Source organism: Solea solea, chromosome 14 (genome assembly GCF_958295425.1).
Source record: "Solea solea chromosome 14, fSolSol10.1, whole genome shotgun sequence".
Lineage (NCBI taxonomy): Eukaryota > Metazoa > Chordata > Actinopteri > Pleuronectiformes > Soleidae > Solea > Solea solea.
This window is the reverse complement of record NC_081147.1, coordinates 24,077,486-24,219,911: the sequence shown is the minus strand read 5'-3', so window position 1 is coordinate 24,219,911 and position 142,426 is coordinate 24,077,486. Positions and strand designations below refer to the sequence as shown.

General features: G+C 40.9%; 5 protein-coding genes and 1 long non-coding RNA gene across 8 annotated transcripts in view; 4 read left to right on the top strand and 2 right to left on the bottom strand.

The window, feature by feature from the left end:
* The window catches only part of gpm6aa (glycoprotein M6Aa), an 18,889-nt gene extending 6,985 nt beyond the window's left edge, over window positions 1–11,904 (top strand). Inside the window, exons 2-7 of the mRNA XM_058648911.1 lie at window positions 4,094–4,286; window positions 5,277–5,433; window positions 6,175–6,328; window positions 6,967–7,043; window positions 8,224–8,289; window positions 9,571–11,904. Of these exons, the coding sequence (XP_058504894.1) occupies window positions 4,094–4,286; window positions 5,277–5,433; window positions 6,175–6,328; window positions 6,967–7,043; window positions 8,224–8,289; window positions 9,571–9,723 (800 nt within the window). The 3' untranslated portion in view covers window positions 9,724–11,904. The remainder of the gene's footprint in view (window positions 1–4,093; window positions 4,287–5,276; window positions 5,434–6,174; window positions 6,329–6,966; window positions 7,044–8,223; window positions 8,290–9,570) is intronic.
* A 2,414-nt stretch (window positions 11,905–14,318) lies between these two features.
* On the top strand, window positions 14,319–19,473 carry lrit3a (info leucine-rich repeat, immunoglobulin-like and transmembrane domains 3a). Its single transcript, XM_058648907.1, has 4 exons — window positions 14,319–14,579; window positions 15,361–15,827; window positions 17,797–18,102; window positions 18,317–19,473. Exons 1-4 carry the CDS (start codon window positions 14,464–14,466, stop codon window positions 19,351–19,353), a joined length of 1,926 nt encoding a protein of 641 aa, XP_058504890.1. The 5' UTR covers window positions 14,319–14,463; the 3' UTR covers window positions 19,354–19,473.
* Window positions 19,474–22,617: 3,144 nt separating this feature from the next.
* Window positions 22,618–36,447, top strand: egf (epidermal growth factor). The gene is made up of 23 exons (XM_058650589.1): window positions 22,618–23,222; window positions 25,276–25,475; window positions 25,580–25,761; window positions 25,957–26,184; window positions 26,261–26,463; window positions 26,542–26,655; window positions 26,744–26,866; window positions 28,595–28,717; window positions 29,127–29,252; window positions 29,359–29,495; window positions 29,623–29,771; window positions 29,909–30,013; window positions 30,283–30,506; window positions 31,428–31,595; window positions 31,831–31,983; window positions 32,060–32,116; window positions 32,219–32,335; window positions 32,630–32,752; window positions 32,896–33,070; window positions 33,589–33,753; window positions 35,197–35,299; window positions 36,058–36,154; window positions 36,248–36,447. Exons 1-23 carry the CDS (start codon window positions 23,096–23,098, stop codon window positions 36,445–36,447), a joined length of 3,399 nt encoding a protein of 1,132 aa, XP_058506572.1. The 5' UTR covers window positions 22,618–23,095.
* Window positions 36,448–43,362: 6,915 nt separating this feature from the next.
* Window positions 43,363–58,975, bottom strand: elovl6 (ELOVL fatty acid elongase 6). The gene is made up of 4 exons (XM_058650260.1): window positions 58,689–58,975; window positions 47,385–47,516; window positions 46,240–46,391; window positions 43,363–45,126 (listed from the first exon to the last, which is right to left on the bottom strand). The coding sequence occupies exons 1-4, from the start codon at window positions 58,769–58,771 to the stop codon at window positions 44,651–44,653; spliced, it is 843 nt and encodes a 280-aa protein (XP_058506243.1). The 5' UTR covers window positions 58,772–58,975; the 3' UTR covers window positions 43,363–44,650.
* Window positions 58,976–62,561: 3,586 nt separating this feature from the next.
* Window positions 62,562–119,410, top strand: LOC131472827 (uncharacterized). The gene is made up of 3 exons (XR_009242132.1): window positions 62,562–62,687; window positions 102,839–102,948; window positions 118,464–119,410. It is a non-coding gene; the product is annotated as an uncharacterized LOC131472827 (long non-coding RNA).
* On the bottom strand, window positions 77,811–129,593 carry pitx2 (paired-like homeodomain 2). 3 transcript variants are annotated; one of them, XM_058650287.1, is made up of 4 exons: window positions 129,575–129,593; window positions 84,596–84,666; window positions 80,229–80,428; window positions 77,811–79,457 (listed from the first exon to the last, which is right to left on the bottom strand). In XM_058650287.1, the coding sequence occupies exons 2-4, from the start codon at window positions 84,639–84,641 to the stop codon at window positions 78,900–78,902; spliced, it is 804 nt and encodes a 267-aa protein (XP_058506270.1). In that variant the 5' UTR covers window positions 84,642–84,666; window positions 129,575–129,593; the 3' UTR covers window positions 77,811–78,899. The 3 variants fall into 3 exon arrangements, with proteins under 3 accessions (XP_058506270.1, XP_058506268.1, XP_058506267.1); XM_058650285.1 differs by lacking the exon at window positions 129,575–129,593 and adding an exon at window positions 86,842–87,333; XM_058650284.1 differs by lacking the exons at window positions 84,596–84,666; window positions 129,575–129,593 and adding an exon at window positions 80,839–81,539.
* Between the last annotated feature and the right edge of the window lie 12,833 nt (window positions 129,594–142,426).

Here is a 142,426-nt window from a genome sequence, read left to right as displayed (position 1 = left end):
CCATCATCGCTCCCACTGGTCCATTCAAATCAGCTTAGCCAAAGTCAATGAAACCAAGTTCCCTCCATGTTTGACATGTCAGTGGGAGACACCGTTGCACTACATCACCTCTGAATGTGAGAGATTCTCCTCATCAAGCCCGGGGATCTTTTATTTACCTTGCAGGTAATGTTAGGGGGGGGGGCTAAGCAGAAAAAAACATGAATAATAAATGAAATGTGTCAGGCTGCTGCTGCTCTGTGCCACTTCTAAATTATGGATCAAGCGTCTCGCGGAGCCTCTCTCCGAGTCGCTTTGCACCGCCGTTTGCCATTTCTCACCCTCTCGAACTATAGCAGTCAGTCGAGATCAATGAGGGAGTTGCTGGGAGGAAATGAGAGGAGGCGGCAGCGGCGGCGGCGGCGTTAGAGGAAGTCGTGTTTAAACACAAACTACAGAGAACGTTGCTCAATGCTGCAGAAACACATGGCTTTCAAATCAAATATCTGAGATCACACATTAATGTTAAGGCGTTATAGTAATGTGCACTTGGCTCGGTCAATTGATTTTTTTTTGCCCTTTCCTTGTATTTTTCCTTATTGGTCTGAAAGAGTTTCTTCCTCCACAAAATTAAAAGCAGACAATCAATAAAACATCACTCCTATTCTGCCATCTTATCCTGTGACTTCATCTCCAACTGTTTCCATGGAAACATTCAAATCATGAACAGGAGATTGTCGTATAGCTCACAAACTTTAGCAGCCGTGTCTGTGCACTGGATTTTGTAATTGACAGAAATGCCTCGCCTGTTTCCTTCCATCTTCTATTCTTTCTATGACTCGGTGCCGTTACAGGCATCGGGGGGGGGGTAAAATAGATTTCAAATCAAGAACTGCGAGATGTCGCCTCCAGCTGGTTTGATCTGTGTGCAGAAATGTAAATAATGCAGAGGTAGTAAACCTTAATTGAGGACAGGACATTAATTATTCACGCCGCTGCTGCTGCTGCTGCTGCAGCTCAACACCCGTCCCCCCCCGTCCCCTACATGTCGGACTCCAAAAATCTATGGCAACAAATTTGAAAATACAATTTTATTCTATGAAAATACATTCATTCTGCCGAGTATCGCTGATGATAGTTGAGTTTCTACCGCGTCTTAAACAGATACCAGAGCGCAAGGTGTGAACGCACACGACCGACGTCTCCGTCACTCCCATCGTTGTCAGTTAACACGCTCGCATCAATAAACCCTGTCACTGCCTGCTTCCTGAAACGATAAGGTAACTCAGGATAATGAGTCTGGGGCAAGAGGTGGTGATGGAATCACTCTCCGTCTTTGGCGGGTGCTCAACCCCGAAAAGCACCGAGTGAAAAGGAAGAAGAGCCACAAAAAGAGTCAATAATTGTCACGATTATAATTGTAGAGACTCTGGAAAATGATTGTGTGGTGGTTATTGAAAGGTAAATCCCAAAAAAACAAAATCCATATGACACAAGATCATGTGTTTTGGATAATCCTATATTTAGAGATATAGTTATATTTGATTTAGAGCAAATGAAGTCCAGGGTTCCTGCAGCTTAAAGCAAGTTCAATTTAAGCCTTTTTAAGACTTTTTAAATGCCACTTGAAAGTGAAATGAAATTTACACTAAACAAAAACAACAAAGCTGCCCAAAACACATGAGTTAGGGACAACTTTGCCCAAATATTTATTTCAACAAAAAACATGACTTTTTGGTCCAGTGCAAAAGTTAGAATTGTATTGACTACGCTGTCCTAATCTGCGTGATGTTACTGCATGATGTTCCCCTTACCTTTAACCTACTTAACTGTTTAACCCATTATTTTGAGATTTTCCACTTCCTGTCTTCAGAAAGAGGGATTTAAGACATTTTAATACTAATCAATGCCTATTAAGACTTATTAAGGATCTTATCATGATAAATGTGGTGTTTTTATTCCCAAACTGTAGCTTCTACAGTGCACTTGCAAGAGATATTGCATTTTAAAAAGCTTGTATGAGCAGAAAGTGAGATTCCCACGTCATATTTTATTATTGTAAAGCAGGTCTACTGTGTTACTCTACTCCTCTGCAAAGAGGTGCACACAGAGACTGTTGACAAGCTGTCAGACATCGAGCTACAAAAAGGAAGCGGGGTTATAAAAAACAATACATGGATAGAATATGTTTTAACACTGACAGAACAAATATCATTACCTGAATTAAGCACTCCCCCAACAAGTGAGTGGCTGATCCGGGAGGACTCATAGCTGCAGGCTGTCAGAGTCACATGATTAGAGGTGTGAAGTGGCGCGAAACTGCCTGTGGATCTCCATGGAATGGATATCAGGTGGCTCTGCAAGCACCTGATAGTCTAAAAGGCACCAAAGGTGAGGTGTGCTGTGGTTTATCTCGTCCCAGGCGACGGCCCAGGCTGCTACAAATGATTGTGTGGAGAAACGCCAATGTTTTCTGAAGAGACGTATTTATCCAAGTCAAACCACATTGGGGTAAAACGTCAAAGTCTGCACAATTTATCAGCCTATAACCGACCAGAGTAGGTGATAATAACTGGGTTAAAGCTGCACTAGTTACTGGGAAAACACTGCGCTTTGTCAGCAAACCTTTCATGGACAAAAAAAGGTTGAGGGGAGAGCAAAAAGAGGGGCAGACAATGTAGAGACTGACACTGGATTACATCAGCGCAAATCTACGCCAGTCTGGGCTACGGTAGGAGCTGCAGCGAGCATTTTGAGTGCTCTGCACAGCCCAGCAGGCAGACCAGCTACTTGGTATTCCACTCAGGTTGACATCAGAGTCAATAGCAAAGAGCTGAGGAGGAGGAGGAGGAGGGATGTTTGCTCTGACTCTTGCTTTGTAACTCAGACGAAGACAATGAGATAACCATGAAAGAGACGGAGCTGAAAACATCTCCTGGAATCTTTCATCTTCTTTATTGCGGACACATGAAACCTGTGTGTGCAGTCACGGAATCGCTTTTTCAAGATCCATGACTGTGATGTTATTGATCAGGAGGAGTTTTCCTGTTTAGTTTAGTTTTTTTGGGTCTTTACAGCATTAGAAATCCAGAAGAAGACGAATTATAAATTGTGAAAAAAAAAAACAATGTATCTGTGTGGTTAATATACTGCAATGCACTGCAAGACCCCATAAAGACTGGTTATGTTCTGTGCTTGCAGAGGAAATAAATCCCACTTCAGTAGCAGTTACTGTGAGAAATGACTGACTCTCTCACCCAAAAGACGGAGAGACTCATAAATCCATGCACCGGTATTTACAGACCAAGCTTCTCTGTGAGCAATCTGTGCGACAGCAGACTGAAGTTAAAACTCATCAGTGATTCGTCACCTTTGAGGGCCTCCGGGCTAATGATGCGAGGCAAAGAAGAAGAGGGTTAAAGGTCATCGATCACGACGTGGAGTTTTTAAGACTTTGAATAAAATGCCAACATCCTCTGTAGAGACTGACAAAACAAACATGGCGGTGTAACCAAGAGAGATAGTAGATATAAAACAGAGGTGGCCATTAACGCTGTAACACCGAGCGCATCGCAGACGACACGTTTGCATTACTGTAATTACGCGACAGTTTGTGCCATCGCAAAAATTCCAACAGTTTCTGAAAGCTGAGAAGTTGTACATCAAAGCCAACGTGTTGTGGTTATTACGGCATATTCACTCGCGCTGTTGCGTAGAATCAGGGTCTTTGTCACCACAGAGAGATTTGGAGAAACATAGTACAGTACATGGTTTCCATTTTTTTGGCCTGTTTTTGGACACTGAGACAAAGACTCGAACAAATGTTATATTAAATATGTGCCATACTGTTCAAATTTCAAATCTTGTTTGTTTTAACATTCAGTAAATTGTTAATATTATGCCAGATATCGAAACCACCTCTGAACCACTTTCAGACATACATTTTCACCACGTCTCCTACACACCTTGTGCTCGGACCCCATTTGAGATTTTTTGTCTAAATGTTGGGACATTTCCAAAAAAGTAAATGGCACCATTTACTTGAAAAATTAAGTATTATGTCTTTGCTGACTTATTGTTGCATTTTCTGTTGTCATTTTGTGTGTGTGTTTAGGATGCCTTGAATGCTGCATCAAATGCCTGGGTGGGATTCCGTACCCGTCCCTCATAGCCACGATCTTGCTGTATGCGGGCGTGGCTCTGTTCTGCGGCTGCGGACACGAGGCTCTGTCCGGCACCGTCACCATTCTGCAGAACTACTTTGAGGTGGTACGGAGCCCTGTGGAGGCACTGGACGTGTTCACCATGTGAGTAGTGATGTACAAACGAAGTATTGATTAGCTGTGGAAAAATTGATTATTGTTTAAGAACAATATGTTATTTTGAGGCACAATTAGCCTTTCAACATCAAGCGTATCGCAGATGACACATAAAATTTCCGTGATTATGTGACGGTTTGTGATATCGGAAAATTTCCGACGGTTTCTGAAAGCTGAGAAGTTGCACGTCCAAGCCAACGTGTGGTTATTACGGTAATTTCACTCATGCTGTTGTGGGAAGCCGGCGAATTGGCGTCTTTGGCCTGTTTTTGGACATTGAGACAAAAACTCTTGTGTTTTCTACAGTTCAAATTTCAAATTTAATACGCAAAATCTGGTGTTCATGCACAACGACAGCGTTTATTTTAAATAAAACCTTTGTTTTTCTTCATTTTAAATTTTAACACGCAGTAAGTTGTAAATAACTGCTAGATACTGAAAGTGATACTGGAAAAATGGGCAAAAGCAACTTACTCACAGGACATTTTCTGGTAAAAATAAACAAAAAACGGGTTAAATCCCTCTTTCACGTTGGATGTGGTTTCCTCCTGAAGCCAATCAGGAAGTAAAAGTACACAGAATGGCCACCAGAGGGTGCAAAAAACAAGTTGGGAAAATTACCCTTCCTTCTCACTTGATTTTACAGTACATATATATATATATCTTACATACTTAGATATATCAGTAAGTCAATCACCATAAGGGGTGGGTCAAAATTTGGTGATATATCATCTTCCTTCCTCGTGCAATATAGTAATCAATATACGCCAGGGTAAATATTGATCACTCTGAAGTTTACAGCGGGATAATGACGAAGGAAGTTACGTTAAGAGACGCCCCATCCACGTTCAACACATAGGCTTCATGAACTTTGTTCTCTATCTTGAGAATAAATAGATGTTTATTCTCCTGCAGTTAAACAGAAATCGTCAATGTCTTGCCTGCAATTTTTGAACGACTTTTTAATTCATCTTCTAGGATTGACATCATCAAATACGTGATCTACGGCATCGCATCGGCCTTCTTTGTCTACGGCATCCTGCTGATGGTGGAGGGCTTCTTCACCAGTGGAGCCATCAAAGACCTGTACGGAGACTTCAAGATCACCACCTGCGGACGCTGCGTCAGCGCTTGGGTATGACTAATACCTTAGTACATGTCAAATTTTGCCGAGATTTACGGCGAGTTGTACCCGGTATACAGTATTTACTAGCACTCAATCAAACAGTCTAAACGTCAGGTGACTTCCCATGAAAAATGTTGAGTGGGTGAGAATTTCCTGGGGTTTGTCTGTGTCCTAAAAAGATGTTTGTCAAGACTGTGCTCTATATTTGTATTATTATTATTGTTAATCATCATCATATAACGCCATAATTTGATGACCCTGTCAACAAGAATGAAAGAAAAAAAAAAAACAGAGACCAGCCTCATATGGAGCCGATCACAGAGCTGGAAGCAATCCTAACAAGATTATCGCGGGAATATAATTGCTCAGCCAATCTGAAGCTCCACATGGGGGCATGGGGAAATAAGCCATGCTACGGTATTTGTGATGAATGATTTCATTAAGTTAGCGAGGATAAGCGTGTGCTCATGGACATAATCAAAGCCAAAGAAAGGACGAGGAGGCAGAAAAGGGTTAAGTATGCCATGGAGTAAACGAGCCACATGGTGGGGCTACCACTGTTGCCCTGCAGCATGGAGTACTCCAGTTTCCTCCTACAGACCAAAAACAGCGCTCTAAATTTCCCACCTATGCCAACTGGGATTGGCTCCAGTGACCTGCGACCTACATGTGGAGGATAAATTGGTAGACAATGAATGAATGAATGACTGAATGAATATTTATATAAGATGATGCGTTATTCTCTCTTAGTTCATCATGTTGACATACATCTTCATGCTGGCTTGGCTCGGAGTGACTGCGTTCACCTCCCTCCCAGTCTTCATATACTTCAACATCTGGAACCTGTGCCAAAACGCCACCATGATGGAGGGGGCCACGCTCTGCCTGGACCCGCGCCAGTACGGTAAGGATGGATGTGCCCTGACTCCCTGCTGTATGTCTTCACTCTAGTTTAGCTCTCACTGCTCACTTATCTCTTCATGACACCCACGATTAACAGCCCCTCCAATCTGTGTTAGTATAAATGCTGCTTTTTTGCGGTTGTTCCTTCCAAACATTTACATTTATCCAAGTGTGTTTCTGATAAAAAACACATTTTCCTATTGCTCTGAAACTATTTATTAACTACGATACATTTCACACTTCACTGGTTTTTATTCCATGCACACAAATATATAATAATGATGCATTATATGGGATGAAAGGATTGACTCTCTCCATTTTTCTCCTCAAAATATTGTCCTGTAAACTTCAAATCACATTAAAAAACAGCATCACATTAAACTTGTCCATAAAAGTCTGTCACATTACGGGCTCCTGCGAGTGGCTCATTATCTTTAATTTGTGCCAACTCTTCCAGTCCATTAGCCACCAGCAGAAATTAATACTGCCTCAACAAATGTCAACAACTATTGTGTGCCGTTTCCCTCAATTTGTTCCGACAGTGCATACAGTACGAACCTCCAAAGTCCTTTTTTGTCTGCATTTTATTGCCTACATGAGTATTTATACATGGTTCAATGTTGACCTTATTGTTTCCAGGCATTATACCACTCGCTGAGGCCAAAACAGTGTGTGCTGGATCAGCAAAGTTCTACAAGATGTGTGAATCTAATGAGGTAAGCTCCTCTGAGATTATAAAATAATGTGATTTTATCTTTTTTTTTTTCCCCTAAGTACCATGAATTCATTTTAGAGGCAAGAAAACCATTATGATGACAGTACAGTGTGACATGGTATGTTGTTGCACACAGCAACAACAACGTCAGTTTCATCAGATATTCATTCATCAAATAAAATCTACAGCCACTGCAAAAAAGACAGGAAAAAAAATTTAAACGGTCCAGTGTGTAAGAATTAGTGACATCTAATAAAGGACTATCGTGGCCTATAGTCAGATTATTCACTTACACAAACATACTTATGGATATCTTATTCTACTTTTACTTTTTAGAGAACTTGGCTTGTGACTGAAGGGTTGCCAGCTGCCGGTTGCGTGCCAGGTCAAGGGCTAATTGTTAATTGGACACTCTAAATCAGGGGTCTCCAACTCTTTTTCAGCTACTTTGACAAAACGAAAATGGCCGAGAGCTACTAACATTATTCTCAAAGATTATTTCAACCCAAACAAACCGAAGAAGCTTCATTTATAAAATGATGATGTGCACAACTCACATTTTTGCAATAAACACAACAAAAATAGTAATCTAATTCACCTCCATGTGCATTTTCTATGTCGGTATGCATTTCCTTCCCTTATATCTTACACTACAGAATTAAAATATTAAAGCTGTCAAAAAACAGAACAATTCATTCACAAATACACCAACATTTTGTCTTATTCATTTAACATTTAGGCATTTAGCAGACGCTTTTATCCAAAGCGACTTACAAGAGAGGAGTAAGCGACATAGAAGAAGTCTTGGAAAGAACTCCACTCGATAGGAACAGTGGACTGATGGAGGGTGAGAGTGCCGAGGTGGATGCAAGTGCAGAAGGAGATGGGTAAAGAGGGTATGGTTAGGGTAAGGGTAGGGTAAGTACTAGTGCAGAAGATGCTCGTGGAGGAGAACGTCCAGTGTACTCATTGTGCCAGGCCCAAGCCAGAATAAGGATCAGGAAGGATGTCCGACGTAAAAAAATCTCTGCTAAATCAAAATGTGCGGATCATCCGCTGACATCACCACAGACACACGCACACGATAAAGGCTCAGAATGTTTACAAATGCATTTCCATGACGGGGTTTGGTGGACAGGTAATAAAAAGAGTAACACGTGCTGTGCTTTGTTCTTCTGCAGCTTGACATGACATTCCACCTGTTCATCTGTGCCCTCGCTGGGGCAGGAGCTGCCGTCATCGCTATGGTAAGACACCAGTTAACGCCTCTAAAAATCACAGCACTAAAGGGAGGAGGAGGAAATAGTCAATTTTCTTCGCCTGTATCTCAAGGACTGATTTCACTTTTGTGTGAGCAGATATTCTCTGCAGTGTGTTTGAGAAGACGGCAACAGAGGGAGGTTATTTTGTCGCTGGGAAGATGGATGTGTTTTTGCTGCTTCCGTACTTTGCCCGCGTCGTGTTTTGCCTGTGAGAGAATAGCTGCAGATAGGATGGAAGGCATTTTGGCGCAGTGAAAAAAGACAGGGTTTGTCTCCCTCCCTCTTTTCAGAGGCGCCAGACATGTCAATGAGTTGTCATGGAAACAGGGAGAAGAAAGGTTCAGAAATTGTTGCAAACATCACTCAGTAATTTGCGAGGAGCCATTTTCTGGGGAAAATAGACGGCGGTTTCTATGTTTGGGGATGATGGTGCAAATTGTCACGGGACATTTTTCAGCTAATGGTGGAGAAAATGTTACACAATAGATGCTCTGTGACATCTGAGCAGACCATAAAACCATCAGACAGAAACAGAGTTAAACAGAAAATCATGCAGCAGACGCATCAACCTGCCCCCCAAAGAATTTAATCCAAATAATACTAAATGTTAATCTGTGAGTATTTTGGTCATTTCATTTGAAAAATAGAAGCTGTGTAAACACAATACATTCATTATAAGATCCTGTAGTAAAAAAAAGTCTGGGTGCACATTTAGCCACATGCTGCCCCCTACTGGACAACTGGAGACATAGTACATTAAGTTAAGCGTTAAATTTTCATCAGAAAAATAATAAAGATGAGAAATTGATCAAATCTGCATAAACTATATTATTATATTTTAGCGGTGGGGGGAAAATTGAAAGAAAGAAAAAATGAAAAGAATTCTGAGATTAAAGTCAGAATTCTGAGATTAAAGTCAGCATTCTGAGAAAAAAAATCCAGGTTTAATCTCAGCATTCTGACATTTTTCCAGAATTCGAAAGTAAAAGTCAGAATTCTGTGATTAAAGTCAGAATTCTGAGAAAAAAATCCAACTTTAGTCTCAGCATTCTAAAAGAAAAGTCAGAATTCTGTCTTTAATGTCAGAATTCATGCCGTTTTGCACGTTTTTTGCATATTTTTGTTTCTAACAGATAATAAAGCTGAGAGAGTGATTTTTTGAAAAAAACTAAACTAAAACGTACAAATATTTAGCGCTGACGTTGAATTCATTGAGAGCATGTTAGAAAGTTAGAAATGAGCTTTTGTTTTTCACGCTCCTCACAGATCCACTACCTGATGGTGCTGTCGGCTAACTGGGCCTACGTGAAGGACGCCTGTCGGATGCAGAAGTACGAGGACATCAAGTCCAAGGAGGAGCAGGAACTTCACGACATCCACTCCACCCGCTCCAAGGAGCGTCTCAACGCCTACACATAAAGACCAGCGTGAGGCCTAGCCCTGCCACTCCGGCCTCTCTCTCTGTCTCTCTCTGTCTCTCTCTTCCTCTCTCTCTCTCTCTCTCTCTCTCTCTCTACCCTTTCCTCTGGGCGGATGGCGCCTAGGGCCCTCACCACCACTGATGTCACTGGTGCGTCATATGACAATGTGGTCTGGGGAGGGGTCACTCAAAACCTCCCCAGTCACAATCAGCATTTCAGACAAAAAAGCCCCTTTACCTCTCTCACGGATGGTGTTACAGTTATCGTTACAGCAGTTATTATATTATCATTGAAGACCAGTTTGCTTAGTGCTAGTAGTGACAAAAATAAATAGTACAGTTTTAGTGTAGTTAGTAGAATCAGAAGTAGCAGTAGTATATCCTTTTTTTTTCTACTCTGAATCATTTGCATAAATATTTGTTTTTCTTTAAAGATTTATTATTATAAGATGCTTAAGTGTCATTTTGCTCTAATTGCATTATTTATTTATTTTTTCCGCTGATTTCCGAGGGGGGTCAACAGGGGCTTTAAAAAAAAAAAGGGTTTTCAAGCACATTTTCCTCATGACACGTGTGCACGTGTGCGAGTGTGTGTGTGTGTGTGTGCGTGCGCGTGTGGAGACTTCATCATCCCTCAAGAAACTATGTACTGTATGTGAACGGGTGGTTATTTTTCAAAAACTATTTTAAATCTCACGGTATAGGAAGCAGCGACGTCAGCCTCTGTCATACCAGTATTTCCAGGGATTAGAGCCACGCTCATGTGACAGTAATTCAATTAATAACCTGCTTTTTTTCTATTTGAACTTCTACAGTAGCAAGACGACGATAAAATACCAAATCCTTAGAGTGAGACAAATATTCGCTAGATGTGCCAAGCCTGTTAAACAGGGAACAATGACTGTGGATGGGTATCAAAGATGGGATACGTTGATTAAATATAAATTATTTTTCTGATAATCCTGCCATTTAGATGTATTTTAGGACTGCGAATGATCCCATTGTCTTTGATTCACGAGCAACAGAAGCACACACACGAACACGCTTTCATAACCACTTTTTTTAATTTCTTAAAAGAGGAACTTTATAAGTACTAAACTGTCTGTTGCAGAACACTGCACTGTAAATACCAATATATCAAAGCTCGCCTACTATATGTTACTGACATTTAAGGACAATTCAGGGGAGAAGAAGAAAAAGAAACCGCTGTAGGTCCGGTCCGGTTTGCAGTTTATCCGCCTTTTAAACAGAAAAGAAAACCCTGACAGTAAAAATGTTGTTGATGTGATGGCACTCCTCCTCCTCCTCCTCCTCCTCCTCCTCCTCCTCCACTACCACCACCTCCTCCTCCTCCTCTTCCTCCTCCTCCTCCTCGGTGGATTTATCAGATGTAAGAAAAGTGTGTGTCGCAGTGATTTTGTTCATGACAGTAACTGTAATTGCTTGCACATCTCATACGACAAACTGCAGGAGGTGGCCTCGTCCGATCGTTGGCCTGGCAAAGTTTGTTTTGTCAGTGTTTCTTAAAGCTAGTTTCATGCACTTATTTGACCATTTCTGTGCTCTCTCTCTCTCTCACTCACTCTCTCTGTCTCTCTCTCTCTAGATGTAAGCGCATTGGTGTTCAACTCAAAGTTGGATAACTGTACCGTTAGTAAAGACTGTGAATTTAGATGTTTTTCGTGGCATGGACATGCATCAGTATAGTCTTATCGACTCAAAAGTTACTTTATTTTCCAAGTCTTCTTCTTCTTCTCATTTTTTTTTGACAATTATGACTGTCTTGCTGGATCAAACCCTTTGTTTATATATGTGCAGTACTAACCCCCCCCCCCCATGCTTACGGCGTTATGCTACTGATATTAGAGAACGTAGTTTTTCAGTTGTGTCCGTTTAGTTTGTGATGAGCTCTCGACCATGTCTTAAAACTAATACCAACATTGCTTAATCTGTAATGATCTGTAAGAAACAAAAAAAAAAACGCTTAAAAAAAAAAACGCTCTCAGCTTTTTCCTTGCATTAGTCTTTTGTACTTTCACGATGAATGCTTATAGTAGCAGGCTTTGAATTGAATCTGTTTTGTACATTCATGTGCCAACAGCTTGAGGTGGCTTATTTGACCTGTATGATCAAATTTGCTTGCATAAATAAAACTCACTTGTGTACTTGTTAAAGAAGAACTGATGTCACTTGTGTCCTTTTTTTTTTGCTATCAATTTTCCCCACTGATGCTATGGCAACTGTATGAGCCAATGGGATTAGACCAGGGGTGTCAAAGTACGGTACGAATTAGGGCTGCACAATAAATCGTAATCTCATTTCTAAATAATAACGATTCTTATGCATTTTATTCCATGAACTGCATCACAGGAGTTTCTCACCCTAAACACAGTCTTGTCGCCGCCTTCTCTCTCTCGCTCTCAACACACGAAGCGCCTTTTTACGTCACGTTCTGTGGAGGCGGAAGCTATGTCTGCAGTTGAGAGCTGTGGTGGCGAGTGAGTGTGGCACAGAACTTAGGAGAAAGTGTGCTGTGTGCTAAAGAGGAGAAATAAATACAGTTGTATTTCTTGAGACCACTTCTATGTGGTCTCAGTCTTGTCTTGGTCTCCATACCCTCTGGTCTTGGTCTCAGTTTAAGTCTGGTGTATTTAACGACAGCACTGCTGATCTTTTACGTTGTAATACACGTGTGATTAATGTGGTAAAAAAAGCATAATTGTATTGTAAATTTCAAGTTGTTCATAATATGTTTTGTATAACAAAGGAAAAAAAAATAGTGAGTTTTTGTTGTTTAAAGGTGATTATGCTATTATTTTACTGCTGCAGCCCCTGGATTAGACAGTAAAAAGTTAGATTAGGGAAGGTAATGTTTATAAGTAACTACTATAACCACTAGGTGTCTCCCTTACTCCTCTTCCCATATTGATGTGTACAGAACATGCATAATAGAATACTCAATATTCAGTACAAAACACATTATTCAGGTTAAACCTTAATATGTTTTATAACATGTCCAAATGTCTTGAATTCCAGTGCAGAATTGTAAAATCTTAATCTTATTTTTCCTCATTTATTTTCCATGCAGGTGATTTGTTTTTGTGACAAACACAGACTGAATATTTTCTTTCTTTTCTTTTTTAGAAGTTAAAGGATAATTTAAGATGCCGACTCGAAAGTTTGCAAAGTCACAAAATCAATTTCAGTCAAAAATGTAGATGGCGGTGAATAACGTCTCCCGCTCTGGCGTCAGGCTTGGGGTTATGTGAGGTTATAAACGTATTAAACCACTAGAGTAATTTCTTGTTCTGTGTCCAAGCCAAAACCAACGTCTGCAGAAAAATATGAAAGCGCTTCACTTTTCACTTGCAGACCTGTCATCTGTGTGCAGGTTGGGTTTGCCCCCCCCCGCCTTTCCCCAAGCCACCGCTCTGTCCAGGCAGGTAATAAATCACGTCCAAGATTACACTTTTACACCATGGTGCCAGACAGAATTCACCCAATCATTATACATATGGTCCGTAGCTCAATAATATATTTACACTTTAGGAATTTGGGGAGATTACAAAAGAGTTTACTTGAAAGCGATACTTGAGTAAAAGTATAAGTATCTTACCAGAAAATGAGTCGCCTTTTAGAATATTACTTGAGTAAAAGTCTTAAAAGTACCTGGCATTTATTGTACTGTAAGTATCAAAAGTAATGTATTGTAAAAGTATTGGTTGGCCCCTGACAGCTGATAGCTGAAACCCAGCGTCCGGAGTGTACAACAGAAACCTGGAGACAGGAGACCAGTAACCCCAGAGACCAGAGCCTCGGTGTCAGACACGGTAAACAACGAGCCGCTGGTGTGGTTCACGTCCACTTGGAGCCAAAATCTGCAGCTAACAGCTGAGCGGCGAAGATGGTTAAGGGAAATGTATTGGAGTAAAAGTTGTCAGAAATATAAATAAAGTAAAGTAAAAAGTAAAAATATGTGAAAATTCTACTGAAGTACAGTAACAAAGTATTTGTACTCTGTTACATTATAACACTGTTAAAAACGAGCCAAGTGAACTTTGAACTGTGACGTATTTCCAGATTGCACAAAATCACACATGTGATTTTAAACATTTTGAGCGCTTTTTGCTCAGGTGTGTTTGTATAGTGAATAATATATATTGGTGAATTTTCATCAGATTCCCTGTAGGTTGTGCTGAGAAAAGAAAAGGATATAAGACACACTATGTTGCATGTTCTTAAACCCTCTGTATATACTGTTCGTTTAAAAATAGTAATAGGAAAAAAGCAGCCAAAATACTCTGTGTTCTAAGAGTACAAACAGCCACTAACACCTAGAAAACACAATGTTGTGATTGCTAAGTGAATGGCTTAACAAGGCAAGGCTAAATCCCGTGAGGGGGAACCTCCAGAATTAGCCGATTAGCTCCATGTCCGAGCAACCAGTCCTGCTCTGCTGCGTGACCCTGTCAAACCCAAGAAATCCTCCACTAATCCCCCGCTCCTCCCCCCGCCCTCACAGAGACCGTCAATCTGACAGTTCACCTGTACTGTAATTAGATCTGCAGCCTGTGTACAGTTGCGTCTTATGGACGTTGAGGGTTCTATTCTTTATTTTACATTTGGATTAAAGGGGGGAAAGGATGTGGGTTTTGTTTTTTTGAGCTCTCAATGAATCCGGATGTCTTTCTACCTGATCTCTCCTCCGTGTGAGAAGTGTGGGTGCATTCGGTGAAGCCATGCGTCGACTTCTCTACGTGCATGTATTCCTATGCTGCCTCAGTATGGCTCGCCCGTTCTGTCCATCGCAGTGCACATGCGTCTTCCATGGACGCGCTGACGGAGCAGGAACCAGGTAAAAACTAAACAATGGCACATTCACTTAGTGTCCTTGCTACGATATTTTCACCCGAGTGTAATCCTGAACTGAGATTGTGAATCAGGTTTGTTACGTTGACCCGTTTGAAAGAGTTAACAGTAAATGGAATGGAATGGAAAGGAATAACAAGTTATTATGTTTAGCACAGAGCTTTAAACATAAATAACAAAGGCAAGTCTATCTAAAAATTCACCACAGTGTAAACTGCAGAGATTACACTGGAACTGTGTTGACATAATATACATTTCCTGGCATGTTTCAATCCCTTTAAGACCTAATTGACACCACTATACTTAGTCCTGGTCGTAGTGAGTCCTATTAGTACTAATCCATTACACTTCTCTCTCTATCTGTAGTATTATTTTCATGAGGAAAAAGATTACAAAACAACAGATGTGTGAATTTGATTTGTGTTTAAATAGTGTCACAATCAAGGCTCCATTTATCAAAACAGTCGAAGCTAAATGTTGAAAATCGTGAAATGCTGACTGATATCTTATTGAATGGCTTTTACCATAATTAAAAGGTAATATCAGGTATTCCACCCTCATCTAGAGGAAGTCAATCCACATAACCTTTGACCTTGCAATCTGGGGAGTGGCCCACAGTCTATCACATCATGATAGAGAGTTGATGGGTGAGGAAATGAATAAATGTAGGGTACATACTGCGGATGCTGTGACATAGGTAATTATAACTCTGTAGATTGATGATTAATGCTTTAAAACACACATTTTAATTTGTCTTTCATTCACAGATCTGTGCTCTGCAATGACCCAGACATGTCCGACATTCCCGTCAACGTCCCAGTGGACACAGTTAAACTCCGCGTGGAGAAAACGGGTATTCGCAGAATCCCGACAGAAGCGTTCTACTACCTGGTGGAGCTGCGGTACCTGTGGATAACTTACAACTCCATAACCTCGGTGGACACCGGGAGTTTCTACAACCTGAAAGTGCTCCACGAGCTCAGGATGGACGGAAATATGATCTCCATGTTCCCATGGGAATCTCTGAAAGAGATGCCCCTGCTGAGGACACTGGACCTGCACAACAACAGGCTTACCAATGTCCCCACCGAGGCCATCCCTTACCTCCTCAACATTTCCTACTTGGATCTATCCAGCAACAAATTATCAACACTGCCCTCTGATCTTATGGATATCTGGCCTCCCTTTAATGGAGCACCGACCTCTACTAATTCCTCCCAGAAAATTGTGTTAGGTAAGAAGGGAAAAGGTCATCTCCAACGTGGTTTTACAGGATATAAAGGGCAGGACACTTTTGGGTTCATTTGTAATTACTTCAGGAAGTTCAGTCCATCACCTGCTAATCTAGGCAGATTTAGTCAAACAGATTAATCACCTTATTCTGACCAGTGACTTGATTTCTAATGTACCGTCCTAATTAATGTTAACCTACAAAGCTCCATTTGAACCTAACATGAAGCTAACATTTATATAAACAAACAAATAGTAGTAAGAGTACAAAAAGGCTTCTCAAGGCAAACTCACATTCAGCGTTTGATATTTGAAAGCAACTTTTAGTCAGAAAAAAAGGATTTTGCATGCAACTGCTCTAGTTATGATGATTATTTTCCAATTTTGAGGTAATATAATCTCTAAAAAGAGTAGTTTTCTGAAGCAGATCTTTCTAAAACTTATTTTCACTTACATTTTAGGTTATTTTTTTATATTAACGGGTGGTTTTAAATCACAAAGAAACAACGTTTAATTAACAGAGCACAATCACCTAATTCTTTCAACTTAAAACTCAATGGAATAATTGCTGGCATTGATTAACAGTGACTGGAACAACTTTTTTGACATTAAGGCTACTATTTCAAAACAAGAGAGGATGGTTTCGTTGTCTTCTCGTCTAGTGGAAACAGTATAACGTTATTGTGGCGTTTAATAATCTTTTTTGTGTGTGTGTTCAGTGTACAGTGTAGCACAGACAGTGACAGGGATATTGTTAATACGCTGTGTAAGGGCAAGCAAGCTAATCCTTGCTGGCTGTGTGCGCTGGTGTAGTTGAAGGAGAGACGGGATTAAGCAGGAGGGGGGAAAAAAATAAATATGGGACTGTGCACACACAGCTTATTTTGCACGCCTTCAAAACATTCCCCGGGTATACTGCTTTACTGCTTTGTACTACTTTACAAATACATTTATTCAAAAATTGCATTTTAATTATTATTTTTTTTTTTTTTAATGGTTTTTCAACAATAATACCCTAATATTACTGATATGTTCATTTTAGCTCAAAATAAGGACATGATTATAATGTGTTTTAACGCTGTTTGCCACCCGTTAATGTCCATGCTAACAGGAAGGCTAATGGAAAGAGTGTTGTGCCACAAACTGGAGGAGGGCCAGAGGCAGCTTAGGTGCTTTTCCACTGTTAAGACAAACTAATCTGGTTAAAGGGCTTTCATATACACTGGCACATGCGCTAACATGTCGCACCTGTGCAGCAGGGTATTTACAGGAAGCAGGAAGTTGTAAACACGGACTGAAATCATGTGAATTTTCACTAGTTAACTTAAAATTGACAATTGTTAAAAGTGGCGATCAACTCACCTCAGACCATATATCATTAGGCATTACAGTTTTTCTATTTAACAAACACATAAAATGTACATTTACTGGAAAAGAAGCAACAGTTTTAGTCCTTATCACAGCCATTTAAAAAAAGAAATTGTCTCCCACAACACCTTTTTAAGTTTAGATCCCCCTAGGGCTGCAATTAACAATTATTTTCATAATCAGTTAATCGTGTGGTCCATAAAATGTCACAAAATGTCACAAAATATTGATTGGTGTTTGTCAAACCTGGAAATGACAGTGTTCTCAAACCTCTAGTTTTGGTCGACAAAGCAAAATGATTCAGTTTTAATGATTTCTTAGTTATATGGAGCAAATAAACCAGAAAATATTCACATTAAAAGAAGCTGAAAAATCACAGAAATTGCTTTTAATTCTTTGGAAAACACACAAACCGAATACACGACCATCAAAATAGCTGACAATTAATTTAGTAATGGATTAATCATAGTTTCAGCCCTAATTCCCCCTATACTCATATAATGGAGAGATTCGAGTGTGCTTACATGGCAGCATGTCAAACAATGTAATATAGCATTTAACAGTTTACGGTGTTGCACATTCACAACTCATCTCTGTACCTGCAGGCCTTCAAGACAACCCCTGGTTCTGTGACTGTAAAATATCTAAGCTGATAGAGATTTCCAAGATGGCAGACACACCGGTGGTTTTCATGGACCTCTTCCTGACCTGTGGCGGACCGGAGAATCTAGCCGGCGTGCTTTTCCAACGCGCTGAACTCGACAACTGCGTAAAACCGTCGGTCATGACCTCTGCGACTAAGATCACGTCTCCTTTGGGCAGTAACGTTCTCCTACGATGTGACACCACAGGGACGCCGACGCCAGCTCTCTACTGGGCTAAGTCAGACGGCTCACTCGTCAACAACACAGGTATGATATTAAATCTCTAGAGTTTCTCAAATCTATTCTACCCAATCTTTAGTAACCTGTTGCATGTACGTCTACTGCAGGATGAGCAGGAAATGTTAAGCCGTGCAGAGATGGTGCCAAAGGCTCATAATCTTTGTTTAAAAGAAGCAAAGTGGGTCACGACGTGTTAAGACTTGATCCGTACTGACTTTTGTGTTCTTGTTTTACCCCACAGTTCAGGAGTCACCTGGGGAGGGCATCAGATGGTCTATTATGAGCTTGCATGGAATACTGTTCAAGGACGCTGGGAACTACAGCTGCAAAGCTAAGAATGTAGCCGGCAACGCAGAAGCCACCATTTCGATCTCAGTGGCTGGTACCACCACCATGAGTACCACAGTCCCACCGGTGGAACCAGGCCCCAACACTGGACTGACCAGCCCGAGCACAGCAATGATTCCCACAGACACTCCTGGCCCTCCCACTGTAGCATCCACAGCTCCCCCAAAGACTTCAACGCCACAACCTGCCGTCCCCAAGAAGCCGAAAACTACCCCGAGCAACATTTCACAGAAAGGCTCCTTCAAACAAACCAAGATCCAAGAAGGAGGAAATGGGAGAAAGCTTGCAGCGGATGAAAAAAGCAAAAAGAGTGATACATTAAAGTCTGTCAAAGACCTTAAGATTGTGGAGGAGACATCTGATAGTGCAGTGTTGCTGTGGACAGCAGATGGGCTATCAAACGATGCCCCACTCACAGTTGTGTATTCACCCTACGGTGAGGACGAAACCAAAAGGACAGAGGAGACAAATGCTGGCATCGGAAAACTTCTTTTAGAGGGACTGTCATCTGGGATGAGGTACTCGGTTTGTCTCATAGCCAAAGGCAGCGACGCTGGGAAAGATCCCTGCACGGATTTCTACACACTGGACAATGTGGACGACGTTGGACAAAACCAGCTCTTTATGGTCATAAGTGGCATCGCCTGTGCTCTGATCTTGCCGCTCATTGCTCTGTTGATCTACAAGATCCTTGCGCTGTACTGCAAGGGGCGCAACGCGGGGACGGACGAGGAGGAGCTCGGAAAAGAGAGCTACGTCAAGTTCGAGACAATCTCCATGAAACAGAGAGCTCTGAACTCTCATCCGACCGAGCTCTGGTCAAGGCGGCCGACCAATGAATCGGAGCGAATGTTGCTGTGCTCCAGGTCAAGCATCGACTCTCAGATGACGTATAAGAGCGACTGCTCCCGCTCTGAGTATCTCTGTTGACATCAGGCCAGTTCCCAAAATGCCACATTAGATATGAAATACTCTCTATGCCTTTTATGACACTGATATTACCTGTAAAAACAAAAGGTAAATCTTTATAAATGGTTTGTAAATTTCACATCTGTGGGCTTATACAGCACTGGTTTGCTGTAAATTTAACGGCTTAACACGTTCATTTTCAATCAGGATATTGAAAGCTTAGGTAACATGGAAACATTTCCTGGATGCTGTTTGTAAAACCCCAGTGAGATCAGTCAATGACTGCCATTTATTTATTCATTCATTCATTCATGTCCTTATATATGTTGTGGAGCCTTATATTTCGTATAAAAACTTCCTTTTCATAGTTGTCACTGCAGCACAGCACCTGCGTTGAACTACTATATATCTTGTACTATACAAAGAGTCTGTGTGCGGTGATGTTAATGTTATTTAAATGCCAAAATGCAAAGTGTCATGTGATGTGTCAAAGAAAAAAAACGATTCACCACTTCCCCCATCACGACATTACAACATCAATGTTGCGTCTCAGAATTCTGCTGATTGTTGCCTTACTGGAGAAAGAAAAGCAGTGTCAACGCATTTGACATAAGATTTGACAGTTTCTATGAATTTATGTATACATTTGTCAATAAATTGACTTGTATGTTTTTTTTTAATAATAAACTACAAAAAATTTGTTGGATTATGTTTAGGGTCATGTCATTGTGCCATGTTATCTGTAAGTTTGGCGCTTCAAGTCAAAAGGTCTGCCATGAATAGAGCTGGGCATTGAGACTTTTTAGATACAATTTTTTTTAAATCCATTCCAACAAAAAAAGTACTTATAAATTACAGTAAATTATTTTTCTCTTATCCTTTGTAAAACATGTGCTCCATCGTAACTCCCTGCACACGTCGAGACGGCAAATCAAAAGCGCTGTTAGATGTTGGTGAAACAGAATACCACTGATGAGATTGTGTAGAGATTACCTCTATCGTGCTATCCTTAGTCTGTGTTGGTAAAGCTAGTGCTTAGGCACAAACAGTGAGTAAACACTATGCCTTAAGCAGAGGCCTCACAATGTTGCTACTAACAAAAGAACAATCTGTGATATTTATAGAGATGTTCCTACATGTGTTCACTAATTTTTGAAAACAATCCAGCTCGTTTATCCGGAAAATCCACAGGTTACATTTGTGCTGTGCCTGCACATATGAACAAAGCACTGCTGCGACTCCAGATAAGACCGTGGATGGACCTGGGAAACTGTTCCCATGGATACCTCTGTGCCAGCATCTGCATGAGCCGGCATCGCAAAGTAATCTCTAATAGTAGCTGCGCTGTTATTACGGCCACAGCCAGACTGTTTTAACAGACAGAATGAATTGATAACGGACAACAACGGACTGTGCTATTGATGGATAAACTGTGACTGGACAGGCCGTCTGTTTATTAATCTATTATTCTATCCATCTGTCTCTCTTGTCTCCGTGGTCGTCCTGCCTCAGAGAGCTATATCCTCCTCTTATGACAATTTATCTATTAAATATCTGCAGATAAATCTCCTTTTCAGATGTGCCACAGTTGCAAGAGGGAGGAGATGAATTAAAGCAAATCTGAGATACTTCACTTCACTCGATGCTTTACATTTGCGTCACAGTTCTCCTGGAAACCACTCATTTGTGACAGAAAATATTAAAATGGCAAAGAAACTGCTTAACACTTGTTTAAAGTGTGGCTGTGGGAAACATTATGTTGTATTAAATCATGGTGCTATGACACACTTGACTTTGAGATTAGTGTAAAAAAGAAGAGCAGTCAGAGAAGCCAGACCTCTGCCAAGACACTTTGTAACCTGCTTTTTACATTCGACCAGCACCTGGAATAATTACTTTTTGAGGTTCTATACAGATCCAGGATCCAAGATGTCACTGAGATCTGAATTTAGTAAACTTCCCCAGTCAAATTTAATCTGTAATCTGGATCAGATCCAGATGAAGTTTAGTCTGATGGTCGATTCTGCATAGAGAGAAATTATTTATATTTTAAATCTCTCATTGTAAGAGATAGGAAATGTCCATGAACACTAAAAACATCCAATAAGACACATCTACCCCGTTCTACACGCCATTTTAACCCTTCGTCAACAAAACGGGGTGTTGTGGTCATCGGGTCACCTTTGGGTAAACGTTCCGAGGTCGATGTATAAGCTGCGGGTTGATGGTTACAAGTTAAATGTGACTAATGTAGCACATTTCAAATCTAAACTGTATACTTTTGCTCTTGATGTTTATTTTTCTAATTTTATTGATTCTTATTTTATTGATTTCATTGTACATCCACTCCTATTTTACTGTAAGTTACATTTCTAACAGTATAGTGATATACTGTACACTTTTCAAAATATATACTACAGCATGACATTTCTGTAATCTAGAGTTATACAGTCTCAAACACTCTGCTGCTTGTAAGTGATGCTAAAATAAGAGATGACCAGTGGAAGTAGGTTGGCATTTCAAATGTACTCTTGTTGTATCCTGGATACGCCCAAACCCCCTCTGCGTTTGTCATTCAGCACGACAGTCACCTGAAGTGAAGTTATAGGGACATTAACATTTCCATTGTTATCTGCTCAGGGTGACACCGTGGGAAAAGGTCAGCGCCCTTCAGACAGCTAACATTCGTCAGGAGACAAGGCAACTGTCTCAGTCCATGTAAATCTTCTGCTTTTTCACCCCCGTTAGCGGTGACGTTGTCTCAGCTGACAAATATCCTAGTCATGGACGGGTATGAATGGCGGTCTTCACTCCTGCTGTCTGTTAGTTGTTCTCCGGGTTAAAATGAAGACGACAATTTAGGGATAATCGGGATAGTGACTCATTTTAATGACTGGGAGGCAATGTGAAGACAGTCTGACACACTGGCATCCCATTCACTCACAAGACATGTCAACATTGTGTCTATTGTGTGTGTGTGTAATGCAATAATTATACTGATACTGTAACTGCAGGTCATTGCAGTAGTTTGGAACCAAATGTCGATTTCTTTTTCCAGCAAATAAATTAAAAAATATATATAATTCAGCGATATGTCCTGTCCAATTGCCTCATAAGGAATGTCCATCTCGGTGTGCACCCCTCCCAGACACAAAAACTCTGTCTCAACTGAGACATCCATCCAAATTGAGAAAGGACATGGGTCAGGGGGGTGGGGTGAGGGTGAGACTTGTTATTATGTGGGTCCCGTCTTCAGCTCAGCCTCATTTCTTGCATATTCTACATTCTGCTCGAGACACTGACTGCACCTTCAAGAAGATCTTGCTCCAGTGCTGGACTAGCATGTGCAAAATTTACCACGGGGGTGTCAGGAATTTCAATCTTTGCTTCCAAAACAGACTGGCACTCCGGGGGCTGTAGTGGGGAGTAAGGAGGATCTCCCTCCTCACACACACTTTTTTTCTCTTTTGGTAGAATACAGTAATAACAGTATCGCCCTCTTTCTTCCACCATCTTTAGTGCTCCATCTCTTCATTGAGGGGTTTTTACGTCCGTCTCATCTCTTAGTGGGGACATCTCCTGGTATGCAAAGCTCCGCTGTCTCTCAAAAGGTTGAAGCCTTGGACAAAGATGCCAACACTCTATAAGCAGATGTTGCTTTATTTGGGAGAATTCTTGTGCACCAGCTCCGACAGTGGGAATGCCTGAGAAAGACTGAACTGCAGTGCAACTCCCAAAGCAAAACAGGGTGAGGCCAAGGATTATGTTGCCTGCAACGATCACAGCAGCGCTGATCTTTTTCATGGTGCAAAGATCTGGAGCCTTGGCCCCTGGAACGGCATGCTGGGACGAACGTCTGTCACGAGCGGGGAGAAACAGCAGCTGTGTGGGTGAGTTTGACATCTTTCCAGTCCAGGCTGATAATCCCATTTCAATGCATTGACAGAAGTGATGCTCAGAGGTGTAAGACTACAAGGTATTCTGCTGAGTGTGGCCATCTCCTCATTCTTAATCCAGGCTCTATAGATTTATTGTGCTTGGCAAAAGACACAGGGGTTACATTTAATCTCCATTATACCTTATGCAATGTGTCTCCATGGTTAAAAATGGCCACAATTAAAACTAAAAAATGACCTCTTCTCAACGACCAGCAGCACAATATAAAGTAAAAGACGTCAACTCTATATTAAGGCTGTCACACTGAATTATTGTTTGGACTAATGAGCAAATATGATACACTGTGCTTAGTACAGTACGCTGTAAACAAGCCAGTGGAGAGTGGGTGTATCTCAGAGTGAGACCAAGTGTTTTGTGGGACACCACAGGGACATCATTCGAAAGCTTGTGGACGGCGTGCAAACAGACGGGCAGACGAGTTCAGCTTCAGCTCTGACGACGACCGCAAATAACTTGTTTCACAACAGCCACGGAAATATCAACTAACCCAGTCTATTAACAAGAAGTATTTTACTGAAATAAAAACACATTCAAGGAGCCTGAAACCAAATTATTCAGACATTCAAGCAACTTGTTGTGCCAAGATTGCAATTAAACTAAATAAATAGTCACTAGAGACCGAATTCAGTTTACACCACTCTAAGGTTTGTGCATATACTTGAGAAGCATCGGGATACAATAACTTTAAAGCAGCATTGCGTAACGTTTGTGTGCTACGTCCTTTATCACAGGCTCTGTCAAGCAATACTATCAGACCTATCTGACAAGAAGTTTTCTGAGCAGTAGAGTTTAATGCTGAAACTCTCTGTGGACACGTCTTTATGTTTTCAGTCACTCTTAACAAAAAAAATAAATAAATAAATAAAAATCACTTCCTCTGTGCAGTGTGGGAATGTCGCCCGGTGACACAAGATCTAAATAAGACTTACAAATACAGAGTCATGTGGAGCTTACGTGAACTGATAATGTTTTGAATCTAACAGATATTTGTTTACGATGAAAAGCTTTAACATTACGCTTGAGATATTGAGTCAATCTTTGTACATTATGTTATGTATAACTCAATTGATATGTAGATAAAAGCCTTGAAAAATACCTAATAATGATAATACCTATTCAGCAACAAGCATCTTTATTACCATTGGGTATTTACAGCCAATATATAATCTTATTTTCAATCCGCACACAGATGATGTTTTCATAAGCAAAAGGATTACATTTGCTGAGCCGGTGAACTGGCTTAGCAGCTTAAATACCCACTCAAAATGTCCAAGCAGTATTTACCACAATATAAATTGGGAAATCAATGGGAGAAACCATCTTTAGTGTCCCTATGCCTATATTGTGAAAATGTGAGTTTGACAGTACTCCATGCATCCAGTGGGTTAAGGAAGCATGTTGACCAAGCTGTGAACTTGTCAATCAGTGATTCATCAGCGTGTTTCCTAGCAACTCAGCAACCAGTGGCCATCTTATTAGTTATCTAAGGCCATTAAGGACATTTCATTATGTTGTTTGTCTGGTGTTGCTCACCGTTTCCTTCATTCCAGAAAGTTAGGAGAAGTATCCATGGCTCAACATGATCATGATAGACCAGCTCACCTTCCATTGATGGAAAAATATATGTTTTTTTGCCTTGAACTTCATTACATGATGATTTGGTGTAGCGTTGCACAACCTCTTTTAAAGTTGCCATAGCTACCTACCTGACATTTATTGGGTTACAGACAAAATCCCCTCTGCAATTTCATGAAGTGGTAAATATGCTGCTGTAACTCATTCAGTAAAGACAGCACAAAAGAAATCCTAAGCTATTTGACTGGTCATAAATCATTTTGTATGTCAAATTCCCAAGTACACAACACTTTAAATCCTTATTAGTTTACATCACTGCCGAGTGAGAACAGCGAGTGTACCCTTTGAATAATCTTAATGTTTTTAGGTCCTTACATTTTACCAACTCACATGACATTTGATATTGTTAAGCTTCACAGCCTTTCCTGATATTCGGTCACGGTAAAGCGATTCACCGGATGGACCTCGACGGGAAGAACCACAGAAGGCTCGTGGCCGGCGTGGGAAGCTCGATGCTGTTCGACTTTCATTTCAGAGAAGAGGAAGTTTACTGGGCCGACAGACACAGTGGGATCATCTACAAAGCGTCAGTGAGGGGAGCACACAAACAGGTGACGACGTAGTTCCTACACACTTATATAGTGTGCCTTGATCTGGGATTTATTAAATTAACATTTTTCTTTATTTCTTTATTTATTTATTTATTGTGTTCCAGAAACTTTACTCGTCTGACAAACACATTTCGGGTCTTGCAGTGGACTGGGTCAGTAACTCTGTGTATTGGGCGAGTCAAGAAAAGGGAAAAATTAAGAGAATGGACTTGAATGGGAAAAATGAGAGAACAGTTTTGAGACACTTGATCCAACCGAGTTCTGTAATAGTAGAGCCCACTAACAGGTAAATAACTCTGCATCACACGTCTATGTTTGTCAAAAGACAATCTGATTACAGATCCTAGCACTTGTTCTGTTACTACTGTGTAAATATTGAATTTCCTTCCATCAATAATGACTTTTAATGATCTAAGATCATGGTCTGAAGTGTCCAAATCCACTTTTTGAGTTTAAGTTCATGCCGAACACACTTTTGCAGGTTCATTTTTTGGCTGTCTGGTGGAACGAGTCCAAGTATCCGACGGTCCGACGCGACAGGGCAGGTGAAAGTGACGCTTGTGAAGATTCAGGAACAACTGAAAACACTGACAATCGACCGACAAGACGGACGGCTGTTCTGGATTCAGTTTGGTCTGCAGGGAGAGAGTGCCATCGCCTCTTGTGATTACAACGGAAACGGCCTTCAAGTCATAGATCAGCCACTTTGGTATGTTATCTCTCTCTCTCTGTTGAAATTACTCACTTCTATTCAGTGTAAAGTCTGGACTCTTTGTTTTCGTCAGGTCTCCGACACTGGAGATATCAGTTTTCCGGGAGTACTTGTACTACACCGACGCTGCATCTCGGGCTATAAAGCAAGTGGACAAGTACAGTGGTGGAAAGCCGCTGGATGTTAATAAAAAACAAATGGCGAAACCCCCTGTTCACATTAAGGTGGTACATCCCCTCAACCAGCCGTTGACAGATCCCCTTTCGTCATTTACAGGTTAGAGACAAACTTTGAGAATATTATATTATTCTATATTTCCATCAATTGTTTAATTTTGTGAACGCTTTCAAACAGGTTGCGACAAACGCGGTGGAAACTGTGTGAACGTTTGCTCGAACCAAGCCGAGCAAGGGCTTTGTCAGTGCGATGAGGGCTTTTCTCTCAGTCAGCAAGGCACTTATTGTGACGGTTGGTGAATCAACAATAAGTATTAGCAAGTAACATTTTATTTCTTTAGCTGAGCCATTATTTTTGATGTATTATTGGAATGTTGCAGATGTAAATGAATGTGCCCACTGGAACCACGGATGCTCTCTTGGCTGTGAAAACATCCCAGGCTCTTATTTCTGTACGTGTCCGAAAGGATACGCCCTCCTGCCAGACAGGAAGACGTGTCGAGGTAAAGTAAATTAACCTTAAATGATGTATTTTTATCATTTCGATGTTATAAGTAATTTCTTATTCTATCACATTATATTATATCAGCATTTACATTAGCCCGGTTTAGTTTTAATTGCAGTAAATTGGCTCAGCAGCAGTAGCTTAAAACTAGCTGGCAGTCGTGAGGTATTCAGTCATGATTGTAACAGATCTGTCCTGGATGAAAAACTCTGAATAAAAACACTTAATATTTACTTTTAAAGGCTTCTGAAACACTCAACTGGTCCTAGCTTTACAAAAATCCCTATTCACTGAAATGGGAGAGTTAGGAAACATGTTGGTATTATTCAAAAACTGACAATGCTAGCATTGTTTGGTCACTATCTGGAGCTTTTTCCTTTTGTGTGTGTGTGTGTGTGTGTGTGTGTGTGTGTGTGTGTGTGTGTGTGTGTGTGTGTGTGTGTGTGTGTGGTCTATGAAATGTGGCATTTGTCCTCTAGACACTACCTTGACCTCTCTGGGCCAATAAAAAAGGCAGGGTCACAGACAAGCAGACAGACTGGACGTATGAGAACTCCCAATTGTGTGTTAGGTTACTCAGGTCAAAGCACTGACACTTTGTCACACTGTGAGAGGCCTAAACGGTTCAATGTATCAATATATCAGTTTGAAGCGCAGCATTTAAAATTCAATAGGGACTAGTCACAATAAATTACAACTGTAACATCGAGCAAGAAAAGCAGTCAAAGTTATGATTAGGGACAATGCTATTCTTCAAATTCACTTTATTCCATATCCCTTTAATTCTCAGCATGCCTGGTCATCCCTCTGTGCCATAATGCCAGTCTGTTGTCTGCCTGCGTAACAAGTGATTGTTTTTAAGTGAACAAATACCTCAGACAATCTAATATTTTTGCTACTATCGTCATGCAGTCATGAGGACGTGTATAAAAAATATTTTAGTTAGATTGGTCAACTAACTACTGGTCTGCTGGTCAGAGAACAGCTGAATTTGTGGAGGACTTTTAGGAAATATAAAATGTTCCATCCTTCATCAGTGTGAATTTCTACCATAAAATTCATTTAATACACATGTTGTAAAATTCAGACTAAGACTAAATCTAAAACTGCACGATTGGACACGTCGTAATCTCTGAGGCCCGGAGAACAGGAAAGGTTCAGAGACGCACAAAGATTACAAAATGAGGTGGCATTTGCAATTGGGAACAAACATATACTATCTGAGCAGCAGCAGCAGCTTTGTTGGTCTAAGCTGTTCAGCAGACAAGCAGAAGGTGCACAAGAAAACAAGTGTGCAGCCAAGCGGCAGACGAGACGCTTGGAGGCAGCAGCAGAGATTATTGTACGTGGTGTGAGGTGACGGCAGCGTTGCCTTTGCTTCCAATTCAATAAAAACACATTTAGAGAGAAAACGAGATGAGATGACAAATTATTTGCCTGCTACCCATTGAAAGAATTCAGCAGCAACTGCAACAGCTCCTGTGACTATTTCACATTACATTGATATCTGTATGGTATACTGAAGTCTGCCTGTTCACCTGGCCCACATTCACAGGTACAGGACATACTGTACCACATACCTATGATGTCACATTTATATCACCTCACACTGGGGGAAAACTCTCAACTGCGTTCCACAGAATCTACTTCCTGCCAGGAACAATAAAAACATTTATATGAGAAATATTTGAACATGTAACATGACATTGTTTCTCTCCTAAATCAGAGATCACACCATGTGAGGGCAATGATATGAAGTGTGGCCACGGGTGTCTGATGACAGATGAGGGCGTGGTCTGCGTGTGTCCTGAGGGATCTATACTACAGGAGGATGGACACGCCTGTACTGGTATGGTCTTTCAGTCTCACCCTGCATTTGGTTAAACATTACCCAGGTAACAAGTAACAAGTAACAAGTCAATAAAAGTCAACTTAGGGTTAAACCAATCGATTGAGGGTTTGTGGTACTTTTCAATTTGCCTGGTAAACCCAGTGATGACAGACTGTGGTACTATGCAATGCTTCCCTAGCATTTTAAAGTGCACCCACATTAAACATGACAAATGATTATTATCTCAATTCCAACTCCCACAAACCATCTGTGGGAATGACTGAATGAACGTTGGCGTTAAAATGTACAAAAAGACATGAATGCAGATAAAAATTGGATTTAAAAAATGCAGTTAAAATCAAACATTTTTGAATAAATCTATCTATAGTTTACGCAGATTATCTGTGTTTTCTTTTGACTGCTGCAGGCTGCACATCATCAGATCTGGGAGGCTGCAGTCAGGTCTGCACTCCCATCAGCCCCAGTAAGTGGCAGTGTGAATGTCTGCCTGGCTACCAGCTCCACCATGATGGCATGCGGTGCATTGCAACCGGTGAGTCATGCCGTGGCAAAGCAGAGAGCTGAGCCCACACAGCAAACACAGAACGTTGTCTGTCATAACTCTCACTTAACTGTGTTAACACTGGTTATTTTTCCAGGACCACCTCCCTATTTGCTGGTTGCTAATTTAGTTTCCGTGCGGAGAATTAATCCTGATGGCACCGGTGACCAAATCCTGGTGGACGAGCCCAGAGGAGCAATCGCAGCTTTGGACTACGACCCGGTCCAGAACAAAGTAAGACACAAAAATGAATTACAATCTACTGACATCTTGTGGACAGATGGTACCATTTCATGGCTTGGTCTGCTTGAACAGTGATTATATTTCGTTATTTAAAATATTTTTCGTACGTGATTTGAAGGTGTACTTCACTAGTTTAAGCCGAAAGACAATTGAGTGGATCGATCTGAACGGCCAATCCAAAGGCATCGTCGTCTCCGAGGATCTGAGCTCTCCGGAGGGACTGGCGATCGACTGGGTCAACCGCAGGATGTACTGGACTGATGAGAGGTTTCTAACTGTTTTTGTTATTAAGCTTATTTTCAGAAATATAGTTTATAGTTGGTATCTTTTGGGTAATTATTGTGTTACTAAACATTCACAAAAGTGAAACTTTTAATTGTTGATGTTACACTTTTGTGTTCCAGCCGCTCAACTGTTGACTCCAGTACCTTGTTTGGACTAAACAGAGAAACTATTGTGAGCAAAGAAGTGGAAAAACCCAGAGGAGTCGCAGTTCATCCTCTGGCAAAGTGAGTCCGCCCCCCCACTTTCAAATACGACCTCGACTTTGTGAACTAGCCTGAAAAGAGATTTTGTTTTTCCCTCATGTAAAGCCCACTGGAGCGAACTTTGATTTATGAATTTGATGTGATAAACCGTTTAAATAACATTTTAAAATCCATTTGAACCACTTTTCATCATGGTAACTTTTGTTACTAAACTAAAATACAGAATGTAGCCCGTTTGTGATGATTTAATGAAATTGATGCCTTAATATGCCTTTTTTTGTTGTTTTGAGGAAGTTGTTCTGGACTGATATCGGAGCCCAGCCTGTGGTGGAAAGCGTCTCTCTGGACGGTAAAGACCGACGCGTCATCGCAAGCACCAACCTTGTGTCGCCGAGCGGCCTGGCCATCGACTTTACCGACGAGCGTCTGTTCTGGTGCGACCAGCAGAGCGGTCGGGTAGAGTCCGCTGCCCTGGACGGCTCCGGCCGAAGAGCCCTGTTAGAGAACCAAGTAGGTGAGGCTGGTTTTGAAACGTGTAAATGAACTTTGACTGAAAATGACTCAGTAAAGGCAAAAGTTGATAAATAACATTGTTAGACCAAGGCTCTCAATCTCAGACTCATTTGTCATAGTATTTCCTTGATTGATTTATTTGAAAGCAAACATTTAAACATAATATCTGCATATGTTTTTGTTAATAAATGCAATAATTGTTGCATGTTAATGACACATGTGCCAGCAGTTTTGAGTCTCTTGCTCACCAACAAAGCCATCGGACAACCTCCAAGAGGCTTCAAGAGCTGAGTCTTCAGTGAAATAATAGCTACTCTATATACATATTCATTTATGCAGTTATCCAAAAACACATTATTATTCTTCTAACAATAACAATTCATTCAGTATTGACTCCATCTCACGTTAGATCTTAGCGTTTTTAAAACACGCAGCATGTCATTTCTGCCACTAGGGGTCCCCTCAATCTAAACAACAATACAAAAGACCCAAGTTTGTGTTGTTGTGTTGTTGTCTCGTTTGGTTCCCTGTGCATTTGTGGGTGCTTTACAGGGAGAGCTTTGATGGCAGTACGCACAGCAAATTACAACGAGTAGTTGTGATCCATACACAGAATCGGATGAAACATCAAAAGACAACAACTAGAAATACAGAATATTTCCACCCTCTCTCTGGCATTTCATTGAGGGTTTATTTCAGGCAACTAAAAGTCAACGCTATGTTACCTTGAAAAGAAAGAGTCTTACACTTGTACGAAAATATAGAACAGCCTTGTCATTTTTTGATATTTTAACGCAGCAACAATATTGCATTATCTCGACCTTTGGTTCTTGACCTTCCGGCATCACCAAGAGAAAGAGAATCTCACCTGGTGTCACCTTGTCAACTCCAGTTCTTCTCCTCCAATTCTAATTTTGTCCAGGTCGACCTTTTGCCCTCGCGGTATTTGAGGACGGGCTCTGGATCTCGGATCGCGAGCACCAGCAGCTGAGCAGCGTACACAAGCGGACGGGGAAGAAACTGCAAAGTATCCATGGCAACACGGTCCAAGCGGCATCCATTGTGGTCATCCATCCGCTTGCTAAACCAGGTAAAGCGACGACAACAGGGGAATTATGTTTTGATCAGTTAGTACATGAACTGAGAGGAGAGGCAGCTTTGATTATGGCTACAGAGTAATGATTTTTGTGGTTGTTGTTGTTATCAGGTTATATGAACACATTATTTTAGCTATATAATGGGAAACAGCTCAACAGACAATGGCAAACAACCTATTTTTAACATCTACGATGCTTCTCGTTGTCATTTTACATCTGTATCTTCAGGGGCAGATGTTTGTCTTCATCAGAACGGTGGTTGTTCCCAAGTGTGTGAAAGCAAACTAGGATTTGCCCTCTGCTCCTGTCTAACACACTACCTCCTCTCAGCTGATGGGAAAACATGCTTTCCCGGTGATGATACAAATGGAACACTAACAGGTAAATATTTGTGTAAATATCAAAATATCAGTGTAAATGATGATTGGAAAGTTTTAACGCTAATGTTAACGTGTAGAATCTGGAGACAGTGAATCCAGCGAGCCGACTCTGTTCACAGACAAGATGGTTTCAGGTAACGGTGCACCTTTAAGAAAGGCTATTTCAGTTTTACAGTTATTACAAGACCAGTGTCTTCCTATATAAGTAAATGTTGTGTTTTCCCCTTCTCTGTCAGACCAGGATGAGTGTTACTCACAGCGCTGCGATGTGAATGCACAGTGCCTGATTCAGGCGGGCAGTCCCACCTGCTCGTGTCTGCAAGGTTTCACAGGTGACGGGCAGTCGTGTGTGGGTGAGTATTTCTGTCCTATAGGTGGATGAAGATATTGTACACATCCTGCGAAAAGGTCACAGGATTATATTCAGCACAGAAACATCTTTATATCTCATATTGTGTAGTAGGGTTTTGAACTGTAGGCGACTGTTTTAATCACTGGTTTCTGTGCTAGGAATGGGAAAGTGCCAGGAGTGTTTTTGTTTCTGCCTAACAGTTATTTTTTTAAACACAGTTTCACCAGTAAATGCTGTATACCTGTGATACTGTGACAGGTTTTTTTTTTTTTTTTTCAATCACCTTTTGACCCAGACATTGATGAATGTAAGCTGGGAACACACAACTGCAACAAAAACGAAGAGTGCCAAAACACCTTGGGGAAATATCTCTGCAAATGTCGGGCTGGATATCACAACAACGGACAAACTTGTCAGGGTTTGTTTTTGCTGAATTTTCTTTCATTTTTAGATTAAAACCAGGGCTATTATATTCACTCTTAAAGTGGACGTTAACTCAGTACTGTTGTGTTTCAAACAAAAGACTGTATATTTATAAAATCCCCGTTCCTCTACCTCTAGAGCTGCAGGTTACATCATCGTCGTCGTCATGGGTGACGACCAGTAGCCCTGCCGATGTCACGTCCCAACACTACGACAGCAACTCGTTCGAGAGCTGCCCCTCCAGCCACGAGTCCTACTGTCTGTACCAGGGCGTCTGCTTCTACTTCCCTGAAATGGAGTCCTACGCCTGCAAGTAATCAATCATTTAATTGTGTAATCCACTTATCTGACAGATTAGTTCTTTGGTGAAGGGGTTTTTCCATAAGCTGCTAAATCAAACTTCAATTGGGAAATGAAATCAAACACTCTTAAGTTAATTCCTACAACCAGCCAGTAGGTGTCAGTATTGTTCCACAGTTAAAGTGTCTACAGTAGAGGGAACACTAAATTCTCATTTATAAAAACACAAATTGAACCAGATACTTTGTGCACGTGTGATCTTAAATTATGTAATTAGTGTATATTCATTTTAAAGACATTTCGCTTAGTAAAGTTATGATTTTCTTAACCTTTTCTGCCAGTTTTGTGATTACAGACAAGTAAAGCCAACAGTAAGAGCTGTATTTAATGTAACACAGTCAAGAGATACAGAAAATTGTATTCTTATGTTAAAATGAGATTTTCAATGAACCTACTATTATATTGAACACAATACATTTGGAACAAAGAAAGGCGGGAATGTCTTCACCTTCAACCCGTTGTCCTTTGCAGCTGTCTGCCTGGATACATGGGCGAGCGTTGTCAGTTCAGCGACTTGGAGTGGTGGGAGCTTCAACAGGCCGAGACAGAGAAGAGGAAAAACGTGGTCATCGCCTCGTGTATGGTGGGCCTGCTCTCCCTGCTTTCCATCACTGCCTGTGTCACCTACTGCTACGGGTGAGAGGACATAAGGACCGAGATATATAGATGTAGACATAAAGGAATACTTCACCGATTTGCATTTAGCTTTGTATTACTAGAATAGGTGTAGTATTTTTGAAAAAGTGTCAGAAGTGTCACTGGTGGACACGCAACAAAGAAAAGAATGAAGATATCTCTCAACCCAGGGGGAAACTGAGGTTGGGAAACATAATTTTTCAGAAATACTACCCCTAGTCTAGTGATACAAAGCTAAATGCAAATCAGTGAAGTATTACTTTAATGTCAAAAATGATGGAAAGACGAGAACTGAACAGAACAGGACATGGTTTTCCTTAGAAAAGTGGAGCAGTACTGCACACAACATAATACAATATAAATGGATCAACAGGTTTTCTTGGACATCACACTGTGAGCAGTGCTGTGTCCACTCTGCTGGACGTTAGAAGAACTGAGCAGCACACACACACACACACACAGGCTGCTGCAGCAGCACTGAATAAGCTGACAGAATTTAGGAGGTGTCTATCAAACCTATGGTGGCATGATCCGTGAAATGTAGGTGTCCCCGGCATGACAGCAGGGGGTCAGGGAGCAGATCACATGCATGGAACCCCCCAGGCTGACCCGGGTGAGTGAGGAGCATACGTAGAAGTACACACTCGCCACCCCTCCTCCCTTTTATTTCCACCTGAGCTGTCTCTAAGTAGCTGATTTGTTTTACGGGTGTTTCGCTGGCTTACAGACAAGGCTGTTGGCATTCTCCACTCTTTTGACTCACAAAGCACACAACCCCCCCGCCCCCTCCCACCCTCCACGTATGACATCCTATCGTTTGCAAGCCTTGGTTCCCCTGTGGAAGTGGCACGCTTTCAATTACATGCTTGGTTTAGCTTGTTCTACAGCAATTACACATAAAAATAGGTCATCTCTCAGCGACAAAATGGAGCCGCTGAGGTATGACCACAGTGGAGACGCTACATGGCCGCCAATAGCTCTGCTTCAAATTGCTTTCTGCACTTGAGCGCGAGTGCACTTGGGCAGTTTTTTCGAGTGCAGGTGGTTTAGTTTCCTCTGCGACGCAACACACAAACAAGTAAAGAATCAGACGGCGACGTGAAGGGAAAAAAACACTCAGCCTGGTTCTTATGCCGTCCGTTCTTATCCTCCCAACACATTAACAAACATAGGGTCCTGAATCTAGACGCGTGGACTAGATCTGGACTAGATCCTCTCTGGTTGAGATCAAACATACTGAAAGCTAAGAAACTGAAACCAGCAGAGTGGATATTAATATACAGTATGTGCTGAATAATACTTTCATCAGTAGAGAAAAGGACATTTTTGTCACATTTCCTGCCATAAACATGTAAAAAAAACACATAATAAATGCCTTGTGGGTCTACAGTGTACAAGAGAGTGTAAGGAGGATTTAAATTCTATTAAAATGTTATTTTACAGAACCAGAAATCTCTTCCGCAAACAGTCGTCAGTGGATAACGTGAGTGAGACCAGCGTGACAGATGAGAGCATGTCAGAAACCACCACCACCAGCGTGCCTCGGGTAAGACCACAATAATAATCATCATCATCACAGTTATAACTTCATCAAGTAACACAAAGTTGTGTTAATAGTATAGTATAGTATAATAGTTGTGTAATAGTTAAATCATACTAAATTCTGAAATCATACATTTGTTGTTTAAAAACATACATGAGTATATTGCTAGAAGGATGCTGGGGTTGGAACTGCCAGGCAGGAGGTCTAGAGGAAGACCAAAGAGAAGGTTTATGGATGTAGTGATAGAGGACATGAAGTTAGTTGGTGTGAGAGAGGGGGATACAGAGAACAGGGTTAGATGGAGGAGGTTGATTCGCTGTGGCGACCCCTAAAGGGAGCAGCCGAAAGGAAACACAATGAATACAAAGAGAAAAGGTTTTGAGGAGACTATCAATACTTGCATTAGTTTCCCAATTAATCATCAAGTTAATAAATATATGTATAAGTTCACCACAAATTAACATGAGTAGAATAATTACATCAATAGTACCAAAGTTGTGCGTGGCATTTTTAAATCCAGTTAAATTCTGAAAGACTGAACATATGAAATTATAAATACACAATTACTTGCAACTTTTTCATTTGCTAAATTAAATGTCAAACTGTCAAATAAAAGTCCACTATCTGTTATCACAACAGATAATCAGAGAACACGCGATAACAAGTTTTTACATCTTTAGAAATGAATCATCTGTTTACTTACAAATCACTTCACCACCTCTAACAGAAGTCAGTGAATGAATGACTTTCTCAACCTGCAGTTCTACATGCTGATAGAAAGCGGCGCGGGAGGAAAAGTCGTCTCTGCTACGAGTTGTCCGCGGAGAGCCGTGTGTCCATCGTGCTCCTCAGAGACAGGTACTTTTTACGTATATTAATGACAGTATTCATTTTCATTTATACAACTACAACTAAAATGAGCTGTTAAATTATAGCGTTTCCCTTCACCAGGTGACGAGTCCGAAACGTTCAATCACAACAGAGGGTACGAGTGTTCGATGGCGTCGGCTGTCGCCATGGAGGTCGACAAATCCCCAGCCTGTCATTCAAGTCCGTCACTGTCACTGTCACTGTCAAGCTCGTATTCTTGTACAACTTTCAAACCAGCCGCCCTCTCCCAAACAACAAACCCAGAGCCGTCTGCTTCCTAGTTCGGCCGAGAGATTAAAATGTCTGTAAATGACAGAGGTCCATTCCAGCAGTAAAGGCCCAGAGTGTGACATTAGTAGAGTTTATTGGCAGAAATTAAATATACTAACATATAGCCTTAGAATAAACCTTTTATGTGTACTTTACGCAAAGGGCCTTGCTTAATAAAAGATGGACAAACCAGCCAGTGGAAGCTTGAAGTGGAAAAATTACATCATTTTTGGTAATCTGAGGCCACTGTAGCTTGGGAAAGGTTAGGAGTGAGTGGTGGAGTCTTCCATTTGTTGCACGCTGCAGTCTCGCCATTAGATCTCACTAATTATTATTATACACTGGAGCCTTTGAACACAGAAAATACCTGAATAACACTGAAAAATTAATTGAACTGTGGATGATTATAATCAGTGTGTTCTGGATCGTAGTCGTATTACGTATTATCGTCAATCTCTGATTCTTAGTTATTCCAGGATTTAGCGAAGATTAGAATACAAACGTCTTTATTAGTTGGGTTGAAACTCGTCATCAGACTAACTGACAACATTTTTACTGTGTACAATACATGTGTACAGTCTGTTTTATACATGTATGTACATATGTATATAATCATGCATCGTACAAGCTCATGTACTTGAATAATAACACAAACGCACAGCTGAACCGGTAAATACAGAAAAGTAAATATCAATTCAATTGCTTGCTTATGAAAATGTCGAATTCACCTGTGGGTGTTTCAGTGTTTGCTTAGCTTTATGTTTCCTACTAAAAAATAAACAACCAATGAAATAAAGATTGTTTAAAATTGGTTTTAAGTATACTAGTACAATTTATCAGTCATCTGTTATCTTCTCGATTGCTTGATTAGTCGTTTCCCAAACACTCAAAATAACGATGTTCTCAAATGTCTTGTTTTGTCCACAAACCAGAAAATATTCACATTTAAAGACGGCCTGATCAATTCATTAAATATGTGACAATGGCCCTTCATTTGTTGGATTAAGTGTGATCTTAGGAGAGAAACTAGATGCTAACTTCTTGTTTAATTCATAAAGGGACACATATTTACTACTGTATATACAGTATTATGGAGTAATGACTCTCATTGTCTGTCACAGCACTAATGTTCTATAACTGGAAAAAGAGAACTGTGAAATGAAAAGAGTGTTTGTTTTTTTTATTTCCATCAATAAAACTATACGCACAACAATTGTGTTTTGATGAACAGCACAACACCGACCTCCGTTTAACTTTAACACTTGTAAAAAAAAAAAAAAACAACTGCAGACGCTGACACCCTTTAGTAAGTCACCTGCTATTAACAGACAAACAGAAAGACATCTCTTGCATTACTTATCCAGGTCAAAGTCGACACTGCGCACACTGGGGTGTTCTTTTAACCCTTTACCGGGCAAATAACTACTAGATTTTGGTAAATTAAGTTCTGAACCAGTTCCAAATGCCAAAAAAGTATGGTCATATGGCTCGGTCCTCTCTTGCCTCTATGCTTATATCTCAGAAACTAATTATGGTAAGGTGATGAAATCAATCAGGTGTGTTCAGGTGTGCAGGACAGGGGTGCCCAAGGACCAGGATCGGAGAACACTGCACCTAAAATTATGTTCCTTTCACTTTATCTGTGTTCTTTAAGGAACCATATACCTCGGTTTTCTACATGAAAATAACACATTTTAGAAAATATCCTCCTATAATCCAATCAATTTTCTTAATTTCCAAGTTTTTCAAAGATTTCAACGAATTCAACCAACGGTCAAGTTTTCAATCTGTCAAGCGAAGACGTCCCTTGAAATAATAGATAGAAATTGAATCGTGTATTGTCTTTCCACTTCATCTTAAGCTCTTCTTTGCAAAGACACACACATTTCTAATGACGTTATTTTGTAATTATTGAAAGCAATATTTTTCGCCATTCTCATCACACACACACACACACACACACACACACGCACACCATGCTCCACTGAGGGTGCATTTCTATCCTCCACGAAATCTAACGCTCTAGTGGTGCTCGTACCCAACGCTGCCACCCTCCATCACCACCACCACCACCAGCCCCCGTCTGTCCACTGCGATCTCTGTCTCTGTTGCTGCAGCTACCTCTCAAGGTTGACTGGGAATTGTTAATAGAAGGAGCCGCCGTCTCTTTGTTTCGAGGCAATGGCAGAAAACAAAGCACTTTAGCTCGAAAACCATCAGCGGCCACATAGATATTGATTTTCCTGGCAAGACACACTTATATATATATATTGGCCTCCATTAGAGCTAACAGATAGGTTAGGGCACCACTCTAAACAGCAGCAGCAGCTCAGCCTTCAAGTAAAGATGAAATTGGGCCCAGTGTCAATTTATCTTGTATTACTCCTCAATTGGGGCAACAGGGGGCAATAGAGTCACTGACACTGTGAGTAACCGCAGGGCCTCGAGGGGGCGGATTTTTATGGACGCGGCGTTGATTTAAATGTTATTATAAATATATAACACCGATGATTAAGGTAAGATTTATAACCTCATTCTCCTCCTCCTCCTCCTCCTCCTCATCCGGGGAGTTTATGACTTTAGTGAATCCTTGGTTTTTTCACTTGCACCACACCAGGTTGTGTGGAGTAAAACTGTCAGACCATCGCACTGATACTGTATCTCTTACTCTCACACACGCACGCACAGACCACAGTGTGGAATATAATTCCAGTTTGTGTCACGTAAAACTTGTAAAAGGTTGCTGCTTAAATTAAACTGTATAACAATGATGTACAGACTGCATCCCGGTCCTTAACCGCACACACTTTACACACCTTTAGCGCCACACAAAGGTAAAACCTGACTTTTCCTTCTGACAGATTGCACTGGCTTTTGTTTTAAACTATATTCACTCTCGGTTGTAAATATAGCTTTATCTAACTCTTTTCTATTTTAATTTTCCTTATATTATTTATCTGTCTCTCTCTTCTTATCCTATATCTGCACTAGAGCTGAAAAAAATTACTCGATTAATCGATTATTGATCGATTACTAAATTAATTGTTAACCATTTAGATAAACAATTGATCGGTTTGAAGCTTTTTTCACGATTAAAACAAGATTTCTGATTGTCGCAGCTTCTTAAATGTGAATATTTTCTTCATTTCTTTGCTACGTATAACAAAGAAATCAGTAAAACTGAATCATTTTGGTTTGTGGACAAAACAAGACATTTGAGAACATCATCATTTCCAGGTTTGAAGACCACTGATCAAAGTTTTTATAACGTTTTCTGACATTTTACGGACTAAGCGATTACTCGAATGGTCAAGAAAATAATGGACAGATTAATCGATTAGGAAAATAATCATTAGTTGCGGCTCTAATCTGCACCACTGACCAGAAAAAATGGCTAGTATTGTGTTAACTTTGCCTGGCAATAAACCTGATTCTTAAGACTTTATAATTTTAAAACATCTGCTTAAGTCTGCTTAAACTGAGTAACAATGTCCTCCACCAATGTCCGTGAGGAGTTTCTGCGTAACTTGAAAAGATTATTTCAAGGGCAAGAAATATTAAACTCACCAGACAATACACACAGCAATGATGCCTTCTCTTTTTCACCATCCTAATGCAAGCTTTGATTCTTTCAGTGAGCACATCCTCTTCATCTGTGGCCTATAAAAGTGTTCAAAGACAAAATGAGTGGGGGGAGAAGCATTTTCCATCTTTGCTTTTGTGAGTGTGTGTGTGTGTGTGTGTGTGTGTGTGTGTGTGTGTAGCATCAACAACAGTCTTAAAAAACTGTTTTAAAGGTCACTTTTCTCTAGATTAGGGAAAAACGACTAACTTTTCTTGCCTCAATCACACAAATAAAACATGTTAAACGATAAAGATGAGACATCATGTTTCTTTAACAGTAATAAAACATAGTGTGATATTGAAACTCCATCTATAGCTAATTTTGGACTTTTCTGCCAGATGGGGGGGATAGCTTTGCGTCATTACTCACTTCTCCATCTCAGCCAGGAGGACAGCTGATGAGGGCTAAAGAGGGAATTAGCTGCCCACTCAAAGGCTTTGCTCTGATCCTTCAGGTCACTATTTGGTCTCCTCAGCTCTTGAGCAGGACAGAGTAACACTAGTTAGATAGGATTTTGGCAGATTTAAATTCTAAAAGTGGATGGGGAGAAGGGAGGGGGGTCTAATGCATATATTGGACATAGACATTTGAGCCAGAATCTATGTGTGCAATTCGTAGGAGGGAAATTTCCAAACCTGGAATCTCTTTCTCTCCTGAGAGTCAGCGTGGAACATTGTCACTTCTCAGCTCTAAAGCCTGAGACATGCTTTTCTGTAACATACTTCAGTGAACCTTACCAAAGCATAGAGAAGTTTTTCAAATATTGTAACAACAGATTAATTTCATTTCAAATTGTTTTTCTGAATCATATTCAAGGAAAGGTTTAACATTCAATACACTTGTATACTTGTGTCTGTATTCTGTTTGTGTGTGTTCTGTGTGGATATATTCTATATCTGCATAAGTGGGGTTGAAACTATTATATTAAAAAAATGGTTGAAAATAAGCCACTTAGCTTCAGTTTATATCACAATCCTGTCAAATATCATAATAGCTGCCAATTCATTCTCTAATAATAACACACAAAAGGTTACTTTAAAAGTGAGCGAGGGTAAAATGGTACAAACATGAACAAAACCACCCCAAAAAGCATAAAAAAATAATATATATTGGGATAAGATGATTGTACAGGGAGCTTAAACTGACTGAAATTGCAATTCACCTGGAATAATTAGATAAAAACCAACCAGACTACACGGGAAACTAATAATTATAATCATGATACTGTTGTGGTCTGGTTCTTCCTAGTTTACATTTGGGTGCTGGTTGTCTTTTCTTCCAGCAGGTGGCGATAGCGTATCAAGAAATCCTCTGTGTTGAGGGTCGACGGAGAGAAACCACAGGTGCAAGGAAAAGCAATAATTAATCAATAATGATTGCTTTGTTCAAATACTAACGGGTGAAAACCGGTCTCGTATGAGGACGTGTTTAATATTAAGTGATTATTAAGATTAAAAACAAGGAAAGGACAAGGTTTTGGTCCGGTTTTAGATTTTAGAGAGAAACGCCACTGATGTGAAAACAGGTGTTAGCTTAAAAAATAAACGTTTCGTTATTTGTTGAATAAACAAATTAGCCGTATGGTGTTGGAACTTACGGTTAATTAATGGAGACTTAGTGACAGAGGCACATTTGAAAAACACCACAACTCACCGCCTGTTTGAACTCCCAAAAGTGCATTTTTCTGAAATTAGCCTGCGGCAAACTTAGCGCTAGCAGCACTGACTTCATCACAGATGCTAACATTGAGTTTCACCCATGGTAGAAAATTAACTAACTTTTCAAACCACGTTACTTTACTAAGAATACATCTGTTTGTTTGACATTTGCCAGGTCGTTTTTCATCATTTACCGCAGTTTTGGAGCTAAAAGAAGGCAAACTTCTTCTTCTTCTGTTAGGTTTTTCTTGGCGATTGGAGACGAGCCCATTTGGCTATTGGTGCGTTACCGCCACCAACTGGTATAAAGTGAGAAAAGCAACTGATTTCCTCAATACATACAACGTCCTTATACACTGAAACAAGAAAATAGGAGGTTTTACTGGCAGAAATGTAATATACGAACCATTAGTATGTTTGCATACGTGTATAATTGCTTTATATTTAGAAATTGTTTGGTTTCCATAGCCTTGGAAGAATCTTTTATTAGATATTTTAGGCTTTTTAAATTCTTTAAAAAGTGCCTCCATCCATTTTCTATTTATTTCCAACCTGCTGTAATGTTTATCACATCTACATAATTCATCACCCGTCCTGTTCTTCTCACCACTTTTGCCACCTTTGTTTCTCATTTCTGTTTTACTACTCCACTGCTATATGAATATGAATCTTATTTCTTTTAGTACATTCATGTATCATTCCCTTTAATACCTACATGAGCTGGCATCCATTCAAATGTCACGTTTAATCCCATCATTTGAATTCTGTACATTATTTACTGCATTGACATTGAAAATGCCAGCCAGGCAGTAAAGATTATTAACTCTGTAAACCAGTGACCATTTTAATATTATTAAGTAACATTGTTCCTTATATCTGTTGCTGTATGATTTTAGTATCTAATGTATATCTATAGATTGCAGTGGGAATCAATCAAGACCAAAAAAATTATAACTTTTATGACTTCTTGTTTCTTTTCGAAAACACTGAAATAATGTTTAATGTAGATGCAGATTAAATAATCTTCAACTATGATTTGTGACGGAATAAATAACTGACATAATCAAACAATATCCTTTTTGGAAATAAATAGTAACTTTCTTCTCAAATAATGAGCACTAAACTGCCTTTAACTACACATGGTGCCATCAAAAAGTTCACAATATGGCATTTAAGTGTAATACATTGATCATTTATTTCTCTAAAATCTCGCTATATGCCGTGATTATGCATATAAACAATGAGTCACAGGAAGAAATTCAAAATTCTGTTAAATAATTATTTAAAAACAGAAAAAAAGCACCTAATTTTTTAAATGATATGCCCTTCAGTTTAACAGTTTTTGCACAATGCATAATGATTATAGGTCAGTGTACAGTTGGATCTTTAGGGTGCAAGTGAGGTAATTGGTTGAGCCCATTAGCAGAGTCATAGGTACTCTTTATTTAGATCTGGCTCAATTTAACCAGCACTTACTGTGCACACCGACCTCAGTGAACTCTGGTGGATCCATGATGTGCTGCAAGTATGAAACACAACCATATGTAGTTACGGCTACATAGTATCGAGTGAATAAATGCTGTGGAAGTAGCAAAAGCAGGATTGTGTAACGTCGAGAAAGAACCAACACTACAACAGTCACGTCACATTTTTAGCACTCTTTGTTCATACGTTAAGTTTTCTCAGCAACAACTGTTTTTGACATTGATACAGTGCAAATGCACAATAGCACAACATTAATGTTACACACTATTTTTTAAAGTCAACACAGCAGATTTTTGACAATTTGCATGTTTTGAGTTTTTTGTTTTTGTTTGTTTGTTTTTCTTCTTCTTTTGCTAAACATAAATATGTTTGTCCTTCAATTGGGCTTTCAGTGTCCAACAGACAAGGTTTCTTTCCTTCACTGGTCGGAATGCTTGGACACAGTCAACTATCTGGAAATCAACGGCAAGTCCTTTTTCCTCCCCCAAGTGCGGTTGGCAGCTTCTGCAAAGTCATGGCAAACGGTGAAGTCGGGGGCGCGGTCAGCATCTGTTTTGCCATCATGCCCAGGTGCAGCGTGATCATCTGAGTCAGTCAAACAGATCCACTTCATTTTTCTCGTTTGTTTGTTTGTTTGTTTGTTTGTTTGTTTGTTAAATGTGGCCAATACTGGATGTATGTCAGCCATTTTCTGTAAACCAACACCGATGCCAAACATGTCTACCTCTTGTTTGATATGCATATTATATTATATCATATTATATTTAAGAGATAACCTAAGACCTGAGAAAAATATCACATTTTGCAACGTAAGACAGAGAAGATACAGTCCCGCTCAGCCCATCAGTTTATATCGACCCGACGCAGCAGCTTTAAACACTCGGGAGTGTTTTCAAACGTTTCCTCCAACAGATCAAAAACAAAACAACAAACACAGATGACAGACAGAAAAACAACACACTCCGATGGCCCCGGTTAACACTACACATCCATCTTCATATGTTCTGATTATTATTTTCTTTTAAAATACCAAGTAATCAAGTAAACATTTGTGGCAGATGATGTTTTTTTGTTTTGTTTTTTCATTATCTTTTAAGATTCAAGAACTACTTTTTTTTTTTTTTTTTTTACACATCAGGTGAAGAACTCGCGATGGCTTCTGGTTCATCATGGCAGCGCTGGCTTCTTCTCCAGCATCCCCCTCAACAGAGTCATCACCCCAGAAGAGGCTTTTTAAAGAACTGCACGTTAGTAGAACTGCTCAAGCACAAACACCAGCCGTCCTCTTGACCCTCCCACGCCCACCCTTACACCTGTCTCCCCAGCCTTCATTCAACCTCTCCCTCTCTTTCTAAAAAAACATTGGTCCCATATCTCCATTCTCAAACTCCCTCCTCTATTCATTATCTCCCTTCTTCTCAAACTTATGGCATTTGTTTCATCTCTTTACTCGCTCTTCTTGGTGGTGGTGGTGGTGGTGGTGGCGGCGGCGGCGGCCGCAGCCGCGGCCCTTGCTCTGGACTTGCCGACGTAGGCCTCGAAGAAGAACTGGACAAAGAGCACAAAGTAGCTGAGGTACATGAGGGAGGACCACACAATGTTCTGCATGTGGGACGGACACTCCTGGCCCTGCTGCATCCACGAGTACACCAGGTAGTTCACCACGCAGCCCATGACCATCTGGGTGATCTGGGTCAGCGTGATGAACATGGCAAACTTGCGCGACACCTTGAAGCCGGCCGCCCGCAGCGCGTAGTAAGAGTACATGACGGCGTGGACCAAGTAGTTCATCGTCATGAACCAGCCGCCGCCGGCCACCATGTCTTTGTACGAGTACCAGGAGTAGAGCAGCACGGTGATGTGATGGTACCAGTGGAGGAAGATGAGCTTCTGTTTCCTCAGCACGATGAAGAGAGTGTCACCTGAAGAGATATGGGGGGAGGAGGAGGGGGTGCAAAGAAAAGGAGAATGAAACAGGGAGAAAAAGAGAATATTATTACTGTTGCAAGTTGCTCTCAAACATGTGGAAGTGCTGTCGGCACACAAACGGCACAGGTGTAATATTTCAACTTAAAATCATAAAAAATAAAATAAAATATGACAGCAAATGCTGTATACACACAGTAGGGATGAACAATTAATCCTTTTCAAATCTGAAGTTGAATGCATCCAAATTAGCGAATCACAGAGGCTGCTGTTTAATTGTTATTCTATTTTGGATTGTTTTATTGCCAATTTGAAACATGCATTAGGTTTCCTCATCTAGTGTTCTCTGTCTTGTTTTAAATCAATGATATTACTGGAAGTCAGGTTTTATGAATGACATTTGAGAAGTAACATTCATAAAATAACAATAATAATAATAATAATGATAATAATAAAAAAAACTTTCATAGCTTTTCCTATGACCTCATGCTCTTCTAATCAATACCTAAGAGTAAATGTACACTTTAATGAAATGATGGAAAATTAATGTAGATTGACTTCCTGACTCTACAGTAATGGGCTTTGTGTATGGCAGGGCTGTCAAAACTATGGTCCACAGGCTTAAATTTGGTTACAATGATAATTGTGACAATGAAAATTATATTTTTAGAAAACAGTGCATTTGTATGTAAATGTTAGTGTTAAAAAAAAGGGGAAAAAAGGAACATTGGCCCCCGGAAATCTTCACATTATCAAATATGGCCCTCGTTGTTTCTTCTTAATACTCATGACTGTACATTTGTGAAGCTGAGTCTGGACACCAGAGAACGGACAGTCACTGTCATGTTCACAACAGAGTCACGGAGAGAAGAACAGAGAACAGTGAGCGTCTGTCACCTTTCATTCCCACAGAGAGGAATCAGTGCTCTGGGTTTAACCCTGGGGTTCGTGGCATTTACGTCTCACAAGGACAGAGATAAACACACAAAAAAGAAAGAGACCACACAGGCAGATATACAAATATTACACAGCAAATGAAGCAACACAGTCACATTTTATGGAATAGATCAGCAGCCTTTTGGTAAAAAAAAAAAAAATTGTTGACTTACCCAATTCTGGTGCTTTACTGAGTACAAAGGCGTACGCCCAGAACTTGCTGACGGGCCCGTTGTAAAAACTCTGGTCACAAACCGACTGTTTAAGCCCTTTCGTCATCAAGATGTACGTCATGTAACTCCCAGTACGGATGGCACCAAATATACTGCACGCACAGAGAGAGACAAGAGGCAAATTATTGGAGAAGGGAAATGAGGTGGTCCATGTAGACATGAGTCTGTAAGTTGTACGGGGGAAAAAGTACGAGCCTCTGAATCAGCGTCGGTCTGATACTGGTCAAAATCAATGGATCGGATATCGATAGAGAGAGAGAGACGTCCACCACGGCTATTACACGGATATTGGTAGGAATTCAGGGTTGTGAAATCAGGATCAGATGAAAAAAAAGTGGTATCAAGCCACCCATAAAGTACAAGGGCTGCGACGTATGATTATTTTCATAATCGACTGATCTGACAATTATTTTCTCGAATAATAGAGTAATTGTTCTACAAAATGTTGATCAGGTGTTCTCAAATGTCTTGTTTTATCCATAAAAATGATTCAGTTTCACTGATTTCTTTGTTAAATGGAGCAAAAAAACTAAAAAACATTCAAGAAGGTGAAAAATCTGAAAAGTTATTTAAATTCTTTAAAAAAAAACACTCCAACTAATATGGATGAATCAATTATCAAAATACCTAACGATTCATTTAGTAATCGATTCATAGAGTTATTGTTTCAGCTAAATATCGTACCTTTATTTGTCTTCAATTCTTTACACATACATATAAGAGTCAGTTCATCACCTGCCAGCAAAGAATTTTGTTGTTTCTGTGTCGTAATTCATTGCAACTGCAACGCCAGAGTCATGAGAACATACTGTTGCTACATCTCAACAATACAATACACGCTTGTTATGCACGACGGTATCGTCTGAGCCGTGTGAAAGCGTCACCTGCAGTTTTGGAATGTGTTAAAATATGCAGCTGCAAATAGACTATGACTCAGTTTCACTGTGAAAAACAAAGTCAGTGTTTTGCTAAACTGGATTAGGTGAAGAATCTAACGGCTGCTACAGTATATATGCATATTGTTCATTTTCATAATCCAGATTACGCTACGACGTGATAGGAGGCATTCACGTTCTCTTCCTCACCTGAAAACAGCGAGTGTGAGCGACCATATCACCAGCGGTTTCCTCAACTCGAACTTCTCCCTCTGTTTCATGAGGTGACGGCCGCCGAGGATACAGGCGGCGTACAGAGCCGCGAAGAGGAAGGACTTCTTCCTGTGACACACAAAATAAATAAAACAAATTTTTTTTATGATTGCAAGTGCAAACCCAGGTAAATGTGGTCATCGTGTGCGTTGATGACGTGGTACACGGTCGATTCTGGGATAATCTATACATTGCCAGACAATGGCGTGGCCGTGTGCTGCAACAAATGAAGCATCTTGACATGACGCTTTATTTAAAAACATAAATGGACACATTTATTCATCCTGTGCAGGTTTTGTAGTTTTAGTGCAAAAACCAAGACAGGCTTTTATGAAAATACTAAACAAGATAACAAATATCCATCAATCAGTGTCAAAAGTCCACCCTAAAACTATAAGCAGTTTTTACAATCATTTCTCAGTGTACAAAAATACATTCCAAACTGATGATGTCTAACCATTTCACTTTGTTTCCTTCCCTTTTCTCTTCCATCATGAGCACAGCACACTGTTTACAACACAAACTCCTTTTTATTTTTACTGACTTCAGGCAATGCCTGAAATGATGATTTAATCATTTTCTTTATGTGTGTGTGTGTGACTCCCAACTGCGGGCGGAATGCTTAGTTTTCAGTTTACTCTTATTGCTTCTACTCAGCAACGAGGGACTTGTCAGAGATCACTGCTGTGTCACATCGTCGCACAAATAAATCTGGAGAAAAGTGTTTGGGTTTTATGATTTCTTTGTTATGTGGAGCAAAGAAGAAGAAAATGTTCACATTTAAGAATCTAAAACAATCAGAAATCTTGTTTTATGACAATGACAAAAGCTTCAAACTGATTAGTGGAGTAATTGTTTCAGCTCTAAAAAAGTCGAGCCGAGTAGAGCTAGAACTGAGTAGTGGGAAAGCTCCATGAACGTCTAAAAAAAAAAATCAGCCAAAAAAAAAAGAATACTACAGAATAAATAGGAATTAGCCGCAGGTAGGGAAGTCAAAATAAGAGGCATGTACAGCAACACTGTTGTGGAGATACAGGTAAATAAATCATTATTGCCCTCAAGAGGACAGTGTTCAGGGACAAGGCGTGAGGCGTTCAGGGAACTCTGGGACTGCACAGGAACCGCACTGCATATAATGAGTTGTGTAGCAGTAGCTCGAGAAGCGATGTTGCTTTCGTTCCGCCCGACGTTTGCGTTAACGACTGAATTACGACATTTGCAGCGGAAAGAACTCATCAGCAAGTGGATACGAGTGCCAATTCAAGGTCGCTTGTGTGACACCCGGTGCAGCACGCACACACACACACACACACACACACACACACACTACAATACTGGTCCGATGGGTTTTTAACACATTCCGCTATGAATGCAAATATTTCCCACAGAAGCGAGACGTATGTATACACACTGCACAAACACCAAGCCACCCTGTTCTGTTTTGCCACCTCAGCAGTGCACACCAACAACAACAGCAGCAGCAGCAGCAGTGTGTGCAGTCATCTCGCCTCGATCTTAACTGGTACGATCAGATTAAAAAAAGGTCAACATTTGCTTCATTTCAAAGGAACCACACCCACATCTCTTCTAATAAATTAGTAATTTGAGCTGCAACTAACGATTATTTTCATAATCGATTAATCTGTCGATTATTTTCTCGATTAAGCGTTTGGTCTATAAATTATCAGAAAGCGTGAAATGATGAGGTTCTCAAATGTCTTGTTTTGTCCACAAACCAAAATGATTCACTTTTAATGATTTCTTCATTATCCAGAGCAAAGGAATGAAGAAAATACTCACATTTAAGAAGCTTAAACAATCGGAAATCCTTGTTTTAATCATTAAAAAAGCTTTGAACCGATTCATTGATTATCAAAATAGTTGTCGATTAATTCAATAATCGATTCAACGATTCATCGTTTCAGCTCTATTAGTTATACAGTACAACCAACTCGGCCCGCCGCTGTAATCTCAACACACCACCTCTGTGAATCACTATCTCTGTTTGCTGGATTATAAAATCAGACAACAGATACTGACTCAAACTGGTTAGACAAGTCATTTTGTTAACCAGCCATTGTGGAGACAATAATTACATTTGTTTAACATGATTACTGACATGAGCTCCTTCAAAGTTAGATTTATTTACAGCCCGCACGACAACAGTATAAGGTATGACCTTATCTTTATGATGAAGTGCATTAGAGGCTACAGTGTGGCCTACAGCAGCATTCTTATGACGGATTCCACTGCTGTCAAGAGAACTAAAGAAAGAAAGAAAGAAAGAAAGAAAGAAACAGGCTACAGAAACCCAAAGGCATGGTCAAAGCAGGCGAGTTGTTGAGAGGCGGTGGTGATGGGGGAAGGAATGTTGCCGCTGTTGTCTTTGGTGCCAGCTGCAGCCGAGCCACGTCTGCATTTAATACACCAGTGTCAGTTCACATCACACCTTCGTGATTCCACCCGAGAACCACGGCCTTCAGAGTCTTCGTAAAGGATTAGTAGATTTAAAAAAAAGTCCTCTCAAAGTCAACCATTAGATAATATGTACTACTGGATTTTCTGATACCCTAAACCCCATTGTTCTCAAACTGTGGTATGTGTACCACCAGTAGTACGCAAGCTTCCTCTGGTGGTACTTGGAGGACAATCAGAAATACTGTTCTACTGTATATACCAGGGTATCTAATGTCACTATACCAGTGTCTGAAGTATGTGTGAGGAAGAGGAGGATGATGAGAGAGCAAATTACCTTATTGGGAATTAATCTGACTTTGCTCGTCCTATTTACACCACTGTATTTTAGCGTTGGCGATTACATCGATAGAGCGCAATATTTTCCTCGGGTGTTACTTGGTATAAAAATCATCGACGACGCCATCATCGTACAAGTGATACATTCTTTTAATCTTCTCAGCAGCAGGTGAAGTATTATCACTGCACAGCAAAAGCAAAGAGAGAGCCACCACCAACTGACTGCACAGTCAATACAATTACAATACAAACCTATCATTTCACACAGCAGATTCTTTTTGCTTTGCTTCCTGCTGTTTTCTCCAAAATCTTAAGCAAAGCAAGTAGAAAAATAACAAATGAATGTTAAATATCTACTATTATCTACTAGATCAATTACATACAGGTTAATAAACAGTTTAGCTTATTTCTTATTTTGTGAAACTTGTAGTCAAGTCGTCAATCAAGTTCAAAATAAAGTGTTCTACTCGAGGTGTCATCATCACTGTACACATTGATAATGACACCTTTAGTGTTCTAAAGGTGTCATTATCAATGGAATATATGACATGCAAGAGGCGCTCAGTTAAGAAGGTGAGGCATCTCTGTTTTTATAGTTTGATTGTGACAGAGTGACTAAGGTTTGTGATGAATAAATCAGCTGTTTTGTCCATAAAGTATCAGGAAATGATGAAAAATGTTGATCGGTGTTTCCCAAACCTTGAAATTATTGGGGTAAAAAAGACTTTTGAGAACATCGTCATTTTGAGGTTTGGAAATCACACGGACCAAACAAGTACTCGATTAATCAAGAAACTAATAGACGGATTAATCGATGAGGAACATCCAGCTGTCTCTAGACTGTTCAGGTTTTCTTATTGTTACTTAAATCATGATTGCCAGGCAACTAAGACAAAGATGTCACACACTTTTTACAGTAAATCACCAGGTTCAGCTCCGGGTATTGAGTCAGTCAATCATAACAGAAGTGTGCACTTTCTGTTTTGGTTTCCCTTCCCCAAAACACTAGGTCTTACATTGAGGATGTTGAATCGATGGACCCTCCCCTCCCCCACTGACAGTGCAGCACAAAGCTGCTGGGTAACCTGCTGTGGGACTTGAATCTGCATTAGCTGATCCAGGAGATTTCATCCATTACATAACCCTGCGTTTGCAGTGCGAGGATGAGTCTGCACGGCCGGGCCACTGAGCCGGTGTCTCAGCGGCTGAGCAGAGCGTAATGTGGACGCGACCGCATGTGAAACATAGGCACTCAAAGAGTTAGTTCAGAGTGGGACTTTGGTAGATTTCCTGCCACAGATGAGCCACAGACCACAATATTAGACCAGGAGTTTCACTATGATGAGTTTGATTCATTTCATTTAAATGACCGAGGTCCTCAACATTTATTTGCAAAAAAACAAAGTGCAAGTTTTGACAAAAAACTCTGCCGATATACAGTAGAAGTATGTGCACTTTTAAGTGGATTTAAACGGAAATCTTGTCCCTTTTGTAGCGGATGCACAGTGTATACCTGCAAATCATGTAGACTACACCACTGCTAACGGCCTATTTATCTTAAATCACAGGGAGAAGTGTATAAATCTATGCATGCAGTTTTTAATGCAACTTCAAATGACCAACCTTGTGAAACTACTAGCATTACTTCAGTCCATTCTGCATCTGGTGACACAATATAAAAGGTTGATTTCTCTTTACAGGAAACACTTACACTCTTGTTGAGTGGTGACTATAATTATATGCCAGTTAAGTGCCTTAAAAACATCTCCAGTCAAGTTTGAGAAAGACAAATGGCTGGTTTGGAATCTTGCACTGAATAGCACTCAACTCTATAAACACTGTAATGACAGATCACATCTGATAAAAGTATTTGACTGTCTGTGGCCTTCATGGATAACAAATCACGTTATCTAAAAAAAATTTCTCTTCTCCATTTTAGATTTTGTCTTACAGGGTCATTCTTTGACGGTTAAAAAGGTGCAGGAAAGAACAGGAACGATGCATCTAAGATGGTATGGCAGTAAGCGAGCATGATATTAGTTGTGATAAAACAGCACAGCTCCAGGAAGACCTTTGTTTCTGATTACTATGTTTTTTTTTTCATCTCTGACTTTGCCAGTTGTGAGATGAGAAGAAGAGCAGCCCAGAGAACATAAAGCCTGAGGGGATTCTGGGTTAACATGGTCAGCACTGATCAAGATCAAAAAGTGCTGCATTTGTTCAAATGGCAGCAGCGTGAAGCAGTTTCACTGTCAGGAGGAAGGGCTAGAATTTCACAGGGGAAGTGAGGACAGGAAACAATATACTGTACATCAGAAGTTTGTTAGAATAGTAATGTGTTTTATTTGAAATGCATTAAATATTGGCCATGTCTAATTTTGGGAAGTTTGGGAAGTGATGTCATCTCACTCATACTCTACATACTGAGCATTCTCTCTCACTGAAGCTTTGAATTGTGCCTCTCTTCTTAAGTCAAGCCTAAAATGCTGGCATGATGAAGCACGAGCGAGCCTCAATCAGCTAAAAACAACAACAACAACAACAACAACAACAATAAATATTTAAACTAAGGAGAAACACCAAACCAGGCTGTAATGACCGGTGAAATGATACCCCTGTTTCCAAATGTAAGATGGGTGGTCTCGTCCATCGAACGACAGGGCACGGAGACAATGGACTGAGCTGCTGTGGAGCTGAATAAGTAACATGAGACTCGGATGTTAACTCATCAAATCCTGTGAACCTGACCTCCAAGCATAATTAAAGAGCAATCCAACTTTTACATTAAAAGGCAGGTGATGAGCTACACCGGGCTGAATGTAAAGCAACACACTGATCTGCAACGACAGTTCCATTATTTTACCCCAAATGTGTTTCTACACTGAAAAGAAATGGCACAAATAAAGGATGGGGAAGCCTCTGGGATGTAAGTGGCCTGTGTTTGATTGGTTTGATTAAAGGAATACTTCACCGATTTGCATTTAGCTTTGTGTTACGAGAATAGAGGTAGTATTTTTGAAAAAATGTGCTTCCCAACCTCAGTTTCCCCTGAGTCGAGAAGTATCTTCATTCTTTTTATTTGTTACGTGCCCACCAGTGACACTTGTGCTAATTCCGCACTTTTTAGACCCACTCGTAGGGGGGCGGGACCTCATTCCCAGAATGTAAACAGTGTTTGCCATCTTTGCCAACAGTTATGCTAACAGGGCCAAGTGTCACTGGTGGGCACATAGCAAAGAAAAGAACGAAGATATTTCTCAACTCAGGGGAAACTGAGGTTGGGAAATACAATTTTTCAAAAATACTACCACTATTTTAGTAATACAAAGCTAAAGGCGAATCAGAGAAGTACTCCTTTAAGCACATGACGTAACAAGGACTGAAAGTCAATATTATTTTGAGCGTGGGATGTAAAGTTCACGTCTGATGTGTAACTCATAAATTCCAACAAGCAAATCAAAAAGAAAGAAAAGAAAAAGAAAGTAAAATAGTTGAATAGTTGAAGTGAAAATGAAAAACCCATCACAGAGCCAAACACTGATAAGACACTGAATAAATAATACTGAATGACCCAGCAGTTTTCCTCCCGTCTTGTGCAAGTGAATAATTAAAAACTGAATTATTTTGGTTTGTGGACAAAACAAGACATTCGATAACCTCATCACTTTTGAGATATTTCGGAAATATTGGATTCAAAAATTGAAAATAGTCCTTGAAAGGAACAGCAATATGAAAATGGAAATACACAAGTGGCAGAATTTTAAACACCAGACCACAGACCACACACTTCATTATTTATTCCCACTGCAACAAACTAAGCGTCTGCTGTTTTCTGTCATTTCAGGGCAAAAACCACCAGAGATCCATTAAAACTTGCAGAGACCCGCGGGGAAGCCGATTACCCCAGACGCTTTTTAAAAAACAGAACACGGATTTCAAGCAACCCGCATGATAACAACGTCTGCGGGAGAACATAGAGAGTCGGCGGACGACATTTAAGACAGAAGATGTTCTTTCCTACAATTTCAATACCAGCCAAACAATGCTATTTAAGTCCTGTTCCATTGATCACATCAACAGCTGTGCCCGTCTTCACTTGCTCATATCCTTAAGTTAAAAGGATGTCGAATGTTGAACAGAGTGAAAGTGCCAAGGGAATGACAGCAGTCACTACAGTATATTAATATCACCCAGCTGATGTGTTAGGTTCTATTTGTGCATGACGTTATTTTGCACATAATTATCGGGTTCTGGGTGCTAAGTGCAGCGGCTGCCGACAGCCCCGAAATAACAGCAAAGTGTCAACATCTTTTTATTTTTCCACTTCCAAACATTCTATTAAGAAAGTACAGAGACTTCGATGTCCTGTTCCTTCCCTGACTCCTGCGCCCGTGCTTGTAATCGGGGTAAACTGGATCATAATAACAGCATGTGTTGCGGGTCCATGTCCTCTGCTTCCTCTTCCTCGTCTTCTCTCAGCCACTCACTTTATTGCTTCACAATGCCGGAAAGTCTTCAGGAAACGCATAAGATCAGAGTACTAGCCTCCATTCATTCCTGCAAAACAATGACTGTTACTGACTCTATATACTGTGCATATTCAGCTCCCATATGTGCATCACTCTGTCAAATGTGCTACATTAGGTCACCGTCTAGAACGCAGATAGTCACAAACGTTTTAATCTGACGTGGCAGTGGATTTAGGTGAAATAGCAAAGGGTAAACAAAGAAGAGTGAAGGAACTGAATTCATTAATATAATGTTACATTTCTGTCCTATTTAACAGCTCAATTAAAGGTCCAGTGTGTAACAATTACAATGACCTGAATGTATAAATTGTTTTTATTGTCAATGAGCCTTTAATAGTTACATTCACCAACACCCTTTGTGTAGTTTTCATCAAAAATGAAGGCTTCAAAGGTTTCAGGTGAGAGATATTCAGCTGCAACACACAACTTCACCAATACATGTCGCCAAATCCGACACACTGTACCTTCAAGTCTGAAACGACACTGACGTAGTGGTAGGAAAACACAGCTCAAGCTTAAACGAGTGCTGCGGGATTGTCGCTAATCTGAAATGCAAATACTCAAGTTAATCTAGATATAGGTCACGTTTGCGACGTTCATTTTAATCTGCATATATGCTGACTAAATTGATATACCAACAACAATGTTATAAGTTAGACATCAGACAAGAAAACTTCATTTAAATACAGTGTAAAGTTGTCTTACCTGTGTGGTTTGATGCTCCAGCTCAGGTGGTCTGCTCCAACTCAATTGTGACTAACTTAAATATACGTTTTAGTACATTCTCAATTCATCGAGTACTTGTTTGGTCCATAAAATGTTGAAAAACCTGTTCTCAAATGTCTTTGAAACCAGAAAATGTTCACACCTAAGAATCTAAAAAATCATACACATATATACACACACATATATATATATATATACACATATATATATATAAATATATATATATATATATGTGTGTATAATATTACGTCTATTTTGTTCATAAAATAATTGAACCTGCTTGTGCTGCAATTCATAAACAGATTCTTAAACAATATTCTCAGTTAAAAAAACCTAATGTAATTGGCATTTGCACCTCAGTGAATGTAACGTCTGGATTACAGTGGATATTTACCCAACAGACCCTGAGCCTGTTAAAGAAGTGTGGGAAGTATTAAAAGGGTAATAAAAAAACAGCAGTTGGTTGTTAGGTGGCTTCATTTGTGTCTGCTTTGCATGGTGGTGAATATGTGCCCTCAGTCTAGTTCCCTTTTTTTTTTTATCTGCCTCATGTCACACATAGTCCACTGCTTTCATTCAAAAAAACAAACATATTAAAGTCAGATTTCCTGCACATGGCAGACAGGAGGCAACAGTCTGGGCGACCTCGACGCCCCTCCACTACAAGAGCAGCACTGAGAAGTCAGCATAGATGGGCTGCGGCGTGATTGGCTCGCGCTCTGTCAGCAGACATCAGAAGATGAACGTGATTGGCCGGCTGTCAGTACCAGGGCATGGACAGCTCCCACACACACTGCTCCCATGCTGCCTCCCCCTCTCTCTCACTCTCTCTCCCTCGCTCTCTTGCAAACACACATACACAGACTCGGTCTCACTGTATAAGCATGAAAGTGTTTGGAGAGTGTGCTACTCAAGCGATGTTAAAAATGTTATGCTGAGCTTAAGCAGATGGCAAATGAAGCCAGATTAATGCCCCCGGCTCATCCTGTGCCGCTTTACACAAGCGCGGCGATGCCGAACGTCTAATGAGGCCTATGCTGAGTGAACGCGTGACTTGTTTCGCTCTGCTCAGAAGCTTCATCCTGGCATGGACCAGAGAGGGAATTCATCGACTCCATGTAGAAGAAGTTTGGATTAGGGCTGCAACTAATGGTTTCTCTCACAACTGATTATTTTGTCGATTGACCGGGTACTTATTTGCTCCACAATGTGTCAGAAAAAGACGAAAAATGTTGATCAGTGTTTCCCAAACCTCGAAATGAAGATGTGCTCAAGTGTCTTTATCGGTTTAAAAGGTTTCTTTGTTATATTTAGCAAGGAAAAGCAGACAATGTTCACATTTAAGAAGCTGAAAATAAATCCTCAAATTGATTACATATCGGATTAGCCGTTGCAGCCCAAGTTTGGATGGATTTGGTTTGTGCCAAAGTACACAACCAAAGAGCAATATTGACTTAACCTCAGTGGCAACAGTGAAATAATCACCCAAGATAGTATAACAGTGTGTGTGTGCAACGCCTGGCAGACACAGCCTTAGGTAAACAGTGACTGGTCTAAAATTAGTTTTCATTTCAAATCAGGATCCTCAACAATTTCAGGGCTGGAGAGTTTTAGTGATTGATCATTGACAGTAGAACCGTTGTCTCTGACAATTTTTTTGTTAAAAAACCTGTTTTTTAACTTGGCAACATGATAATCTATGAATCAATCCGTCAGTCATGTTGACAGTAAGTGAACAGCCGGTAATTATGAAAATGGAGCCGATGAATAGATTCCAACTTTCCCAATGTGTGGAATGTGGATTTGCTGCTCAGGTGCTGCTCAGTGACATTTTTAGGGCGTTCGACTGTTTTCAGGCAAAACGAGTTTGGGATGTGGTTTTTCTTCCTCCTGCACTGGACCTGTCCACCCCAACAAAAACATGTATACACAGGTCTGGGGAAACTTTTAATAGGATTTGAATGCGATATCTAGAAGTTGAGTGACATGGATTTTTTAGTGGGCAGATGCAAATGTATGATGCTAGTTTGAGGATGGTTTTTTTATGCCATTTAACTTTTGTCTTCATCCATCTGATAAAATATGTCATACAAGAGAAAACTGCTTTACCTAAATAAGCATTTATTGAACAATCTCTTCCATCTTCTCCAGTTTGTGTGCATTTACTAAATATATGAAAAAGAGTGTCATCTTACTACATATTATGTATTGCTCTTATTCAATACTTTTAACAGATAATGCACTTAAAACGGTCTTTTGCACATCATGTGATGATCAGCCTGGGCTATTTTATGGCATTTGTTGGGGTAAGGACATGAAGTATGTTGATGTGGTGTGTATGACGCAACCTGAAGGTTTTACACATATGAAGCTAATGGATAAATTGAGTTATTTGGATTTAATTTCATGTAATTAATAAGTAATAACAAATACCAATTACAAAACAGGGCAGAAATCAATCTGATTAATCGTGCGGCAGATTCATCTGCGCACCACTAGAGATCTTTGTGTTGTTGTACAGTAAAGTGCATTTGTATATACTGTATACAGTGAAGCTCGTGTTTCTTATCTTGTTGTTACCTTAATTAACCTTAATTCTACTTTTCTACCTTGTTGTGATTGTTGGCTGCTGTAGCACTGCACATTTCCCCATCCATGTGGGACGAATAAAGGACTCTCTTATCTCTTATTTACCTGATTTGAAACAGAAATGGAAAGATGCTATCATGAAGGACAACACGTCACTCTAGGCTGAGATCAGCCTGTGATCAGGCTTAATTTAATAACCTGCTGCTGGGCCAGTGGTTATATGTCCAACATGGATGAGGCAGCTGGAGCCACGAGTGACCTTTACAGTGTCCAGTATCGCGGTAACTGACGTGGAGAGGATAAATCACAGGGAAATCAAAGACAAAAAAAAAACATCTCCTCCTGACAAAATCATACATCATCGACCTGTGATGCCCACAGAGGATGGAGGGACGTACACACAGCGGCTCGCGCCGACACTCGACTCGAGGCCTGCGTGCGTGCGTGGATTTTGCACAGTTCATAAGACACGAGCTTCAGTTTGCGGATAAGGACAGAGAGAGTGTGATATAATAGGATACAGGCGGGGGGTTTAATCCCGCAAAGGCTGATGCATATGCGCCGGTGCATGTATACAGTCACAAACACCGCGGTGAAAACCGCTCACTGAGATTGTGTTCCGAATAAAAAACGAGAGCCTTACCAGTTCTCCTGCATCCATCGGATGGCTTCGTCCTCGTTGAACTGTCTCTCGAATTCATACTCTTGCAGAGCTAGCACCGACATGCTCGCTGCGCTGTGTTCACGCCGCTGAAACCAAGACAAAACGCGGCCAAGAGCAGGGGGAGCTTCTCTTTACTAGTCTGTTTCCTCGCAGCCGAAGACTGGCATCGCTCGCGCTGCTGTCAGATGCTCGCGATTCTCGCGGTTGTGCGCGAGCAGCTCGTCAGTGGCGGCAGCGGCGGCGTCTTTCACTCCTCTGCCGGCTGAACGAGCCTACGCCCTCTTCCTTAGCAAGGCGCGCTCTGGGTCCTAGCGCCGTTGCATATTCTTCCTTCTCGTCGACCACGCCCCCTTTGGCTGAAAACAATGCCATATTGAAAACCATATTATACTTTTCTATTTTATAGTAGACTTTATAGTCATAGTAGATTTTATAGTAGACTTTATAGTCATTTTTAAAATTTCTAAATTTACTTTTACTTAAGTATATGTTTATTTTTGGAAGTACTGTACTTTGCTACGTTTTTAAATCACATCCGTTACTGAGAGTTGGCCTTAATTAAAAATAAATGAATAAAAATTCACACACTGGAAACTTTGGCAGTGAATGATGAGGACAGGTGAATTGGCACTTATTAATGTGACAAAGTTAAAGCATTTGTGACCTTTGACCCATTTTGACTGATGCATATGTTTACATATTTTATTTTCTCAGCGCTTTAATTTGTAAAGGTTTGCCTTTAATTAAAAACAATTAATGTGAGGGTTTTTTTACGCACTTTTACCCTGAGTACATTTTAAATAAGCTACTTTTTTTTACTTTAACTTGAGTACATTTTTAGACCTTTTAGTACTTTTAATTGCACGTAAGTAAAATTCTACATTCTTTTGTCCAGTGTCCCCTTTTTACATTTGAAATGCTAACTTTTGGGGAAAAACATCATGGGTGTGGGAAGGTGGAGCGTGTTATGAGTTTGCTGCTGCTCACGCCCTTCTTCAGAATGTTGCTTCCATAACAGGACACCAACTGTGGAAACCTACATTCTACGGCTTTTCAACAACACTGCAGGAATTATAAGCCCCTTATATCTTCACGTCACTCTAGTCTTCCTCCCCCCCCCTGACATTTTATAAGAGTCAATCATTCAGATCCACTTTACCCCTGTCTGTCTCGGTGGGAAGATGCACAAAAGTGCACAGGCACACACAGATCTTAACACTTTAACAAAATGGTAAAATACAACACGTCATCTTTGTCCCCTTTTCATATCCATGAAAGCCGTCAGCATCAGTCTCACCTCCAGTTTACCACAAGCTACAAGATTGTGAAACAAAGGATCCACAAGTCTGTTTGATATTGTCTGTGTTTTAAGAAAAACATCTTATATTGAAAATTATGGCTAATTGTGGAAAAAGTTAAAAGCAGCCACAACAAGTCACTAGAAAGCTTCACAACAACAGATTAAATTCAAGAAGAAGATGCTCCGTCACAGTGATGGCCACATTTGCTAACACCTCGGGTTACAGAGGTATTAAATGTCCATTGATTTTCTCCGCTGACATCTCGCCAAACACTAAAAAATAATTTTGAACCTGCCCGACGATGATATTTACAATATTCAATTTAGATTAAATAACATTTTGGAAATTTGAGAAAAATACAATCTATTCTGAAATGGAAGGATCTATATCGTGTTCATTACATAACTTCCACACAGTTTAGCATTTAGCAGCCTGGTTATGAACCACTTTGTTGCTCAATCATTAGCTGTCAGCCAATATTTTTGAAAGAATGTCCAGCCCATTGTGTAAGCTATTTCCTCATCTAGGAAAAAGGTAAACAGGTGGAGTGAGCTTTTTTTTTGTGCTTTTGGACTAAACTTTCACCTACTTATTAACTTCAAGGCTGCAGTGAAACCATGATGTACGCACAGTGACGCTGTCTTTAGATATACATGAAGGTTATTTCCTTATTTTGTGAGCTGTGTGAGAGAAAATCTTTGTTTAATTGCTCACATATTCTTATAACCAGCCAAAACTTACGATAAGACACAAACTAGGTGCCTTTCAAGGTTCCCTTTTCGAGATACCAAGGCGCCAGCCATCTGGACCTCATACACAATCTCAAGGCTTACTTACTTTATATGTATCAGACCTGGCACGCTGCTCTCCACAATCTGCGAAGATGTGTCACATTGTCTCTGAGCTGTCTTCAATGAAATCTTTCAACTTAACTCATCACTGAATCCAGAGGTTCCATCATAGGTCATAAGTCACCTGATAATTGAACGTCTGCCTAACAGGCCGAGGATGATGATGATGTGTCCTGGTTACAGTGCAACTTGACATGGACTTTATGCCGATTCTCTCACACAAACTCTGGACACAAAAATCTTGTGACCACACAATAGGTTGCTCTTAATTCTGGAATTTTCTAACATATGAACCACAATACTATGGTGGTTACTTCTTCTCATACAGCTACTACTACTACTACTGTTACTAGAGCCACTGCTACTATTACTCAGATTTCGAACTGTCTTGTATTTGCATTACATTATAATACACTCAACAAATCACGCTACAATAAAAGGGTACATAAGCCTTGCTCTCTGGTATTGCAAAATCTCACCACACCCCTATTTGTTGTACTGAACAGTCACCAGAACGACATAATTGTAGGAGCGGTTCAAAGCCATCAGTGTTTGGTCATGGAGAGGGAACTGGATAAGAAAGTTTGACATGACATGACATGATCAAAATAACGCAGTCTCTGGTCACATTTCAAAGTCATGCTGATGTGGGAATTATTCACTAAGCAAATTTAATGCAATTTAATTTTGGGAGATTCATTTAAGACTGACTTATCTAAGAAAGGTTCAGAGGGTTCAGACTTTTTTTTCCTTACTGCCCAGACTGGAAAAAATCTGGACATGTGAATCATCAGATTTTTTTTCTGGCATTTGGAACAAGGCTGAGAGACTGAACTTTGATTGTTTCAAAACTGTTTCTATTAATATATTTGTACTTTGCCACCGTCTGGTGACCTAAAAACACACTGATGGTCACTATTGCACAACCCCCCCAAAAAAAGCTAGATAAGGGAAATGGGATTTTCTATAACTTTTACTGCACAAAACATAATTAGTGTATGAAAGATATATTTGCCAAACACAGGTCAATTTTATCTGAACCAGCACTGTAGTAGTTTCCTTTTTAATTAATATTTACTGTCTATTACTTACAGCAGTGGTTCTCAAACGTTTTATAGAAAATACCACGTGAGAAAATATTCTGTCATGAAGTAACACCATTACCATTCAAATATAGTCGTGTAAATAGACCAAGCAAAGTCAGTTATGGACAAGATTTATTCCCAGTAAGAAAAAAAATGCTCTTTCATCTATACTTCATACACTGGTATAGTGAAATTAGATTACTCAAGCGATAAAGTGATTATTATTTGTTTCATTTTCTATACACTCTGGTCAAAATTCCCAAGCTCCACTCTGATCACATACTCTCTACACTGTTCTACTGGTACAGTAGCACAGCATTTCCGATGTTCCACCAAGTATCACCAGAAGAAGCTGGTGTACCACTGGTGGTACTCGTACCACAGTTTGAGAGCCAAGGGCTTACAGTGTATGGTCATTGCCAGTTATTCACAGGAGGGAATTCAACGCCACCACTTTCTACGACAAACTCCCCTGCTGTTCATGGAATTTAATGGTGACTTTCCCTTTAAATTGTGGGGCTAATTCCGGCGGGAAACTCAGGTGTGCCGCTGCAGTCACGCGACAGGCTCTATTTAAGGCGGCAATGCCCTGTTAGCTGTTTGACTCTTTGGCTAATTTATGTGAACATGTCTGTCTCGTGTAAATTAACACGTTCCAATCAAACGACTATGTGGAGTAAATTTCCTGTCTGGTGCTTCGCTTTGTGTAGCTACATCTCTTCTTCTGAGACACTTCAACAAGTAAGTTTTTGTTTGTTTGTTTGTTTGTTTGTTTGTTTGCTTGCTTGCTTGCTTGTTTGCTTGCTTGCTTGCTTGCTTGTTTGCTTGCTTGCTTGCTTGCTTTTATTTTGTTCTGCATCTTTATATTGTGGGACAATGACTTGGCTTCATACCGTGTGAGGCCTGTGTTCAGTGTTTGCTTGCTAAGATGCTACATGCTCACCAGGCCTCTGGCTGTGTTCCTTTGCTATCACCTGTGGCTGTTGCTGTTGTGTCTGATGTCATTTGTCTAAATGAATAATGATGCCCTTGTGCTGCTGGTAGTCCCAGTTTGAGTATAAATTGGCTCTCTGGAACTATATGCCTGTGTAGAAGGAGTATACATGATCTTATAGCTTAACTAATTATGTCTATATTCATGTCCATCTGCTGACAGTGACTTAAGTCTGCCAGATCAAGCTGTTTGGAAAATATAGTGAGCGAAGCTACGAGTTACTCCACAACACAGAAGCTTTCACCCTGAGAATGGACACAAATGTTATAATCATGAATATATTCTATTATATTATTGCTATTGTTGAGTGCTAAGCAAGCTTTAAACTAACATTAGGTTATTAGCTCCTGATGCAATGTTTGGCTTAAAATGATGCAAATGCAATTTCTACAACTACAGTCTACAACTTTACAGTGATCCTGAGTAAAACCCTATGTAAAATGACGCTATGACCCAACACTGGGCAGATTGTTTGCTCTAACCATGGATATCGTAAAACATCTGTAGTTTAACTACAGTGTTTTTTGTTGTGCTGTGTATTGGCTGGAAATGATGATAATGAAAAGCTGGCACTGGACTCTGTGCTTCTTTTTTGTGTTAAGATGAAAGATGTTGGCTTGTGAAGAATGAATCCGTTCCACCTGAGCCACATTGACATCTTTGCTTTTTTTCCCTCCCCTCCCTGGTTACCTAATTACACTTCCCATACCGATCCATCTTTCTGATTTCATCATTGCGGTGTTAGTTTCCCACGGGTCTCTTGGGTCTAATTTAGCAGTAGAACAGGGTATTGTGACTCCTCCACACATCTGACTGTGTAAAAACAGTCATCTTAAAGTCTCCCTTTGGATCAGCTGCTGCTGAAACTGTGTGTATAACGAAATCATCTGGGATTTTCATCATCCCAGTCCATTCCCTCCGCATCAAGTAAATCTCAAGTGCTGTTGAGGACGCACAAGTGTGCATGTGCTGGTCTTGTATATGTAGGGAAAGTCACTCTAGTGAATAATGTAGAGAGGGTGTGTGTGTTTTCTCAGAACAGGAAAAGTAGCATCAAAGCAGTTCTCTCGTGTCTCAATAGGTTTAGATAAATGTGTCATAGTGAAATAAGTAGTAGGTGTCTAAAGAACGAAACTATGCTCCGCTAAAAGGTTTTAAGTGTGAAAACCATGATAAAAATCCCTTACAAGAAGTTAACCGTGGTGATTTTCTATTATCGTGGTAATCGTGAGGCACCTTAAAGATCCCTTCTTGCTCGCCAATATTCAAATTAATTATTTGTCACTGAAGTATCCTATCTGCGGTGTTTCTGACCACCTCAAGAAAACACCATTTAGCTATCATCGCAATAATATCGTTAATCACAATTAGTTCGGTCGGGATAATTGTGACGGGAAATGTTGATATCCAAACTGCTAATTTTACATCACTGTAAATTAGTCACAGTTTGAAAAACAAGTCAAAAATGTACTTTTAAGCTGACTCGAGATTGAAATCAGGTTTGTTTTTTTGAAAAAAATATTCAAAATCATAGGTCAAAAACTCCTATGTATTTAGAATTAAATAACAGGACTATGGATTTTAAAAGGAAAGACAGTGAGACAGAAATAAAGTAAAATGGCTGAAGGCTGCTACAGAATATAAGAAATTGTTATTTTGTTGTTTTTATTTATGCTATTTGTTGATCAAGAGGTTTGTCTTCCTAAAATACTAAAACTATACTTGTATATGAATTTACATGTCTGTTTTGTCCAGATTACGTTGACGTATTATTAATTATTCACTATATAATCACATTATTTGATTCAACTTCTAGCTCCTTACCTTTCAGGGAACCCTGACCCTTGAAGCTGCACTGTACCTCGTTATTAAATGTCATATAAATGACCCCGGTCTGACCTCACGGTCTTCATTTACTTTACTCTCGGCAGTAGATTCTTCCCTTTTTTTTTTTTTGTCATTACAGGATCACGACATGTTTCCACTGAGGTCTGAGACTTGTTCTCCTGTATTATCATCTGTGTCAATTGTGTTCAAGAGATAAGGACTCTGAGCTTCAGCTCACATGAAGATGGTTGAGTCATAGAAAATGGCTGCTATTGTGAGCTGCCACTTTAGATCACTGATACAACACATCAGACCAGTTACTGTAATCTCATCAGGAAACCACCCGTGACCGCGAAGTGACCTTTTCACCGCTGTGTAAACTACCGATGTTTATCTGCTGTGATTTTTGTTTAAAAAAAGAGTCTTCTCATGAGTATGAGCCGTGTAAGATCATACATCAGTGTGACACACATCCTCCTCCTCACCCCATCACACTGTATTCCACACATACAGTTCATTCTTTTTTGCTATGCTTCAATAATTTTCTGTCCTACAAACAGAAATATGTCCCTGAACAGGTTTGTTAACACATTTCATAATCAATCCGTGCACTGCGATGACCTCACTATGTTTTTGTCTGGTAACATGTCCAAAGCATTGTAAATAGTATTATTATTTAAGCATAAAAGCAACTTTTTAAGACATTTATCAAATATATATATATATAAATAAAGGTTGTTTTCATATAAATGTCACTTTTCTCGTTCATATTACGCTAGATCATGATTTTTGGACCGTGGAACTCTGAAGAGAGTGATCACTTGTGATCAGACAAACATGTTTTATATTTAAAAGTCCAGTTTTAGTGCAGAAGCTATTGTTGCCTTAATGAAACCCAGACACAGGCAATAGTTTAGAATAGATAACAAATAAGAGGTTTGTTTTTGGTGTTATCTTCATCTTCATCTTCATTTCATTCAAAGAATTTGACAGTCCCTTAAAACCCTAAAGCAAAACTATGTGTCTCACTGTTTATCTGTCAATCTACAGTATCTCTCTATCTCTGTAAGTCATTGCATTACCACAGTGGCATATAAACATCAATTTAAAACACTAAACACTGCAGTGTGTAATTGTTTTATTAGAAATATCAGTAATTAGGGACCTAATTTAAGGGGACGAAAATTCTTCTGATGATTTAATATAATTTAGTATGGTTTATTCCTTATTATCTTGTAGTGCAATAAATGTCCTGTAAAGTGAGGATGTTTTTTTTATAGAATAGTTCTTAATCTGTCATCTAAATCTTTCTTATTTTGACATTTGATGCAGTTTGACAGAGTCGCAGTCTATTATGAATTGATCATTTCCTTCCTCAGTGAATTCACCATGGTATTTACTATCATGCCACCATCTAGTGGCGTGAGGATGACTTGCGGCAGCTCCGCCAGATTTTGCTTTGCTCTCCCAAACAAATTGGATTCATAATGTATGGCTTACATCACATGAAGTTGATATCATATCTGCGGTTTGCAGACGAACCCATGCAGTAAATCTATTCTATAATGTCTCTGCCGGATGGAGAATTGGGGATATGATGTATGAGTGGCCAAATGTGGTGAATGTATTATTTTAACCGAAAGGGCACCAGCTGCAGTCACGGAGATGTGGTGTGGAAAGTGGAAATCTGACCTATTGGTTTAGAGCGGATGAAAACAAATTCCCCCTGACCTTTCCGCTTCATTACCTGCCCTGATGCCTCGTAAATTGAGGGGAATACAGTGTTGGTGTCACATCAGAGGGACAGTGGGGACCTTTAATTCTCCTTTATGTCCTCGTGATGTGTCTCCTTGACTTTATTTTTGTTCGTCATGTTTCTTTTGATGGCGCAGATCCATTCGATACGAGAATGAAGATGCTCGCCATGAAGGAAGCAAGTTATTTTTTATTTAAAGTATGTTAAAGTAACGACTTTATTAACTGTGCATTATGCAAATTGCTAAATCATATGAATGATAGTGTCATCATATGGTGAGTGTGAGGTGTATTTCTTTTTAAACTTAACAGATACAGATACATTTAAAAAAATGTAAAAGTGGGAGGAATTGAGCTTTAAATACATTAAATTAATTTGGCGCCCTCTGCTGGATGATGTTTTATTTGAAATAAACCACAAGACGGAATGGATGACAGCTTTATTAGTGCATTATCACAGCACTGATGAGGTGTAACATACATTTAAGTGTTTTTTTTTTTTTTTACCAGCCTTTTTGGGGAAATGGTTACAAAATACTGTCTTATGCTTATAAATAAACATAAATAAAGATATTAGATTTTTTACAAAAATCATTAGGCACATGCTTCAAACTGAGTCACGGCGAGTCCCACATTGAAACTGTCAGGTCCTTCTCTGTTTGGAAGCATAAAAGGTGGTTTTGCAAAGCAGAAACATTTTTCACAGTTTTTTTTTACATTAAAACAACAAACGGAGCTCGTCAATAATGAAAATATGTGTTTGTCACCTCTACATTTTGTGTTAGTTTTGAATGTCTTGCTTATTTATTTTCTCCCAGTAAAATGAAGCATTCAGAGAGTAGTTTTCATGTGGAACTGCTCATGTCAAATGCCAGAAAACTGTTCAAAGCACTCTGAACAGGTTGCTCTTTCTACTAGGTTGCTAAAGAAAACCTCATCTCAGCAGATTATGGTTCAACACGTACGAGGTGACGTCATTCACAACAACACAAAAACATACATTACCTACTACAAATGATGTTATGAGCCATCATCATAATATCTCCTGCAGAGACAGAAAACTCCTACATGCTGCTGCTGTAATCATTAATCTCTTAGCCAATCCTGTGTGTGTGTGTGTGTGTGTGTGTGTGTGTGCGTGTGCACGAGCCTATGCATCGTTAATGACGTGTATACGGTGACACCTTCCAGCAGGGATTACGTTAGCGCGCGGCCGTGGCTCTCCTGCTGCGCGTGGTAATGAAGGGGGAGCCGTGGAGACTGGAGACTGGTTGGAGGCAGGTTGCTTTGCATTAGAGTTTACATGGCAGACGACAACGCTGGACGTGACTGTCTTATCACAGATTAAAACTGTCTGAGGGCGACACACACACACACACGTTCACACAGTTGTGTGTATGCACTTCCTGCTCCTGTCTTTGAACAGCAATGCAGTGCCGTCATGGCTGATGTGGCCTGAGATTAGTCTTTTTTTGGAGACGGGAGAATAATTGAGATTATTGACGCTGATTTCATTGAGCACAGATTTGCTTCTGTTGCAGCGTCTTGTGCTCATCTGATAACATTATAGCCTAATAAAACCTACACCTGGTTTAAGTGTCTATGATATTTTAAGGATATGTATCTTCTTCATCTGGAAACATGGCGTTTACAAAGTCCTTGCTCTTCCTTCACCAAAAATCTCACTTCTTTTTATCTCACAGGACACGGCAGCTGCTGGTTTTCCTGCTGCCTGATTTGGTATAAGTTTGCGTAAATTTGAATGAAAGATTTAAGATGACACATTTGAATTTACTGGTGGAGGCGGCAGTGCAACGTGCAGAGCAGTTTTTTCTCTTCAGTTTCCTGTTGGGAAACTTGTGTTTAAGATACTGTAGACTTCAGACATAGATTATATTAGGTGAGCCTTTTGTTGTGTGGTGTAAATCTGTTTTTCCTTGTGTCCCTGCAAGTGTCAAGCTCCCAGGCAGGTCTCTGGAAATGGCTATGTGTGTGTGTGCATGTGTCAGGGCATTGTTAATCATTTATTTATACCTCATACAACCACACTTCATAACCCTTCAACCATAACCTGATATTTCAATAACCTAAGAGTAACAAACATTTAACAACCTGACTCTGCTTTTTTAATGAGATTTTTATTTATTTATTTTTAACAAACAATTACACTCACATTCTGATCACATGACAACTTTTATGCAGGTCTCTCTGTACCTACTTAGTGTTTATGACATATTTAAGTCAGTTACCAATACTGTGTCAAAAACTATAAGTTTTGTAAGTATATGTTGAGTAAACAGAAAATCAAACTTTCATGTGCATCACTTCCTCCACTAGAAAAGGATTTCCCCCTTTTAATGGCATCTTATTCTGGTGTTTTACATCAGCTGGTGTCCATAATGTTGTATTACTGCCTTCTTTTGGATTAATAATCATCATTAAATCAGACAGTTTACAAACACTGTACACACACATACATGTTTAGTGTGATATTGGTGCAGCTTAAACGTTCATGTCTGTTATTACCTCAGGATTCAGGTTCCAGCGGCTCTTCTTCCCCCCAGGTTTCCTCCAGGTTCTCTGCATATTTTCAGGTCCTGTGGAGATCAGATCTTAGAGAAAATCAATACTTCTTAGTGGATTTCCTATATCAGCCCCGCACTGAAATGCTGCCATCTGTGACATATAGGTTGAGCGTATAAGTCACTGCTGGATGGGGTTGGACAAGGTATAGACCAGGTGGAGTGGTTCCCTTTGTTTATTTTACATTTACCCCTTAAGGGTTCCTTTTAAAAACTTCCTAATTTGTTCCTTGCGGCAGAAAACGCCACCTTGCCAAAACCTGCTGTATGGATATTATATGTTAATATTTTTTTCCACTTTAAATGAGTAATGAATAATAATATTTTTAGATAGAAAAACAGTGGAGTTATGAAAACAAACTGGCCTTTAAAGGGTTAAAACTTCAAAAATATTATTAATATTTGATATGTATATTTCAGGCTGAAGTAGCTTTAAAAGACAGATTTTTATTTATTTTTTCATTTGTTGATTTTTGCCCCTTTTTTTTAATGATCAGCATCAGCCAATTATTTTCATTACTTGACCAAGTATTATAGCCAGTATAAAAGTAATTTTACACATTTTTGTTCTCAGAAAAGTTTCCAAAAATTGCTTTTTTTTTTTGCATGACCTATTTAGCTTATACATTATTTGAATGGGTGTGAACGAGTGATTAGCAAAAACTGCTGTGTAAAGCTGCTCAAAGTAGTCATCAAAACTAGAAAAACACATTTTAACTATTTTGATAATTTATTATTCAGTTTTAGAGGGGTTTTTGAACAATTAAAACAAGCTTTTTTAGTTTTTCATCTTTTTCTTTGCTCCATTTGACAAAGAAATCATCCAACGGTAATCAAACATTAATTGTTTACTAAATGAATGGTTTGGTTATCAATTTTATCAGTTTTGAGTTTTTTTTATAATATTAAATGTAAATATTTTCTGGTTTTCTTGCTAAATATCACAAAGAAATCATTTAAACTGAAATATTTTGGTTTGTGGAGAAAACAAGACACTTGAGAACATCATCATAACGTGGTTTGGGAAACACTATAATCAACATTTTATGACATTTTCTGGACAAAACAAGAACATAGTTGACAGATTCATTGATTATAAAAAATAATCATTAGTTGCAGCTCTTATATAAATACAGACCATTTACCAAAATATGAAAAATGTAACATTATAATTGCACAAAGAATGGAATAAAAAAGCAAATGGAAAAAAAAAATGGCAGAAACACGAAGCCAAATCAATATTTATGTTTAAAGTAACGGAGACATTTCCATTTATATTTGTTTGTATACAGTTTGTTGCTCATCAACTGGGAAGCAAAACTAACTGAAAACCCCTGGGCTTGTTTTTTTTTTATATATATAAAAAAACCTATAAAATGCAACATCTGTTTTTAATAAAGAGCAAAAAAAATGTATTTTACAATTCAGCAGCACCACATTAACTCAGAGTGAGTCAGCGGCCGAGCTTCTGTGACAGTCGGCTGATGGAGGTACACACACAGTAATTGGTGGTTGAGTAAACCACAGGCTGCTGCCGGCAGGTTGGTCACATGCAGTAACAGGCTCTGGAAACAGTGGATGAAGAGCTTATTGATCGCAAGGTCACGTGCGCAGGAACAGAAACACATGCTTGCTGACTTACATCACAGAGTCACATGTGAGGAGTGCTCCCATCAAACTTTGGTTTTTATTTGTAAAGTGAGGCGAAACGTTTCTCCTTTTTTGGCTGTGACGCCGATGACACAGAAATATTGACTCAGATCTAAAGTTATACACATTATCATAATGATGTTTTATTTTGTCGCACTGTGGCAGAGATGTGTTTGACGTTCAAAGTATATTAAAGTTCAGATTTCAGTTGCTTAAAGTCGGTTGAATGTTAAACTCCACTTCCTCTCAGTGATTGTTTTAATGAGAGAAACGGCCGCCTGCTCAACCACAACGCGATTAAATGATCAAAGGTATACACAGTATCTTCTCCGTTAATGATAATACATTTTATGTATAACTTAAGTGCGACCAAGATACATGAATTTAAAAGCGTATATATGAATGGTATATCATAAAGGTACAAACGTAAAGTGGCCATAAAACAGCAAATAACTGTTTTAGTCCCTTTTTTAAACTGCTGCTTAAAAGTGTACATGTTTGGATTAGAAAGTGCAAATGTAATCATACTTCTTTCTGCGTAAACTTGAAAAAAGGATGGTAAATGGAAATTATTATGAAGTTAGGGTTCTAAAATCATCCAAACATTGCAGCATATATCTTATATTATCATCTTATATCCCTCATATTGGTCATTTCTCCTTCGTAACTGAAAAGCACAGTGGTTTAATTCAGAACAATAAGGCTGTATGAGTCATTGTTTGGTCCAGAAAGTGTCAGAACATGGTGAAACATGTTGATCAGGGTTTCTCAAACCTGGAAGTGATGATTTTCTCAAATGTCTTGTTTTGTCCACAAAGCAAAATTATTCAGTTTTAATGATTTCTTTCTCATGTGGAGCAAATAAACCATTGATTGATTGTCAAAAGAGTTGGTACTTTTGCAGCCCTACAGGAAACACACATTTTCATCATTAAAATGGACTTGGTGATGTAAGAAACGTCTTTCCCTATATAGAGCTGTCTATTTTTGTGTGTGTGAAAACTCTTAAAGGTGCTATGGTTCAGGGTTTAGTTGCCGCTAGGAAGGCCTTTTCAAAATAAAGTACTGCGTGTAAGTTTTAGGGCTGGGATGATGTGCCTTTGTCATCAAGTTTCTTTAGCCCTTAAACCAAAATTCATTGAAAAAGGTCTTGACGCAATAAATCACGAGTAAAATTTCCAAACTAAATGCACTTAATGCATGTTTTTTCAAATGAGATGCTACCTGTATTTGCTGCTTCTCCCCCCCCCCCCCCCCCCAACAAATAAACTGTTTTCCGGCTTTACTCTGTGATCCCTGAGCTATAGTGCTGTAAGAATATAAACTAAAATGCTGTTCCAGAATGAAAACACGCTTCTCAAAACAGGACACGGCAACAAATGTGAACCTTCAAATTAAAACACGCTTCGAATGAAACAACGAAAAATTCAAAGCCCTGTATTAGAGCAAACACTTATCTCCTGAGTTTTCCATTTTAAACATTGTCTATGTTTTTTTGCGATCTAGATGGAAATCAGTTTGTTCAATTATTGCCTTAAAAGAAAAGTTGTAAGTGTCCCGTTGAGTTTGGGCAGGAGAATCCCTCTACAGGAACGGCTCGTCGTCTGATCTTTGACTTTACAGGAAAGATGGGAGCAGATGAGCGGGATTTCACTCACGCAATTAACTATAGCACGAAGGGGGGCGCTAGACAGTTAACAACACATTTTTCTAATTCAATAGAAATGAAAGAAAGGAAGTGGGAGGGAGGCGAGGAAAAAAAGAAGCTAAAACAAACAGAGGCTCTCAGGTGTAATTTTCTATCTTAAGTTGGGGCCTGGGAAACTGTTCTGCCAGGCTGCTCGTCAGACACAGACTCTGGGTGGCTGACAGCAGCCAACAGAGGTAAACGTCAATTAAGACGTTACAGTAGATGACGGGTGGCCTTAGAAAAACAGTGCTGAGAGAAGCCATCTGGGGCAGACTGTGTAAACTGAAGGTGTCTGAACACGACGCGGCTAAAATGCTAGCAGCTTTCGACTTGTCGGGTTAACGTGAAGAGGCATGAAGGAGACTTTTTTAGGGAGCTGTGGTGGGGCCCTTCAGGCTGGTTTTTTTCCCCCATACATATTTGTGATTTTCCATGGATAATGCAAATAAATTAGCAGTGGATGGTATTAGGGGTGAGCTTTTCAAGCAACAATTATATTACACACAGCCCTGTTGTTGCACACGGGCCAAAAACAAGCTAGAAGCAACAGAGAATGAGAAAATATGGAGTTGAGTACGTTTTTTTACTCCACACCCTCACACCCATGGGCGGTTTAGAGTGTTCCATTAACCTCGGCATTTTTTTGGACATGTGGGAGGGAACTGGAGTATAACATGCAAACTCCACCAGGGGAAACAAACCAGCAACCTTCTTGCTGTGAGGCAACAATGCTAGCCACATGTTATGCTGTGTGGCTAACAGAAAACAACGATGAAAAGAACTCCAGTGCATGAGAGCGAATGAAAGTAATGCAGGGATCCCAGCGCGTTGATCCATGAGGAGCAGTGAAAGAGATGCATTCAATGACCCTGGGAAATGTCATTACTTGAGCTTGAAGCAGTACATTCAAGAAAAATGTCATCTCCTCTGCAAATGCACACTTCCGCTGCCACCTTGTGGTAATAGATGCGCCACAATTTTACTATTTAGGAGTAAAAAAAATACATCATGCACTGATGAAACCTTTTCTTTTTTTTAATATATGAACGGATGGATTTTCATAATCAAACGCATAATTGAATATACATGCCCATCCCAAGATGATATCCGTTAAAAATGTGGGATATGTTTCACATTATCAGTGTGGAACATAATAAGGGATTAGTGGTCTTTCATGCAGCTGGGTAAGTCAACCTTAATGCCGCGTAATACCACTTGAATGGCATTTTTTATCCAGAGGAGTTTGAGCATGCAAGGGTTTTCTTTTGCAATAACCCTATGACACATACTCACACAACACAACATACACAAGTCAGACAGCTCTAAATAAGTGCGGGTAGCCATGACTACTGTGTTTTTGTCCATTAAAGAACCTCAGGGAGCAAAATAACTTTGAGGAACCTCCAACACTTTAGTGAAATCTATGATGAGTGATGGTGAGGATTTGGTTTACCTGTGCGCACTGCTTTTCAGATGGAGAAATGTAAAGATTTTTTTCTTCTATCAAAAAAAAAACATTCTGAGCTCCTACTTTATGGATAATTTTTTCCACTGCCAACTATTTCAAGGTCCACCAGAGCCATGCTGCAGATCTTTCCAGCAGGCTTAATGTGCAGAAATTGATTTGGGAGAGAAAACAATCTCGCCTCAGATGTGTGTTTTGTTTTCATCTTTCTTTAATAGAAACTTCAGTGAGCAGGAAGTGCGTGCGTCGCGAAAATTATCTGCTTTCACACGCTCTCGCCAGACGGCACCGAGCCTCCACTGCACGCGTTCACACGGCACGCACATGCGTGTAGATGCACACAACGCGCCATATACTGCACCATTGAGGGGAACATTACGTGCCTTTGTGTACCTTTTCCTCAAGTCAATATTTTCACATAAAGCACAAGTTGGAGGCAAAGATGTACTTTTTTTTGCAAACAAATATAAATGTTGTTGCAAGTGAGTAAAAAGCGATTGATCGTGGGGGGATCAGTAAAAAGTTGCTGAAACTGTGAAGTTTCTGGACTTCACCTGAGCTCAGACGCTCATGCATCTTGTTATGGAGGAACTTCTACTCAGGCCACAGATAGGTGAGGGTGAGAATGTGTTAGGTCACACCATGTGACCTTTAGCTGAGGCCGCTGCGCTGCCATTGGTCTAGAGCCAAACAACCCCCCACCCCCTGAAAATGCCCACAACCACCCACCTCCCACACACACATACAGAGTAGTCCTCTGTGCTGCCTGACCACAGAGCTACAGGGAGTTTGTCGGCCCTGTGAAACCTTCTGTGCTGCCATTATCCTTTTATTTATTATTATGAAAAGCAATGCTGAATATTGCACAATTCATGTACAAAAAAAGTGTGCAGAGTATGCAAAGTTCCCTCATAAGAAATGTTTGTCTATAATTTGTGTTGCCATATTCGTTTTTTGAAAGAATACATGATATTTTCAAGAGTTTCTTGGTTTCAGAACACAGTTTGATTATGATTACATTATGTCAACGGTCTCAGTTTGATTCCACTGCGATGCATTGCATCCTTAATTTTCTGTGTTGGCTACTTTTTTCCATTAATCAATACAAGCACTCAAAACTAAAACAAAACCCATGGTGGAGCAGCAGCAGCTTCCAGCAACTGGAAAACTAAGAATTGATTATTTGTCGGCGTCACTGCGTCAGTGCAGAATGTTTACATATCTGCATCTCCAAAAATGATTCTTTTCAACACAAGTTTGATTTTATGTTTTTGATTTTTCCTCTGCTGCATCACTGCTGCCACTCAAACATAAACAAATGTGTCGGAATCGCCCCTATACTTGCTTTAGAGTGACTCACTTGAAAAACCCACAGCTCCAACTCAAAACACAACTTGAGACATTGTTGGAATAATAATAATAATGATAATAATAATAATCAGCATGTTTTAGGTCATTCTGGAATTCTGCTTAATACTTAATAGTTAAGCCAGAGCTGCAGAGGGTTTTTATTGTGTTATAAAATTCAGCAGTGAACAATAAAAGTGTCTAGTAAATGTGCTTGATGAGCAATAGTAACAATCACAGCTAAACACAGGTTTGAGATTATTTACATATACGTATATATCTTAAGAAATATCTATATAATGCTGAACACCTCTTTTTAAAATGTGTTTTTTTTTATGGTTAAAACATTTACGAAGGCCAGATATTGAAAAACTATAGAGCAAATACTTTTAATTCTCACACATGAAAATCCAATATTATTAAATGAAGCTCTAAATTATTACAATTTTGTGCAGGAAGTGAATGTGTGAGGTAAATCTAGTTTTGCCCAGTTTAATTATAATAAAGTCAACCGTGTGTGTGTGTGTGTGTGTGTGTGTGTGTGGTATTGTCTCATACGTGTCTCTTGTAACTAATGTGGACACAAAAAAACAACATCCAATGCAACAGTTTTAATCCACGGCTTCATCGGCGTGTAATTAGAAAACTATATACGCTGCGTGTTTTTTTGTCTCGCGCAGCCTCCTCGCGTCTCCCTTTTCCTTGTAAACCCGTGAACACTGACAGCTTGTTAATGATTCAGATTAGCGCTGTGACGATACATGTTTGGATATTTGCACTCGCTCCATTCTTTTATTTGAATTCCCGTTTGGAGTGGTGGAGGTGCAGGGAGCTCGTGTGTGAATGTTCCCTTGTTTTTTTTTTTTTTTCAATCACGCAGGCGGAACAAATCTCGCATCAACATGTACTCGTGCGTTTTTACGAGCACGTGCGATGGAGAAAGCATAATACATTTGGTGTGAAACAGATATTGCGAATTATTGAGTCTTTGTGGTTGGAAAATGTATTAGTTTAAAAATTAATTTAAGTGAATTTGCTTTTACGCACAAGTTCCAGTGCCTCTGTTCTGGATTAATTGTTGATAAAAAGTGTGAGCAGAATATAAGCAGCACATTGAATTTAGTCAAACTTCTCATTCAAAGTCGTGTAAGCTCTTACCTTGTCAGACTGGAGGAGAAGTGTGTGTGGAGAGGCTGCAGAGGAGATGGTGTGCACTCCCGTGCGCCTTTTCAGCCAAATGAACATTTCCCCCTCTTCTCCTCAGGGTCATCCTCCGTTCTCACGTGTTGATTGTGTGGATGTGTATTGAGGCTGCAGACCGAGTGTGTATTCACCCTCTTACAGCAGCGGTCGCGGCTTATCCCCTCTCTGTCATAGCTGATTATTGCCCCGCGTTACCGACTCCATCAAAAGGTGACACGAGAAAAGAGGGAGGAAATCTGGACAGGGACGAGTTTTGACCGCAGACAAAAAAAGAGAGATAATTATGTTTCTCTTGTGTTTGTTATTCAACAGTGTTTGGAGAAACAATCGGATTTATTTCTCTACATAATAATCCTCCCCAGAGACATGACCTGAGGCCTCAGCACCAGCATGACATCAGCTCTTAAATCAGCTCCAAACAGGCTGCCATTGCCTTTTGCTTTTTTTCACCTCTCCCCTAAAAAGAAACTATAAAAGTTTCAATGTAATCACAGAGCGTATAGTGAAAACACGACCACACGATGGTCATAAAGAGGCGGGAACAGGTTGCACACAGCAGCCCCGCACATGCAAAGACTCTAAGATAGTTTACATATACATGTATTTATGCGGCTCTTTTCTGCGGGTGGTACTGCGGTGTTTCCTCCCCGGTGTCTCCGCTCTGCCTGCAGCCATGATGCTGCTGCTGCTGCACTCTCGTCCCCCCGCATACCTCTGTCTGTGTGTGTGTGTGTGTGTGTGTGAGAGAGAGAGCATGTTTGCTCAAGCTGCTTTGGCACATTTACGCACAATAACATAAGGAGCAAAGTTACAAAAGCCATGCGTAAAGGTCAAATTTGTCGTTGGAAAAAAATTCTTTAAATCACAGCTGCGGTTGGTTTTTTGTTTTTTTTTTGTTTTACGCAATTACACCTCCAAATCATTATAGATAATTTATTAAATTAAGTTAAAATTAAACTATACTTTGTTTAAGTGTGGATTATTTTTGTATACACTATTCCACCTCAGAGAATCTCTAAAAACAGGGAGAGATAGAAAAAGAAAACAAACACTAATGGACCCCAGTCATTGTTGTGTGGTCCAACTCCTGTTTGTTGATTCCCGTGTTATTTCAAGCACCAGTGACCAGCCGAGGCTCCTTGGCTGAGCGCGCAGACATGTATTCAGCAGTTAATCTGACGGAGCATCTCGTCGCTTTGTGTATTGGAGCGGCCCATTGTTTTCCTCTATAGATTAGCCGCACAAGTACCTCACATAATCGAAAAGGCTGTAGACACACTGTCATTGCTCTGCACTCCACTAATAAGGAACTGCGCCAACACAGAGATTCAATAAAAGTCCTGCAGCAGAGTGTTTTTGAACAATATATTTACTTCCATTAAATAAAACACAATCGTTTTTTTGGATGTTGGAAAAAAACAAAAGAACATAATTTCGTACCAAATAGTATACACAGAGCAAAAAAACCAAATCATTTGTCGCAGGAACAATTTTTTCGATGCTTCTTTTTTTGTCGTTTTTTTAAATTCCAGAATTGCTATTCTAAATCGATATTCACACAGACATTAATAATAAATTTATAATATGTTAGAAACACACAACTGGTGCGTTTTAGTATGTACATTCCCTTTGTGTTTGCAAGCAAAACATGATTCCTTTTTCAGGGGGTTTTCTTCTTTTTTTTTTGTCCACATGCGTTGATAAATTGAGCCTCGCGAGAGAGGGAGAGAGAGGGAGTGTGTGGAGGGTTAGAGCGCATTCGCCTCGACAAAACAGGAGATGATCATTCAAATATATATACAACCTTTTTTTCAGTCAACAATCAACGTCCAAATATCCACCAGAGAAAAAAAACACGTATGTGTGTCTTTTGTGAGTGTGTGTGTGTGTGTGTGTGTGTGTGTGAAACAGCTGGATCCATCAAAGGGGAATAAACCTAAATAAAAAACAACAACTCCCATTTGAGTTTTTTGACTCCGACCTGGAGCTGAGCTTGATTCAGTGGTTCAGTCTCTCGTGCCCTTTTTTTGGTGAAAAATGAAAAAGGAAAAAAAAGTTGTAGTAGTCTCTTGTTCCTGTGGCCGGGCTGTTTGTGATTACCCACACACTGCAAAAAATGACCAGCATAACAAACCATATTTTTTGTTTTTGTTTTGTTTTGGTAACCAACCCTAAAATCATAATTCCCCCCCCCCCCAAAAAAATTAAAGTTTAATCTATAGCAACAGATGTTTGGCATTTTTCAAGTCAAATGTGGAAACATAAAAGCCAGAATGACGCAAACTAGTACAAAGAAGATGTCAGTTGATGGAGAAATGTCCTTAAAAGTAAAAAAAACAGATTTCCTTTCTCCTTTTAGCGAGACAATAACACCTTTACTTGCAACTAAACAGCCTCGATGGCTTGTTAGAGTGATGATTTTTTGCAGTGCAGGCAGGTATTAGACTGGTCTGTCCACGGCGTACTGGCAGGCGCTCAGATTAGACCCCGGGTTCTGCACACTGGCGTATCCAAAGCTCGAGTGCTGCTTGGCTTTCAGTCTCAGGCTGGCCAGGCTGGAGTTACAAGTGTCCCTGTACACGTATGGCGGGGTCGGCGGCGCGTAGGGACACGTCGGCGTGGGCACCCCGGAGTTGAGAGACGGGTTACTGAGGTTGTTCAAGTTGTTGAGGCTGTTGAGGCTGGAGCCCGGCACGCCCGTGACCGCCGACGGCACCATGCTGGAAGTCATGGAGGATATGGAGTTCGGCGGCGAGAACATGGTCTGCGAGGACAAGGGGTTGACGTTCATGGAGTTGAAGAAGGGGAAGCTTTTGGTGGATAGTGAGGCCGACGTGAGGCCCTTGGCGGCCCAGTTGTTGTACGTGTAGCTCGGGTACATGTCTTCGTAGGGCTGCATGAGTCCGTTGAACTGCGGCCCGAAACCGTTTTTGCAGAGCTCGGCTTGTTGGTTTCTTTCCCGTTTCCTCCACTTGGCTCGCCGGTTCTTGAACCAAACCTAATGCAACGAAAAAAACAAACAAAGAAACCCACGGAATTAATTCTAGTCCATCGTTGTTATCTCTTTTATAGCCCACATTTTTTTTTCTCGTTATGTTTTGCAACAGCTGCAAACTATCAAGACGAATTGTACTTTTACATCTAGGTTGTGTGTGTGAACCCATTAGTCTTTGAATCCGTCTTTATCTGAGCTGAATACACACACACACACATCTGTCAGTGCACCGTGGATGTGTATTCCCTCTGCAGGCTCCCACAAACACTCTGACCTCCATCACACGACACCAGGGCGACAAACGCAAAATACAAGCTTTGCACCTCTTTCACACGAAGCAGCGAACACGGCTGGTATCTGTCACACAAGGACTGAGGCTCGTTAGCGTCATTAATGCGTTGTTAATGTTATTACACGCGAATAACAGGTAAATAACAAACCAGGTACTTTTGCCTTTTTTTCTCATAATGAAATAACTGAAAGGGTAAAAGGTAAAATATTTTTAACAACACTGATTATTTGTCACTGAATTGTAATTTTATTTAGTCTAAGATCAATGTTATTAAAATGAGTCTTGAGCAAACAGAAAATTAAACAAGATTGTTTATAAAACATAAAATTATACTCTATTATTTTCATGGTAAATTCAGCCGTGCGTAAAGTTACAGTAAGTGTCCGTGCGTAATAATCACTCCCAAATGTGGCCAGTTTATATTTGCACACACATGTACACACAGGGACTGTTTGTGTTTATACCCAAGGGATTTTACTCACCCTGACCCGGGCCTCTGTGAGGTTGGTCCACACGGCTATCTCCTCCCTCGTGCTCATGTCCGGATAACGATTCCGCTGGAAAGTGGCCTCCAGTTCCTGCAGCTGTTGGCTGGTGAAGTGAGTCCTCTGTCGCCGCTGCCGCTTCTTTTTAGACGGGTCATCCGAGGAGTCGTCGTTTTTATTCTGGGTCTTTTCTTTCTCTGTCAAAGAGGAGAGCAATTACGCTTTAGTCAGGCTGATATTAGATCCTTTTCTTATGAGACTGAGAGAGTGCGCAAAACTCTTTGGGAATTGAATAATTTTGTTTAATTGTATTAAGCAGAAAATATTATTTAGAACCAATTAAATCATTGCTGGATTTTTACGCTGTCACTTTTCTGGGATTTGTGTAAATATTTTAAATAAACCTTGACACTAAATGAGTAAAATCGGACACATTTTAGTTGACACATACACAAAAAAAACCATTTTACATAACACAGAAACTTGACAGCTGTAATCTGTTATCTCTGCATGCACATTAAACCCGCGTCGCTTCGATTAACGGAACCATCTTTTGTTTTTTTGGCACCGCACATGACAACACATCTGCAGCCCGGACGGTTCTTACCGACGGACTCCGGACTGGACGTGTCCGACACGGTGTGCACGTCTACCCGGTGTTTAGAGTCCACAGACCGCTGCAGCGGCTGTAAGCTGGAGGCCATCGCCAGAGCCGTGTAGTGCGTGGAGGCAGGTTTATTATTCCCTGTGAGGTGGTGGGGATGGTCTGTGTTTAATGGATCCCTCATAGAGTTCATGAGTAAAAAGATCGCACAACTGGCTGCCAAACGCAGATCAAGTTCCCTTTAAGCGGAAAGTCCGAGTGCGGAATGTGTTCAGCTCTCCAAAAAACGCACAGCAGCAGCAGCAGCAGCAGCGGGAGCGCGGTTCCTCTTGCGATTTGTGAAGAAACCCTCTTTGTATTTGAGCTGGTAAAAGCTTTAAAACAGGCCATCGAGCGTTGCCATAGCACCGGTGGTGAAGAGCGGTGAACTCGGCGGACTATCAGAGTGACAAGGACAGGTACGCGATATTAGATCCAGAGGCAGACGCGCACCACACCGCTCTCTGTTCATTTCAGCTGTTGCCTGCCTGCGCACTGCTCATCCAACTGCGCCTCTATCCAGACCTCCACGTCACTGCGTTGCGCCCGCCCCCATTTTCTCTGACAGGCACATGTATGTGGATATGACAGTGTGCCCAGCCAACCCGGAGCTCGCAGAAACGAGATATGTCTGCCAGTGTGTTACCCCCGCGGGCTGGCGCTTATTTTCCCCTCTACCAAATAAAAGCATGTAAAGAGAGATGGGGACGCACCGCGCACCCGCGGCGCGTCGAGGTGCAGTTGTGCAGCAGCCCAAGACCAAATAATAATAATAAAAAAGAAAATACAGTTTGGCCTCATTTTATGACACGGGTCCAGTGGCCCAGCAAAACGATGCACTTCCATTCATACTCCAACTGAGCCGCAGATTCGCTGTCTGTGTCTCTACAGTTTACTCAGTGTGGATGAAACGAGCCACTGAGAGGATTGTACTCAAAGCAAACACACACACACACACACATATATATAAGTCCCTAATGCAGACTTAATAGCAAACGCAACAACACACAGAACCACGGCCCATTGAAAGGCCACGCGATTAAAGGGCAGGGAGAAGGAATAAAGGCAGAGTTGGAACCCATCTCCAATCTCCTCTGTGCGCACTTGTCAAACTGTCAAACGCTAACTAGCAGACATGTACAGTATGTTAAAAAAGAGCTCACGCGCAGCTGGTGCAGCTCACACAGAATATATCCCGTTCTGTTAATGAGAAAAGAAATAGTTTTCATTCAAACGCAGGGTGTGGTGGGGAATATTAGACACACGAGGTCTAATACTTGAGGTCTGATCCTCAACGCGACGCATGCAGGGAAGTGAACGTTGTGTCCAACACTGTGACCAAATCTGACCCTTGACTTCCTGGATGTACAGAGCGAAATGATTGCTAGTCATAAATGAGGCGATCCTCTTGACCTCAGCACAGTTAACGTTCAAATAGACATTACATCAGTCACCCACGTTACTCCATCAGAGTGTTGTGTGTGTGTGTTTATCTCACTTTTAATCTTTAAAGACTCTCATTTGCATATGAATTTCAGAAAAAGAGGACTTTTCTTTAATGAGTTTGAGTTGATGTGCAATTAAAAATCAACAATTCCCTAAAGATCTGCATGTGCGCCTTAAGGGAGGGGGAAAACCGAAATAAACAAATGTGACTTTTAGTTTTTCAAGGTGGAGAAATGTCACGAGGTAACAGGTGAACTGACGGAGCGTGTTTTTTTAAAAGCGTCAACAACACAACACAACACAACAGTGAGGATGATGAAGTGAAAAATCATCATCAAACACGTGAAAATAGCCCATATCCACGTGGCCACTTGCTTGTAAGACATGGACTGATGCCATAGAAGCTGTTGATTTATAAATACCTACACACACACGCACGCACGCACGCACGCACACAGCCCCAAACTGAACCAGTTCTGTCTCATTAGAACCAGGTTCTAGTCTCTATTTGAGGCCAGAATAAAATTTGTTTGACAACTTCCAAAACTTGATCAAACAATAATTATATTAAAGTGCTATATTTTCACTTCTAATCATAATATTAACGTGTATTCCAAGCCATACATTTGTGCGCGCACCATCCTGTATTTAATCCCGTATTTCTGAACAATAATAAAAGACGAATGATACATTTTAAATTTGAAATAACCAGTTATACGTCTTTATTTGATGCTCCTTTTTTCCCCTCTCCCTCTCTCTCCCCTCCACTGTAATACTAAACCTGAAGTGGATTATCGGTTTCCTCTTCATTTCTACCTTGTGAATGCTTTATCTCTCTTCTCTGGATTACCGCGCGCAGCAGGCCTCTGTCATAGAGGGCCATTAATTAGCAATTCAGTCAATATAGCAGGGAGACGACGAGGCTTTTTACATAGGATTAAGGGGAGACATCAGATTCCCTCCATTAGCGTATTCCTCCTCACGAATGGGCTTTCATTATACATTTACTTTTCCCCAGAGTCGCTTCCAACAAGCGCTGCATATATTAACAGCTGAGTTGAAGCTGAAAACATCCTCTCTTCTTTCTTTCTTTGTTTTTTAAATTATTATTATTATTATTGTTGTTATTATTAATTCAATTTTTTACTTGTTATTTAAAATCAATGACGGTTCACAGTGTGCGTCTGTGTCATTATGACTCTACAGCAGGCGTCCTCGGGCTAAATGGAGCAGAATGATAGTTATTGGTTATTCGTTTACGAGCCTCTAACAAGACTTGATGTCATTTCCTCCTCCTCCTCAGTGGAGAATAATTAACAAATCCCAGACTCTGCCCCCGCAGGATCCCAAGCTTTTTCCTCTCTTAACTCCTGTTTATAAAAAATATGGTTTTATTTTGGAAAATACAATTTATGAGAAGAGGGGTAATAAGGATTATCATTATTATTATTATTATCAGTGGGAAAAGAAATACGCTTTATTGGTCACTTTATTGGCAATGAAAGCACATTTTCTAATATTATTAGATGATATCATAAAGGGTTTTAATTACATTAAATGACACTGCTGTCATTCTCACTGAAATCCCTGGATGAATCCACCCGTGTTTCCACCTGCCTGCTTCAAGCCGTGCAGCGGCCGAAGCTGCAGGGCCACATGTGGCCACCAGGTGTCCCTCTAAGACAGGACAACCTGCCTTAGACCCCACCGTCTCTGTCCACTGCAGCGACACAGCAAACATTTTATATAGAATATATTAAATATTATTAAAGCTATTTTCTTTAAATCACCAACAGAGCGAACACAGAATATTGTTTGAGATTTTTCTTTAAAAAAAAAAAAAAAACCCATTAAAAAGGGCTTAATTTTGTCTTTAATTAAAAGCGTTGACCTCGTCTTTAAGGGAATTTCTCAAAACGACTTTGAAATAATTAAGTCAGCACCACAGTTAATTTATAAATTCTGTTTTAAATACACATCAATACCTGAATTAATTGTGATGCCAAGAGTTATGTTTTATATTATAATTTGACATTATTATTATTGTTGTTTTTATAATAATATGTTAATTTGTGTAGTAGTTTACCAAGTCTGTGTTTTTTTCGTTTCTCTTTGGCACATTTAACAATTTTAATATCATAATTGACCATAACCATTATTACAATATGAGGATTATGTCAATTCTTTTTTTCTGAAAACAAATAATCGAACAAATAAATAGAAACATTTATTACAGTTTTCATTTGTCTAGTGGCAGATTTCTCGAGTCACTCACCTATTTGCGCACAGGTGGTGGCCAGTTTGCGGCAGTGGGAGTCCATTGCGACAGTCTGAGGAAAAGCGCTTCTGAAAAAAAACGACAAAAGACAGGAAGCTTTTAACACTGATATGATATGATGATGAGTATTATGGGCTGGGGAATAAATGTTATGCAAAATAAACGAATAATAAAAAGAAACGCATTCAAAAATTAAGTATTAAAATATAGAAAGTACATGTGCTAATATCTGCAGTGGCGCACTGATGATCCACAGTTGCACGGAAATGATTTCCTCTGTGGAAAAAAAAAATGCCAGCAAACAACAGTGACACGTGCTTCATTAAAACCTCACTTTATTGGACGAAAAAGGAAAAACATCAGCATTATAATAACATAATTCTATTATTTCTCATCATAAAGTGACAAGGTGCCTCCTAAATAAAAACACACGTTTAAAGACATGGCATACAGACTAACAAGTAAATAGAAATACAGTAATAATGTAAAGAAAATATGATTTATATATATATAGTGTGTAAAGCTGGTGGTGTTTTGCGTCATTAAGGCAGATATGTCGGTGTCTCGGTGCAGAGCCGTTGGAAGTTGCACTGATTCCGTGGTAAAATCACGGGATTAGAGTCTGATTGAGATGTCTGTCGGTGGGATATTACAAAATTCATTATCGCGGCCCTCACACTACCTCGATATGAAGTTACACAGATGGGGTTTTATTAGCCCAGGCTCACACTGTTTGCTTATGATAATTCAAGTCGGGGGGAAATTTGCATGCAGTCATGCTGTTAACCATTTCTCTCCCCCCCACCCCCCTCCACCCACACCGCCACTTTTTCTCTTCACCTGCTCTACATCACCATCATCACCATCATCATCTTCCTCTTTAATTCCAAACATGCAGATATTGGAGGTTAAGTTTTACACGCGCCTCATACCTGGCGCAACCTTTCCTCCACAATCCACGCTGCAAAATGAAAGAGTGTGGGTCACGCTGTAAGGTGGAGGGGGTTATTGCACGCTGGCTGTGTGTGTGTGTGTGTGTGTTATATATCTGATTTAATGAGTGGGGAGCCCGCCTCCTTTTTATTTCCCCCGCTCTCTGTTTAGTACAGTTTTTTTTTTTACTGTTTTACTTTATTTCTGGGTTTTTTGTCTTATCATTCGTTAGGGAAAAAAAGCCCAAAACAAGATTTCCTTCAAAATAAAAGTATAGACTAGTAAAATAAATAAAATACCATAGCATAAATAAATTTAAATATAGTATTACAGTGGTGTGCTTGGTACAACCCTTCATATATTCTTTTTTTTGTCTATTATTATTTACAAAACACTCAAACGACGATTACAAATGACACATTGTAATTATATAAAATCGCCAAATAAATAATAACTTATTATTATTTCTTAAATGTGATTAATTTTAAGTGTAGTTTCCTGTGTTTGTCTGACAGCTGTATTATAATTTAAGTGCCACCTCTATTATAATAACTTGATTTAATAAATTAATAAAAATAATCAGTTAATATAAATATCTATATTTTTTACCACTGAAATTCCGCAGTGCTGTCCCAACACGAGCGATTTAAAATATATTTTAAATCCGATTTTTCATCCATTCGCGCTGTTGCTTTCTCTCTTCCTCTCTTCCTTCACTCCTGCGCGCGCGCTCGCTCGGCAGCACCGCGGACGGTTTGATCGGGGTCGGTGAGTCACATGATGGCACCGGGCCCAGCGCAGACAGAAAGCTGGCACCGCCTCGCGCTGCGGCTCCACTTCAGAACTCAACGCTCAACCGAGAGCATGAGCGACTGCAGCCCTTTTTTTTTTCTTTTTTTTTTTTTTACCGCGGGACTTAACCTGACCTCCCCTGCGCCGCCGCGTGCTTCTGTGTTAATTAAAGGCGTGAGACCATGAACGCACCACCACACACCTTCATCCTCATATCCATATAAGTCTTAAAGAACGCAGAGGAAGGTAAAAACACACCTGGACTTATTACGATTAATTCGGCCGATGCCTTTTGACCAAACTGTGTTTTTATGGCATTTACGCAAACACGCGAAAAACCGCACAAACGCTCAAAAATCATAACACGAGAACAAAACTGTGTCACCACACATCCGCTTCCCCCACACTCCATCACCTCTAATTACCCACTGTTATTTACTCTGCTCTCACATCTAAACAGCAACAAAATAACCCGAGCTGAAATTCATCCACACTTTCCCCAAACTAAGTGCACTCACCAGCTGATGTGAGACACCGGCGCGGGGGGTGAGGGGGGATCCGCTCGTTGGTCCGGCAGCCGTTTTATTCTCTGTGTAGTTCGTGAAAGCGGGGTAAATTCCACTGTCCAGACGCACACACTCGTTGAAGATTCAGTCCAGTTTAAAAACGCTACAAATGTGGAAGTTGTTCTGTCCGGGGAAACGTGCGCTCTGCGTGGATCTGGCTTCCACCTCCGCGCTATGTTATCCAAAAAGAGAAAGGAAGAGACGCAGCGTAGAAAAAACAGCCTTTAGGATTGTTTCATGTATGCACATAAATAACCATCTATTTACAAAAGTGACGAAGGGAAAAAGAAGCGAAGGAGGCGCTTTCATCCGCGTCTCTTCTTGGTTCGTCCTCTTCTGTCTTCCTCAACTTTTTCCCCCTAGAAAGACGCTCTAAGAGTGGCGCATTTTTTTTCCTCCTTCTTTCTCGCTCAGGGAGAGGGACCCCGGTGTGTGTGTGTGTGTGTGTGTGTGTCTGCGTGGGTGTGTGTGTGCGTGCTATTTAAAAGGGGTGTGTTTGTATGTATGCGCGCCTGTGTGTGTGTATGTGTAGTCTAGTAGAGGACAAACTTAGATCCTCTCAACTTTCAACAACAATCACACACACACACACACACACAGAGTAGTGTCTTTAAAAAGCACACGCATGTTTTTTTTTTATCAAACTGTGATGTCCGTGTGGATTGTTGCAGACACGCGGGAAACATAAATGAACCCAACCTGCCATTTTTACGCAAACTACGCACTGTAATAACCACAGATATGTGCGTTAATGGATTGAACCTACATGTTATTTAAATAAAACACTACATTAACTCCAATAAATTGTGTAATCGGTAATATTGGAGCATTTGTCTAGAATATTTTGAATATTTCACAGGAAAAGCAGCGGATTTCAGTGAACAGCTGGTTCGGATGCAAATGTTCTGTATAGATCTGTTTTCACACACACGCACAGATTTTTCTTTTCTTCTTCTTTTCTCCCCCATTCGCATCTTAATTGTGAGGGAAGCAGGACCGGACGTGGGCCTGCAGTTCTCCCCGCGACTAATCCTTCTTTTACATTTTTAGTCATACTCCCATTAAAGCCTAATTAATGCGCACACCCATGCGGGAGTTTCCAGGCAAAAAGGGAACACTGAAGCAAAACGTGCGCATCACGCATCCCATCAAACCTCCTCCTCCTTCCTCCAAAAAAAAGAATCAATGTGCCAAAAAACACACGTGGTGCTTAGGCTATAATGACACGAGTCAGTGATGTAGACACTTTAACAACTGCTTTGATCAGGGTTAGTTATTCATTCATTCATTGTCTTCTGCTTTATCCTCCACGTGAGGGTCGCGGGTCGCTGGAGCCAATCCCAGCTGACACGCGGGGCGAAAGGTGGGGGACACGCGTGGACAGGTGTCCGCAACCATTCACTCTCACATTCACACCTATAGTGTCCAATTAACCTCTGCGTGTTTTTGGACTGTGGGAGGAAACCGGAGAAAACCCACGCGCACACGGGGAAAACATACAGAAAAGGCCCTTATTAGACAACCGGGTCTTCATTTGCTGCAAGGCCAAATTTATTTATTTATTTATTTATTCGAGACAAAACACACACAAAAAATATCCCCACACATAAATTCCTCTGCTCAGGCCTACAAAGGCCTTTTTTAAAAGAAAATAATTTCCCACTGGCGTAAACACGGAGTGCGTGGAGTCAAATGCAAACCAACACGAGAAGAAATAAAATTAAATCAGTTGTGTTTACCAACACAGCTCGTGCCGTGCCTCTAAAATTTGACCCGTTTGCTTTAATATTGGATTGTGATGTGTGGCACACGCACTCACGCGTAAAGGCGCGCACGTACTCCACCACGCCCACGCTACACGTGCACATACACAGAGAGAGAGACGCGCACAATAATGCAGGTAAACGACTCCAGAGCACGTGCAGAAAACATCATGCACATCTTCAAATCACGCCCCCGCGTGCACGGAGGGAAGAAGAGGGAGAGGCGCAGTGTTCGGCTATATATTCTCCTCTTACCTTCTTATACAAAGAGGGAGAGAGAGAGAGGGAGAGAGGGAGGCTGGTGTTTCTCACGCAGGAAGGTGCAGAGGAGAAATGCCTGAAGTTCAGAGAAGGCTGGCGGGTATGAAATCTTTCGCCTCGGGGGCAAAACCGGCGGCTTCTTTTCATTTCAAGCGCTTATCGATTCGCTGTTGTCATCTTTGGCGACGCAGGAGGACACTTGAAAGAATTTCTGATGGGGCTGTGATGTGAGAAACGAGGGGTGACCTGCTCAGCTGATGCCCTCTCCTGATTCTTAACGAGCAGCCTCTAGTCTCTAGTACAGTTGGGACATTTCAACTCTTCTTCCCATGCTGCTTTCATGTACATGAGCATCCATTTTAAAGAGGAGGGGGGGGAGGTGATTGACTGCAGCAGTTTCAGCAGCACAAACACAAACGCCAGGACATTTCAATTTGTTTTCTTTACTTTTTTCTTTATTTATTTAATTTAAATGTTGTAATCTTGTAACATTTTTTTGTTTATGTGAATAAACCACAGCTCATTTCCCTCATTAGTGCTGCAGGGGTGAGGCCTACACGGCAGCCAAAGCACCTCATAAAGCTATTATTTCACAACACCCCTGATTTTCCTCTCTATATTTAATTCCCAAACTTTAAAATGATGCATTAAAAATTGTCCTAGTTTGTACAGAAACCTCAAATATTTAATAAGTGATTTGTTTTTTGTAAATAAAAAGTATAAATAATAAAGAATTGATCAGGAAACTCCTCCATGGAGCAAATATTGCTTGTAAAAATGGGCCTGTATGTATGGCATGCGTCCAATGCAAAATTTGCACAGTGACACCTATAGAAATCAGTCTTATTTTGAAAAGGAAACCACACCTTATTTTTTAGCATGGAACGGTTTGCTGTGACAAATGCCCTTTTTTTTTTTTTCTCTCCACCAATTTCTGCAGCCTTTGCATCCTGCCCACGCCACGAGGAATCAATTACAGTCGAGTTAAAAAAGAAACAAAAAATGTGTTTTTCGGCGCTCATCTCCCAACTTCTCCCTTCATCTCTCGACATGACTGTTGAATCAATTCCACAGGCTGTCAGTGGAAATGAATGCAAACCTGTGTTTTCAGTGAAATGCCCGTTTACAGTCCTAGTTTTCGTAGGTGGTCATCGCTCTGTTGCAGCAGGGAAGCTCGAGTCATGCAGATGTGAAGTGGCTGCATTATTCAGAGGGGGGGCAGCGTGGAGTGTGGGGCTATTCTCTGCCTGAGAAACCACGCAGCTTGGCTTTCTTTCTCCCCCCTCCTCCCTTTTTCAGTCTTAGCCTCAAAACCTCACATGATTGTCGCCTATAGTGTTCTGTCTGGCCAACAACTCTGCGGCCATGTAATAAAATTTGGTGTTTCCAAAGCCACAAATCTTTAAACAAATCAGTTTATGTACTGCTAATATGTTAGAAATAAAGTCATGGCTGGGACTTTTGCTCTGATTTTTTTTTTGGGGTGTGACTAGAAGACGGGATGAAGAGACAGAGGGAGGAGGAGGAGGAGGAGGAGGAGGAGGAGGAGGAGAAAAAAGACAAAACATTAGATTAATCTGTCTCCCCTCCGAGACAGAAATATCCTGTGTGTATTTCCCGCCGTCAAGTATCACTCCAGGAATGTTATTAGTGAAAAAAGCTGCCTGTAAATTAACCAAATTAAAAGGGTGGATCGTTGATGGCTCTTGAGCTTGTTGAGTGGCTTTATGTCTGATCCTTACTGTTCCAGCTCTGTCACAGTACCAAAGGGAGCGGGGAGCTACGCTAACGCTAAGCACTCAAACTAAGCAACATGGCTTGTGGTTTTTAGGACGTAATGCGCGAGGTCAGTAAATGACTTGCATGTTAGGCCGCCCTCACTTCTCCCCGACATGCCCGGCTACCGTGGTGTATATTTAAAAAGTACTCAGCTCTTCGTCTTTGTCTTCTTCTGTAATTATCCTCTCCTCAGCTCCCAAAGAAAATGCTTAGCTGATGTCAGTGTGGTTTTGGCCCCCAGACTGCTCTAATATTAATCCCATGCATGAAGCGGCTTCAGATGAACGAGGATTACTTTGAATTAAACTCCTGTCCATGTTTTTTTATGTGAACGCATTAACTCCTGTCACTGCCGGTCAGTCAGACGAGTCCGGCCTCCGCGTTTCACTCGACTTTGGACATGACACGGCTTTGGTCAGGCGTGATTAAGAATGTCCCTGAGAGCGGGACGGCATTCATTACACCGACAGCCACGGACGGACGAGTGCAGCGGTGCTTTCATGGGCGCGGGGCATGAGCCTCGGAGGGAAGTCGGAGTCCGTGCATGCATAAACACATGCGGCCTCAGCCTTAATCACAGGTGCAAGTGGGCCAATAAATTGCTCAAGCAGGTCTCTGATCAATTACATGAAAAATCAATGGGAAGCTGCCACTAACCTGCCTAAGGGGAAATCGGCCAAGAATGAAATTGGTGTGATAAAATGACTATGATGCCTCCCACCTTGTCAATAACATGTAAAACAGTTCAGCTACATGCTAACTCTCCTGTCAGCCGACCCGAGGTGGACCCAAAGGTCACAATTGGAATCGGCTTAGTCCTAATTGGTCTACTGTGGCAGAGAGAGTGGGGATGGCATGAGGAAGAGGGAAGGAGGGGAAGCTGGAGACGGACTCGGACCGGTTCACACATGAGACGGATAAAATGTGCAAATGGCAACCTTAAACATGTACATGTGAGAGCGAGACGAAGGATTTATCATTCTGTTTGCGAGTCGACTAAATGTGCCGTCATTCCCATGGCAACCTCCGTGGTTTCTACCATCTTGTGGATGTCCTCCACTGTAGTATTTTTTGCAGTATAGACTTTGCCTTTGACTTTGGAGAGACAGGGCAGGAGGTAGAAGTTCAGTTCAGTTATTTGGCTTTATTATTATTATTTCACTATTTGTATAGAATTATTTGTATTGTTTATTTTATTCTGGACACAAAAACAAAACTCTGTGGAACTCTCCCAAGATGTCGTACTTGATTTACTCGATGAACGTCCGCTTCAAAATATGAAACGTACGATCTGTTGTGTCCGTCATAGAAAATGGCAGCCTCTCCCAAAGCAAGGGCATTGTCCAATATATATTCTAAGTCCATGAACGTTGAATATTTTTATTGTAAATCCATTATTTATTTATACACACAGACGTGTGGGTAATTTATTCAATCGTTTACCAATAAATCTTCCTAAATGTTACATATTGGGCCTTAAACCCAACCTTGGGTAAACATGGAGTTGAATAAATTCAAAGTCCCTTTATTAAAGGTCGCAGTCGAAGTGGTCCAGTACAGTACAGTGCAGTTTGGAATGGTACAGCCCTGGGTCAGGCTTGCGGTGCGAGGGGTGTCCGATGGCCGTCGACAGCAGACAACAATGGAGGATGCCCAGCAGCTCGTTTTGTTTTTTTTCGTGCTCGATTTGTGGCCGTTTGTTTCCACAAGACGTCGAGCTTTGTTTGAGAAGAGACTACAGAGCACTGGTGTCAAACTCAAGGCTGGCGGGCCAAATCCTGTCCGCCATGCAATTGTGTTCGGCCCGCGAGACGATAGATTAGTACCAAGTTATCTCGCCAGTAAAACAAAGACTTTGAAAACACAGAGGCGGAACCAGAGGGGGGGTTATTTGTATTTGGCTTCCTCTCTTTTAGCTTTATACATCTAGTAAAAATTGAGTACAGCGAATTATTGGCTAAGATACATCCTTCTTGTGCTGTTCTACTGAAATACAGTAGAGGAAATCAGGGAAAAACTGGTACCCCAGTGGAAGGGTGACAAAAATGGAAGGATTGGGGCTGGTTATTTTGGTAGTATTCATAATGGAAATGGAAATGCGGCTTAAGTTAAGATGACCACCTTACCATCCTGCTGTGCCATGTCTACACAAATACACAAATTCAAGTTTTCAACCATGGGGACGAAGCTCGGAGGAGAATGTAAATTATCTGAAGAGTTAAAAAAAGAAAAAGAAAAGACAAAGACAAAAGGAAGATAAAGGTTAGTGATGTGGAGACAAAGAGAGAGCGAGAGAGATGGAAAGAGGGGAGGGTGAATACGACATGGCTAATCTGAAATCAGGATGCCAGTCCCGTGTCATGTGTTCTGATTAGTTCCAGTGTTTCATGCTCATCTCTGCTTTTCATGGAGCCACATTGCTACGCGAGGTTTACGGCGACAAAACCCCAAGTGACCGACGAGTCTGTGCGCGGCGGCGCGGGGTCAACATCCACTCGTGAGCTCATCTAAAGCACGCACAGAGGGAAGCAACATAGACTTGAACTGTGGCTGATTTGGAGAAGTTACAGCAACTCGTCTTTTTTGGACGACTTATGTTATCACACGGTTTCACACGTACGGCAGATAGACTTCTAGCTCTGTGGCCTTTTCCCTCCAAGCACATTCACCGATCCGTGAGTCAGCAAACACCGCAGGAGAGGTGACGGACGGAGGGAGGGAGGGGAAGGGAGGGGAAGGGAGTGAGGGAGGTCCATGTGCTCATAACTCTTCATGCCGGATGCAAGATTTGCTGTGTGACTGGTTTGGTGCTTGTGTGCAGGAGTGGCTGTGTCTGTGGTTTGTAGAGAGGGAGAGAGAGAGGGAGCATGTGTGAATGAAAGTCTGGTGGTGGTGAGGTGTTGGTGGGTGGAGGGGGGGGTCTAATCCAGTCCCAATGTGAAACTGTTGACATTTGTGCTTTTTTTTTTACCTTCATTATGTGACTGGGGCTGTTTTGTGCTGGATTAACTGCAAATCTCCCATGCAGCACATTCAGCATGCCACTAGTAGTTTAACTTCATTAATAATGGATGAAGAGATTGTAATCCAGGAGTAAGAGAGCATGCAGGAGCACCCTACACACACACACACACACACACACACACACACAGAGGGCACCCCCTTTGGTAAGATCTCCTTTTTTACCCCTGGCACAATCCTGTGATGGTGATAATAACATTATAAAATGTGATATTGCGTTAATACCTTTTTGTCTCAGTGTTGAACCCACAAAGGTTGGGGTGTGTAATTAAATATATGGGGGGGGGGGGGGGGGGGGGGGGGGGATTGTAAAAATGGGGGGTTGGACTTGGGAAGTCTCTGTGGTGCATATGCTAGTATCTTCCATTGATTGTGTTTACTCAAGCTTCTCATTGCAGACTATTATAAAAGACCGGGGGACACACCCTGGCCTAACAGCAGGATAAGAGGGATTAAAGGTATACATATTCACCATTTCTCTCTCTCTCCACTGCTGCTTTGATTTCTGCCAGCACAATCGTGATACAGGCATGAGCGCAGCAAGGCCCAGAGGTGTGAAGTTGTATAGAAATCTTTAAATATGAACTACGAGAGATAATTATACAGCATCTTCTCACTGTGTTAATGGTGGCGTCGACTTGTTCGCCGAGTATACGGTGTACATACTGCAGTACAGATCAAGCCTAGGGGACATTTTTCACACTGCAAAGTGGTGCGAATTCCCAAAAAAAGTAGCTTAAATTCAGTGCTGGATGCTCGGGGGCTCTGGGGCACCAGTTCCCTGGGTTGAGAATCCAGTTACAGATACAGATTAGTCCACTTTGGGTCACCACACTGTTATTTCCCCTAATATTAGAGCAGAGACCATTGATCATATGACCTAAGAATCACTCTAACACTACCCACGAGTAAACTATAGTAGTCGTATTTCACGTCAAAGAACGCTAAACTAAAAGAAGTGTGAGATCTGATTTTGTCTTTGTTGTGTTTACATGTAAAACTTTACATTAAAAGTCAGATTTTAGTCCGACTAAGACAATTATTTGGTTTTCTCAATGTCACGTAAACACATTAGTCGGACTAACGTACCGGGATCCTGCGATTCATAGTCTGATTACTCCTGCATGTATACACTTAGTCAGATTGGAGTCGGACGTACAGTATATCCTCCGGTCTTTGACCCGGATGTAGAAGATGAGCGACTTATAAACTGTTGCCGGAAATCATATGGAGGCGGCGGCCTGTACAACGTGTTTTTGTTTTTTTATAATGTAAAGGTCAACAGGAAACTGATTCAATACGCATTATCTTATAGAGAGATATATAACTTAGTCTTAGTCTGACTAAGACAAAGACTAGTCTTAGTCAGACTAGGACCTTAGCTTGATTAAACTGACATTTCTTGTTATGTATTACTGGATTCTGGACAATGAACATGAACAGAAAACACGGTGGCCTTCTCTTTGAAGGGCATTTGATGCATTTTGAAGCTTAAGGTGAAAAATAAAGGACATATTTCAGTCTTTTAAAATAACAGGAAATATCTAAGTATCAGCGTATACCCAAGTGTTTAATTAAAACAAACTTCTTTTAGATTTCTTCCATCAAAAATATTGACTTCTACTCAGCAAAGGTTAGAGAATTTGTCAAACTATTGCGTCTCGCACCCACTGACCTTTGTGTGAAGAGTTTCAAAGTCAAACATGTGCAGCTCCAGAATGACACTAACATGTGGCGACACAGGATATCAGTAAAATCTCTGTAATCTCGTGATGTCCACTTTGAACCTCTTTTATTACTGTTATTTCACTGAAATTATTTAATTTCACAAGGCTCTTTAATATCCCTCATGTAACTGATATTTTGTTGCAATAAAAAGACCAAATAAATGGTATAATTTAAGCTTCACAGCACTGTATCACAAAAAAACTGTGTGGCTTCAGGGCTGTTGTTATCAACGCCTTTCTTTTTTACTCTCAAAGGGAAAAAACAGGACAGGAATAAAGTATAATGGTTCTACATTAATGTTTGTGAGGTGTGTATAAGCCCGACGATACAAAACCAAAGCCCTGTGATGTGGTAACACACCGGCAGCACAAACCTGTCAAACGCCACATTTGGAGACGACTCCTGGCACATTTGTGGTTGGGGAAAATAACCCGAAAATCCGATTGCGAGCTTCCTGTTTCAGTCGAACAGAAATCCTGTCAGTTCTTGTCCGTCTGGAAGGTGCAGGAGCGCTCCGGGGACTCGGTGTGAAAGGGAGGCAGATCAACCCACGGGGGGATTTTCAAATAAGACGACTAATCAAACCCTATTACCTGCAATTATGTGAAGATTAAAGTCATACGAGACAAAGTGTATTGATCCCAGAGGGGAAGTTTGAGGTGTTGAGTGAAAGTGTAATGTCATTAAGAGGATAATTGTGGTGTCTCACTGTAAGAATGTGATACACGGCTTCTTGGAAAAGAAATGCTGCTAATGTGAGGCTCTTTTTTTCCATTTCATTTTTATTGTAAAACCATATTCTGAGTCATAGAAACATTGTGTTTATTGCTTTACTGCACCTAATTAACCGTGTTGTTTCAACTGATCAGAGTTTCCAGTCATGGATTATTCATGGATTATTTAATTTGTGTTTTTGATCATGTATTAATATTTCCTAATTTGTTCCTCTTAAGCTGACAAGTATTTTTTTTTTAACACGATGCAGGCAGGGAGTCAACTGAAGATGCGGTAATGTCTAACGTGAGTAGGACTTATTTGCCCCCTTGCATGCTGGGATATGCAACATTTTTTAGCATCATTGGTGAATAATTCATGTAATAAAATTCAACATCATGTCACTGAAGTGATACGAGGGAAAACTAAAGTTCCTTATTTCCCGTGGCTTTGTTTACTGTGTTTGGGAAATATAGAAATCTTAGATTCTACTCAAGTATCTTGCATATACACACCATTTTTGTGGAAACTTGGAAAGCTATACTCCAAAAAAAATATATATGCATGTCAGTATGAAAAGAGCAATTCAGTAATGGAGAGATCGCCTCCAGTCATCTGCCACGTATGTGGTTGCCAAGTCTTTCCGTGCTTATCTGGTGGACGGGGGCTCAGGACGGAGCGCCTCATTCCCAAAATGCATTTAACGACCTGGGGACGTGACTCAACAATCAACTATTTTTCCCGTGATCCCACCTACAACGGATTTAATATCCTTTAAGAGCTGCCCGGTGTCTGTGAGTAGCTACCGGGCTCTGATTGTGGGGGTTTAGCACTTTGCTGAAGGGCACGGCAGCTGTTGTCGTCGCTGAGGCAGCGGGCGAACATGTTTACTGTCTCAACAGTCAGCATCCGGACTCCCCAACCTTCCCTGTGCGACCGTCGGATCATGTAATTAGCTGGAGGCTGTCTGAGGCACAGGGAACACCGGGGCGGACAGCTTTGATGTGTGAGGTGCCACATTGCTGCAAATAAATGCTTATTGGTGCAAGCTTAGGTGATGTCATAGTTCATCGTAACGGCAGCCTCGTAAATAACGTTTAAGAGTGTTTCCAAGTACATCTTTTTTTGACTGACGTGTCGGTTTGCTTCGGGGCCGGCACCGCTGACGCCCGGCATGCTGTGTATGTCACTCAGCATTTTCCAGTGTAGCGAGGGCGACCGAGAACACACACACACACACATGCGTGCGGCAATATCTCTTTCTTTAAAAATAAAGTTCCCTACATTGAAAAAAGAAACGCCTGCAATTGTTTAGCACAGAATTAGACGTGTGACCGTTTGTCACTGTCAAACGCGGCGACACGTGCGTGGAGACGCTCTGTTAGGAATCTGGGGAAACCAAGGTTTGTTCCAACACAGAGACACACACACACACACACACACACACACACACACACACACACACACACACACACACACACACACACACACACAGGTGGTTATGTCAGGCATATTCACGGCCCACACACCTGGTGCCAGCGTGGCCTAAACTTCCTCAGTCAAAGGGACATGTGGACGGAAAGTCGTCTACTTTTAAGGCCTGGGTCAGACTTTCCGTGACGGTGTGTGCACAGAGGTCCGTGGGGATTTGGCCGCGTAAATTTTTCTTCATTCATTCGCTCATTTCTGTGTTGGTCCACACACTGTGCACTGTACATGCAGTCTTTGCATATGTATGTATGTGTGTATATATATATATATATATATATATATAGCTCAGGTGGTGGCACACGCTTTTGTTTCTGTCAAAAGACACAAAGAAGAAAGACATACAAAGAAAAACCTGTCATTTCTAGTATGAACAGAACCATGGGCATGGACTGAGGATCACCATGGACGTGGTGAGTATGACCCAGACCTTATATGGTGGAGGCGTCGACTGAGAAGCTTCTAATCTACTTCGATGGGGAGGCGTCAAACACAAATGCATTGTGGGTAAATCACTTGTGCTTAGGGGGCAACAGTTGATGTGTAAGCAATAACCGTCTGTAGCCGACATGTCCCGTTCTGTCCTGTTGGCTCCGCCCCCCGAATCCTGCCCCATTTTTTGCCGTGACTCATCTTCATCTTCTTGCTGTTGTCTCCGCTTCATGTATAGTGAAGATTTGAGTCCTGTGCCGCAGTTTTTTTTTTTTTTTTGTCCATTTAGTGTAAAAAAAAAAAAAAAAAAAAACATCAAATTCGTACTTCTGGGAGTGTGAAGTCCTGGTGAGTTTGAAGAAACAACTTGCATTGTTTTGTTCACCTGGGCACTCCCTTTTTTCCCACATTTCACAAATTCAGTTGCTAATGTTTCCTCTGAATGATGCATAAATCGTAGCTGAGATTAAACACCCCTCTCCAATCCTGTCCCCCTGTGAAATCAAATTCTTTGATGTCTAGTACTTGCTGAGGAGCAGCCGTCCAAAATCGTGCACAGCAGAGCAATAACCTCGTCACTAAAGGATGTTTGCGTGGCGGCGGCGGCGGCGGCGGCGACGGCCTCACATGATACATGTGCTAATGCTGAGTACTGAGTTACATCTGGTTCCCTTTGACTGGGAGGAAACTCGCCGGCTGCTGACACTGACGCTGACGCTGGACCGTAAGCTGCCGCTGGATAGCCTGTGCTTTCCGTGTCTTCTGGGGACTGCAGTGCATGCGACGCGTCAGCCAAGGCCACATGAGCCCCGGAGCATTCCCCTGTCTCTCTAATGTTTCAATTAATTGCAGGGCTGTCACGAACAGTGTTCAGCTAACAGGAAACACATTGGCTTTGACATGAAAGCCTCACTTGTTGATAGATGTAATTAGAAGTGTAAAATCTCGTTCCAGATTGTTTCACACAACTGCAGCCCCCCCACCACCTCCCCCCTCCCCTGGCTCGCTATGCCTGACAGGTTTAGCGTGTCATGGAGAGTTGGAGGTTTTACTGTTGTTTGTCATTACAGAACATGAATTGATTTCTTTATTTTTAGTGACAGATTTCTTCCAAAAAGGGTTAAAAATGTAGTTTTGACCTTCAAGGCTGCACCGGAGTGAGATTATTTGGAAATATTAAAACTCTTAAGAGAGAAAAGAAAGCGTTGGAGTGGAACCAGAGCCTTCGTTACTCGACTGATAATGTCTGACGTGATGGTTCGCGCAAACGCGGCGCATCCGGGGTGGTGCCCATGACTTCATTGTGCATGTCTGGTGAGGCTAACGCTTAAACTCCTGGCAATGTTCTTCTTCTTCTCATGTTTGCATGTCACTCTAACGAATACGGCACAAGCAGGAATTTCATTACGAGAATTAATCTGCGTGTTATTGAGCCGCATTCCATTTTTGTGAGACTCGGCTGCGCCTTGTTTCCTGACGGAGGTATCTAACAGTCGAGAACACTGTGTGTGTGTGTGTGTGATTGTTGAGGTCACAGCTGATAAATTAAAGGTTTCATGATATAAACCATTTTGTAAAAATAGAAAATGCAGCACATTATTCAAAGCGTCATCCATCTCAACGTGCTTTTTCTTTTCTTTTGTTCCTGTGTCATTTCAGCCACTAGGGGTCTCTCAATCAAAAACAATGGAAAAATAATACCTTTTCTTTTTAATGCAGACACATTACTTGTTATGTCTGTAAGGTGACGCTTTAATACGGGAACAAATGGAAATGTTCAGCGACTAAATCTTCCGGATCAGAGGATACAGCTGTCGTGGAGCTCAGTGTGATTTTGAACCTAATGCCGTTGCTTTTTCCAAGTCTGAGGAGGGCATATTTACAAATCTGTATATTTGAATGTTATTTGATTTCTTTGAACAAGAATATGGATACATAAGCTTTGGAGTTAAGGGCCCATAGGGAAAATGGGCCTGTGTGACGATGTCAATGGATGACACATTAAAACATGTCATGGTAACCCTTATTTTTTAATAGTTTAACGGTCCCATTTTATTAAAAGCGGAACAAAAATACTGCAATCTGTATTTTGAGGGGGTCTGAAATATTTAAGTGACCGTAATAAGGAATACAAATGTAAATTACCACCGCTTTTCTTTCTTTTGAATGACTTAATGATCCATCAGAAAGTAGCTGTACTACTACCAATTCAGATTTTGGTACATTACACTTTTAAATCAATGTAATTATGAGTACAGTGTGTGACAAGTGATTGCAAAAACTGACAGGAGACTGAAATGGCGAGAATCCGATTTCTGTCATTTCTGATAAATTGCTCTGGGCCAACTTTGAAAAAAAGAAAAAGAAAATATTGATAAAAACGCCAAAATGAGTGTGTGTGTTTTTTTTTCCAAAGGATAAAATGTTTACAGACTGGATTTGCTGCCATTGAATGGTGGGGCTTCAGGTGTATTTTCCATCAGCTCGTGAGACATGAATTTAGCAGAGGTTGACAGGTTGTAGGTCCATGATCCTCGCAAAGAGAACTGCAGATCCTCTCGTGTGTTGAAGGCTTGGCCCTCGCGGACCAACCGAGTCTTAACCCCTTCTCTGTGCTCGTGGCTAAAACACAAAGCATTCTGATCACTGAAACCTGAAGGGCAGTTCAAATACCGACAGGTCACCGGGGGCCCATATCAACAGAACCACGGCTTTGTCACCAATCCCACTCAACTTGGAGGATCTTTAGGGGAAACAAATCGATCAACTCCTGACTCCATAACTGGTCCACGGCCACAGAGAAGAAAAACACCATAAAGGAGATTATTTCTCTCACACTCAACCTTATATCTCAAAGAAAACATTGATACAATATGAAATAACGGATGAAAACATGGTGTTAAAAATGAAAAAAACACCACATTTCACAGTTGTTTCTTGCTTTTTTTAGAGACACAGTTGACATGAAACAAAATAAGCACACAGACCAGACAGGAATGTATCTTTCCTCACATCACTGGTACACAAATGTGAGATTTTTTTCCTTCTTCTTCTTCTTCAGCATTGCCCACCTGCTTTCTTTCTCTCCCGACACCCAATTAGATATCAGTCCAATTAGCTCGGCACACAAACCACAAATCCCTTTAGCTTTTGAACCAGAGCAGCCAAATCAAAGAATGAGCTGGAATCAGATCAGACTTAATTCATGTCTACTGACGTGCTACAAGGAAGATGTGGGTAAACCACCCCCCCCCCCCCCCCATCTCACCCCTCCACCCCCCACCCCCCCGATAAGTGTAACAGAAGTGGTTTCAGTGGAAATGTCAGGAAACCCTGGTGACTACTGTTCCGCGTGATGACATGTCTCTGTGATATGTCTCTCACTGACCCTTGGCTTACAAAAGATAACAAGTCGGGAGGAAACAATTAAAAAGTCCTTGGTTACACTTAACGTTACATAATATAAGCAGTATTTATGATTTTGTAATAGGGACGATAATATGACCGAAATACCGGCTTATTCTATTTCTATAGAAATCACAGAGTAATAGCTCGGTAATAATGGCGGATGCGATGAATTTCAACTTTATACTTTCTCATTTCTTTTATATTACACACATCGTAGCCTTTTAACTTTAAGTATTTATTACCATAAATACTTATGGTAATGCATGTTTATTATCTTTATCTTTACTGTCTTTGCTGCTGTAACAATGTGAATTTCCCCACTGCGGGACAAGAAAAGACTATCTTATCTTATCTTATCTATTACACAATCGTAACCATGCTATTACCATGTCGTTACTGCACTGCCAAGTATTTCCAAGCCCCCATTATAATGATCATAACTATTGGCTCTTTCCATCATATGTTCATCCCTTTGCCTTATGACAACATTGGTTCTATCTCACTGTGAGATAAATCCCACCGTAGTAAAAAAAATGTTGAAATACGTCTAAAACAAGCTACATTTCCTCTTCTGTGGCAATATAGGACCACAGCCACGGCGTAAAGGGCAGATAGCTATTGGTGTCTCAGAAGGTCACGAAAGGAGGCTTTAATGTCCTTCCATACCCCGTCGGTATGCTGTGCAGCTCCCTGTCTCTCCTGATAGGTTACCTCCCTGCTGGGACACAAAGTAACTCTGTCCTGGTTGCAAAGCAGGAACTCTGTAAGCGAAGGCGTCAGCTATGTGGCTCCCAGCGGCAAGAGTGTGGAGCGGCGGGAGCGAGGCAGTGGGGTACAGGAATGAGAGAACCACCTGTTCACCTCCACTGAACATCTAAAGCCAAATCCACTTGAAAGGAGAGAATAGGTATTTCTATTTAACATGGAGACATTATGATTTATATTGTCCCGGTAGAGCAGAATTGGCACAATGATTGCAGGGGGATCAACTGACTTGTCAGTCAACACCCGCCGGCTCAAAGAGTAGCTATCAGTTCTGCCTTAAAAAGAACCTCCAGTCCATTGTGAATGTGAAACAGCATCCCGCCAAGTCACAGTGAAAGTGTTCAGCAGCGAGCGCGGGGGCCGCGGCGTAAACACATCACATGAGAGTTAAAACTGTAGCGCGTAACTTAATATAAATATAGATAAATGTCTGTTACATTCAAACCATTGTCAGATGAGTTCACACAATGATGATTTAGCCTGTCAGCGCCACTTGACAACTGTCTCTGTGTTTCCCGGTAGAGCCGTGTTTAGATCTCGTGTCACCCGGTGACACTCTGCGTTAAATAAGTGATTTGTTTTGTGTCAAGACAGACGGCGGCGACGGCGACTGCAAACCATGGATGTATTAGAAGAACTGGATGAAGAATCGCGACCCCCTCGCTGCCTTGAAGACAATGTTTTTCAGTGGCCACTGGAGGTACTGCAACACAAAATACACAATTTCCTATTGACCACAATAGTAAAAGAGACGCCTGTAGAACTGACACCTCGAGACATGGACATAGGCTTTTATAGATCTTTATATTCTATATTTTTTATTTCATGGCGTTTAATTGTTGTAAAAACCGTCCCTAAAGGCCCTCAAAAGACCAGAAAAATCTTACTTCCTAGAGTGACATCACGGTTGTGTACGAGCACAACAAAGCGCGGCCATGTGGCATCTCTGGAAACAACGCTACTGTACTTGATGGGTGATTTGAATGAATTAAGGCCACAAGGAGAGCCTGTGCCCCGTTTAGACTCATATTCCACAGCGCTTTGTGTAAATGTTGCACTTTTGTTAAGTACACCAGTCGTTCATTTTCCCAGGCTCTTTTACAGACTTTAATGTTGTAAAAAGGAGTTGTTTTTTTTATTTCTGGTGCCATTTGTCTTTGGGGCTCTTTTGCAGGATTACGCACAAAAGTGAACAGACTCTGTTGAAGCTCAGTGGGAGGGTGGGCTCTGGGCCAGAGAGGAACCCATTAACGTTTGGATCCAGTCCTATTATGGGGTAGATACGGGAATACTTGTCGAATTTTTGCGAGGCAGATTGTCTTAAATTTCTCATGGGAAGACTCGCACGCGGCCACTTTATTAGGTACAGGGGACATTTAATGATGCTGCTGTAGCCCATCTTCAAAGTTTGGTGTGATGGGTGTCGAGAGATGGTCTTCTTCATACTTTAGTTATGAGTGTTTTTTTTGAGTTGCCTTTCTATGATCTTGAACCAGTCTGGCCTTTCTCCTCCTAACTCTGCCATCAACAATGCAGCTGTTGCTCACTGGATATTTTCTCTTTCGTGGAACTTTCTCTGTAAACCACAGAGATATTTGTCTGTGTATGAGCAGTTTCTGGAATTCTCAGACCAGCCTGTCTGGCATCACCAATGCTGCCGTGTTCAAAGTCACTTAAATCACCTTTCTTTCCCATTTGGATGCTCAGTTTGATCATCAGCAGCTTGGCTTAACTATGTCTCCATGTCATAATGCATTGAGTTGCTGTCCAGGGATTGGCTGATTAGATATTTGCAGTTAACAAGCAGTTGAACCGGTGTACCTAATAAAGTGATGTATCCAGGTATGCTATAATGAGAGGGATTTTCTCCCTGTAATTATTGATTATTTTGTTCTGATTTAAAGTGAAACTTGTTCTTTGTCAGCTTCATTTCAACTTGAGTAAAAGTTAAAGGTGGAAAGAGTGAACATGGATTAAACGGCCGTTATTAAAAAAAAAAAAAGCAGCTGTTTTCGCTCAATCACATGACGTCACCTCGAGGAAACGTGCTGTCCATCCGTTGCTACTCGGCCACTTTTTCACACTTATCATCCTCTTCTTCCAACTCCACACCCTTATTCATTCCAAAGCCCCTCTTAAAGCACGTTTACAAGGTGAGAAGTGCCAGATCCAACGCAGCAATTTAAAACAGAGTCGGCCGCGTCAGCTGTAGCCATCAATCATACTTTGATCAATCACTGTCACCTGGCCCCCCCGAGCCAGCTTCACACACTGTGGTCTCTCTGCTGCCGCCACCGCCCCCCGCGCCCTCGACATGTAGCCCCCAGGAATGCCGGGTAATGAGGGATGGCAAGGGGGCATCCAGGCATCCAATTACAAGCCATGTTGGGAAGAAAGGAAATATGTGCCATGTGAGGGGGGCGTGTGAGCTTGTTTACGTTTACATCCGAGGAACAGAGCGCCTGCCTTTGATCCCGAGGAACAGTGGGATGAAGTTACGGCATTGCCGACATTGCAAGCAACTCTGTAAGGAGAGGAAAAGCCGCAAGCAAGGAGGCGACGGGCAAGAGGTTTACGAGCGGGAAGAGTCTGGGATTATTGTTGACAAGTTGGGTGATAAGCAGTTGTGATCGCCTGCCAATCAAACCGTCTGTCACCGCGCCAGACTTTTGTTTTCGACCTCCTGTTTATGAGGTTTGACCTTTGTGACATGTTTTCTTAATTGTCTGTAATTGGTATAATATATATATATATATATATATAATATATATATGCTCTTTTTCATCACTGCGTTAAAACGTAAATACAGAATACAATATAGAGTGTCTTATATCCTTTTTTCAGCTCAACCTTTAGTGAAATTATTAATTAATTAATTAATCTGATGAAATTATATATATTCTTTTCATTTTTAACAACTTTATAAACACACCTGAGCAAAAAAGTACTCACAATCTTTAAAATCGTCTTGATTTTTTGGAAATTTGGATATACGTCACAGTTCTCATTTTAATGAACAAAAGTAGAAGACAAACCCCCGCAGGATGTCCATATAAGGAGTTGTGTTTTATTCCCACGGCAATTTACCAAGGGTGCTGCCGCATGAGCGCGACTATGCTTTCTTTATATATCCCGTCTGAACAAACAGGGCTTTAAAATTGTACTTCATTACATTCAAATCAAAATAACTGCTTTCATATGTGGCCACAGATACAATAAAAATACTCTTTGTGAATCCACATCATCAAACGTTCCAACAGTTGCATGTAAACTGCCAACAACACGTCACTAACTGGCTTAAACAACCTTTCACAATCAATCGTGCTATGATTGATTGTGAAAGGTTCCTCCTCTGAGCTTAAGCGTCACAGTTTTAGGTCATCATTTCTTCATTAGCTGTGCGTTAAACCCGCGCGTTTGCAGATTTGATGGCTTCACCAAACATTTATTCTTATTTACGCTTGAACACCTGAGATTCCGACCGACTACACGTATATGTGTCTTTTAAATGGCGGCAAATATCAAATCACGCCACGGAACGAGATGGAGATCTCGCCGTTAATCTGTGCCACAGAACAGCAACAGTTGGAGGGGCCACTGCGAGGTATTAAGTCTAAATCCTCTTTCCAGAAAATTGTTCACAGTGCAAATGGAAATTCCATCAGAAAATTCAGCTTCATTTATTATTCATCGTCGCCCTTCCTCACCAACGCCAGGTGATGAAAAACGACGGTGGATGCGCGAGTATATCATGTGGGAATCTAATATATCGCTATCAAGGGCAGTGAACTGGAAAAGACGGGATTTAATACGGTATCGGGTCCTAAGTCCCCACTAATTCAATAACATTATGCTGACAATTTATTAGGCATCTCATTTCCCATAAACACATCTGCCTGCTGAGTTTGACGCAGGTCACGCTGCGATATTATGTCAAGTGTTTTTACTGCGAGTGGATTGAGTGGAACAAATTACAAAGACTGTCATGCAAACTTCTAAACATAAATGTTTGAAGTGTATAATGTATTTGCTCTGAATTTTTTTTTACTTTAAACTGAAAATCAATCTTTATTTATCTGACATTCATTGCAATAATTATCAGTAATGACCTTTTTGGCCTGTACTTTGAAGTAAAAAAAATACGAGTTCCTTCCTTCAGTACATTCACGATGAAAAAGTCAAAGCCAGCTCCTCAGTCACCTTTATCTGTTATGATTTATAGATGCTAGACTCTTTTTTCCCCCTCGTCTCTTGCTGAAATGGACTCATTATTTTTGAAAGAGCAGCACAGTGGACTTAGAGAGAGCGATCTGTCAAATCTCAAAGTGGGAAGAGTACCAGACGAGCAAAGGACAGATGTTTTCCTTCAGTCAATTATTATTCAAGCAACAAATCAACTCTGAGTGTTATTTTGAAATCAAACTGATCGTCTTGGACCGGCCGTGTTCGGATTCCTGCAGAGGCCGTCGCCGTACCGTTCTCACCTATCGCACCAGAACTCACCTCATGACCAAAGAATGTGCCTAACTCTTGCCTCTCGATATATCTCACTATCACAAAGTGCTACCTGTTTGGAACCCGGACTAAAGAGCAACCCTGGAAAAGGGCTCCTCTTATCTTTTCAAAAGTCAAGCTGTAAAGTTTTTAAAGGCGACATGGGAGTTTGAGACGTGACACACGTGACCGCTGAGAGCCATCTTCTCCTCTGGAAGCCATTAAGCGATGTATTAAATGCCTTCCTACCAGTTTGATTTGTAGTTAGAGGGTTAACCCCTCCGATGTCTGTCTGTGGTTCCCGAGAACTTGAAACCCCAGTAGTGAGTGATTGTTTCAATGTAAATGGGGCATGAAAGCCCCGCTATAACTTTTCTTTTTGGGTCATGTCATGTTTGATTATAAATCCCACAAGTGACTCCTGGTTTTCAAGTGGCCGTTTTACACTTTCAAAGCAAAGCAAACCCCCCCCCCCCCCCCGGGTTTTTACTCCATCAAATGTATTTTCTTGAAGTGGTGATATGACAAATGAAACCATTGCTTTGGGAATATTGGACAAATAGTCCAAAAAGATGAGAGAGAGAGCGGGGGCCCTTGTGTCAACATGATATCTCCTTGTTGTGACAGTGGGGCTGCTGCATGCACAAACACATGGCTGAGTTTTGTGGGGAGGTATAACTGAGGCCGGCGCGGCGTTGACATCTCCAGCTGTCTCCAGGGTTGGAATAAAGATCTGACACCCACAGCGGTGCAGCGTAGACACCAGCTGGGTCTGGAGCCAGAGAAAATGTCTTCCACTTCTCCTATCAACACCGCCATTCTTTCCGTCACAGCCACAAGCCTCACTTCTCCACTCTCTTCTTTATTTTCCCCCCCTTACACTCTTCACTCACTGCATCCCCTTCTCCTGTCAATCCCTCCCTCCCTCCCTCCCTCTACTTCCCCTTGTTCTTCCCCCCTCCCACTTGCAAATCCTTTCCAGTGACACAACAGTGATTTCTTGCCAACTTTTTTTCCCCTTCTCTCTGTGAACATCAGTCTCTGTGGCACAGTAGCTCTTGACTCTTGTGATGACTTCATACCGCCTCTCTTGGCTTGGGTGGCGGTCAACTCAAGCGGAGAACGAGGACTCTCGAGGGCTGCGAGGACGCAGCGCGGCGGGATAACATCAGCAGACACTTCAAGTGCATGCAAATATACAGCCTCTGTATTTCTACTCGTCCCCGAACAGTAATGAGTTTAGTGAGTGCAGAAATGTGGCTCCGTGATACATTACTGTCATTCTCAATACTCGTGTGAGTCGTTGGTTGAGGAAAGAAGAAACGCTTGAAACCGGTGAGATCAGAGGAAGTCACCTTTCGATAAAAGTCGGCGGTTTAGCTCATGAAATGAGTTGTTATTCCCATGAGAAACAAACAGAATATACATTATTTTCTCCAGATTCTATCAGTCCCTAAAGTTACAGTAGCACACTTTAGTTAGTTTGTGGCCATCTTTCATTTGTTGCACCACAGATCGAGAGTTAATCTTTGCATCATGGGACCAAACGTACACAGTAGAAATAGCAAAATAATCAAAGTAGAAGAAGCCATAGTTTATTTTTTTGTGCTATTATTTAGCATATAACCCTTTAAATAGACCATAAACAACCACTTCAAAACAAAGCAACCATATTATTATTATACCTGTGACGTCACAAACACACCAGGAATAAAAGGAGTCAGAGGAAGAGGGGGAACATGACTTATTGACACTGTTATGCTACACGTCCTAAGTGGTAAAACGTGACATTTGCTAAAGATATTCGTGGCTAATCGTGATGCTAATGGCTAAGCTAACAGCTGGAAGATGAATGCGTGTCTTATCGCTGCACCAGGAATGATGACGGACTTTGCGTCGCTGCCAAAAATGAAGCAGACAAAGAAGAAATTGGAGTGCACCCCTGGGTCTTCCACTCCCACTAATTGGCGCCAAAGCCGATTGTCTTCACAGATTCTAGTCTAAAATATGATTGCACTGGAAAATATTACTCAGTGTCTTGAATTTAGGTATGAAATTGGAGTGTATTGAGTTTATAGGTTTATAAATTGTTTAATGGGTAAAAAACATACATCCTCAAACCTGGCAACCCGCCCCGACCTCTAAAACAGTGGGAGAGTTCCATACTTGCTCGACATTTCAGAACGCTCGACAGCTCGAGATGGATACGCCATTATGTGAACTTTACGTGTCAATCATTTCAGCCAGAGTTGTTCTGCGGGAGACGTACTGCAACCACAAGGTGTCCGTGTTTGCCAGCGCATACTTTTGTTTTTCCAGCTCAGAAGTTGTGTCGAGCACATCTGAAACATCCCAGAACATTAGCTCGGAGGGAAATGATGTTGTCGTTGAGAGGCTGAGAACCAAGTCCGAACCATTCAATTATTTTCCAATCCAAACTGCATATAAGTGACATAGATTTTCAATTTTCACCGGCATAAATTTTTTATGAGAAACCCTGAATTCATCCATTTGTACATTTTTGTTACCTGTATCCATCCAACCTCACCTATAGGTTTTAACCATGAAAACACACTGTGTGTGTGTGTGTGTGTGCAGTAACTGTGGCTGCATGTCTTGTAGTGGGTGAGGAGGCCACATTGGCTGTGAATGAGGTTTCTGAGAAGGATACAGAGCAGGAAAGGAATGCCTTCAGATTTCATTTGGAGCAAAAATGCTGACGGGGCGTTAAACGACTGCAGACAAAAAAGCAGTAGAAGGGGAAAAAAAAAGAGAAGAAGTGGAATCATGATCACAGTCTTGACGTGGTGCACAGACAGATTTTTGTGGTTACTCGGCAGCGTCACAGAAGCAGTTCCCACTTCTCGCCTCTCTCTCTCCTCCCCAAATGTTTTCCTATAGCTGCTGCTCTCACACTTGCATTTTATTGGGCTTTTATTCTGTGGCCAACGGAGAAAGACATTTACACTCTGGATCAAGGATGCATGGTAGCTTTGGTAAATCCTCAAACATGATCTTTCTTGCTGTGAGAGATTGAGCAATTTAGGGTGATTTCGCTGCCGCACTGATTGTAGAAGGTGTCGGCTGAAGGAAACGAGCCTTACAGTAGAGTATTACAGTCCAAATAGTGGACTGCAGTCATAAAGTCTGTACCTCATTGGCTATGCAAATCATTTTAGAACCTTTTGACCTGTTTGGCGTGTGTACGAATGAGGGAGAGGATTCTTTGCTTTAAGCCTTTTAGTGACAGGAACTCTGGGCCTGCAGCCAGCAGTTATGACTGATGGAGAGTGTTGTCTCCTCAGCTGTACCCACCGAGAGAACAAGCTAAAGATGTAGAGGCCAAATATAGAAAGCTATTTCTCACCCAGGGTTGATGGATTACCCTAAAGTCAAACTATGGACGGTGCCCAAAGAGGTAAAAATGTAACATTCATAGGTTTGGTATCTATTATCATTCACAGTAGCTTCTTTTTTTTTCATCATTTTATATCAGCCCCGCCACATTGCAATAAGTTTCTTCTGCACATGGAGATCATTGTGAGTCCCCCTGGCTCTGAAACGGAATAAGACCTCGAGCAAATAGTGTCAGAAAGCCAACAAAGCTGGTGGCGTTTGTTTTGAAGACTGTCTGCTCCCAACTTATGCAGTCTCCTTAGCTGGGTTTGTGTTCTTTGGAGCCGAGTCCGACCAGATGTTTCTTTTTGAGCCACAGAAACTGATAGCTCATGACACAGTGTCATTTTTCACCCGCCGTATCTCCCTGCTCCACTCAACACCCACATAATGCTTCATTTCTTCAAGCGGGAATCAATACGTATTTCCGAGGTAATATTCCACAGGAAGCGTTTTTTCGGTGTGTGGCTGGCATCTTTTAACTGTCTGAAAGCAATCTTTCAAAAAGCAAAGCCTCGTGTGGGAGGATTTGGCTGCGAGTGGGGAAAATGCAAATCAAAGAAAGGGCAAAGATCAATATGATTTTCAAACAATGTAACAGTAATTCCTGCTGTCGGTGTGCGGCATACTCAAAAGTGAATCACTTACATAGGGGAGGTCTTTCCCTCCCTCCCCCTTGACTTTTCTCATAATAGCTGCACATCAGACAATAAGAAATTAACATAGGTGCAAAGAACAGAGCTCACTGTGTTTGAGGTAATGATTGACCTTGTTAATTAAATGAGAACAGCTACTATTTCATGGCATTGAACTGCTACAGAGTGCATATGCGGCGTAGGTACACACGGCGAAACCACAGAAATCAATACGCAGCCGAGAGGAAGATCAAAAATTGCTTGATGAAACGCTTTTGTTTGGTTTTCTCTCTCCACACAACTTCCCACTCCCACTGCTCGGCGGCCTCTGTGGTATGTTTGTATTTTTTCAACGTTATGGATTTATAGATGCCTCGGCGTCGTAAATTATCTCGAATTCAAACATTCACATGCTCCGTATCGGCCGCCATGGCCAAAAAAATACTTTCTTTTTCATCTCGCTAACTCCAGTTCTCTCTTTGTGTTCAATCACAAATGAGTGCGTCTGATCAGACTCGAGTTCAAAGAGTGTTCCCGGTCCCAGCAGATGCTGCACCTCATCTGAGCAACAAGACGGAAAAATGACAGCGGTGACCTATAACTACATTATGGGGACCTTTTGTGGATCATTGGTATGGCTTTCTAAAAATAAATGACATGGATATCCTTTAAACAATGTTGCACAAGTGGCTTCTATTTGCCTGTTGATCAAAGGAGGCTCCATTCTCTCATCAATATTTGTCAAGCTCAGCTTCTATTATTGGAGACAACAGGACATGCAATCAAAACTGAGAATATGATCCAAAAACCTGAGAAAATGTGTGTTATGGGGACAATATGGCACACATTTGTGGTCAAAAACATTATTATAATGGCTCATCTATGTGATTTAAATCAATATTGCATATATGCATCTATATATATATATATATAGATGTGTATATATATATGTATTTATGTATGTATATGTATGTATGTATATGTATGTATGTATATTTATATATATATATATATATATATATATATATATATATATATATATATATATATGATGTGGTGGTGACACTGAAACGGCCCATCGTTAGCTCTGTCCTCCCCCCTCCTTAGCAGGTCAAGTTTATGCCCCCAGCACTTGTCCCTCATCTGTTTTTAAAGTGTCAAGGTCAAGCTTGTGTCTAGTCCACACCAACTATGTCACGAGAAGAAAACAATACTTGTAGGGCACCAGTGCTGGTAGTAATGTTCACAGCTGACGTATATGGTTGAAATGACCATGTAAACATTGTCCAGACTGATAAACATGTCTCCACAAGACAGTTTACAGTTTATTTCTTTTTTTATTTTCATGCTTGTCCCTCAGTGACCTCATGTCACCCCAGCAGAGACAAACATAATGCCAGGTGAGAACTATAGTTCACAGATGTCGGGAATTATACGTCTTTACATTTTTAACACTTGAAGGTATAGCTGTTATATGAGGTGTTGGCACATTATAAACTAACTATACTAACTTCACCAAACATGCTGCTGAACCTGCCGCCATTTCCACGAGCCGCCTTAAGTGTTATCCCCTTAACAAAAGGCTCACCTAATAAAATCTACAGTTGCTTAACTGTACAATATCTTCCCACTGAAGTTTGTACACTATTTACTCTTCCATGGTGGAAATCATTGTTTTTAGGCTTGCAGGGACGGGAAAGCTGCTGATTTCTTTTAGTCTGTGTTATTTATGTAGATTTGAACAAAAGATATAAAACACCAAGTCACAAGATATCACTTTTGAATTTCCTGATTGTGGCAGCAGTGGATAAACAACTCCTGCGTGCAGTAAAATGTAAAATCACAGAGTAAACAAAGCTTAGTTTAGTACAAAGTCTGTTCATACTCTTATAGACTAATGCCATTGCTTCAAATGCTCCCTGTGTTTTTGTGTCCGGTGTATTGTAACTTAAATTTATCGCAGCCTCCTAATCCCTGGCATTGTTTTGCTCGTGAGGGAACAATGCTGGAAATGTTTTTGGTTGCATAGCGTCCAGAGCTTCAGTGGAGATGGTCAGGTCCTGTCCAAGTTCATCCGACCTCTCCCACCTCCCCCCGCCTCCCCCTCCCCCCGCCGCCACTGTGTCATCTGCCTGACACAGAGATGACTCATTGCACAACTGGAATCAAAGGGGCTGCGGTGTCGGGTGTCCCTTGTGCCCGAGAATAACCGCTCAATGTCACGAAAACAAAGTAAAGCTCAAATTAGCCCTGCACAACTGGACGTGGGAGACGTACGTGTGTAAATATAGTTTTCTATCTGTGTGTGAACTCTTACAATTAGACATTATGAAAGAGTACGAAGCATATTTTTTGTTCTATTCTTATTATTCTTATTATTATCCATAACAAGTGGAAAAAGCTTGTCATGTATGAAGTCGCGGGGGGACAACACCTCGGCGCACCGACGTATACGGCTCTTTTCACACTCTGCGTGTCCGCCGCGCCCCCCTCCAAAAAACAATAAAGGCTAAAATTTCATTTGTTTTCACACATGTTAATCTCTGCTTGTAAAACTTACACAAGCTCGAGGAGGTGTGTGCTCATACGGAAATTCCTCAGCGAGTTTGTCGGAGCGGCGAGTGCATGGCTGGAGTGAGTGAAATTAATGAAGTCTGTAATGGGTTATCAAAGAGGGGAACTCGATATCTGTGGCAGGGGAACCCCACCTGTTTATGGGGGGGTGGGGGGGACCAAGCGCACTTGGTCTGCATGCACACTCACACGCACACACACACACACACACACATCACAGTCTGTCAGAACAAAGAATTGCAGGTGGGGTTCAAATGCTCCCCCAATGCCAGAGCAACAGGTGGATAGGCATTTTTACGACGTCTGCCCTCTCAGTGTGCACGTTTCAAGGCGAGCAACATGAGACTTCAGAATTTCCTGCTAGAAACAAAGGCAGACAGACATTCAGACAGACAGACAGAGAACTGTATACCTTTTGGGTCTCAAATGTAGGTCAGAGTGACATAGACATGTAGTCAGTTACTGTCCTGATACAACAACAAAATGCTGTTCTGTTGATTTATAGGTGTATAAAGTCAAAATATATCACATCTGTTTTGCATTTGTTTGCCCGAAGTAACAAACAAAACTGCGTGCAGTCCTAGTTTTGTCCCAGTCCTAGTTTTTTGCAGGGCCCTCGCGTCCAGATGCAAGCGTCCCCACGCAGGTCGCGGAGTGCAGCAGTTCCCTGACCCTCAATTTAAAATGGCGGACATAACGTTGGGTGAAGTTTGTGTCCGTAGACGTGTTCAGGGTCGGTCTCTCCTGTCACGTATGTAGTTTTGAGGCGATCGGTCGATGTATGACGAAGTTATAGGGCACTTGTTGTTTGTCGTGGCCACGCCCCTTTTGAATAGCATAGTACAAATAGAGTAGAAATTGTTGAACTTTTTTTAAATTCAACACGGCCGACTTCCTGTTGAGTTGAGGCCGTGGTCCCAATGGACTTTTTTGTTCATCTTGGGCTATAACATCTTCCCACCAAGTTTTGTGAAATTTGGCGCAACTTGATGTTGGCTTGCTCCATCCCACGTTTCACCTTATGGGGCGCTATAGAGCCCTTGAGCAACGCACGGGTTCGGGAACTATGCCAATATCGCATTTTCGCCAGACCTGACCTCCATGCCAAGTTTCAGGAGTTTTTCTCTACGTTAACGCCCTCATTCGAGAAGTTAGCCGTCGTTTTCTTTTTGAATCAGTTCAGTAATTTAGTGTTAAACCCACATTCACAGTCAATAACACAGTTTTAGTATTTGAAGGATGTTGTTCTTGGACACTTATGTCTATTATTCTTATTCCTCTTTGTGAATAGATATTTACTGTGAGTTAAAACAAAGCAGGAGAAGTGGTGTTCACTCAGATTGGGGGATGTTTTTTTTTTCTTCCCCATAATAAAAGCCCCACTGAGCATGACCGAGCATCCCCCAAATAAATAAATGCATGGTCATTTTTACGAGGTGACAATTTCAAGGTTTTATGGAGTGGTAATTTCCATCCGAGGGAGCTGTTTACCCACCATTACTTTACCTACAAGTCAACCACGCTGGTTATTTGCCATGGGCACATGCCAGTCGCAGTGGGCCAAATGGCAGGATATGTGGAACGCTCCACTGAGCAGCCAAAGTGTAGGTAACACCCCTCCAAAAACCACTTGGAAAATAGCACGGAATTTCCACTCCACATGTTCTCTGAATATCAAGCCACATGCTCGGCCCGCTGCATATGCACGGTTCCCCCGCTAATCGGTCTAAAGTGACTGTTAATCTGTAAAATATCAGTTATTTCAATTACCTGTAATGTCAGCCCTCCGTCTACTTTGGGACGGGTGTATTACTTACTGCTAAGAGCACACATAACAGATATTACTTACTGCTTAAGAGCGTACATGTTGAATTTCACTGTCACCACCATAATGAAGGCCTCGCAGATGCATGAAATGCACATTATTTTCATATGGATTAAGTGTTTTTGCGCCGTGGCAACAGCTGAAGATAAACACGACACTTTGTATTCATTTCACTTCTGATTCCGTGAGATTAATTGTGACATAATCCATCAGCAGCGAGTGACACGTGTGTTCCCGCGGTGACAAGTGGAGAACAATTCTGACTCGACAGTTGTTATTTTTGTAGGTTTCACCCGTGGCTGTCGCCATTTCTAACGGTTTTACTTTCCCCCGTGGCCATTTTTCGTTGCTCACCGTGCAGGAATACGACTCCCGATCCCTCGCTCCCTGACTGCTAATGCTAAATTGTCAAACAAGAAGACAAATCGTGAGAGATAATGTACGTCTACGTAAGAAACACGGGAGCCAAGTCGACCTCCAGCGTCGAAAACCCAGAGGAAAATAAAACAAGCCCTTTCAACGCAGTAACACTCGCGCTGCAGTTACATGTCATTAAAGGGCTCAACAATTATGGAAACCATATTTCTGTTGCAGTAGTCGTCCACTTGATACTCGTATTTCATTCCGAGGGCCTGAAAGGGTTTTTGTTATTCACTCACTGAAATGCAGACAAAGCCTTTGTTTGAATCTTCCTTTAAATGAAGCCAGAGCGGCTTCTTTTTTCCTCCTCTTTCTTTTTAGATACGTTGTATCTGTTCATTCTTATTCTTAGATCAAATGAATACATTCGTGTCATTTTGAAAACCAGAAACTCTCTGTTCTTCATCGGGAATAAAAACATACAGTACATACGCTTGAGGCGTCACAAAATCATTTCAAGTCCAGTTCAAGAATAGCAATTACGAAACCGTCCTCCATTTAGAAACACAACTGCCGCGTGCTCGTCGCCAAGGTTATCGCGCGTGTGCACGCACGTCTGCGTTTCCCGCGGCTAAACTTTCCGCTCATTTTCCTAGAACCCAGACGCTGTACTTTCCATCCCCACTCGACTGTGGAGTGAGCACTAATGCTCCCGGGGGGGTGGTGGGGAGGGAGGGGGGCTCATCGTACTTATGTCCTTTAAGTTCTTATGTCGCCGTACAGACGCGCTAATCATTTTCAGGACCTGTCCGTGGCATAATCAAAGTTGAGCTCAATCGTAGCCCGGAATTTGTTGCCCCCTCGCGGGGGTTATTTTTAGGGTTCTCCTTGCTAACAATCTGCCTTTTGGACTTGATTGGAGATTAGCACTGTTTTCATTCTGGCAGCGGGTAAACATCCCTCCACTTACTTTGGAGCTCTGAATCCTCCCACCGTGGCTAACTGGATGGGCACCTGCTATTTTTGGGAGGATGTGTCGAGGGGTTTTCTAAAGAGAGACAGGCTTGTTTTACACCCCGATCAGACTCTATAAATAATATCTGTGTGTGTGTATGTATGTGGGGTGTAACGGGGGGGGTATGCATCTGTGGGTGATGATGTGTGTGTATGTGGCGTGTGTGTACGCATGCCGAGCGTATGGGGTGTGTGTTTCTCGGCGAGGCAGACAAACTGAGAGCGACACAAGTGAGTGTTGAAATATAACTACATGCGGCACTTTTGTGCGCTGTCAGTTTGACGCTTTGGAGAGTCGTGGATTTATTTTTCAGCTCTTTAGCGACTTTGGCAATGTTAAAAACTTAAAGGATATAAGATATAAGAGAGGAAGTCTTAGAATGTTGGATTAAAATACAGACACGGACCCGGGTTATTTCATTCTTGTCTTAAAGAGGTAGTGAAATCCCGCTTATGGAGCCTGTTGAGTTTGACATCAAATAGTCGAGCAGGTGTTGAGAAAAGCAACGGATAGGTTTCATGTTTGCACGCACGTGTAATTTCTGGTCAGAGTGATGTTACAGCTGGTGATGGCCTTTAGTTTTTGTGTTGGGACGTGGCCTGTGGTCCAAGTGTCTGAGCTTTGCTCAAATAGAAAACCACACAAATGAATTTTTTTGGGTAATATATATCGGTGTTAATTTGATCCGGAATAGATTTTTCCCTAATTTATTCCCAATAAACTGTTTGTTTGAACATTAACACGTTCCCAAAAATGGTCCCTTTTGATTTCTACTGAAAAACTAAAGGGAAACAATATTGGACAGTAACACAGTCAATGATTTAACAGATATTCAGAATGTTGTGTTGTTTAGTTCGTCACAACAAAACTAGTTAGAAAAACAGAGCAGATGACAATTCTTCAGTAAGTGACACTAAAGCACATTGTCCCCTGGTGGCTGGTTGTGGTACAGGTCATACATCCAGTTCCCTTCCCTTCCTGTTAGTTAGTTAGTGGATGGGACAATGACAAAACTAAAAAGTGGGGTTATTTTATTGTGCATTTCAAAAACAACGGAGGTTTGCATCATGACTCATGATTGTCGAGCACGGTGTTCCAACTGATTCATACTCATTGCTGTAGTGTGGCAGCAGATATTAGACCTAACATTACAAAAATTATTGTGTTGTTCATCAGTGGACATTTTCACTCTTTCACACCAGGAAAAAAAACAACCTTTTCCTTTCATAGGTTTTCCTTAAAGTAGACAATCCTCGCATCCATGTCACATTGAGTCATCCCTTTATCAGTGTGATATATATCATTTCGCCAGACTCTTGCCTATACGCTGCACTGCTGTATGGATGATGTAATGCGTCACTTTAACTGCGACACAACCGTAAAAAAAAGTAGAAATAGTAAAACATTTTATAGAGGAAGTAAATGCGAACAGTGAGCACGCGCGCACGCGCGCACGCGCGGGGTAAGCACCGGCCTTGACAGCTGCTGTGCTCCATGCAGGAACTGTGAAGGTTATGATCACACTGACTGATTTCCATCTCACCAATCACCCAGTCAACATGGTCTTAAGACCCTCAGACAGCTGGACCCTGGTTCTGGTTTCACGACTAGTTTAGTGAGTACAACAACAGTGTGGAGTTTGTGTTTACCTCCGTGAACCGCGTCTCTGTTTTGTGATAATTGTACAGACACTTGTTGAACGTACAAAGTGTTAAAAAAGAGTGAAGCTTTTTCCCCTCCTGTCTTTTTCTCTTTATGTCATTTTCTTTCCCAAACTGCCCTCCCCCCCTCCTCCTCTTTCCTCCCACCTCCTCCTCTGTCTCCACCACTTTCTCCTGCCCCTTCGCGCCAGCTGTGGTCTGCACAAAAACTGATTTTCAGAGTGTTAACCACCATGTTCTTCCTGCCGACGGCAGAATTTCATTTGCAGAGCACAGGGGGCCAATATCTAGGGTAATTCCCAGGGTTTAGTGCCACTGATCTCTTCCCAGCTCACCTTGGGGGGAGAAAAATGAAAGCGGCGATAAGGCCTTACCCTGCCCAGGACCATGTTCACCCTGTGCTGTCCACCGACTCACTGCTGTCAGCTACTGGAATCTCACGCAGACGACACCTGGCCAGTGTCACTTTCACTGTCTGAAGGCATCTCAACACAAACTAAAAGGTGATATGAGAAAAAGAAGCAATAATTCATGTTTTTTTGTTGTTTTCTGAATGTGCAGATTGAAATGCATGTAGTTTCATATTTTTTTTTTATTGCTCGACAGTCGAGCCAGGGTTTTAAATCATCATAATGTAATCTTAATGAGGAACATTCTATCGTTTGGTTGCTTTTTATCATCACTTTAAGTTAAACTGAATTTTCCTCGTTGTTAGAATCCAAAAAAGTGTTGCAATACTTTTAAAATTCTCATCAAGATTAGTTTAATAAGATTAAATATGACTTAATTTTTTTCTAGATTTATAGGCCAATAACATTGTGTGAAAAGAGGTTTTAATGTTTAACTCTAGTAGTTTTATTTCAAAGGACCCTGATCATGGTGAACTTCCTTCCTTCCAGTATGACTTCCCATCTTCCCGAGTAGCAAATTACTTTTCTGCCATTTAATAAAATCCGTGTTCATGACCAGTTTTTAGTTCCCGGATAAATGTCATTCCCCGTCAATGTGACACCTGCAAAAAAAGAATTTAATTTCAAATTTTGTCCCCGAAACTGACAGAGCTCCATTTAGACGAGTGAGAGACATATTAAGAAATGAAATGTCAAAAGATTGTGACTCAATAATAGTCGGCGGGAGGGATGTGTGATTCTCATGTTTGTTAAAAAAAATGGAAAATTGCTTAAAGAAGAAATAATAAAAAAGGAAGGATATTCATTTGTTTGGACCCTTATAAAAGTGTTTTAACGGATTATTCTCAGGTGTATATGGTGAACAACAGACTTTAAAGGCAACTCCTGTCAATTTACAGTTTATTTAAAATGATTTTCTGTCCCATGTCTCTATAGTCTTTTTCACAGTAGTTAGCTTGTGGGTACATGTGGATTTTTTTGCAGGTAAATCCATTAAAAACAGGTGTTTTTACACCATTTCCACTGCTTGTGTGTTACAAACGCATCAGAGACAAAACGGGGAACAAGACAACAACAACAAAGACGGTCAGTTCCAACCGTTTGGTGAATGATTTGAAGTAAGTTTATAAAAGCAGAGAAAGCCATGGGGCCAAACATATAAAAATAAGTTTATAAGGCTATGCTTATACTTTGGTTTTCCGTGACCAACCAGCATCCTCATGTTTCTTGTCAGTTGTCTTCACAATAAGAAGTCAGGTTCGCTAAATTCATGGCTAATGGCTAAGCTAATGGCCCGGACGATGAATGCATGCATTAGCTTTGCACCAGAAATGATGCTGGAACTTGCATCGCTGCCAAAATGAAGCCAAAACTCAGGGTGTTCCAAACAAAAAATCAACAAAAAATGCATGCATTTCACAGTCATGTGAATCCGGACAAATACTAACTCATTAAACACATTCACACTGGATTAAAGATACATTTAATCTGAAGATGAATGATTAATGTGGATCCTTTTTTTATTAATTGCTTCCCCTTTCATTAGTAATGATTGATTAAAAGCTGTGGGGTGGGCCTAGGGCTTCAGACCAGGAGGGAGGGGGGGGGGGGAGGGAAAGAGAGAGAGAGAGAGAGAGAGAATACCAAAAAGATTTTCAGAGCCTCAGCTCTAAGAGGAGGGAAATATATAATTCTTTCACACTGCACATTATTCCTGAAAGTATCGTTTGAAAAGTGCTCACAACCACACACACAGTTTATTCCCTTGCACTGGGAGTGGGGGGCCCTGGAAAACAGTTTCTCCACATCAGGGAGGGTGGTGGTGATGGTGCAGTGGGGGTGGTGGATACTTGTGGGTTTAAGTGAAACCAAATGAGCTGACGTCTCCCTGATTAAATGCGTAAATTATTGTTCCTTAAAAAAGTGCATCCCATCATGCTCCCGCTCTCTCTCTCTCTCTCTCTCTCTCGGTACATGACAGGACTGTTAGTCTGACGTTGTAACGTACAGATTGCGCCGCAATGTGTTTCCAATTGGCAGGAGACGTGGAGCCCACGACGGAGCATGCACGCTGCCCTTTGAAACGATGCACCAGGAGGAAAACATAAACAAATGTTTGCCACCAGGCACGTTCAAACCCCCCCCCCCCCCTCCTCCACGTCCTCCTCTTTCACTGCATAACCCCCCACCCTCCACCCACCCCCCTCTTTATAAAGCCACAACCTCACATGTGACACATTATCAGGGAGGCAGCAAACATGTTTTTAGAATTAAACTATTACGAGCCCTCCAAACAAGATAAATTTCCTAATTGGCTCCTTTCACAACATTTACATATTGCCTCTCTGTTGTTGCCGTGGGAGATGTGGGGCGTTGTTTGTTTGCCGCGGTGTCAAGTGGAGGTGTTGCACGGAGGTAAAGTTTACACAGAGCGGCACTGGTGCAGAATCACACAGGGGTTAGAAAGAGAGCGGCCCGTGACGACGTACGAAGCAAAACAAACAGTTTGACTTCTAAGCCTTGGCAGACCCTGCTGATGGGTCCCTTGGTTTCTCAGCTTTCCTCCCAGATGCCTTTTCAAGCCTTTATTCACTTTTTTTTTCCCTCTTTACCAGCACTCTGCTTTTAGGGTGTGTATGTGTTTCAATAACCCTCATGGGGATAGGTTTAGGAAAGGAAAAGTGAGGTATATAGACGGCATCGTGTAAAAAAAATGCTATTGCCAATCAGCCACGTGTGCCGTCTGACAATGAAATGATACTCTCAAAATGACCAATTCTTGGTGAACCTGAAATAGCTTCACTCGGCACTTTCACAGCTCCTCACTTTCCCTGTCAAGTTGAGCAAACACAGACGTCGGGACTATCAGAGGAGGTGATCGTCTCCCTCTTCTCTGCTCACTTCTGAGACGCTGCTGCTGCTGCTGCTGCTGCTGCTGCAGAGAAATCCAATCTGTTGTTTGATGTTGCGCAGACAGATTGTCTTCCAAATACTTTGTGTAAACAACCCTCATTTTAACCTTCCCCAAAGTGTGACTTAATAAAGATGAGAACCCGCGGTGTCCGTTACCCCCTCCGTGGCAGCACAGAATGAGAACCACATGCGTAAATACAGCGCGGTGCACGGCGTTAAGTGCGTGCATGAGAGAAGAAACAGTAATCAGATTGGTTTCCTGTGACAAACAATAACATTTATTTTAAAGCAGCAGCATTTTTCCCAGGCAGGGCCAGTAGCTCCCATGGTAATCGGAGCCAGACTCGTCTCGGCTCCGAGACGCTGGGATGTCGCTACCTAGCAGTCTTGGAAAGTGGGAGGTCATATTAGCGCTTGGTGTAAGACAAGATGGTTGCTGCTCTTTAAGAATAGCTTTTGTTTGGATGAGGATTTCGAGGAGGAGAGCGATCACACGTGCGTATTTATACATAGCATTTAAAGGTTTTATCGGCCGGGGGATTTAAGTGGGATTTTCAGCTCCATAGAAAAATACAACAAACCTATTAATACCTGGTGTGAAGAGGTGCTCGCAGATGTGCTCAAGCGTCGAGAGACGTTGCTTAAGAAAGTCCTCGTCTCGTCCACGTTGGCTAATTAGAGGCATTTGAAGAACAGTGATTCAATTGCATTGTTTGTTGTATTTTTCTTTTGTAAATGAAGCTCCAATAGAATAGAATGACCTGTTAGTATCTTTAAGAAGTGGCTAATTGGAGATCAGTATGAACAACAAATAATCGCAGTATTTTTTATGACGTCTTAGAAGCTATGTCACTGTCATATGAAAAGGGATCGGGACCAAAAATTACAATATATGCTCAATAAAAGACAAAAGCAATCACTGGAGCTCCAGAAGTAAAGCAAGCGTGATAATCAGGCAAATTGGAAAGAAAAACTATAACATAATGATTCAGTAGTTCAATCTGTAACAGCTCAGTGCACCGAATACTCGATTTAAAACTACACTTTGCATATCGTGCGTAAAGGAACGCTGACGGAGATATATCAAGTATTAGTGTTTGTATTCGTGGGATCTCTCTGTGTTCTGCAGACCCCTACGAGGATCTACTGTAATTATTTAATGTGAAAGCTTATCCCCGTTTCCCTCTATTTTCATAATGAGTGATAGCTTTGGTGCCCCATGTAGCTCAGATTAACTGTGATCAAGTGGAGGCCAGTGGGAGCTCCCAGCATGCTTATAGTCCCTTAACAGACAAATGCGCCGGCGATGATGGATCACATGGTTTTCATCACAAACTCATACGAGTGTCTGCTCGCCTCAACTCAAGGGCTTCTGACCTAAGAATTGCCCCCCTGTTGGGGCGATTTTAGTTGGACAAATTTCAACTCCTCAGCGAGTCTCTTCATGTCGGCTGTGAAGAGGGGAGTGGCGGCGGGACTCATCTGCCTCTTATTACCCACCCAAATTGAGTACGTACACAGTGGATGTGTTAATGGACAGAAATGTGGAGCAGGGGGACATGGCGTGCAGAGCTGGTGGAGAAACTTCTCCCCACAGACTGTTAAACTGCCAGGGACTCTCGGTTTATCTTTACTGTTACGTGTAGTGTTGTGTTACTTGGCAGAGGTCGGAAAACTGAGACGTTTCTGTCTTTATTTATTTATTTATTTACAAGCCGAGTGTTTTTTTTTTTTTCCCCTTTTGAGACCAACAGAGAACTTCAGAAATGTCTCGTAGAACTTTTATCTCGTCATTTTCTAGTTTGTGGCCGTCGATGTGTCCTAGAATTTCGTGGTAATTTCTCATGTCAACTTCACCGACCTCAACAACGTTACCAAACGGGCCTGAGCTGAAATAATACCACCTAATCCCTTTAAAATGTTATCTGATTACTTAGGAATGTTTGTAAATGAACTTCATATCAAATCATAGACTGGAAATAAAAATAAAAATAACAAATCAACTCCCTTTTGGAAGCCTCGAGGTTTGTGATTTGACTGGCGCCACCTACTGGATGATACCACCTGTCAATCAACTCAAATGTGTCATGTCTTATTGTCCATCAACACAATTTACAAACTGCAACATGTTCTATTGATTTAGACCCGGAACTTAATGACTTTTGGTTCATATTCCCATAGACTTCCATTCAAACTGAGCTCTTTTCGCAGTGAGCTGCACGGCCCCCTAGTGGCCAACTTCTGCAATCTACTTCCTGGGCTGTATTTTTTTGTTTAAACTGTTCATTTTAATATAAAATATATGCTTTTTGCTGCTTGTAAAAAAAGACAGCAACTAAAACAACATTTTTCAGGATCACCTTGCGAGGCGGGCTGTTGGTGGAGGGTGTAGTGCGAGAACCCTGTGGCCAGTGTGGAGAGACTCTCATGGCCACAGTCGGTGCCAGTTGTTTGATACAGTAGCCTGGCATGACGAGCGCCTCGCTGAGCCCACAATGGATCATGCATGACCACAACACTTAAATATAGACGCGCATGCAGTGAAAACACTGCAGCAGCTACTGTACTCAGTAAGCAGCAGCAGTTCCTGTTATGTTCTTGTTGGAGAAGCAGCGTCATTACAATCACACGGTGCACACGGTGGTTGTGAAATGAAACGTATACTCATTTACATTAAAGTGTAACCGAGTAGCGGCGAGGTCTCCTGCAAAGCACATTTGCAGCTTAGTTGTATATAAACATAATTGCTGGTTGTAGAGTGGGAACCGTGTGTCAGATTACAGGAGCTGGATTCATATTAGGAAACAAAACTCGGCCTCTGATGCAGCAAATTTGTCCCATTTTCTCTCTCTTTTAAAACAAATATTGGTCTCTGCCACGTGTCGATGCTAAGTTACTGGAGGACAACGTCAATGACAATAAGAAGATGTTTAATTCTCTCGTATCTGAACATCTGTATCTATCCTAGCTTTCCTAAATCAGGAATTTTCAACCCTCGGTTCAAGGGAAAAATACCAGACCTTGGGCTAATCTGTGGTGGGTCCATAGAAGTCTAGAAATTTAACTTTTTTATTACACATCACAAGGGAATTCGAGTTCAAGTTTCAAGTTTTATTGTCACATAATATATAGCGAAATGCTTATGCCACAGTTGCGGTGTAGTGCAGAAGGAAAAAGGAGGTGCTAATACAGACAGTGGGGATATATGACAGTAAATAAGGTTGAGGGAGGACGTACAAGACTGTGCCAGACTGTATAGATGCTGTATAGATAATAGCACAGAGGCAGGAAAGTGTCAGACTGTGCAAATAAGCCAAAATACAGTGAGTTAAACGTATAGTATTGTAAAAGAGTATTGATATTCATGTAAAAGTACCAAAGAAAGCAAAGCTTGACAGCAGAATCCACTGTGTCTGTCACTCACACACACAATTGTCTCTGGAAAACACTGATGGTGAGTTAAAGTGAGTTTTGTGTGTTGAATTTCTCTGGTACAGGCATATTAATGATGAGACATTGGTGCTTTCATGATGTAGATCATTCTTGCTGACCAGACATCGTGCTTCCAAGCTTTGAAAAGCTGGTTTGAAAAGTGAAGCCGAGGACGTAGGATGGAAGGAAGTAACAGTTTGCCACCAGGGGGCGACTGCACTGGTTTCAAAAAATAACTCTCTATGAATGGGGAAGTCTGAGGAGTTGATGTCGATCTGCATCATGAAGCCTCCAATAGAACACAATGTCAGTTTTGTAAACGATTTCAAGGAAAATAGACAATAAACTCGTATATGATTGGACACCGTGTGATTGGTGCGTGGTTGCAGGCGATGTCTGGGAATTTTCCTCCATCTCTACAGTCTATGCTCGCGATGCCCGCTGCACAAGCAGAGCTGGTCAGTCACCACCCACTGAGATTTCATCACCTCCTGTATCAGTAATGCTGCTGCTGCTTGTCATGATTCTCCGGTCACTCTTTCGCTTCAGCCGTGTGAAAAAGGCCCCACACTCTGCCACTACTGAACAATCAAACAACAAATGTTCATGGTGTTCAGTTGAGGCGACGGCGTAAAAAAAAAAAAATGGAAGGGAGTGAGGATTAGAAACAGCTTGGGGTGCAAATTGAATTAGCTCTTTAAAGATGACTTGGGGTAAGAAATGAAATGTCATCCTCATCCAGGCAGCCAGAAATGCAAAACACGTGAATGTGAAGAGCATCTTTCTTTCTTTCTTTCTTTCTTTCTTCTCTTTCTGTTTCTCTTATATGCTGACTCTTTTTTTTTCCTTTTTTCTTTTTTACTGTACTATGATGTGTCGAGCATTAATCATCACAGCGAGGATGAGAACCAGCCGCTTGCCGCTCCTTAAGACTCTCGCAGACAAACGCACTCATGCTGTATGGACGAGTCGCGCAGCTGCCTTCAAATTAAGTGTCACAGCTTTAACTTTGTGAGGACGGACAAACCTCCGCGGCGCTGCTGCTGCTGCTGCTGCTGCTGCTTCTCCCACCAACAACAAGTCTAATTCATACCTGTAGAGAAACTGTCATTTGCATGAATCTTTTCTGCGTTCATTATAAAAAAAGGGTAATTTATTGAGAGTAATCTTGACGCATTAGCTCCCTTAAATGTTCAAAATAGTGAAATAAAGTCAAACTGCTTCAAAAAACCCTGAATATAAGAAGTAATACTCATTCAAACATCTCAGCTAAGGACTTTCTGGTGTAGTAATCTACTAGTAAAGCTGAAACTCAAAGGTTAGGATGTTTTAGTGAGCTGGAGCTCAAGTACGCAGCTTGTAGACAATGTGCTCGTGTTTCACGGAAGCACGAGCTACTCTGTCACTATTTTTATAGACCTACAATCTCAGACCTGTTTTTCCTCCTCGGCTACAAAGTTATGTGCAGCTCCCTGGTGCAGGATATGCAAGCCTCATTGTAGTTAATAATGTCAGGGAGCAGCAGCGTGAGGGTTAGTCTGCTCCCCAGGCTCCTGCTGCGACGCTGCTGCTTATTACACCAGAAACTGGCTCAAAGTTACATGGAGAAAGTTTTTCAGTGGAGTTATGGTTTCGGTGGAAACTCGCAGACTGGAGTCATAACAGTGTGAATATGTAGCAGGAGTCTGTGTTTTATGGTTTCACTGATGCATCTCCAGTAAGCCTAAGGAGGTTATATACAGTAGTATAGTGGGGTGTTTCTCCACATTTAAAATGCTGTTGCACATGCTGCAACACGGACTTGTTGACTAACGTTAATGCAAATACACAACGTTTTGCAAATAGATGACAGAAAACGTGATACACTTGCTTATTTTTATGCACTTTTAGACTTTTGAAGTCCGTTTCCTGTCTGTGGTCGGCTGTTTAGCTCACCGTTGTCGTGAGTCCTTGATTCCTTCAGCTTTAATGCTATGATTATTGATAGAATTCTTTTTGCTGTGTGTCCATATTTGAACTTGGCGTATACGAACTGCTGTAAGCTGCAAATGAAAAGCTTTTTTCATGATTAAAACAAAGATTTCTGATTGTTTCGCCTTCTTAAATGTGAATATTCTCTTTGTCTCTTTGCTCCGTAAAACAAAGAAATCATTAAAACTGAATCATTTTGGTTTGGTGACGAAACAAGACATTGGAGAGACGTTTTCTGACATTTTGTGGACCAAGCGATGACTCAATTAGTCGTGAAAAACTTATCTTCATAAGAAATATGCTGTTGAATATTTAGATAAATATAATATAAACAGTTTGTAACCAGATAACATGGCTTTAAAAACCAGACAACGTAACTAACCCTGAGTTTATAGTAGCTGCAGCTGACAGAACGTCACTTCTACGGTTTCTGTACGTGGAGTTGAGGGGCTTTTAAGTACAGATACGAGGCACATGCTGTACGGTGATGATGGGTTTGAAACTAGGTTATCCATCACCGGCCTCCTTCAGTGCACGGGTCCCTGGCCAATACCACATCTATTATCAGGTTGTGGAGGATACAAGAGAGTAAAGGAAAGAGCTCAACCCCCCCCCCACCACCACCAACAGGAGTCTGCATTAAAAACGTATGGACAGACGCGAGAGTCTGGCACAACTGTACGATACTCAAACTCAGGAATGTCTCTTTTGTAAATGATAAAGTGACAAAATGTGCAAGAAAGAGCGAGAACTAAAAGATTCTCACAAGTTTTCTCTGTTCAATAATATAAAAATGTTTATAGTCGTCGAAAGTACAGTGTTAAGAGGATGTGTTTTCCCTCTGCAACATGAGGCAGAGAGGAAGAAAAGTCCCACCGAGACTTGGCCAAAAGTGCTTTTTCATATTGTAAATTAAGGAGAAGACTGCGGCTTTCAAAGCAAACCATTATGATAGTTAACGTAGAACCACTTAAAAGGCCAGCTGCGGGAGTGACGTGAATAATAGTGTTTAATTTGTCTAATCTTAGCAGGAGCAGTGGGTGGTTGGGGGGGGTGGGGGGGGGGTCGCTGTTCCCCCCGCTGGCACTTGAAGAGAGCTGCCTCCACCACAATGTGGTGCAAATGCCCTAAATTATCATTTGGCTGTGTTGCTGTTGTTTTTTTGTGCCGTTTCCCCCTTTCATTTGTACTTTGCCTGTTGTTAACATGTGTGCACAAAGGACAGACATGGTCGCACTACTGTGGAAAAGTGAGCGTAGGAGGAAGTTTGGCACGTGCCGAGAAAACTTTATTAAGGAGATGATTTGCAGTTTTTTTCTTTCATAGGGGTACTGTAATTTGCCATAAAATCCCTATAAATAAATAATTTAAGAACTTTTCAGATGTACTCTGGAAAGTATTTAGTTTGAGACGTTTCCCTTGGCCACGTTGCAGCTGTGCATGTATGGTGAGCCTTATTTAAAATGTCAATAAAATGGTCTGCGCTTGGACGCGGGCTCTACTGTGCGAGCAGTTTGAAAAGACAAAAAAAATAATGCAGATATCAACAGTTTTGTGAGTGTTTCGTCATCCGAGGGCCTGCGGTTCATGCTGAGCTATATTTCCTTTTATTTTATTTTCCTAACTGAAATCCTCTTGTGCTGCTCCAGTGGAAAAAAACTAAAGCGCTGATTTTTTTTTTTTTATTATATATTGCTTGTTTTAAATTTGATACAGTTTTACTTTCATGTAAAATACAGTCAGAGACCCCCCCCCACACACACACACACACCCCCTGTGATTCTGCGACCCGGCTCTGCTCACTGTTGGTTTGCGTTGGAACAGGAGATGTTGCTGTATATGCTACGAGCGGCGAGATAGTCTCATACTATTTATTGTTATAATCCCTCGGCACACATTATAATTATGTGACAGAGCTAATACTTAGTGCGCCGAAATGTAAACTCCTGAGACATCAAATACTCGTATTGGATTTCAGACGACGGGCTTTGAGGGAGAAGAAGAAAGAAAAAGAGAGCGAGAAAAAAAACAAAAAAAACAGGAGGAAGAAATGTCTTTGGATTGTGAAAATCATAAACACAACAAACCGTGGTCGTGAGTGAGCGATGTGGAGACACGGCGGCACAGACTGTGTGTGTGTGTGAGAATCTCACCTAAATTAAACCATGTGGTCACCAAAAGCCCCCCCCCCCCCCAAACAGTCCCACCCCTCCCCAACCTCAATCTCCTCATTCCTTGAACCCAGACCCCTCATTGACCTTCCAGGCTCTCATTGTCCCAAAGTGAGACTTGATTACTGGCCTAAGCCCTGTGAAGGTTCGCCTCAGTGGCCACAGCTGATCTTTTATACTAATTTCGGATTAATGCGGGGTCCGCAACACTGCGCAAACACAGCCACTGAGAAGGCCCCTGCCACACAGAGCTAAACATTAATTCTCCTTAATGCTGAGAGTCAACTTCCAGTCCTTATCAGAATTTGTCTTAATCTCTGCCTAGGCTGTACAAAACTCCACTGCTCGATAAGTAAGAAAGTGTACGCCGCCAAACAACAGATGAGCCAATGAGCTGTGCAGGAAGAAAAAAACCCCCAAAAAAACAGCGTGATGTTGTGGCGGAGAATATAAATGAAGCCAGACTTACCTTTTTGAGTGATCTTTAAAACAGCTGTCCTGGTTCACAGACTCTAAATGAAGATTTAGGGAAGACAAAAAGGAGGAAACCAAAGACTGTAATCGAAACCACTCACGAGTTAATTTCTTGCTTTTGTTTTGTGCAGATTTAAATCTCTCATCCCTCGATTTCAGCCGCCGCCACAAACATGTTTTCAGTGAGTTTCCCCTGCATCCCTGACTCTCTCTCTTTATTTTCTCTCTCTCTCGCTCTCTCGTGCCGTTAGGAATCCACGGATGTGTGGGTTCTGACCATGTGGGTCCTGCCGTCCCTGTCTCGTCTCGCGCCCTTCCCTAAGACTGAGCGCGCTTGTCTGTAATTTTCTCAATATGAGATATGTGATATATTATTTCAGCAAATATCTACGGCTCGGCTCAGCTGCGTCTCAAATACTTTGATTTATGACTAGATGTTTTTGTATCATAACCGCGCGTCCATCTATAGTATATTAAAGTCAAAGACCTTCTTGTTCTTGTCATGTGTGGGTTGTTTGCAGGCTGAGGATAAAAAAGTGTCTTTAATAATGTGCTTTTTTTTGGTACTTTGCATTTAAAAATAAATTCAATTTGACAAGGACAAAAAAAGTTTGATGCTAAGTTTTTAAAGATAGTTTTAAGAGTATTTGTGCTTAGTTTCAGAAAGATAAACTTAAATAAAGTTGTTCAACTCAGCAGGGCTGTGAATGAAAAGCTTCTCAAAATCAGATTAAGATTATATTTTATTATATGTGATTTAATTTTCGACCTCAGTGTGTCCTGTTGCTTTGTTTGGATTTTTAATTCTGTCATTTTTATGTGCCGCAGAACAGAAACCCTGAAGTAAGAGTCCTCAAATATTTTCCCATATAATAATAATAATAAAATAACAAAATAGGGGTGAATTTACGCCTCCAGGATCCCGCCAGATTAACCCGTTTGGGGCGAGCCGAGGCGACTAATCTGGCCGTAACATAAAGACAGACAGACCAGAACGTGGTGTGGATGCCGACGTGCTCCGTGTGCAGCTTCACGCCGTCAGCATGTAAATACAGTCGTCCACATAATTCTAAAGTGGTCCCAAAGCGATGCGTAGAACAGAGCCGTGCACACACAGGACGTTCACATACTGTTGACTTTCACACTTTGACAGTTTTTGGCCGTGCTCTGTTTTGCAAAAACAAATTTTTCCCACTCTGAGGTTTTTTTTGGGGGCGAAGGCTTTTAATTTAACATTTGGCAAGAAATCCTCATCACAAAATATCATCACTATGAATTTTCAGTTTTTTTTCCTTCCACATGAAGATTCATCTGGCTGCTCTGTAATTACGCTGGTGCGGAGATCAATGAGCTCGGAGCCTTTTCCTCGGGTCAATAGCTTAAGCATTCTTTGAGAATGTTCTGCGCTGCTTCTCGCCGCTCTACATTATTCAACCTTTTTTTCCCCCCCCCCTCCACTGAGGTTAGTGCTCGTCTTTTATGAGCTGTGAACTGACCACAAATGTACGGACTGCTCCGTCCCCCGAAGCACATCCCTTACCCTTCTTCCCATCCTCTCCCCGCTGCTCTTCTTCAAGTCTATGGGAAAGGGCAAAAAAAGATGGCAACAGCTTTAAAACGGAAAAATCCTTTAATGCAATTCCTACCTTATCTAAAACACCTACATATCTGTCTCCAGTCCGTGGCCTTTGAAAGGATATTTCGGGCCTGGGATCGGGGAGCAGGAGGGGGGCGGGAGGATCTCCCTTCAGAAGCAAGGCTAGGGATGAGTTATAGGCATCTAAGAGTCTGGAAATCTCTGGGGCCTGCATGGCTTTAGCATACAGCTCCGACCACAGCCAGGGCCTCGAGCAGAGGCAGCCCCCCCCCCAACCCCCAACCAACCAACCAACCCCCCCAAACCCCGGCCCTCGTCAAAAGCAAGAAATATAGAGAAGCATGAGAAGGCAGCGCTGATATTAAGAATTAAGAGGGTCAGGTTTTGGTTTCATTTGATTCACACGTGTTCCGGCGAGATCTGAGCTCAGCGTTAGTGTGAAGAGTCCGAGCGATGATGTGGCACGACAGGAAGTGGCTGGAACTTCCAGGTCACAGTAGCACACTTTGATATGTAAAGCCACATACAGGGTTCCTACGATGTATGGAATTTAATTTCCAGGTCATTTCCAGGTCTGGATAAGTTTAGAAAAGAGTTTGTGTTGTTTCCAGACTGTTATCTCACTTTCTAAAATAAAATATATCAATATATACAATTTAAAAAAAACGCAAACATAGCCGACCTGTAGGTGACAGGAAACTGATCAAGCTGGCTGTAGAATGGTGTCGGGGGTTACCATGGTTACGTCGAACCAGCCACCAGCGACAGTGTCACGGGTCGATGCAAGTTTTCTGAGAACTGGCTTCATGAAGAAAGATATAAAAGACGGTTAATAAAGGAAAGAGAGTGGGAAAATAAAACCATTTATTTACATAATCAGCATCTGAAAAATGACATTTAATGTAATGTAATGAAATGAAATGCTAACAATTGGTATTCAGTTGGTTAATATTGACTGAGAAGAATTTTGAAATGGAAAATGTGTCAGAACTCTGCATATAAAAGCATCTCTCTTACTTTCTTTAATCCCAGATTTTCAGAGATTATACCAGACACACACACACACACACACACTGACCAGCCCCTCCTGTGTTAAAATGGCTTTAACTGATTGTGGCAGATCTGTGTCTTACTTGGACTTATTTAAGCCACAAAGATATGGATATGAACAGAACTCGTTGATTGATGACTCCGAGTGAACTATTTGAAAATAGGACTTGGATATCAGCAGCTTTAATGTTCGCTGTCTGTGCAGCGGATGTTTCAAGTCTGGCAGTTTCTTTCTGGGCCGAGGATTTTTAGTGGCGGTGCCACAAAATCACACTTGTGTCCACGGGATCAACAGTGACCACAGAACAACTCTATACCCCGCTGTGTCGTCCTGTGTTTGTAAATTAAAAATAAACTTGACTTATTTGCTTTACATGATGTGGAAATATGGTGACGTGCCAGGCGTTTGATTTCTGTTTATAAAAATAAAAAAGTCAAACTCGCGCTGTGTCTGTAGTAACGTGGATTAAAACATGTGCCCCGGTTTCATGACACCGCTCGGAAAAATGTGATGTTCCTCACATTCCTGAGCGTTGCATCGTGAGTGCATGAGACATTCCGGGCGTTGGAGTGCGTGGAGTCGTCGTCCTGCCCAGTGTCTCACTTGTCTTTGCTTCACACACGTCCCTGGTCTGAGCCAGTAAATTTCCCAGCAGGAGGATAAAGTTCAAGAAGATAAAATCAAACAGATGTCAGTGTGAGGTTGAGTCCTCGTGACCCATAAATGCGCTCTCATCAAAGCGAGCCGGATCATTTGTTTTGAATTATTACATTGTTATCGAAGGCGACGGCAGCGGCGTGTTTGAGGAGGAATCTGATCTGTTTGTATAAAAACACAGGCGAGGATTCTGCGGCCCCGTGGAACCATGGGAAAAAAAAGAGTGACGGCTGACGGGGGAGAGGCAGCTGGGGATGGGTTTGATTGACAGCCTTCAGCCGTCTTAGCACTCTGTGTTTACTTTTGTTCAGTGGAGTCGAGTGCCGCCGATGTGGCACCCTCCAAATATGTGTCGTGAACTTCACCCCCGCGGCGTCTTCACTTCACGGGTAGAAAAGCAATTTCTCGTGAGATGTTGTGAATATTTTTGGTTCTTGCCTCCTCACTCTTGCGTCACGCGTTCCCTGTGTTGTGCATGTGATTAAGTTTCACTAATGAAATTTATGTGATAAGATCAAAAGCAAACTGAGATCCCGCGGGCAGATAAATCCAATAAGTGCCGATTCTGTGCGAATCGTTTGGCACACATTGGACTTATTTAGTCGCGCAACAAAGGAAATCACAGCAGCCGGGGTCATGTGTTCACGCTAAAGTTCATCTGAGGGTTACATTTTTGAGTCTGGGCAAAAGAAAATGAAATAAAAAAAACCTGCTGTTTAGTATCTGCATATATGGTTGTTACCTTTAACCTTAGTTGTTATCTACTGTATTTCTTTGTTTTTTTTAACATTTATGAAAGAATATTTACATGTGCGAGACACAAATTGTCTTTAAATATGGTCAAATTCTGCCGTAACACTTATTATAAATGTCATTATATGTATATATATATATATATATAAGTATTAGAGCTGCAACTAGCGATTATTTTCATAATCGATTAATCTGTCGATTATTTTCATATTTCCATAAAATATCAGAAAAACCTTAAAAAGTGTTGATCGGTGTGCGTCAAATGTGGAAATTTTGAGGTTCTCAAATGTCTCGTTTTGTCCACTTATTATTTATTGACTTTTAATGATTTCTTTGTTATCCAGAGCAAAGAAATGAAGAAAAATGTCACATTTAAGAAACTTAAACAATCAGAAATCTTGTTTTAATCATGAAAAAAGCTTCAAACCGATTAATCGATGATTAAAATAGTTGTCGATTAATAATCTATTCATCGTTTCAGCTGTAATAAGTATATTATGTGATTTTTAATCAACATTTGATTATCATTTTAGTCCTTAAAAGGATATCGTCTCTCACGTCACAATAATAAATTCACTATAGTCAGATGTCATAGTCGTGTTCCACCTCCCTGTGGTGTTGTTATTCAAATTCTCAGAGTCATGTGATGTGTTGTCTTTTGGCTCCAAAACAAACTGTGTTTCAAAGTTTCAGCAACAAAGAAAACAAAAGGTCGATTAAGAAATAGAAAAAGTAAAATACAGCTTCTGCCGTGCGAAGCTCGCCGGTATCATATTACAATAACATATGACTCTTCTAAAGTGTATGCATTTATTATTATTATTATTATTATTGTCCACGCAGTGTTATAATACTTTTAGAGAAAGAAGAATATTTCCCCATGGATCTGAAAAAAACCAATGATATTTCTTACATTTCACAAGTTTTGCCGTGAGACAGAGCTTTACACGACTCTGGGGTTTCTTCCTGTCGCTGTGATCGTAGACGGGGAGACGTCACATCAGCCGGCCCCCGGAGGGCTTTCTGCTCCCAGCAGGTTATTCTCTCGCTCCCAGAGCGGGGGCAGCGTGAACAGCCAGATTTTCCCTTCGTTATATTCATATTTCTGGAAAATTAACTGACTAATGTGGTTAAAGTCTTCTCCTCACTCCAACACCTGCTGTCGTGAACACACAATCTCCTGCTGTCTTTTGGAACTCTGCAGAAAATGTCCACATTCAAGGTGTAGAAATCGTCTGGTGACTGTGAGTCAGGTCATTGCAGTCCGTCTGTCTTCATGCTTTCCTGTCTACTCCCTGTTTCCCATCATCTCAGAGTCCTAAAATCCTGATTTTACACATCACATAACTATTAGCTATTATTCTATATAACGTCGTAGAGAGTGATGGAATCAATTAAATTGCAGTGTAGTCAGTGTAGTCTTTACTTTAACTTTTACCAGTGTAGTATAAAGTATATAGAATTATAAATACTACTAAATATGATGAAGAAACAATAACATCCCACGTTTTTAGCTTAAAGAAAATTCATGGTGACCCATTTTTGGTATGAATATTTTGGAGGATATACTGTATGACCCCATGAGGTGAGATGATCAAATAAAAAGGTCAAGTTTTGCTGGGTGTCACAAAGCAGACGACACAGGATCCTCTTTAAGGAAGTTTGAGTGTGCACAGCAACACTCTGCAGCTCCAGTCAAAGAGTCGTGATTTTTCACACTGACATTTAACAATCATCGGTGATTCTCTGCAGCGGAATGAGCCGTCAACGTGCGCCGGAGGCGACGTGGGCTCATAATGAGGCTTCTGCTTCTGGACCCCGCCCCCCCCCAACAACCACCACCACCACCACCTTCCCTATCCCTCACTTATTGATACAGTTCAGTGGGAGGACGACTCTATTTTCTGCAGAGGTGAACGACGAGCGAGCGTCGTTTATACACACTGTATTTCCTCGGTGTTTGCCTTGAGGAAGCGAGCCGTGGTGGAATTTGTGTTGACTCTACAAATGTTTAATGAGCAAGCAGCAGCCGCAGCAGCTGGCTGCACGGCACTGATGAAATGATGACGCAAGGCACACACACACACACACACACACACACACACGTGTGGTCCCTGCGCCAACTGGTCATTTCATGGTACAATGTATTTATTTTCCTTCTTATTTGTCCCAGTTTTTGTTGCCGTAAAAGTTTCAGTGAAGGCAAACCCCTGACTTTCGACGACATGTGGTGGTTTTTGCTTTATTATCTGCAACAGGCTCATGATTAGATATGAATTTAGTCAGTAATAGACATTTTATTCAGTCACACGATTACACAGTAGTGATAGTGCTCACACACATCCTGACCTACATTTCCTGCAAAAAATATGATATAAAAAAAGAAGAAAATACATACAAATACGAAACATATACTTCCATGCGTATCCATGTGTATTCTTTTCCAATTCCTCAAAAATAGAGCTACAAAGCATTTGTTTTTATTTCAAAATGATACCTAAAATTTGAAATGGGGGACATTACAATCACTATTAAATTAAGATTGTTTACATTAAAAAAGTAAAAAAACAAAAAAGTAAAAAAAAAGAAAGAAAGTATTTTAATATATATATATATAAAAAACTGGAGGGTAGAAAAACTGAACACGGCTTTTCGACCTCCGCGTAAGTCCTGTCGATCCAGAGGAGTGAAGCGGCAGAAACACTGTGCTACTGTAGGCATCGTGTGGATCTTTAAGAGAGCGTGGGCAGTCACAGTCCACAAAGCTAACCCTGTCATCTGGCAGCAGATTTGCAAGAGAGATAAACTGAGATCCTGAAGGGGATCAAACCCAGCCTCTATCTCTAACAGAGGATTTAGCCGGCAGAGACTAAAGGGGCTAGTGCAGAATTACGGCGTATGGAGCCTGAATGGGTCGTCGCATTTACCCGGCGAGTTGGGGCCGCTTTTTGTGCCTGGATGCTGTTTAGTGGGATAATACAAGAAGATGAAAATGCATTTTTATCCAGTGGCACAGGTTAATGCAGAGGCATGTTTGGAGGGTTGCAGTAAATCTGACTTTCGTACGTTTGCGGCATCGATGACCTCTTTGACATAATTATTATTATTATTGTTGTTGTTTTTTTATGGGAAAAGTTCATTTAAACACATTAGCTACTAATTACTAATCATTTACTACTTGGAGGAATCGCTGGTTTCATTATTTGTGTGGTAACCATGGCGATGGTTGTTTGGGACACATGTTTGCAATTTACATCACAAATTAAAGTGAGAGTAGGCGTATTATCACGATTTGTTTCTTGGTTTTTCAAGCAAATTATTATTATTTTTTTAGTTACATATTGTATTCTCATGACAAAAATGTAACTCTCAATTAGCGATGTTTCTGGTAACACTTCCTATAATAAGTACACATTATTAAGCGTTTATAATGCATGAATGCTCATTAGTATGTAGTTTATAGACACAGTTACACATGTTTTACTCTTCAATAACAAGATCATCTATATAAATGATGGATTCAGTGTTTCTAAATTAAATATCACATCACTTACCCACCAGTTATTTAGGATTTGTCAGTGGTTTGTAAGATAATTTAGAACGCCTAAATAAATGTAAATAATGAACATTCAGACAATGTACTCAGTTAAACAGTTATTAATGCAGGAATCCATGAATTCAGGGCAGTTACAAAGCACTTATTACTCGTTCATGAAGCATTTTGTGTGAGCTCATCTTAAGTGGGCACTGTCTATGTCTTATAGAGCATTTACACATGAGATTTAAAGGCTGGCGATGGTTCAAAACTCAACAAAAGTTCTGTTTATCTCAAGAGACACAACACAGGGACAGAGAATATTATTGATACTGATATTTATTGTAACTGTAGAGCTGACAAAAAAGGATAAGCATGGCTGGAAATTAAACTTGCCAACACCAACAGCGGAAGTTTAAGTACAGTAAATAAAATGTTTCTCTGGAAAAAACATAATAAACTACATACTAATGAGTATTCATGTGTTATTAATGACAAATTCAATATTTATTCATGCTTAACAGTGTTATTATACTTCTTATAAGGAATTTTCCTTTTTTATCAATACTTAAAATCATTTATTTTGGACTCGACTTTTACAAGAGTGTTCCTATTCCTTACAGAGGTAAAATGTGCACTTTAAATCCCCGCCCACCCCCGGTGACCTTTTTAACGCAGCGATATCATCTTTCGCTCTAGTTCGAGTGAAAACCCCGTAAGTTTTATTAGGTCCATATACTTAAAATGCTATTAATAGACGTTCAGACGGTGGAGTCGGGTGCCGCGGCGTCAGCTCGGTGTTCATTTCTGATGAGCCACCAAATTAGAGAGCAATCAAAGTAAAGATAATTCCCCCCGCAGGACTTATAGTTAGAATAAATCCTTTTACCATGTGTGACGGGTTGCAAAAATGGAAGCTCTGTCTATTCATGTTTGATCAAACTGTGCTCAGCCAACACTGTGCTGATAGTTGTTCACCGCACAATCGCAGAGAGTGGAAAAAGAAGAAGAAAAGAAAAGAAAAGAAAGAAAAGATGCCCAAATAAGTGGCAGGTAACGTCGTGTGGTTCGAGGGCAGGAAGTCAGTGAGAGGTCACATCCTTGGTGCGGCGAGAGTGACTTCTGTCAGTCAGGTTTTCAGAGGCCGAGTGTGACGATGATGGGATATAACGTGTTAGGCCTGTGACACATAGTCGTGGTGACGTGGCGTTCACAGATCATCTAGGTTTTTCATTTCCTTGTTAACAGGTTAGAGCAAGCTGTACACAGCGACTTGAGGTGTGGCTCCTGTCTCGCTGCTGCTGCTGCTGCTGCATTAGAGCTTTGGCATGATGTACAGATACAAACTCTGGGGGAAAGCTGTCATATTTGCCGCATTATACAAACAAAAAAAACCCTGTAGTTTCAACTGATGTCGGCCTGGAAAATGTGTATATATATATGTATACATATACATATGTTTGTTTGTTTTTTTCCTTTTACCTTGTCCAGTTCTTAAATGTCCACCTTTTTAATTGAATGTGTTTTTATTTATCTTACCTTATTCTTAACCAGTTGAGTCAGTCGAGAACCAATCCTCATTTACGATGACAACATGGGCAAGAGAAACAACTGAAAACTGAAAACTTAGAGATGTAGAGATGATGTTTGTTTTTTGTTTTACTACAACTAATATTAATGATAATTCTCATTATAATAACAACCATTATTATTATCAAAAACAATCATGAAACAAATCAGAATGTTGCCACGTCAAAAGACAGCTGGCAGGAGCTGGAGCAGACATGCTGGCTGTGTGGACACACACACACATACATACATGTGTGTACAGTGCACACACACGCACACATACATGTGTGTACAGTGTGCACACACACACACACTTTTGAGCCACAGCAGTTCATGCACACATGTGTCCTGGGCGTTAAGTCGTTTAAATAAACCACCAGGCTGGCAGGAGAGGAAACGGTGACACCATGTAACAACAGCATGTCCACTTATTCTTTAAAAAAACGGGGTGAGATTAATTATGTCTTATTGTCTAATTATATAGATATTCGTCACCGTGGGTGATTTACCACCGGTATTTTAACGGAGCTATACATACACTCACTTTTGCTCCTCTGATGCTACAACCGTGGTGGGACTGACAGTTAATGTCTCAGATTAATCCATCAGTTTATTTTATGTTTTTTATTTGATGAGACTTCGCTTGTGATTGTCCGATATGTATACGACATGTTTTCTTTGACACTTTTGTTGGATCAAGAAAGGGTTAATATAAAATCTGATCAATAAGTTGAACGGCTGTATTCATGGCCAGAAAAAGCAGTATATCTGTGAATTTTTCTGTGAGATGAATAAAGTATCTATCTATCTATCTATCTTATATATATATATACATATATTACCACATCATAAAGTTCCCAAAAATTTCGATTTAAGTGTGTTTTCCTCTGTCAAAGTAATTTCCTACAGAAAAAGCAATGTTTTGTGAGGATTTTGTTCATAAAAATCAAGAAAATAACAATATGACCCATTCACTTGCTTGATTAAAATGAAATCATAAGGAAAAAGGGTGACACTTTATTCACCAGTAACTAAGTTAATGCTTACTAGCATGCATCTAAGTAGAATACTTACCCTTTATTAGTAATTATTACACACATATTAACATCTTAACCTTGTTCTACCTCTATTATGACATGAATTAGGATTTTTTTTCCTGCAATTAACTCCTAATTATCACTTATTGACTGTAAATGAATGCACTGTTGTTTCTGAATAATGGTGTGAATAACCGGTGGTGGTACTGCCCCTTTACAAGGCCCCTATAACCCACCGGGGCATTAATCTACAGTCAATAAGTGATAATTAGGAGTTAACTGTAAGATAAATCGTAATAGAGGTAGAATAAGGTGTTAATATGCGATTAATAATTACTAATAAAGGGCTAGTATGCTACTTAAAGCATCCAAATAATGGTGAATATGTGCACCTTAATATAAAGTGTTACCGGAAAAAGAAAAGAACAGAAAAGGTGCAAATAAGTGATGAAATCTGCATTCTAGATGGTGTGTGTGTGTGTGTGTGTGTGTGTGTGTGTACACTGGAGGTCAGAGATGCAGTGCAGACTATTAGCCCACTCCCCAACCCCTGTTGCACAGCCCCTACTTCTTATTACTACAATGGTGGTTTCACCTTTTCAGTTTAATCATTCCAGTAGATATTAAACTCTCCCGGCAGGCTGGGGGCTATATAGTGTAGGGATTTACGGGGGATTTGCATCCTCCTTTCTGCTAGTTCAAATCTCTGTGTCTTCCTCAGATCAAATTATCATAACCATCATCGGGGCACAACTTCGCCATGAAAATACAGAGCAAGGGGGGGAGAAAAAACACCGTCAGCGATTCCATGTTTCCCCCCCTTTTTTCCTCAGTAAAATGAAATATGGTTATTTTGCAGTGCCGTGTTATTCTGTGCGGTGCCGGAGCATCTTTGTGGAAAACATGAGTTATTGTCAGAAATAGCTGTGTGATTGACATACAAGTTATACTTTGTAGAAAGTGGTTTATTATATTTCTGTGGCATATTAAATCACTTTTTTTTTTTTTATTTTAATTACCGTCGCACCATAGAGGAACTGTGGATATTTGATTAATTATACCCTCTAACCCAGAACTGGTTTTTGGTGGAATATAAGAGTCTTCATGTTCAAAACATGGCCAGAATAAAGCATTTCCCAACGCCACATTAATGCGATTGTCGTTAAAAGTGGAAATCATGTTGTTTTTTTCACGCCTGAGAACAGGGAAAAGCTCCTTCTTTCATAAGTTTTCATACGGGCAACTTTCATCTATCGGGGGGCGTATTATGTATCCGACCTAATACATCATCAAGGGGGTTAACGGGCCATCGCGTGACTAGCTGTGATGCCATGAGGCCCTGAAGAGTAAATGAACGTGACGCGGCGGAGCCCGGGACCCTTGATAAATGTGGAACCCCTTTATTATTATTTATCTTATTTTGGGCGTGTAAGCCGAGAGCAGACAGGGCGGGGTCGGCACAATGTTGGAATTGTTACACGTTGCACGCACCTCCATGCTGAGACGGAGGCGAAGGCTTCCCACCTATAGGGGCAGCGCTTTACCCTGCAGCCTTCAAGCCTGAGTGTGGCTATAGTGTGGGAAAAAGTGCGTTTTCTACCACTCTGCCTCCGACTGCAGGGGAACAGGTCAAATCCTCTGCCAGGTGCCCCGGGCTATTTTTCCTCTCCTTTTTTTTATTTCTGAACACCTCCACACCAAGAGAGCAAAATCACTGTCAAAGGGAGGAGGAGGAGGAGGAGGAGGAGGAAGGGAGGGGTTGTGGTGGTGATAGAAACACTTTTCTGTTTTCACTTTGTGCCTGTGTGTGTGTGTGTGTGTGTGTGTGTGTGTGTGTGTGTGTGTGTGTTGAACCCTCTGGGGCTGAAATAATTAAGATCAATATATATGAAAGTTCAAGATACTTTTTTTCAGTTTCTTCCCAAAGTTGGTTCATTTCAAGGTAATTAAAGCGTGATGTGGATCTCATGCGAGCCGGCGTAGCCTCATTGATATACAGTGTCACTGGCTGATATTGCTTCAGCGGCGGCTAATTACTGTCTTCTGCTATTTCTCAATTCATGTTTGGAGCACTTCACGCTCCAAACTGACGTTTTGTTTTTTGGTTTGTTTTTTTACACAAATGAACACAACTGCAATTAAACGGAACAGCTGTGTTCAATTTGTGTACGTACCCTGAACCTTTGGAAATCAAATGAGTTGATTCACTCATGTTAAATATGTTTTTTTTAATTTTTTTACATTTTTAAAGCAATAATCTCAAAAGAAAAGGGAAAACATGTAATCAAAATAAAAGATTTTTCATTAATACTGTAAGTAATGCTCAGACTCATATACCAGAAAGAGGAAATTGTAATTTTTTTGCCAACTTTTTAGATACATGAACTTAACCCTTTAACACCGAAGCCTTAAAATTCCTTTTTTTTCTTCTTTTTTTTTTTGCTTATTTTAACCATAAAAGGGCCAGAAAATGTCAATTTTTCCTGAATAACTTTCCAAATCTGGCAGTTATTTTACAATGTGTCACATGTGATACGATCGGCGTTAAAGGGTTAATTTCTTTCTATTTTAGAGATGCAATCATTACAAAAAAATGAACCCAGCTTTTGTACAGTGTATAGTTCTCTCTCTCTCTCCGGGATAAAACA

Bases quoted from the DNA above. Each gene is read 5' to 3' on its own strand.
- lrit3a (XM_058648907.1), top strand. From the start codon at position 14,464: ATGCGTCGACTTCTCTACGTGCATGTATTCCTATGCTGCCTCAGTATG. The intron at 14,580-15,360 runs GTAAAAACTAAA...TTTCATTCACAG, and splicing joins GCTGACGGAGCAGGAACCAG to ATCTGTGCTCTGCAATGACC. The intron at 18,103-18,316 runs GTATGATATTAA...TTTACCCCACAG, and splicing joins CTCACTCGTCAACAACACAG to TTCAGGAGTCACCTGGGGAG.
- egf (XM_058650589.1), top strand. From the start codon at position 23,096: ATGTTGCCTGCAACGATCACAGCAGCGCTGATCTTTTTCATGGTGCAA. The intron at 26,464-26,541 runs GTTAGAGACAAA...GCTTTCAAACAG, and splicing joins TCCCCTTTCGTCATTTACAG to GTTGCGACAAACGCGGTGGA. The intron at 32,753-32,895 runs GTTTGTTTTTGC...CTCTACCTCTAG, and splicing joins CAACGGACAAACTTGTCAGG to AGCTGCAGGTTACATCATCG.
- elovl6 (XM_058650260.1), bottom strand. From the start codon at position 58,771: ATGTCGGTGCTAGCTCTGCAAGAGTATGAATTCGAGAGACAGTTCAAC. The intron at 47,517-58,688 runs GTAAGGCTCTCG...TGTGTGTCACAG, and splicing joins CGATGGATGCAGGAGAACTG to GAAGAAGTCCTTCCTCTTCG. The intron at 46,392-47,384 runs GTGAGGAAGAGA...CTGTGCGTGCAG, and splicing joins CTCACACTCGCTGTTTTCAG to TATATTTGGTGCCATCCGTA.
- pitx2 (XM_058650284.1), bottom strand. From the start codon at position 81,028: ATGAACTCTATGAGGGATCCATTAAACACAGACCATCCCCACCACCTC. The intron at 80,429-80,838 runs GTAAGAACCGTC...CCTCTTTGACAG, and splicing joins GTCCAGTCCGGAGTCCGTCG to AGAAAGAAAAGACCCAGAAT. The intron at 79,458-80,228 runs GTGAGTAAAATC...TCGTTGCATTAG, and splicing joins TCACAGAGGCCCGGGTCAGG to GTTTGGTTCAAGAACCGGCG.